Source organism: Camponotus floridanus, unplaced genomic scaffold (genome assembly GCF_003227725.1).
Source record: "Camponotus floridanus strain SB8 unplaced genomic scaffold, Cflo_v7.5 scaffold52, whole genome shotgun sequence".
NCBI lineage: Eukaryota > Metazoa > Arthropoda > Insecta > Hymenoptera > Formicidae > Camponotus > Camponotus floridanus.
In genome coordinates, this window is record NW_020229681.1 from 819,711 (window position 1) to 929,609 (window position 109,899).

Sequence of the window (109,899 nt, forward strand, 5' to 3'; positions counted from 1 at the left end):
CATCGAACATAAAATTCAATGCGTATAATAATAATTTTTTGAAATATTAATTATTTTGGACGCTGCTATAATTTGAATCCTCTATTTGTATATTATAGATCGATGCAACAACCCTGATGATCTGAGAGGAGGAACAGGCCTAGGAAAGGCATCCTGCACCGGCGGAACAACCTGATGGTGAGTATTATTATTTATATTAATTATTATATCACATGTGCATATTAATTTGATTCATTTGAATTCATTTGATTTATTTGAATGATTAAACAAGAAAGATTAAAAGAAAAGAAACTTTATGTAAATCCTATAAAAGTTTCTATTAAAAAATAATTTTTTCAGAAAAAATTATTGCATCTTTATATATTTATTTATTTCTTTATTTATATATTTGTTTATTACTGTACACATCGAATATAAAATTTGGTGTGTACAAAAATAATTGAATATGAAATATATAATTGAATAATGAAATATAATGAAATATTAATTATTTTAAGAGCTGTTATAATTTGAATTTTATATTTGTATGTTATAGATAACGTAGCTTCGGTATTAACAACTCCGCTGTTGCGCATCAGTGTCGGTGAGTGACAAAATTTTATGTATTATAACAGATTGTAGATACAGATTGTATGTAGATTGCAGGTGCGTTATCTTAAAATGGATGGGCTAGAACAAATTAAATCATATAACTTTATAAAAGTTAAAAAAATTTTTTTTTAATATGCATTAAAGCATAATATTAAAAATGAAAATTAAAATATTCATTAAAGAAAAATTTAATGTTTTTATTAATTCAATTTTTTATAATCTTATTCAATTATTTATTTTATTTAATAAAGAATATATATTAATATTTTTACTAGTACAATATAATAATTTATTTTTACAATGCATACTGATATTATTTTAATTTTTTATAGTCCATCCGTTTCTTTGTAGTGTAACATGTTAAACAATTTATGGGTACTTATGATGTGTTTAGAAAATATGTAGTTACAAATTATTTATGATAGCCATTTATTGAATATTATTTATGCTAAATACAATCAGAATTTGTAATATTTTTGGTATAGTTTTAATAGGTTTGTAGGTTTTATAAGCTTTCTCACTCAATTCTTCTGACGGATTCAGTAAGATTTACAATACACCGAATGGAAGGAAAATTGCGACTTCCAACCAGTTTTACATATTGAATCATATTAATCTTTCGCATTTTTACATTTATAACATAATTAAAGATAGGACATGAATAAAACATTGTGGACTATAGAAATATTAGAGCCTGAAGCAATTTATTATTTTATAACAAGATATGCAACAAACATAGATACATAGCAACATAAATTTCACATATTGCGTGATTTTAAATTAATAACAATCTTCACTAGAGAGATGAATTTATTATTTTTATTAGTATTAATTAATTGTGTAGTATTTTATTGAGATTTCAAAAATATAGAAAAAATATAGAAGTAAAAATTAAAGATTAAGCAAAGTATTTCGGATAAAAACCACGCAAAGAAAACTGTGCAAAGTCTTTCGGTAAAATCAGAAAATTAAATTTTATCTCGTTGAACGCAACCAGTTGGCCACATGAACGGTTACCTTTCAACATTATTGATAATTCTCGCTCAAACACGAAAATAAAATGACATGGACAATGATCGAGAACATAATCGCGTATCTACAATAACATTATCGATTAACATTCAGAGAAAAATATAATTCCTATCTATGCGTCACGCACGATACACTCTAGATATTTATACATTATTCAATCTTAGCTTACACATCACCTGTTCCCCATATTCTTTATTTCTCGAAGTAGAGGACGTGAAATCATATTGTCGTGTAATTGCGCCGATATATGTATGTCCATAAATTAAAAATAAATCTCTTGCTACCTACACATTATATTTATACAGGGTGTTTTATAAAAAATTAATAGTAGAGTACATATTTTTTCATAAACTCTGAAATAATTTTTCCTTAGCGATAATCTTATTTACGTCATTTTAAATACAAAATTACTTTATATTTAAAATTGCATTTGATCAATTTTAAATATGTGTAAACTTTTGCTTTGTTGTTAATGTAAAAGTCATGTTATTTTAATGGTGTTATTTTAATTAAAAACTTTAAATTTAATACGATGACAAAATTTAATATCGAGAATTCATTTAATACGATGACAAAATTTAATGTTGACAATTCAAAAATTGTTATTCATATAATCTTATAATTATCATCTTCAAATTTTTTGCAATTAAGATCTAATCTTTCCTAAATTTAGTCAATAATATATCACTATTACTGATGATTTTTTACATTACACCCTGTACGAATTAACAATAATACTGATGTAGAGAGAGATAGAGAGGCATCCTTTGAAAGACTTCACTTGCATATACAATCGTAGCCAGCAAAATATATATTTGACTTGTTTAATCTGTAATTCTGCTAATTACATCATCGATATAATGTATTTTTTGCAATGCATGCAAGTCACAAGATACAAATCGTGAACATACAATTACATAAAAAATCTTTTTGTAGTTACATTAAATAGCAATCTAAAAAGCTAATTCACCTTTTTATCATAGCAGACAATTGTCTTTGCGCATATCTTTTGTTTGAACAAAATATATATTCAATAATACGTAATATTTGTTTCTTAGATCAAGTCTAATTGATAGTCTGAAGTCATGTATTCGATACGAATAACTCATTGTCTTGAAATAAAATTTATGCCAATTTCAAATGATATTTTTTATGTATTTAGATTAAATTCTAATTAATCATTGTAATAATGAAATATATTCAACATAATCAATATAGTCATATACAATTAAATACAGTATTTCCGCCAATCTTAAACATTTATTTGAAGCTTATCTCAAAATAATTGAATATCTTGACGATAATTATAGGCAAAGTACAAAATAATATGTTATATAAATATATTTTAATAATACTTAAACATTTTTTAATAATTAATGTTTTAAGTATATGAAAATTTCTAACGGTTTATATACATATATTTAATTTTCTCTGATTTTTATGCAGAGAAAAAAATTATTCGTGAAATCGCAGTAAACGTCTCGTGGGATACTGTTGAAACGTTACTATATACGTTAGTGTATACAATGAACAAAGACAAATATACATATATATATATATATATATATATATTTATTTATTCTATTTATATGTATATATATATATATATATATATATATGTGTATGTATGTTTGTCTTTGTTCATTGTATGTACACTAAATTTACATCTCTCTATTAATTGTATTTACGATTTGCGACTTGCGACCTGCATCCATTGCACGCATTTCTAAATTTTACTAGCTGCGAAACATAAATAATATAGCGTATACATAACAAATAATTTTATTACCATTGACTAGATCAAGATCAGCTTACGATATGTAAAATAATAATAATAATTATAATAATAATTATGATGAAGCTATTTTTATTATCGAATTTTACTAGCTGTAATTTAGAATAGACCTATAAATCAATAGACGACATTTTTTCATTCATCATAATTGATAGTATGTATTTTCTTGTTCACTTTTAGAGTCAGTTATTTAGGTTAGCTCGGTTTAATTATTTGGAGAAGATGTTTCGTAACAGTTATCGCTTCTAAGGATTGCTGCATTATTGTGAATCTGAAACATAAAGCAAAAATGGATTTTATAATCTTTTCGAAATATCTGAGAAGAAAAAGTTCTATTCTAATTTGAATTGTTTAATGTAATTGCACAAAACTATTGCGGAAAAAACTCTTGAAAAAAAAAACATTATTTTAAAGTATTTTAAACCTCATTGTCAATACAATAAATATTCACTAAATTTATTCAATAAAAAATATATATAAATTTAATTATATTGCCTATCTAATTCACATTTCGTTTAAAATGCAATACATTGATGTTCATACATTTATACATCATACATTTAAGATACATAAAAAGATATTTATATTATGAAAATGGCATATGACAACATTATGATATAAAAATTATCAATAAAAAAATTATGTGCCGTTATAAATAAATCATTTATGTGTGATAATCTGAATAACGCACTTCGTGAAGAATTTATTATTTTAATTCTCATTATTTTTTAAAATAAAAATTAAAGATATAGTGATATAGTAGATATAATAAGATATAATAAAGAAAGATAAAATTTATACAGCCTATTAATGAAGCATTTCAAGATTAATGAATCGTGTTTATGTAGATAACTGGATTTTATGACCAGTGAAACTGTCATCCCAAAGTGTGTGTGTTAGTAGAATGTAGAATTTTATCATTATTTCGTGCAATCGTGTGTACACAATGGTAAGCAACTTTTCGACGACAATATACCGCAGAGAAACTTTTAAAGCAGACCCTTGCGTCGCTATTGTTTCGCAGTCGCCAGGAAGATAATCCGCAGCTTTGTTTTAAATGTCACTTAGTACCCGGTATACAAGGAAAAATATTTTCACAGCATCAATAGCGCGGAATAATTCGTAAACGGACGATTACAAGTGTTAATCATAGAATGTAGTAAAAGTATAGAATTGAGAAGATAAGTTTTATCGGCAGGCGTAAAGTATATCGATAAATATTATACAGAGAACAATGTATGACACTTAAATGCCTCACGTTACATGCAGGATAAAAGATACAGAATAGTTATTTTACTGATCAAGAAAGTCATCCGAGAATAATATATTTCATCATGTATTATATATATATAATATTAGAAAATATTAAGAAGAAATATTTTTGAGAATTTTATTTTGAGAAAAAAAGATAACGATTATTTTTTTGCTTTTTCTCTCACGCAAACACATACACGCTATAAGCACATTTCACACGACAAAGATTAGAGAAGCATAATTATTCAGCCATTAGAATATGCATGAAAGATAGACGAAACGTCAGAGAATCGTGGCGTGAGTGTTTTGATTGGCTGATCAGCTGATCGAATTACCTAATATTGCTGGCGAATCCCCATCCACGCCAATCCTTTCGGTGTTATCAAACACGCTTATGAACGGGCTGTCGTCCTCGTACGGGGCTGTCGCCCATTTTTTGCCTCTTACCCCCACAAACATCCCCCGTAACTCCCATCGTGGATTTTTCTTACCGCGCATCTCGAAATATCGGAAAGGCGATCGTTTTTCAAGTTGACACGAAGCTAGAGCGTTTCTCCTATTGTTCGTTCCTGCTCGGGGGAAATATACAACATGGACGAATGTGACCATTTCGAGCTCAAAATTGCACGGCATACATGAGCGGAAAGAAAAAAAGAAAAACAAAAATTTATCCACTATTTCAATGTAGAGTTTGACTCGGAGATACATGAATAATAAAATAAACATTTAGAAAAGCTTCCCGTTACGTTCTCTCTACTGGGAATAGATTTTATCGATTAACGTCTAGTCGTGTTAAAAGGGCTATTGAGGAAACTGAGCTATTTCACAAAATACTCCAGTGCATGATAAAAACGAGGGAAAATATTTCATCGAGCTAATGCGGAAATTTTAATCGAATTGTTTAGTCTTATCGATAACTGTAATAAAATTCACACGTTTGCGGATATTCTTTTATCTATTTCAATTCAATATCGAACAAACGTGTTTTTGCCTTTTAAAAATCTTGTATGAAAAAAGAGAAACTTCTGTTAATTTTTATCTTTACAATTTCTTATATATGTTAAATTTTAAATTGATAATATAAATCTAATTTTCGTATGTTATATTGTAAAATTTATGAAAAACTTTTGCCAAAATTTTGAATGAGATGAATGGAACTCAATCAATAATGTTTTTTTAATTTTTAATAATTATAGTATGCGTGTGTTTATTATAAAAAGTAATATTAATAAGTAAAAGGCATCAATAAACACATTATGCAGATGTTTCTCCTTTTCCAATAATTGTGTACATTACATTTAAATTACATCAATTACCTTGGTATTCGTTTGATGATCGGATGTTAAAATTGATGCCGGTATCAAATCTTTGTCCCGTATTTCTTTTGCCTCTCATGCCTTGGAAACCCATAGGTGCTCTTTTATCAGAATCTTTTTTGCCTCTCATTCCTTGGAAACCCATTGGTGCCCTCTTGTCGAAATCCATGTCGGGATCCAAGTAATAATCTATGTAATTTTCCAAAGCATTTTTCTTGCCCCTCATACCCTGAAAAGATGATTAAATAAATAATTAAATTTCTTTAAATGTTTTCTGTGTATATTTTTATTAAATTAAGTTAAAACAAACAGTATTATTAATTTTTTCGTAATAATTATAAAGTTATACACTATTTTTGTCGCTTTTCTTTTGAATATATTAAATATAACTTCACAATTGAGCAAGTAACCTGAAAACCCATGATAGTTCGTTTCTCAAGTTCTTCTATCTCATCGAGCAATGATTTCTTGCCTCTCATCCCCTGAAATCCCATAGGAGCCCTTTTCTCCCATTCCATCGGAAATTCTTTCAACTTGCCACGAATACTCGCGAGGAGTCTCTTTTCGTAATCTTCCGGATATTCGAAAACATATGTCTTTTTATCTCTCGTATCATAATAATCCATCGCGGCCTTCTTTTCGATTTCACCTAACACCTGTTTATACATGCAATTTTTGATATTTCTCAGTAAAATAAGAATATAACGTAAGAAATAACATTAAGAATTTTAAGCAAAGTAAATATTGCTAATTAAAAATGATTATATTTAAAACATGCTTGTAGATAATAAAAGAATTAAATGTTTATGGAATAATTATATATTTTTTTTTTTTTAAACAGAAGGCTTAGAGAGTAGAGAAAAAGTAGACTATATTTATAATATTCATTTACGACGTCATACTTCAAAAGAAACTTTACTTAAAGAATTTTACTTAAAGAATTCTGTGTGCATTTTTTAATCATTATCTTAAATTCTCTTCAAGTGCAATAATTTAATAATTTAATTAATATCGAATATTTTCGGACTTACCTCTTCCAAAGACTTCTTTCCTCTCATTCCTTGAAATCCCATCGGTGCTCGTTTATAATAGTCATCATCTGAAACAACTTTTTTTCCTCTCATACCCTGGAAACCCATTGGTGCTCTTTTCTCGTCACGAAAATAGGAATCTTCGAAATCAGGCGTTAAATAACCTTTTTTCCCTCTCATACCCTGAAATCCCATTGGTGCTCGTTTCTCAAACTCGTGAGAAAGATTATCTTCAATGTCGGGCGCATTCGAATCCTTATTATCCTATAATTAACACATTTTGTTTTTCATAAATAATTCAGAAAGCAAGAATTAAATAAAAAAAAGAACGATTTCTTTTTTTGCCTTTTCTTCGTATTAATTTTTGATAGAGAAATAACTTACTTGAAAATCCATTAGCGTTCTCTTGGATAATTTATTGTGTTCTAAGGAAGTAGGAATGAGATTTTTATTTCCGCGCATATCCTGAAATCCCATAGCCGCTCGTTTGTTGGACGTAGCATCGCTGGAAGACGATTCTTCCGCAAACGATGAACTCCAAATTGCCAGAAAAAGAACTGAGTTGATAAGCATTCTGAAACATATCAAAGATAAAATAATTAATACTGATAAGAAAATATTCATTGATTTAATTATCTTTTACTTAGGTTCCAGAAACTTAAATATGAACATCCACCAAACTTCCGTAAAGTAATAAACTCGTGCTAATCTCGCATCTTGATGTACACGAAAATCACACTGCATCAGGCTAAACTAATTTATCAACCGTAATTGTATTTGATTATCAAGAATTTCTAGTCACACACTAATTATTCTCCAGATATGATCTTTAAATACTTAAGAAATGTCAACTGCAATCACATACTCGCTTTTTATTAAACCTTGAAGTACATATAAGAAGAAAACAGACAGGCTATTTGTCAATAATAGAAAAATCAATATTTTTTTATTCTGATTAATTGTAGATTATGAAAAAGAACAATTATTTATAACTTATTAAAAAGAAAAGAAGAGAGAAAATAATATTTAATAAATAATAATTAATAAATAATAATTGAGAGAGAAAATAATAAAAAAATAGAGAGAGAAAATAATATTTAATAAATAATAATTGAATTCTTTGTTTGCTTCAATTATTATTATATAAATCTAATATATGAGTAACATGCATATGCAAATATCAATTTTGTTTTTATTCTATATAGAAGATGTGAGGAAATTAAAATGCGTTTTTCGTATGATGTGCTTTTCTGCGAGCAAGAGAATTTACCACAAAAAAATCGTATCACGAGAAGATAACATTTCCGCGAGAGCAAAACGTGTAAAAAATAAGAATACCAAAGAATGTCAAACATTCAGGAGAACATAAAGACGCTTTTGCGATTAAAAGAAAACTGCATGTTGCATTAAGAGAAAATCTGAGACAGAGAGATGATCTGAAATTAAAAAGAACGGTAAATTGGAAGAGGCATTTTTTATTAATTTGGAAAAATATGTTTCCCTTGAAAAAATCGAATGAATTTAAATTCCGGGTTAAAAGTGCTTCGTACACCGACGTCGAATCTAAATATAATGAAAAAAAACGGCGCTCATATATATAATTATGTTCTTGTCGTGCTCCTCAACAGATTATACAATTTTATAAAGGTTTAAAAGAGAGTGCCGTTACCTTTCAAAGCAGAGGCTATAATTAGCGAATGGAAGGATAGGATAAAGGCATGCTTTTCTCAAAGCATTTCGCGCCACGAGAGTAAGATCGAAGAATCAATATCATTTCTTCAATATCAATAAGCTATCGAGAGATAGGTAAGATACATTCTAATTATTAATCGAGAACGAGTTTTTAAATATTTTTTTAATAAAAAATACCAGCACAGTCTTATTACCACTTTTCGAGATTGATCAAAAAACATTTAAATACATTAATGATTGTTTGTACATTTTGTTAATATAAACTTTTCTTCAATATTATATATATATATATATATATATATATATATATATATAATATATATATCTATATATATATATAAATTTTAAGCAAAGTAAAGTTTTATAAGCAAAGTATAATTTTATAAAGCTTTTATACATTTCTTTTTTCTTTCTTTTTGTAATCAAGAAAACTAATATTCTTATATATCATTCATTTTTCCATTAATACATTCACTTAGCTAATTATTTTTTATGATTTCTGTTAATTATGTATGTAAATAAAAAATCATATGTAATTAAATGCAATCAATTTTACTTAGCAGATTTACTAAAATTTAATTTTTATTAATGTTGTCTAGAATTTTTTTTATATATCATATCATATTATTAACTTATCAATAATATTTTATTTTCTCATATATAAAAATATAAAAGAAATAAAAGGGATAAATTAACGTGTTTTTTATATAACGACATACAAGATTTATATCCTATGTGTAAAATCGATTGAATAATGTTATTTTATATATTTTTTTTTTTTTTATTGTTTTATGTCCCATTTTATCGCCGTCATATTGTGTTAATCAATTTCCGTTTAATATATTTCTATTCAATGCGATTTGATATCATTCGTAAACACATGGTATGTTGTATATGCATTGCGTAAATATATAAATAAATTAAATATAATCCTTAGCATTATAAACCGTGTCAAATGTTTGAATCAATGTATTTTCTAACGAAACAAAATAAATATAAAATACAATAAAATAATTATACATTATATCATTAAGTATAGCAAAAATGATATTGTTTATACACTTTTCAAAATAAAGGCGAGTTTTGCTCATAGACATAAAGAAATAGATCTGATATGCAGTGGTATAGCATATATTAAGCCAGACTTTATGAAAAAAAAGAAAGGGATATCAGATTTTATTCTTTGATTTCCGTTTATTTGTATACCTGAATAGTCTATGGTTTTTTCTTTGTATCAATAGTCTGTCGTTGACTGTCGATAAACATAAACGTACAATGTATTGCAACTTTAGTTTTCAGTCGAAAATAACATTTATTGTAATTTTATTTATTTTATTTTTTATTTATTATGTCTTTCTAAGATCCCTTTTTTATAATTTTTTAAAAAATAAAACACATTTTGCAATATGTTTTTCTTAAAGGTTCGCTCAATTCTTTGGTTACTTAAGATATATATGATATTAGTTGTTTTTCTTCTGTGATGTAAATCTCTCTACTTTTTTCTTCCTTTTTATTGCTTTCTCTTTTTTCAGTTTTAAATAATAATAAACAGAGAATACAGAATATATATTACCCTCAAATCAAATACAAATAATCACAAGTAAGTTTACGTATAGTTACGCAAGTATACTTCACAAGACCTTAAATACACTTAGTTGTCCTACAGGCTAATCGATTTGCTTATGTAAATGGATGGTAATATTACTGCAAGATTAACATGAATGATATGCATAAACTTGCAACTGGTGGCCATACACGTATTATACAACATATTCACAATATATTCACAGTATAATTTACACAATAATTATATTTATGATATAAATTGGTTTTCAACAAATATGAGTCATTCTAAATTTCTTTTACTATAATGGAATATCAGTTTATTAATTTAAAATTCTACTGATAATAGAGTTTCTCAATTTGGGGAAATATGTGCAGTTTATTAATTTAATTAATTTAATTTAATTAATTTAAAAATCAGTAGAAAGTTAATTTAATTTAAAATTCTACTGATAATAGAGCTTCTCAATTCGGGGACATATGTGCATTGATTTAATTCCTACTTATATAGTAAAACAATGAAAATAAAAAAATCTTCAAGGTACATTCATATAAATGTCGATCGCAAGATCGCCTCCTAAAATCGTGGCGCATAAAAGACACTAATGCCGTAGGACGCGCGTACATTGTAAATCGTTGAGATCGGCCTCTCCGTCGTGCAAAGTAAACGGAGCGAGAATTCTAGCTCGACGAAGGGGCACGAGACGCCGGGCATGTGCCATGTAGAGAAGATGAGGAGAGGAGCGAGTATGATAAGAGCAGGATGAAGAGGTGTGGAGGGTAGCGAATATGTGAGAGACTGTAGCGACTGATGGGCGGTGATGAGCCTGTTCCTCACTGCCGATCGGTCACTCGTGTAATTGTTCTGAGCAAGCTTGTCCTACACCCGGTTATATTCCTTTAAAGACGACAATCTCGAGAGTCTGATGCTCTCGCTTTCGCAAAGCGTATCATACGCGTGAGATTTGCCGAAATTTCCTTCGTGATACTCAAAGAGATCTTCAATTGTGCCAAAAATAAAATACATATCTCGGATAGACTCTCTCTTTGACTTTAACTGCAAATTGGATACTGTGTAAATAATATGAAAAGATAAATTATCAAGTGTGGCAATCTTGAGAAAATAGATCCGAGATTTAAAATAGTTTTAATTTTCTTCAAAACTTATATGTAATTTTGATTACAAATTAAAATATTGTTGTATCTAATTTTTTCTATTCAGAACAGAATACAATATATAATCGTATATTTAAGAAAATATTAATTATGCTATTAAATAATGATTTCCGTAATAATTAAGCAACGGATTAAGTTTAAAATAAATTTTTAGCAAAATAAGTGAAATAGAAGGATATTTAGTTTAAAATTTTATTAATTTTTATATATCGACGTTTGTATCATGTAGGATGCAGTAAAATCTAATATATATCGATTGGAGTACATCTGTACGGTACATATACGTACAAAGAACAAAAACGCTTACTTGAACGATGATCTTTATGAAAAAACAGAGATTGATAGAGAAGCTGAGATGAATCTGAACAATGCTCAAGGAGAAATCGTAATAAGAGAAAATCATTCAGGTAGAAGAGTCTCTCTATTGTCTATGAAAGGGTACATTTATCTTTACAAAGTAGTATAGCGTTATACATAATGTAAAACAGTACGTTCGAATCTGTCAGAAATCCACGTCATGGACCATGTGTTCTATTTCTCACTATACAAGATTTATACCTGAAATTAATATATAGATATAAATCAAATTTACTCCAATTGGACATATGTCGTATCTTTCCATTTCAAATGAATGATATATGTCATTCCACGTACAAAATATGTAATAATAATATATAATTTAGTATTTAATTAATCAAAAATAAATTTATAAAGAAAAAAATTTATAAAAATAAGTTTTTTTAGTATGAAAAAATATAAAAATGATAAACACATTTATATATAAATGTATATGTGCATGTGTATAATTTCGAGAAAATGTCTTCAAAAAATTTATGATAAGAATATGACATATAAGCGAATGAAGGGATTTTATTTTATATTATAAAGATTTTTTGATAATATTTAGATAATTTTGATTTTCGATTTAATAATTATAAGTAATTCCTGTATGTTTACTGTATGCTTTTAATATTTAATAGTTATTACTTGAGAAATTTATATGTATCTTATTTTTTTTAAATATCTACGCATATATATTGAAGATAATTTTTTTTTAAATATGTATATTTAAAAATATTTTTATTTGACAAATTAAATAAAAATAACATCCGGAATTTTTAAGAAATATTAACAAGTTTGCCATAATTGACAATTTTTTTACATAAAAAATATTAACGAGTGTTTCTCCTAATTGACAATCTTTTTACACTGTTATTTCGCAACTTATGTAAAAAATCAATACTAAGTTTCTTCTTCAGTTCTTCATCTTTTTCCAAGTATTTCAATTTTCATTTAAATCAGACAATTATAACAGACGCTCTATTCAGTAAAACAATTAAAAGCTCGCCTTTTATAAGCTGCTGATAACTCTCTTAATTACAAGAAATACAAAAAAAATTTATAACTTTGATCAAATAAAGACAAAAAAATCGCTATACAAAGCTCAATAAAATTATATCATTAAAGGGCATAATATTTCAAGCGATATATTCCATTACATTACTTACAATTTAATTAATGATTATTTGCAACAGAAAAATTAAACATTTTTCATTAAAGCGTTTAGCTTATTTACTGTTAAACGTGGGCGCATTTACGTAATTTCCATATTACTTAATCGTTTGAATTATCCTAATATTGTCAGAAGTGTAGTTTGACTATATTAACTTTATTATCCAAATATCAAGTTTTGGAAGATGTCGAACTACCATGTAAACGCGAAACAGAATTTTCGGATGTACACATATTGCAAATATGATCACAATTCAAGCATAATCATTCATATTGTGGATTATTATCAAATATCAATGAACAAGTAGATAACAATCGAGTTTAGGGAGAGATGCAAAGTATTTTTATTAGATTTAACGAAATATACTTTTGTAGGAATACATTTCGTTCAATGCTTTATTTTTTAATTTCAAAAATATTATAAAGATATATACATATATAATAATACAAAAAAATTTTTAATTTTAAATTTATATATCAACAAACGATATTTCTCCGTACAATTAATACATTTACTTTCAATTTTCAGATATTAGATTTTGTAAAATTAGAAAATGTAATCTCTTCCTATATAGCAGGGGGATGTATCAAATAAGTTCATCAAATTTTTACATTTAGTCTTTCAAAAGATATAGAAATAAAAAGACGATAGTACGACGACACTCGTTATACGTTTCTGCTAAATGAAGCTCCCGTAGACAATTCATCTCGTTGAATAGTAACTTGTTGAATAGTGTCATATACACATGTATCAAGTAACTTCGCGTGAGTGTAAGACTAAGACATTGTATCGTTCTCGTGATATAATGAAACTTTTAGGATTGCAATTGGCGTTTAACACAAAAAAGAAATCTTGAAGAGAATTCTATTTATAAATAGATTTTATCTTTTTTCTTATATATCTTAAATCGTTGATATAATTGTTGTTTAGAAGAGAATAAGATAGATAAGAATTTTTATTGATAAAAGAACAATGAAATAAAATTTTATTTTATTTTAACATTTTGTTTGTGCATATATTATTAATAGAAAATTCCTTGACATTTCTTTGACTTTCTAATACATTTTGTTAATACAAAATTCTTTGACATTTCTAATACTTTATACGCGTAGGCTTTTGAGATCCTACTTTTTATATTGCCCAGTAGTAAAAGCAAAACAAGATAATTTTACTTTCTTGCTTGAATATTAAATTATTAGAAAAAATTAATTTTATATAAAAATATATGTAATCTATACAAATATATATGTATATACATATACTTTTTTTAAATTTATATATCAATATATAATCTTTTTATTTTCTTTTTCCGTTCGATAAAATATAATAAAATATGAAATATTAAGATGTCTGTGCCTCTTATAAAAAATATTAATAATTAAAGATATATATATATATAGGACAATTATAACTTAAACTACACAATTTTTATTTGGCAGCAGTTATAGAAATGGGAAAAATATATGATAGTGTATATATTTATAGTTTCTTTAATTTTGGAACAAGATCTTTATATTATATATTTGTATTAATTTATAGATTTAATACGAATAAACTGAAATATTTTGTTATTACATACGATTTTAAAATATGCGAATTATTGTATATTGTTTTAAATTTTTATATATATTGTCCATATTTTTCTGCCATCTTATTTTATATAAAGTTATTTTATATAAAATTATATTAGTTGTTAAATATCGAGAGAGCTCTCTCTTCTATACTCTGACATGTTATTTAAATAACCCGATTCCATACATGAATACGAATGAATTGTTTTATGTAAACATCACTGTGTCAACAGTTGGCATGTAAGATAACGTAAGGGAATTAACGAACTTCTCATAAGAATCGTTTAGTTATAAGTTGTTACATTTTTACATGATTAAATAGATGCATTAAAATTCGCACTGTTCAATTCGAAATATCTTGGTATTAGCTTTCTATTACAACAAATCAATGAAAATATTATAAGCAATTGTTTCTTTCTAACTTTTATTCATTAAGAGAAAATTGGTTATGTTTAAAAGAACTTGTAATTAAAACACATATCGAAGAATATAATGAAAAAAAAATCGTTGAACATTTTATTGGAAAATTTTATCATTATTTAGCAGTACGCGCATATATATTTTTTAATTTGTGCATATAAGTGAAACATAAACTGAAAAAAGTAATAATTCCAATGCAAAACTCAAGTAAAGAAGTTTCCTAATTAATGTCCAGTAGAGAAGCAGTTTATTTTCACGTTTAAAAAAAAAAGACACAGATAATCGCTTCGTGCGACACCGAATAGATATTATCTGTATTTCAGATACACGTTTGGTATTTGTAGTGTACAAAAACAGTTCGTTCCGACTCGTTTCTCGCACCTTTCTCACACTTGCAATCAATCTTATGCCACTTCCTCTGGGATTTCTGCTCACGTCACTAGAGTTAAGAATGATCTTTGCTTCTGCCGTTACATCCATCCCGATGCTTACTACGCATATTTTACACTAGCATTTTAATTTTATCTTCCGGATATGGATGTGAAATCAATCATATATATAATCGAAGAGAGAGAGAGAGAGAGAGAGAGAGGGAGAGAGAGAGAAAATAAGAACAGGATGTTCATGAATAAGATACATGCAAGGAATTTCGCCATTATTATGCTTTTAGTATGCTGTAGTATAACATCATTTAACAATGTCATCGAAAAAGTTATGAATATTAAAATATATCGATTAACAACTAATTAATTTGTTTTGGCAGGAATATATTTCCGTCTCTCTCCCTCTCCCTCTCTCTCTCTCTCTCTCTCTCTCTCTCTCTCTCTCTCTACTTATCAAAATGGTATTGTAGTAATAAATATTATTAATAAATATTATTAAAATTAGCAAGAAGTAACTTTAGTCAAACATGGAATGAAAGATTATGCTCGCGAAAAGTAATGCATATTATCGCACATTATATACTTATATTATAACCCAAATTTACATAAACGTCACTAATTCTATGAATGGCTTCATTGTTGCGTTGTACTATAGAACCTAAGCAGTTACGTCTAATAGTATACATTATACATAATGAATCGAATTATTTTCAGTGTATACAAATGCATTAGATTATATATTACACTAGAATGATGTATGTTACGACGGTGCAAACACCGCTATTGTACAAGCCAGCAATAATTAAATGACGTATTAATAGCCATGACTCATATCTTCAGTAAGCCCTAGTACTCTGGTAAAGGATTATAAATTACATCGTGTGACGAATTCCTGTTAATGGCAATAGTGTTAATCTTTGAAATGGATCTACAGACAGAGATGCAGCATATCTTTATGTTTGAAATTAATGTATCTTTTATAGTATGGTATTTCTCAACAGTGGCATTTTACATAAATAATTTAGCGAATGAATTATCAAATATTTATATAAATTCTACCTAAAACAGAAATATTATTATACCCACGAAAAGAATTTATTTTCCATTAAACTTAAAAGCCCGTATTCTCGATACGGCGGTGAATTGCTCTTAAAGCGTTCGATTAAAGCGGCGCTGGCGAACAAAAAATTTCTCTTTAGCATAATCGCGAAGGAATGTAGCGAGAGAATCAAAGATATTGTGCGTGATATCTAAAAAGAATTTAAGTCGATTTTGAAGGCGAAGAAAATGTTTCCGATTGGAACGAATTTGGGGTGTCCTAATTGGACAGAAGGCTGCTATCATTTATTTCGTTATGATGAAAGCACAGACTTCTATATATTACAGAAGTCTGTGAATGAATAGCAAAATTGGAATAAGGTGATGATAAGGGATATGCGATAATGCCGGAAACTTACTAGGAAAACCATAAAAATGTTACGATATCTGCCCAATTCAATTAGGAAATATTGATCTCTTAAAGAGCATTATAGGGCTATATTGATCGTTTATTTGAAGATACAATCCTTATAATAATGATAATTCTGTATTCAACGGTTGTATCTAATCTTTTATCTTGTAAAACTGATAAAAAAAGATTTGAAACTATAATTTTCTTTTTATAAATAAAAATTACATAAATTATGCGATTATAGATTACTCAATTGATTAAAAGTTTCTATATGAGAAAGTTTTATATAATATATAATAATTAAAAATATCCGATACAAGTATTTCGATCAGATTCGGATTAAAATTTTTTGCATGTACAATTTTAGTTGCAAATGTATTGTTAATTTTAACTTCATGAACTTTATTTATCATAGTATCAATAGCAAAAACATCGATAGTATGTAAATCGATAGTATTGTAGGAGTATTTAGTTTAATCTCTTGTATTCATGTTTCTTCGCTAAATTTTCTGTTTACAACAATATGGTTAAATTCGTAGCTCATTCATCATTCGGTATATTTCATAAGCCAAAAAGAAGAATATCCAAGGATTATTCGAGTTCACACATATTCACGTAAAATTATAACATGGTTTTACATATATTTGTGCTTGGAATAATTAAAAAGTGACAATAACCTAACCACCATTTATTATTTCAGTATAGCCAAGTTTGACAAATTAGACAGTTATACTTCAAAAGCGTTAAGATTACGAGTAAATCCTGAAATTGATGATTTTAACAACAAAAATATTAAGAAGCCTTTAAAAGTTCGAAGAAATACGAATTTAGACAGAAGCAAATTAAAGGTTACTCCGTTTATTGTAATTTGTTTATATAATTTTCTTTCCAATTGCCATTTTATATTATAATGCTAAAGTAATAACGGTAACTAAAGCAATAACGATAACTGACTTTCATAGATATAAGATACATGGCGAATATTTTTTTCTTCGACTTCAAGTTCTGTAGTGATCTTTCGTAGGTCAACTTTGATATTCTCCTTATTTAACGTTTTCGTTAGGAAGTTTTAATATCGGAACATTATCGATGTTATTTTTTATTACTGTCATATTTTACAATTTTATTGAAGTTTCTTTAAATTTTCAGTTCTCTTTCTCAGTGCTTCTTTTTTATCAAAAGTGAATACATTTTGTAAAAATTAAAGATAAAATTCGTAATAAATGAATCAAACACTGTTATATATATTATTGTTATTTGTAATGAAATAATATTGATGTATTTTATTTTTAATATTTACGCTCTTTTTAAAATATTTCATTATTGTAATAAATTATTTATATATAAAATAACTTTTTTCAAATTATGTCATTAATTTAAAACACATTACAAATTTAGTACATTAATTTTTAAAACAAATTAACAATATCAAAATAACATATATCTGTGATATATATTCCATCTAGAAAGATATCTAATATATGTGACGTAAATCAGTTGTTGCATAGATTGAGATATTCATTTTTATAAAATATGAGGAAAGCTTAATTTCTAAGAATAATGTTTGTACAGATTGCGGCGTTGTGTAAAAATGCGTTGATAGGTTTAAAAGTTTTAACGAGACAGCTGAGTAACGGAAAGGCTGTCGAGAAATTCGATAAATAGAATTCCTACGACATACATCGCGATTTCCACAGAATGTCAGTGTACTCTGTGTACAATGAGAGGCTTTTAAACTTTCGGATTCAATGACGCTCAAGGTGTTTTCCAAAATTGTAAAGATGAAAAAATTTATGAGGAGTTTGTTTGCTAAGAGAGCTTACTCTTCCATAATGAAAACTATATAAGCTTGGCCCATCTATTGTATTTTGATAATCGCATTATTATAAAATAGAGAGCTAATAGAGCAAAAAAAGATATTTTTTGATTATTAAAAATATTTTTTTAATCATTAATTATTAATGATTAAATTATATATAATATTAATTTCTTTAATAATTAATCTCGCTTAAAATAAAGGATACATAAATATATATCTTAATTTTAATAGATCTTTCCAGTTATACAGATTTTGTGTTATAAGAAATCGATTTTAATATAGTGCTTCATAAAACTTTGAATTTTCAATGTTGATTTTTCCTCGAAACATCATAGTGAAAGTTTCTTATAAAACTTAAAAGATACTATCTTCGATTTAAAAAATTTAATTAAAAATGTATAATAGAAAAAGTAAAATATGTAATATATGTTTAAAATTTTCTTCAAAGAGACTTAAACCTTTTGCGAAAAGAGAAATTATAACTTTAAATTTACATTAAAATGTAATTTAATCAAAAATTCCTTATTTGCTTTGTAAAATGTTTGATTTGTATAATCATAATTCATTAATTTGGAAGATTATATTATTATAGCTAGCTTTAATGTAACTTTTCTTACTTAAAAATTTGTATATAATTAAAAATATAATCACAACAGAAATATTTTGCTTAATTAAAAAAGTTACATTATTTACATGTATTTTATGATATAATGTATAATGACAAGATTACTGCAAGCGAATATTGGAAGAATGTGCTTCGTAATCAGTGGCTGTTGGTGTTACAAGGAATTGTAATAATAATCGTAATTCTTACTATGGGAATATGGATGAAATATGAATGTAAAGATGACAATTTTGTTGATGACAATTTTGTAAAATCGTGGCATTCAATTATTAAGCAATTACAAGAAAGTATTGTCGAAATAGGAACGGAATTACGGTATTTATATATTAATAAATTATGTTAATAAATTATTTTAAAAAGTTTAAATATAATTGTTATCTAATCAAAATATACAATACTTAGAAATTTACAAATCATTTTCTTTTCACTTATCAAAAATTATTTTTTGCGATAATAAATGCGTAAATGGACCTGAAGTTAAATTAAATTAATTTACATAAATTAATTTACAGGCCGTGTTACGATAGTGAAGCGGATACACAGCAAAAAAGAAGAGCGAGCATTTTAAAACGAAAACGTATTTTCGTAAATGAATAATGCTTTTCTTATGAAACAAATTAAAATTAAATAAATATATTTTTTACAAAATTCTTTTGTTAAAAAATAATTTGTTGTATTTTATAATATTTTTAAATTGAAAATAGAAAAGAATATAAATAATATAGTATAGTAATAATATATTTTTTATATTACAAATAGAAACTATAATGGCTTTTATAATTTTATAAAAAAAAAATATATATATATATATATATATATATATATATATATCAGTAAGATTTACAAAATTATTCTTATTTAATTATTTTTATATATATTTTTTATAAGACACACGGACAATTTAAATGTCATTTATAAAACACATTGGTTACACAAACTATTGTTTTGTTAAATTTTCTGTTTCATATGATTAATATCCATAAAAAAATGATTCGTAATAAAGCATGCCATTACAAGATGAACACTAGTTTCAGTTACATCGATCCATCGTGACATTTGAAATTCTATAATTCAATATAAATTGATAAAACATTATATAAATAACAGTTTTACAGATATAATTTTAATGGAATGCGATTACTAGTATCAACAAATTAAAAAAATCTATAATATGTCCCAGCATAATTATAAATGTGGAGCAATGCAATAATGATTATTTTACCAATATCATTATGTAAACTATAGATTGTGTTTTCCCTCAAATTTTTAATTGATTAAACTATATATTAATTCTTTGAAATATATAAAACTAAAAACACAAAATTACTCGGCGCGCTGTTTACCTTATGTCTCAAATTATAAATTTTCAGTGCTGAGTTTTTCCAATTAGGAAAGATATTAAGCCAATTAAGGAAGATCAAGAATTAGTGAGACATATTTCAATTAACGAGATATTGATATTTATGGTTTTAATTAAAAAATTAACGGAAAGTATTCTGATTATAAAATATGATTGACAGTATGATTGAGATAAAACTAACTGAAAGAAAATTTAACTGAAAAAAAATATAAAGAAATCTACAAACTTACTTTTTTGTGTTTTATTCAAATTGTCATATATCGGTGACATATTTAGGTTAATGCATGCGATAATATTTAAAAACATAGTATAGTATTACCATTCCTGTATATACTTTGATAATATTATCACCCATACTTTTTTTAAAGTATAATTTCAATTGCTACATAGATGATATAATCATCAAAAAAATTATAACGGTTCCAAAATTTGGACAGCAATGCGAAAAGATAGAGTTCAAAAATATATGTGATTACCTTAATATATTCCGGATCTTTTTTGTTTTACAAATTTCTTTATGCATTAAAATTTAAAAATATTAATAGATTTAAGAAATATTTTTTATAAAATATTAATTGATTTAATTAAATCAATATTATAATCAATTGAATATAAATCAGCCGTTTGTTAATTCGTTAAATTAATTTTTTTCAATAAAAGGCACTTTCCATTTTCTATATAATAATCATTTATTATACACAAAACACAAACGAACAAAAGAGAATGATTAATAAATATTATATAAAAGGTAAAAAATCATGGCAATATATCGATTAATCATTAAATTGAAAATTAATAGCTCTCATTTTTAAAATGAAAATTAATAGCTCTCATTTTTTACATAGTATCACTTTTTACGAAAAATGAATATAATAGTTGACATATCTGAAGTTTATTTTCATTTATGTGTGTTTTCTTTTTTATTCATTTATGACTTAAAATTACTTTTGCTACTCATATATAATAGAAACAAAATATTACTGAAAATGTGCGTATTAAAATAAGATATGTATTGATGCATAAATATATTAATAAAAATTATTACGTTGTACTTTTGTCTATGTTGACAATATAGTCAATAAAATTGCATCCAAGATTTCTCTACTCTGTTAAAATGAGAGAACCATATTATAATTTGCAAGCAAAATTACGTTGCGGGGAATTAACATTCGTTTTAATCTGTAAATCTTTTCTTGGAATTAGTAGACTGGGAAATTTTGTTATTATGTTATTATGTTATTACTCAAACACTGCAGAGCAAATCATATTATTGTGTAGTTTTACGATTTTTTCATATGTGTTGGTATTAATGAAAAATAATAATTCTTGCTTTATTATATATATATTGCTACACTTTGTATTTTTGTGTCTTCGATAGAATGTCTCAAAAGCTTATGAACCTACATGTAAAGAGGTGCTAATATATTAAGTACAAATGTCTAGTCGTCGAAAATGTCGGTCATATTTTTATGACTATATTCACAACTAAATCATATGATATCGAAAATAAAAAGTATCGAAAATCGAAAGATTTTTAAATAGTCTAACCTTACGCTGTTGCGAACTCTTGAGTTCTGCGAACGATCAATGATAACACTAACATGTGGATAAGCAAAATATATTCAAATCCCGATTTAAAGAAACGTGATGTATCGCTCGCTATATTATTCGAAAAATTCGTAAATGCGCGTTGCAGCATAGAAGTTATGTTCTGAATCACACTACGTGACACTATCATTCTAATGATTAATATAAATTAATTTAAATTAAAATAAATAATGTCGAAAAATGAAAAAGTAGAAAATATCAATGGTAAAAAAAATCAGAAAGATATTCAGTGGTTTAAAAATTATGAAAAGCGTAGCAAAACTAATCACTTTGAGAATCTGAAAAATAAAGACATATTAAATTACATTAAGGATATTCAACAAAATTGTCGCCTCGAGGTGAGTAGCGGTGACGAGGATTATGCTGGCACAAAAAGATCCAGCAATTGCAGCGTAAGGTATTCAGGTACACGATTTAAATCATTTAAAAAAGTAAAATCTAAGATAAAGTCAAAGAAAAATAAGGATGTAACTGCTTTGGAGAGAAAGATAAAACGGTCTTCTAGTCGTAACAGTATGGATGCTTGCAATTATTGCTACCCGTCGCAAAAATCTCATTTCTACAACAATCTTGATTTCACCGTACATGAAAATTCTGGAAAATATTTAAATACTGCCGTTAAAAAATCTACTCATCGATATTTAAAGCCATCGAGTAAAGGAAATTTCTACAACTATCGCGAATCTTTACCGAGATTCTATGGTTCGTATTCCAGGAGTCACCAAACGTGGCCGGCAGTTACCGGAATGAACAATCTCGAGGTTATCAAAACCTGGTCTCAAGATGTCATTCCCGAGTCTAAAATTAATGGCTCTAGAATTATCGACAGAAAATCTGCAAAAATTCATACGTTTAAATCATTGCGCAGGAAAAAATTTGATAAGTCGATTTACTCAAATATCGCGCCTTCCAGTAAAAAGACGAGAAAAAAAAATCATATCGACGATCAGAAAATAGATACACAAAGGAGGCAATTAAACAAAGAAAATAACGTCAGTGACTTTATAAATCAGCAGTCTTTTAATAAATTTTATTCTAACCGAAGTACGGTTCATAAATCAGCCGAGCTCTCTTATCAGGATTCATTGCAGAATGGAGACTATAGAAGACATTATAATTCCGGATATCGTTATCCTGTAAAGAGACAATCGACTTCTTGGGGTTTGAGTTCGCGATCCAACAGGTTGACCGAAGTGCCTGAAACATCGCTGCCACTACGGCGTACTTCACGAAGGGAGAACGAAATGGGATCTCCCCTCAAAGCATCTAGCCCCATTATGGGAACGTTAATCGATAGGAATTATCAACGAGCGCGGGAGTTGAAATACAAGAATAACACGAATCGACGGCGACGAGAGACAGGCATTTTAAGAGAACGTGGGTCGTCGTGTTATTGCAAGCCGTGTTTCTTAAGAGAATCTGGGAAGCTGTGCGAAGTGGTACGCACTAACGAGAATAAGCAATGGCTCGGCTGTTGTTGTGAGGACGTCGAGCAAGATGAGACGATCGATTGCTCGAGATATTGTCGTTGCCCAGAAAACGTGAACGATTCCGACTGGCGGGATTATCGGCCGCAATACGAGAGCATCCCTCGATCAAACGGAACGAGCAAACGGATCAATTACACTGAAAGGGAAATAGCGCTTCGCGAAATGTTGCCTAAATCGATGCAGTCGCAAAGTGCTGATACAGGAGAATTTGATTTCAATTTATCGACGAAAGCAGATCTGCGACATGAAACGGCATATGATGATTTTGCATTTGACAGATCTGAGATAATCTTTGATACCAGAAGAAATGATTACGACGATAAGATCGAATTGGAAGAGTTAAAGCCGCACGCATCATTTCTGGATGATTCGACTCAAGAGTATAAATTGAGCAACGAAAATCTAAAGAACAGCCGAGAAGAAACGATGAAAACGCGTAAAACGTTACGAAAAAAAGCTACCAAGAGATATCCTTTGGGCAAAGAATTATCTTTCGAGACAAGAAAAACTCCTAGGAAAGTTGCTTCAGCAAATTACTCGAGATTAAGACACGACGCTGCAGAATCCACGTGCAAATGCAAGGAACCCTTCCACGACCCTCCAGCAGCGTGTCTGACGACTGGTTCTTGCACATGTATCGAAAATGCTGAAAGAAGTGACAGCGATTCATACAAGATCCCTACTGTCTGTTGTTGCTGCTCTTCACCTTCTTTTCACGACGAGACAGATCCGGTAAAGAAACTCGAATCTTTCTGCGAAAAAGTGAAGGCGGTAAATCAGAACGTATTTCGCAAAACATCGAGATCCGCTTTTTCTAACGCAACGAGAACCAACGCGCAACAATATTCTTACGGCGCTAGCGACGAGCAGAATCGATCCGAAATTAGCACTGAAACAACCACCCGAGTCTCAAAGCCCATCGAGAGAGAATGGTTAACGGATCCTACTCGCCTGAGATTCGGCAAACCGAAGCAGCATGGTCGTGGCAAGTCTAGTTTAGAGAAGATTCTTATTTATCCGCCGCGGGGAGAAGTCGGGCCGCCTTTGACACTCTACAAACAATCATCAAATATAAACTGCCGGGTGAAGGGCGACGTTAACACGGGATTTCGCTACAGCGTGACGTACATGCAAAAATTCGTGAGCCCATCATGGATGCCTAATTTATCGCCACAAGTCCTTTCGTCGGAGATAGAGGAAGAATGCGGCTGTTCCGCCGATTACGGCTGAATCGGCGATGAACGTGATTGATTTCGTCTCTTCGAAGATGAATCTGTTTCGAGATGCCATATACGGAGGAGTCATACGGAGCAATTACGTTAATGGAGTGGTATGGATGATATATCTTCATGTTGTCCATAAACCTCGTTTCACTTACTCCGGCAATTGCTTGCATAATCAAATCGAATCTTGATTGGTATCAGAAAAACTGTCTTATGAAGGCACATAATTTTGAGATATAAAACCTTTCAAATCCTGTAAATCTTTACTGATAGACCTTCGATTCATAAAAATTATAAGTAAAACGTATAATCTAGGAAATATATATTTTGATTGTTGCATATTTAGAATAACTTGCCAAAAAATATATTTAATGTTTCTAATTTTTTTTTCATAGAGGTAACTTGTATTATTTTAAATTGTATTATTGTAAATGATAAATATTATAACATATATATACGTATAAATTATTTTGTTAGATAAAAAATAGGAAAATGAGATAAAACAAGGATAAACCGTGAAATGCATGTTTGCATCGTCAATTGCAAGATGTTTTTTCTAGGTCCTCCTATACAAACTCTTATGCAAGTTCTCTTCTCAAATGCGAAGAATAAGCAAATTTTAGTAACGAGTTACAATCTAAACCGGAATGAATTTACTTATGCAGCATTATCTGAGAACGATATACTATTCAATAAGAAGCTCAGAAACAATTCGCGAATAGCTTTTTCATTATGCGAACACATTAAAATAAGTGATTTTTCTTGTTAACTTATATTACATATTCATGAAAAATAGTATAATGACGCTATTCTCTTTCAAATAACATTACAATTAAATTAGGGAAATTTATTTTAAATTTCTCCTTTTTATTCCGATAAATCGAGACAATTAAATCATATATGCATTATATTCCATTATATTAAATAAATAATCGAAGATATCATAAGTTATCATAAGTTCCATATTTGAAACAAAAATATATTAAAATCGTATCTTGTATGTTATAATTATTGAATAAAATTGTGAATAATTGGGAACAATATTTATCTTATCAAATTTACGTTTCCTATCTATTAATCTCTAAGAATAATAATAAATTTATGTTAACGAAATTTATTAAAGGCTTTATATATAATAATTTCATTATACATACATTATATGCTACATGTATAGCTTAAGCTTGACTATTTCGAATTGGTACGCAGGTGTTTGCAAGAGGATCGACTTACAATATTAGCGTAAAGCGTGAATTCTCTAGAGATTCTAAAAGTCTTGTGCTCTACTACTGCTTTCATATCTAAGATTTGTAATTTTGAAAAAAGATATATCACATTATTTCTTGAAAATGAATACAAAACACAAGATAGGCAAGATACAAAAGAAATTTATTTCAAATGCGTTCCAAAAATATTAGCGCGTACAATGAATTTATGAAAGACAAAATCTCTTTCATATTTAATAGTGCAATTTTGGAAAATATTCAGGGTGTATCCTGCAAAAAAGTTTCTCTTCAAAATATCGTAAAACAAGATAAGCAACATGAACAAAAAAATTTGATCTCTTTGAATATGCTTTTATATATTTTATAATAATATATATAATATATATATATAATCTCTCTCTATATATTTAACAAATTCTTTTAACAATTTAATACATTATTTTTTATGTCCAGTATATATTATATAACATCAACAAATTTGCTATAAAAAAACATCTAAAAGATTTTGGGATACACACACAAACGTATATGTGCGTTAACATTTTCATCATGTATTGTTTCAATATTGCTACTTAGTCTATAAGATGTAAAGTATTTAAATGATTTCAGGTAGAAACTAGATGCCTTTGAACGATTTCGTCGAGCGTGGTTTATCACAGCAAATCACTTTAAGATTTGTTTCTCTCTCGTTCTTCTCTCTTTCATTATTGGAAAAGACAAAAGAGTTTACGCGCGTATCAATTTTCAGACGCAAACAATCAGACGTTTTATAATGTCCTGTTTGATCTTTTATTCTTTTTTCCCTTCATCATTCTTTCTTATCATGGTTGCATGCGTATAACGACAATTTTGTAAAGAAAATACCGAAGCGAAGCTAACGATGATTGACATAAAGGAGTTAAACCTTTAATGAGATTGCATTTTTTGTCTATCCGGTAAACGAATGAATGATGCTTTTATGTATGTGTACACAATTTTTCAGCCTTTTAAAGAAAACCACAACTAAAACTACATTTGTAAAACTATTTGTTTGTTCACAAATAATCCTGTAAGTAAAGCTTGACATTTATTTGACATTTTACTTGACATTTTACTGTCAAAATTTATTCGCAAAATATATTAAATTTTAAATGTAATTATATGTTTGAAATTTTAAATGTAATTATATGTTTGAATTTATTTTAAAAAATAGTGGAAAAAGAGAAAAGATGAGAAATATTATACTCGTAGCTTATTTAATATGTGAAATATAAAAGAGAAATATCGATTATTTTCTGAAATAAATTATAAATTACACTGGATGTGTGCATTTTAATTAATATTATATAATTTATTCTGATTTTTAGTGACATATATATCATAATTTTTAAAGAATTATGTTGATAGGTTTACATTAACTAATACGATTACACAATGAATAGAATAATCTATTAATGTTAAAACAGATAATGATAGGCAACTTTAAATTTACGTCACGCAACAATAAATTAGATCACCGGTAATGTCTGCGCGTTGCGTGCTACTATCGTCCTAAAACTGGAGAAAAGGGTGTACTGCGATAAAATTGACAATGACGGATGCATATATACAAGGTGCACTCAGTGTAAAAAAACGATTTCTGGTTAGATTACAAACCATTATTTATGGCCAAAGTAATGTTTGGTTCCCAGATTTAAAAAAAAAATAGGATTCAAAATAAAATTGAACATGTTTAAGAAAAAACGCGACTTTATATTACATTTTATACGTTTTTTAAAAGATGTATATTTTCACATTTACTTAATATTTCTATAATATATTCTTTAATAAATAAAAACTCTTGCAAAGAAAACTCTTATGCAAATAATTATCTTAAAAATTTGTAATTACAATATTTTTATCGTATCGATATATTTTCAGTATCGTAAAAAATATATATATATATATTTTTTTTAAATATATAGAAAGAATTATATCGTCCCCGGAATATATAGGTTATTATTTTTTTCCATTGAAGCGTGTCTCTTAAGAAAATATTTTCTTTTGATTATATTTTTATAAATACAAGTAAAATCTCTTGTGCAATGGACGAAGAAATACTATGGAGAAAGATATACGCGAGTTTCCTGCATTGTGGATATGTCAGCGTTCATATATTTTAGATAACACAGAATATCCCAACATTTTTGCATCAACTTTTACCCACAGATTTATTTTAAATCGAATTTTTAATCGATCTTTCTCGCAAAAAATTAACTTAAATCTTGTCTTTCATACATTTTTATTATTCAACTTTATAAATATCAGTAATTAAATTAAGTATTATATATTTGTAATATATCGTTTATAAATAAAAATATATTTATTATTATTTGATATATATATATATATATATATATATTCAGCAATAAATAATGTATGCTAATCAATATAATCTCCATTTATGAAGTAAAATGTGAATAATCTGGGACATTTTATATATATATATATATATATATATATATATATATATATATACATTGCACTGTATACGCGCTTTTTATTCCAGAAAATTGTTGGCACCTCGAACGAGAGAGACAATTTTTTTTCGTTTTTAGCGTAAATGTGCTTTCTGTCGATAATAATTTCGTATTTTTGTACGAAATTTTCTATAAACGAATTTTTGCTTTTAAATTATATAATCATATAATGCCTTTTCATGTACAATATTTACATATATATTTATAGAATCTTGTTATCTTGCGATTACTCTTTTATACTCTTTTATATTCTTTTATACTCTTTTTTAATATCAAAATTAGTACAAATTTTAAAAAAGAAGATTTAACAAACACGTCACTTACACGTATAATTTATAAATTAAAAATATATATTAAAATGTATATTAAAATGTATTGTATTATTATATTCAAATATTAATAAAATAATGAATATTACAAAAATGATAAATATAAATTACTGAAATACAGACATGTGTACTGCAAAAATGATTAAAAAACGAGCTAAATAAAAATTTATTTAAAAGAGACAAAAGAAAGACAAAATTCAACTATTGATGATAGGGAAATAAGTAAGAGAATAGCGAAGAGATACGCGAAAATAAGTTGATTCGAAAATAAAATGGCAAAATCAGCACATAATTGAATTGATGAAACTCAAATTGACAAACCGACAAGCAACTACAAGATCAATGAGAAACTATGAGAAGTAGCGGAAAAGTGAATGGGCAAAAAAATTACAAACTTCTCCCTCGATTTCCTTCGCGAAATATCTTCTTTTTAAGATACTTGCATTTTATTGAACATGTGTGTGTGTGTGTATGTGTGTGTGTTGAGAGATAAAATAATATTTCTCAAGAATTATTGACCGTGAATACTTTAATATAATAAATTGATTGTAAAGAATTATTTTTTATATGCATATAAATGATATAAACACGCATATATGTAAACATAACTTTAAATGTAAAGTTATATCATATACAACAAAATATATCCTTAATAAATAATTTTCTCATTAGTTACTAGCTGTTTAAAGTCATTTCTTTATCAGTTTTATTTTTATATTAAATAAAACATATGCATAATCTGTTTAAAAATCAATTGTTTGTTTGTGATAAAGTATAACATTTCATACAAAAATATGTAAAAAAATAATAATGCTATAGCGTTTGAGTTGATAAAAATATTATATACACAAAAGAGTATAAATATTTTTCAAATTTATATTTAAACATGAGAATATCTTTAAATACGATTAATTAGTTCTAAATTTAGTATTATAAAGTAGAGAGAAAGTCTACTATTACGATATCGAATAACGGATTCTATTTAAGCTGCATTATGACATTTGCACTTCGGTGATATACAGATATCTGTTATAAATGATGACATATCCACAAGAATCTATGATTTCAAAGAGCTATAATTTCAAATCACATTGTATTTTATGAATCTCGAATGATAAATACATTTATTTTTATTTTAATATTTTATAAAATATTTTGAAAATTTCTGAAAAAAATGTCTTTTTTAACATTTTTCTTGAATTGTGTGTATAAATTTTATATTTTTCACTCTTTTTTTCTAAACTTTATACATATATATATATGGTCATCAAATTTGAAATAATTCTATCAATATTTTCGGTAAATTTAGTCGAAAAAGAAAAATAAATATTATAATTATTTCTTTTTAAAATAATTAACATCAGATTTTAATTGGATGAGTATAAAGAGTAATTTAATATTATATAAACAGTGTTTTATATATAATATTTAGATATTTATAATTTAATCTTTAAGTTTTGCTTCGTATGATTATCATAATTTTATCTCGCAATTCAATTGTGATCACCAACTTGCGTGAAGAGAGACGTGCTATGTAACGATAACATCGAATTAGAGAAACACGAGAAATGTGAACAGCAATTCCAAACAATAAAGATATTACGACCTACCGAAAAGAGGGTGCTCAAGCTTAAATAAATTTTTACATTGCTACAGTAAGGGTCGTTATACAATTTCATTCATAATGATTACTGCTCGTGGATTTGTAATATTATATCTCCCCTAATAACAGTCTAATTTTTCTGATTCGTATCTATGTATAATACATTTGCACCATTATATGTGTATGTGTGTGTGTGTGTGTGTGTGTGTGTGTGTGTGTGTACAGTACAATTATTTGATCTTTTTTATTTATCAATAATTGCAAATACTATAACATAAATTTCATTATTTATTATATATATGTTCTTAATTTAATATTACTTCTTTAGCTCTATCGTAATATATCATGAATATATAAATGTTCTCCTTTATGAATATAAGCATTATGATGTCACCAAAAATTCTGTAACATTTTTTTGAAAAGTAAATTAAGTTTAAAATAAAATTAAATCTTTTAATGTTTTTTTTTGAAAGAAGGATGATTCAATCATGAAAATTAATGCATTAATTGACCTATTATGGAAATTATATCTTTATTGATTATATTACATATTTAATTAAATCCTTTTTGGCTTCAGAAAATTAAACTGCAGTTTAATATACAGATAGCCATGTAAAAATGTTATATAATTTTTTGTAATATGTTTTTTGCGAGTACTCTACTAAGAAACGTTGTTTATCTCATAATATGCTTTTATGAATTCATTGACATGATAAAACATGTTTACTCATTCTTCGCAATATGGCAATAATATTTAATATTCAGAATGTAATAGTAATAGTATGTGAATTTATGATATAAATGCAAATGATGATTGATAGACTGATTTAATTTCAGACTAGAGTTTAATTTTTACAATGTGATAATCACTCTATTATTCTTCATCTACTTATCTAATATTTAAACGATTAATATCACTTTTTCAGTTTGAACGATCTATCATAATTAAAAAAGATAATAAAAATTTAGGAAATAACTTCGACTTCGCGAATTAGATTAAATTGGTAAGTGATCCATTGGATATATGATATCGTATGACATCTGTAAAACCATCTTTAAAGCCATTCTTAAGAATACGGATTAAAATCGCACTCAGTTTCGTTTCTTCTTCCCAACTTCACAGCAGTATTTCATTCCAGCATTACCTTCCGGGAGAAAGAAAGTGCTCAAGGGGCTTCTAAAGTGGCGATAAAAAAATCATTAAACGCAGGAAACGTGTTCTTCGCAACACATCGTACCGAACAATTGTGTATTTACATAATGAAGATGCGTTTCATGAGACAGTGATTTTTAAATATTCTAGAGAAATAATAAATATATTTTTAAAGTGAAAATTTTTTGTATCTTTAAAAAATATATAATAATAACAAATATTTTATAAAAATGTTTAATGTATTCAGTTAAAATATTATAATTGCTATTTATTTTATTTTAAAAATAATTGATAATTATGATAATTATACCTTGATGATAATTATACCTTTTCTTAAAAATGCAAAATTATTATAAATTATTATATCTATAAGTATTTAAGAAAAAAAATAAGTGTGCTATTCTTCCAACTATTCACACGAAGGATATAATTTTTTATTTCCAGTCATTATGAAATAGCGCGGAAAGCTTTAAAGCGACATTAGAGAAATCACTCGGAAGTAACTCTCTCAGTAATCCTCCAGCAATAATTACACGATATTATTTCTAATGATATCTTTTCTTTTTTGACAAAACAACAACGTGGCATTGAATTTATGAGTCAATTTGAAAGTGGATTAAAAGAAGCATTAAAAGAAATATCATTTGATATAATACATATTTTGATATAATATATTACTATTATATATTTAATATATAACTATTATATTTGGACAAAATATAATAGTATTTATGATACAGATGATTTATATATTGCAGTTGTGCTTGCAACAATTTATATTCGAATAATAAAGTGTCTTATATATTGATAATTTTAATGATATATTATATTTTAATATAATTTATATAATAATTAATTTACATAATTTTTTTAAATATAATTTTTAATAGTTTTTCAATCGCTTTTTCTTTCATTTGCATTTAATTATAAAATACATATCTGAAAAATGTACTCGTGGAGACAATTTTGCAATTGAGTCACATATTTAGACATTGTGAATGATTTCCTATATTAAGTGTCATATTTTTGTCCGTTTTTTTTTTACATGTGAGTACACCCTTAATCCTTCCTTCTCACTGATTATGTGAACAATATATATCCGACGTCATTTTATTACGGTAGCTAGAATGTATCTCATGCGTCATCGTAATCAGCAGAAACAACCCTTGCTTGTGAATTATAAGGAATAATCTCTCCCTTGAATGCAAAAGTATTCTACTTTTGTAATAAATCTCTGACGCAATATAATTATTTACGCTTAAGTTGAGTAAAAGTGCTTTTATATTTCAAGTGGGACGCACATATTAATCTATTATATTTACATGTAGAAATGTTATTTATAGGCTATTCTTATTTTTATATACAAGATATCTCGTGAGATACATGGCTCCAAACACGAAAGAGGTGATAATCGAAGCAATTTCATGTACATTTTCACGCACATTTCTTTACTTAGATGCAGTATGAAAGATATGACTCGATGAAAAAACGCGTTTTCTCGCTAAATTTTGATATACGTTTTGATAAACAAATATTGCCACCAACGCAATTTTTCTATTGCACACAACCCGCCCACGTTTATAAAATAATAAAAATGCTACACTATATATCTTCATTTTCTTGTTCTATAAAAATTGGTATTTAAATTTGTACCGAAATTAGAATGAATGCGTATATATCCACCAACATTGATTCGGCGAATTAATCTTCTTGGATTGTTAGCTTGTTAGCCGTAGTGACCATTTTGCGAATGGTGGGCGGCACTTTAAACCGACAACATATCAATTCTCTTCGTCTTGGAGCTTTCGAAATGCACGTTAATTTTCAGGGAAAAGCATATGATTATCTAATGGATCCCAGAACAAACACAAACTCGCGTGAATTTTAGCGGAAGGTAACGTAGCAAAAACGGTACGGTATTGCCGAGAGATGTGCACACACTTCCTGAGAAAGTTTCAACCGCGTATATGCGCGATACATAGTGTGTGCGCGGCAATGATAATTGCTCTCAATGTATATAGTTCGTCAGCAAACGCTATAATCACTTTAATCGGCGAGCACATCCGTCAACCATCGAGGATTTCATTAGGAGTCACTTGTCGCAGTACTCGGAAGGTGCCTAGTACTGGGAAGCCACGCACGTGTAAACTCGACATAGCCGTCTCATAACCGCCCGATTATAATTTACCGGCTCGCGCAATTTCACAACTCAAGATTAAATTGTGACGTTAAATTCACTGCAATTTGCTGGGAAACATTAGAACTGACGTCCTCAAATCGAGAATGTAAAGTAACGCATAGCAAACAGCTAGAAAGTAACGTGAGCAGCATCGTGGACGATGTATGAAAATATCGTCCAGCAAGTTGTAATGCGTAATCTGAGAAAAAAATACGACCTCTCTCTCGTTCCCTTCGCCCTTTAGAAGAAAAACGTACGTGCCTTTGGTCCTTATATAATGTGCATCGTAAAATGCACGTCGTAACTTTTCATCTGAAGAATAACGTGGTACGTGAGAGAGAGACCGGAAGGCCTGAACGAGGTCAATATTAAACAAAACTGTGTTCAAAGTGAAATGTTTCAAAATGTCTCATTAATCTCAAAACATAAAATTGCTTAACGAGTGGAATTAATAGCACAGTTAAGTGAATCTCGTTTTCTATTAATTAATATTAAATCTCATTTTTTCGTCTTCTGTCTAATCTTTGGCTAGAATTTTATTAAAGGTAAAGCTGCTCATATTTCGTTCATAAATTCAAAAACCTGATTTTCGAGCTCGAGATAATACCAAATGAGCTTTTCATATGGAGCAAACAAAATTAAGCGGCTAGATATGAATTATAAATAGAGATTCTATGATTCTTGTATATATGTATATATTTTATTACATTTAATACAAGTAATTAATTACCATTTAAATATCAATGTTATAATAGCAATATTATCTAAAGAAAATTAAATTAAACCTCCATGAATATATTTATTACTATTTAATTATTAATACTATCTAGTGCGCGAAAGAGGGGAACTTTTAGAGATACATTAGAGATGCGCGGAGTTAAAATGCAACCATTTTCTCGGAAAAAAGATTTCGTAATTATTTTATTTGTGCGATCGCATTCATTTCCATAATTTCAAAAGATTCAAAATATATGTTGCTCGAAGATATCTTTTTAAAGTCATCTGTTTTAAGAGGATTACATTTTCCAAGCCCACGTCGGTGTCTTGGTAATTAATTAAAAGGTTTGCTATATATATAATTTGTATGAATAATGAAACTTATATTTTCTTCAGTTTAACAAAGACAGAAATATGTATCTCTTTCATTGCCACTTATGACTATAAAAAATCTGCAAATTAAAAATTCAAAATAAATACAAAATAAATACAATGTTATCCAACAATGCGAGTAAATTATGCTTTGAGTAATTTATGTTAAAATTATTCATTCGTTCCCTATTGTGAGTCAACATTTAAATTTTTAAGAGAGCAAGCATAGAGAAGCTTAAATAACTTGTTAGTTGAGAAGCTTAACTTATATTTTTTTAAACTACAAAGTCAACGATGACGATCTAAAATACGAGTCTTTTAAATGTAACACGTACCATTCATCATTCATAAAGTTCGCGAAAATGAAAAGTATCAGTTTTACGCGCTTTTGTTCTCGTCTTTTGTTCTAAGGATTCTTGGTCAATGTCAGGTTGTGTCAACGGAACACTGAGAACAGAAATATATGCTTCGTTCACCGGTGGAGGCTATTTAATGCCTGTAAGCTTTTAGAGAGAGAGAGATACGGCGCGGTACGCTATACTATTCCTTTCCATTCGCTAACGCGTTACTGTATACACGAATTACGTATACATATGGAAATGTATATGAGCAAAGAGGCGTGAAAAGAACAACGGAAATTATATTCATTCGAGCGTGCTACGTTGTAATATATAATAAAAATAATTTTTCAGTCAAAAAAATAAATATATTTATTTCTCGTGTATCCCCGACACCGTTAAAAATAATAATTCAAAATATTATTTTTTTATTTTGCACATATTTTTGTTACATGTTATTGCAGTTAACATTTCATCGAATATTTTGTAGCAACTTAAAATGTAACATATGTGACATTAATGACGCGATAAAACGTTATCTGATACGATATTTGTTATAATTAAGCTTAAAGCATTGTGCATAAAGTTTGAATGAATATTAATAAATACTTGAGTGTTATATTATATTCGAGTATTTTAAATTAAACATTTTTCGAATGTAAAAGAGTTTTGTTTGACATAAAAATAATGCAGTTTAAATATACCTAATTGACACATTAGAGTTAGACACATGTAAAATTATTTATCGATAACAAGAATGATGTATTTTTATGGATTTAATTCTCTTTCCAATAATATGTAATTTTTTTAGATTATGTATAATTGCTTAATAATGAAATGAGTAAGGGAAATTTAACTGCGCGAATTCTATTGATATTCAATGCTTTTTTCCAAATCAATATCACAAATAATCAGTTAAAAAATTTGTTCTGTTTGTAATTTGTTGTGTTTGGTAATTTATTAGTATTCATTTTTTCAAATTACTATTTTTTTAATTAATTAAACATACATTGCACAGTGTTTTTATTTATATATTGAAATTAAATTCTGTAATCTGTATATATATTGAAATTAAATTCAGTAATCTGTATTCTAAAATTATCAAAAATAGTTATTTCTATTCTTAGCTAGTTATTTCAGAGATTCGACGCACACATCACACATACATAATTAGTAGTGTAGCCAGACTTTAATGACGTATGAGATAAGCGGCGTGAAGAGCTCTACTCAGTAATTATGAGAGACTTGCGTGATAGTAAAGCTGCGACCTAATGCCACCGTTATAACAGCATTGCCTTTTATACCGCTTGCATTAAGCAACATTAAAAGGATGCAGGACTTTAAAAATCTATTAAAAGCCAAAGTGTAACGTCGCTGTAAAACATATAAATTTTACGTTTATTGTAACTTTTGAAAATCGATTTGTAATTATCGAATCAAAAATAGATGTACCATCAAAGATGTGAAATGCGAAAGTTACAGGATACAATTTTCACTTTACGCTTCTATATGGTAGCAATTGCCGCAAGGACTTTCGTTGTTTTACCTATGTATTTGGTTTGAGTCATACCATGCTTTCAAGCACTATTTATTTTGCTTTGAAGCGAGCATCAGAAGAGAGCGGTAATGTTTCGATACAGACAGACATTATTTACAATTCTTTTCTCCTTTCAGAGCATTCCTGATATGAAATTGTAATCAACTGTGTCAGTTTCGTTTTGAACGTATAGCATTCAACAGAATTTTCCGGTTATGGCTAACGATAAGATTATGGCTAACGATAAGGATAAATTCGATAAAAATATTCAACGTTATTGTTCTAATTTCTTATATTATGCTATTTGTGCACCTATTTATTTTGCCGTAATGTACAAATTTGTAGAAATTTTTACTCATTTATTATTGATGCGTTCTTACTCAGAAATCGATCTGTGATATACGTAAGTTTATTTCGAAGAATACCACAGAAGATGTTTCTTTTTTGATAAAATTTAAAAAATGTAAGTATGCTTTTATTAAAATGATATAAAATTTGTAATTTTTAAGGAATAATTTTTAATTATAGGTATTGTTTTAAAATTTCGATAAGATATTCATATCTGACGTGTTACAAAATAAGATTAACTAACAGTTTTTCGTGACAGAAAGGTAAATAAATGAGAAAGATAATAGTCTATCTAATAAATAATTTTCAATTATATTTATTCCTAAATTTGTTATTTTTTCAGTGTATTTAATATATGACAAAGCAGATGTAAAAACAACAATATAATTCGAAGAATCTACTAGTATCTGTACATATATAAATTCAAACTGGATGTAGGAGGACGCGTATAAATACAAGCCAATTATAAGAATGCTGAAATTAATGTTTACACTTCAGAGATTTGATGATTATCAGTTATTTTTAATAATAACAGAAAAAGATCGAAAACTGAAATATTGTAAAATGTACGTACATATCTTAATTTGAACTGTTATCGCCAACTAATATAATAGAGAATTGTATTTTGCTGTTTCCTCCTGTACGTTCTCATCTTTTCTCTAATCGACAAGCAATCCATTATTTATTGTGCTAATGTCTACATACTCATTCACGTAGAAATATTTTTTTTTCTGTCCCTTGATATAAATTGACAAAGAAGGAAATTGCATTACAGTTACATTACAATCGCCTTACATTATAGCATAAAATTGAAATAATATAGAATCGAGATGTTATCGAAATTAATATCTCATATTTTAACTTTGTATAAGCTGAAATATTTTAAATATCTTGAATTGTAACATTAGATTAATCATATGAATTAATTAACAATATATTGTGACATATTTTATTTAAAACTGAAAACTAATTTATAATGTCATGTTCTTATTGTGGAAATATCATTATATTAAATATATATTTGTACAAATATATTTAATATAACAATATTTCTGTAATAAAAAAATATTTATAAAACTATATATGTGAAATAAAAAAGAATATTTTGTTTTTTTAAATTATAATTTGTGTATAATACATTATAATTGACGCTAAAATTATATATATTCATAATACAATGTTATTAAATATATATATATATATATATATATATATATATATATTTTAACATTATATTATGATTATGTGTATGTATTTATAATATGATGTTAATATATAGATATATATATATATATATATATATATATATACACACATATATATACATACACACATATTTATATATGTATACATGTATTTTTATATATGTATATATGTATGTATATATATTTGTATATGTGTGTGTGTGTGTGTGTGTGTGTGTGTATATACATATACGTACATAAATATATATATTGACATCAATATATGCATGTATGCATGTATACATATTAATATCGCAAATATTTTTTAGAAAAAGCAAGAATAATTTATAATCGCTCTTTAGAAACAGCAATTTATCAAACATGTTATCGTTAGCAACCTTTCGCAGTTTTCCCCTTGCTGGTATGTTTATTTATTGGGTGCTTTGACATTTCGTATATATGATTTATCAGACGTAAAAGATAAATTAACCGCAAAAGCAGAATAAAGAATATAAAGGCATATATATGCAATGTAACAATTTTATATGTAATCAAGTATTATGTCTAAATTTATTAAAAAATTGTAATAATATGTACAGAGACTAGCAAAAAATATAAATATAAATGTATAATATTCTTCTTATTATTCCCATACACGTGCAGATGAAAGAAGCGAAAGTTTAAAAGTCAAAAATAAAAATGTGCATTAGGAAAACAATGTAGTTTTTTTTCAGTCAATATTCCAGTCTATTTACCTGCGCTTCAATTCCTATCCATTCTCTCTTGTGTCACATATTTATATATATTTTCATATATGTGATTCTATAGAATATTCATTTCCCTCAACGTTACATAAATCTACAGAACAGTTCTCGGGGGATACATGCGTCCGATTCATTACACGTCAATATAAATCGGTATTAAACTTGAAAAAGTATAATCTTGTCGTTTCTGTGCCTGTTGCTGTAAAATAATTTTCTGAAGAATTGATTTGTGATATTCCTAAGAAATTGTTCTTTCAATAAATATCAAGTTTTATTAATAATCGAGGAGAAGATATCTATTACATTGAAAATAAGGAGCTTAAGATATTTTAAAATGAATCACATAAATTTCTATCCTGTAAATTCTATAAATTCTATAATTTTATATTTAAATTTCTAACAAATTGTTTGATACATTTAAGATTATTTGAAATTATTATTATAAATCGAGACACACATATATATGAAATATAAATTTTTATCATATTTTATCTGTTATATTTCAAAATGTCGATACTATCGCGTTTAATTTTATATTCGATTTGTAGTGTGCTTTGTAAATGCCCATATAAATTATGGATGAGAAAAGGATTATTCTGAATAGATTAACATATATGACAAGTTGCTACACAAGAATCAGTAATTTAATTCGATATAATAACTACTATTCTTTTGCCTCGTTTATGATAGGAAGAATCATATAATATTCGACTGCTTTCTTATTAAAGAAAATCTATATATCATATATATATTTAAAAAAAAATTAACATATGTCTCTAATATTTTTATATAACCGTGATTCTATATCAAACTTCAACTTTTTGATTAAGCAAAATTGTTTAATTAATAATTATTTCTTTCCGCACCTACTTTTATGTACATGATTTCAATTTTATTTTAATAACATGAGTGTAGCGGATATAAAGTTCGTACAATTGATGATAATATTTCTAAACGATGTAAATTGTGTGCGTCGTGGGTGGCGATTTTCACAGAGAATGCTTCATATTTGCTTTAAAACTTTGTGAATTCACGAACCAGATTGAGAATCGGGGAGCAATTTACAATTATAATGCCTCTCTTAAGTACTACAAAGCAATTCCATGAACTGTATCCTTGTAGCTCTTTCGATCTTTTCAAATGGATGATTGCGCGATTCCGATCTGGGAAATTTAAATTGCTTTTAATATATAAAAAGAAAATATTATACTTACATTTATCCAAAATTGCACAAAAGTAAATTCAATTCAATGCAATTTAAATTGTGACAATAATGTGTTTCAATTAATAAATATGTATTAAATGATTATTTAATATTCAAAAATTTAAAAGATTTTTAAAGAAATTTTTATTCATTTAGATTGACATAAAGAATGTGAAATAGATCATTCTTTATGTGATGTATATACGTTGTAAGAAAAGTTTGTCATTTATAAAAATTAAAAATAATTATTGCTATTTATAATTCATAACACACGAGATATTTTTTATTTTTTAGTCTTAATATTTATATTTAATAGTTTATAATTATTAGTCATATTGAAATGAATAACTAGTTAAATAATTTATTATACCGAATATAATGTGAGATTTAAATATTCTTTTGTATTTATATATAGAAAGATGTATTTAGCTTGTATTATTCTTCTTTTCTTACAGATCTTATATTGCCGCGATTGATCTTGTATGTCAAATTTATATATTTATATTTTTTTAAGCCACGAACAATATACAGTATAATGGATATCTATAGCTTTCACTTATTGAGATGTTTTAATTCTCGATATACATTTTGATTAAATTTTAAATTTAACTCTTTAAAATCCTCCAACGAAAAAGATGAGATTTTTCATTTCAAATATAAGTAATTTTCTCAATAATCATCGATATATTAAAATTAAAATATAAAAACAAATTAATCATAATTATTATTTATTATTCCATTTAATATAATTGATTGAACTTTCTGCAAGATCTTCATAATTGAATTTAATTTGTATCTGCTAACTTAAGTCGCGCGCCATTTTATAGTCGATGAATACAAAAGTCTTATTTCTTTTTTTTTTAATTGCATACTTAGGAGTTGATTAAGTTCAAGCAATAACGGAGTGCTATCCAATTACTGCCGGATTAGCGTCCGGTTAGCTGGCAATGAGAAAACTTGTCTGCTTAGGACGATTACCGTTTAAGAGCCTCCAAATTGTATTTACCTCGAGCCTCGTAATCCGCGATTTACCACGTAAATTTCTAACGAGCTTCCAATCAGAATCTCATCTTATCTCATCTTAACATCCGGCTCATCTATTTCAGTACACAGGATTGTGCATTTTAAAGATAAGAATGACGGCAATAATTTTTATGTAATTCATACAATAATCTTGTAATGATATATATGTATGTATATCAAACTCAATATGTAAAATACACATACATTATAAGTAGTTCATTTTAAAACATTACTATTGATTCGAGTCGAAATTTTTTTTCTAATTTCGATTGTTCAACCTTTGATACTTTAATCATTCAGATCACTATATTAAAAGTATTTAATCTATAATTTGGCCGAAAACTCTTACTTTAAAACTCTAAATAAAAAAAAAGGTTGGAAATAAAAGCAAAATTTTGCTTTTCAGGTTAACACTTCAATGATTTTTTTTATGTTACGTGCACATAATATAGTATGATATTTGCGTAGGCGATCTTGAGTAGGTAGTAACACGATTCACACACACATACTCTGTATGTTCTTCTTTAAAATGTGACATTTTTTACAAAGAATTATTATCTGTACCATTAATCAACTTCAAAATTTATATATATATGTACATATAAAATACTTTATTTCAATTAAGAAATATTTATAGTGGCGAAGATTGACGGCAATCGCTGCTCATTTTTTGGAACATATTTTATTGCATCAGGTTCTCACTCGATGAAATCTTCTTACTTTGAGAAATTGTCTTCCAAGATCTTTTAGATAAAATGATGCGAATACGTATCATCTATTTTCGTCTTTTTCACCCCTTTATTTATCATAAATAACCCAGAAATGTTGAACATCATATGTGTCATAACAACCCCCCGCTTATACTTTATCATATGGTGCGTTGAAATCTCTCTGACATTGCTGTTTCGTCTTGCGAACTACTATCTTTCAGACTCAACAAGCTTTCTGTCCGAAACATTAACGCAACATTATCACATGTGATTATTAAAATACATATCATTTGTATAACATTTTTAAATCACAATTATACAAACAAGTTAATTATATTAATTGAGACATATTTCAATGAACAAAGATATATGATATTATTTTTATAATTATCTCATTATTATTTTTATCTTATCGTCATTTTTTCTATAATACCTAAGATATCAATATTAAGTATCAAACTGAAAAATATAAAGATTTAAGTGTATAAAATAAAAGTAATACAAATGTATAATATTATTTTTTTCATACAATTAATATTCCAGCTTAAATTTTCTTAAAATTTTTTAAAAATCAGTTAATAATTTCATCATGAATATATTTTTATGCAAACAACGTATTAGAAATAATGATTTTTATATCAATTTATTTTTCTTTCGTAATGATCAATTATTAAGATCTTATTACATTTTTAAATAAATTAATAATTTTTATATTAACTTTTCTCTTTCTTTCAGTCAAAGGATAAATATTATTCACAAGTTAATATAGAACCACTTTCGATTTGTGTAGCGATGTTAACGCAAGAATTTTTCCCCTTTTTCTTTTCGTGTTCCCTTCATTAATATACAACAGTCACGCAAACAATCTTGCACTGGTGTATGCAAATGAGAAGCACATATCGCAGTCGAACATGTGACAAAGTGATAATGTTATCGCGTGATGAACGGGTGGACGCAATACGAGAGCGCGATATTTTGAGCATTGGATTCAATACATCTCGCTTGCGATGGTACTCTCGCTAGGACACATGCAAAATAGATCAATGAGGCATTTCCGTTACATGAGCGTCGTGTTTGTCGGTGTTGGGATTACAAGTGCTTGCGGTCGCGCATATCTCGCATCGCGATGCGACCACATTCGTAGACATAGCGGAGGAATGCGTCGGCTTTCTTAAAGTTGCGAATCTCGACGAGCGAAAACTCAGTGCTTGTCGAGTTTGTTTAGAGAAAGGAGCGCGATTATATCCAACCGCCTGAACGCGAAGATGTAAATGTGCAAAGTTGTTGCGTGTCGCGAAATATGCGAGAACTTTGAAATCGATAATGCGTCCTCCGCTTTTGTTTATCGAGATGTTAAAGTCGTCGCACAAATAGCGTACTTTCCTGAGAATGGTTACAGTAACAACGACAAAAAACGTAAATTTAAAATAATAATCTGCTATTCGCAATGCATTTATATGCGCATCCTTCATATATGTGCATCGCTTGTTTTAAATACTTTATCACATTTAATATAAATATTTTTTTGCTTATGATATAATATTTTATGAATAAAACTAAATTAATTTTAAGTAAATAGTTTTATATAATTATTTTGCATCATGCCAAAAAAAAAAATAGATAAAGATAGAGAGAGAAAGAGAGATTTTTAATATAAAATATTCAAATATTATTGAAGATGAATTTTATGTTTCTTGTATATAAAGAAAATTTAATTTATTAAATCTTAATCATTTTTCTTTCTTTGCATTCTTTAATTGCGAAATTTATATATATTACTGCTATAAAAAATTCATTTAATTCCAAAACATTTAATATAATGTTCCAAATTATTAAAATGCACAAAATTATAACCTCTGATGTATCATAAAATTATTTCTTTTTCGCATTTATTGTAGGTTATAAGGACGTAGTTATGAAGGAGAAAAAGAAAGAAGGGGATATTACATATTTAGTAAAATAATACAGGATGGTGATAATACAGGATACTGGATCCTTAAGTACGTTTCAAAAATTAAAGAAATAATTCCTTAGATGATTTTATGAAGAAACATTTATATTGTCATAAAAACAGCATATTATTAATTCCGGAGATACAGAGTGTTCAACAAAAAATTATATTTTTTTTGAAATCTCGAAGACAGTTCTAAATAAAATTTACTGTATGTTAGTGGTGGTTAATTTTTGGCAATTAAAAAATTTTATTAATTTTAATATTAGCATAATGGCGTATGATTATCGAAGTCGGGTTTTTGTATAAAAAATAATTGGAATCGCGTTTTTAAGATTTTAAAAAATGTTTTCGTTGAACATCTTATATATCTGAGACTAAGTTGTTTATGACAAAAGTGTATATAAATTTTTTTTTCATAAAATTATGTAAGCAATTATTTCTTTCATTTTCGAAACGTACTTACGGACCATTCTGTATATTAACTCTGAACATATTGGTTAACAAAAGAAATGAAATGAAATGAAAGTCATCTTTCACATTACGTGTGTGAAGTTGATAACTATTTTTGCATCGTTTACTTTTAAATAAATAAATTAATTAAATATAATTAAATATAATTAAATATATATAAATACATTAATATAATTAATAAATATTCTTTTTTTCTGCAATTAATAGTATTAGATGTAACTATTATTACATACATATTAAAAGCAATGTCTGCATTTCTACGTATTACGAATTCTTCATTTTTGTTCTATCATTGTTATTCGATACGTGAAATCTAACGTGTACGTATGTAATATGTTGTATTCTCTCATATCTTTCCCAAGAAAAACACACTTCTCTTTTCCCCTTTCTCAGGAGAGTGATTTATGAAGTTTTCGTGAGGATCCTCCGGGGATCTACCTTCGTCATATTTGCGAGATGTTTATCTGTCGAGGGGTTTGTGTATCTCATAAGAATATAAATACCTCAATCGTATCTATCCCACCGAGATTTTTAATGTTTTCTAAATTATCTCATAGCGGAGGAATAATCTCTATCTGTATTCCCGTAGGCAATTGTCATGTATTTCACATTGTGATACCTAAAAAAAAATCTAGAACTCAACTTACACAAAAAAACTGATTAGCTAATTTTTCATAGTATTTTTTACAACGACTAAAGAAAAATCTTTTAATTCGTGGAATGAAATATCACGTGCTACATTAATTTCGAAATTTGTCTATCATTCGCTATTTCTAAAATCTTGTCCAGTGCAACTTTCATTATAAAGCAGCAGGTGCATCGTAGTATAATTGGAAAATGGCACGCTTTATAACTGTGTAATTTAATTTCGCAATAAATGTGTGACATGCGAAACATCTCACGCGTGCTTTGTTATTAATAATCATTCCACAATTGCGGGTAATATATAACAGGATTTACGTGCTTAAGAGTGTATTATATAGAATACATATGTATAAATGGGGTAAGCATAATAGCATGAATATCGGGCTAACTGACCATTTATAATCCGTTCTATTTCTGTTCTTGTTTGACCAATAAGCATTTAAAAAATTCCATTAATTCATAAAATAATAAGCGGCTATGTACTTATTACGAATTGAAAGCAAACGTATGAATTGAAAATAATTGATAGTTAGAACTTAACGTAGGGCAGATTTGAAGGATTTGTCACTTTCAGGTGAACATCTCGTCGTTAGAAGTCTCTCCTGTAACATTATAATAACGTTGATAATACTGTTGCGCAAGTTTATTACGTACGCGATGCAGAGTATGAGCTGACTCAACGAGCTGGCTCAACAAGTGTACCGCTACTTTTTTTTTGTGTTTTTCTCATACCCTGATTAAACTTTTTGTATCGCGTGATATCCTGTTGTTTCTCAAGTTATTTTACGAGAAATAGAAATAAAAATCAAGTCTCGTTATGTAATATTTGGAAATATAATTCGCTGAAAATAAAACCTATTAAGCTTTAAAATATGCATCCTTGTTTAATCAATGTTTTAAAATACTAATCTAGAAATCTCATGTTCCTTGAATAATACTCTCGAAAGTCAAAAGAATATCATAATACATATAACAAATGATGATAAATCCAATTAGAACTGGATTAGAGACATTTCTTAAATAAAAAATTACCTTAAATAAAAAATAAAAAAGAAATTTTAAACTAAATATAAACTGAGCGATTAGAGGATGAAGTATCTTCATTTTTTATGAATAATTTTCATTTTTTTATGAGCAGTCCATTTGAGATTGCATAAAAAATAAGATTTCTATTAAAATTTTTAAAATGAGAAAGTTTTAATCCTTTGCACTTTTAATCTGAAATAATTATGTATTCGCAATTAATTTTTTATATAAACGAAAATTACTTATATTGATTCATTTATATCTATTTTACATTATTATTTTATTGTAAATTTCTACAAAGAATTTGAAGAAAAATGCTCTATGCATTTATATTAATTATTATCGTATATAAGAAAGAGATTATCATGCGAATTAATTGTTAAACAGGTTAATTAATTAATTGTATAGATTTTGTACAAAACAATATAATTTCGCGGCGGCAAATGTTTCACATGTTTACTAATTTTGCGTTTATATGAAATAATTGAGATTATTGAATGCGAATATTACGGTAAATAATATGTACAAGCACGTATATGTCAGACCTACCGGCTACGCGACATTCATACATAGATTAATTATTGCTTGACACGTAATTTTGTGTAATTGCAAAATTAGATTTCGCAAAGAGTCGAACGATTAATTTTAAATTAAATATCTTAATTATCATTGATATTTCAGGATTCTCATCAAGTTTATGAGTGTTATAGCTAACACATAATGAAAACATTTTAATTAATTATCTTTCTTTAGGGAGAGGACGCGATTAGCATTTTTTGTACTTTTTAAGATTAATTATCTTAGGGATTCGTCTACATATACACACCCAATTATCTGCATTTAATTTGCGTAATATAACTACAAATTACATTGTACTAATTACTTCTTGCGTAAGAAACAACATGATTAACAACATTTTAACAGTACTTTACTTTTATAATACTTTTATAATAGGTTGCAATTAACTAAGGTTTGAAAAAGAATAAAGCATTTTTTTAAGAATTTTTTATCACAATTTACTTCAATTGAATTTTAATTTAGCATTTTATTATAAAAATATATAACATTGAAAAGATTGAAACAGATATAAGTGTGGAAGGCGATTCATCAAATTTTTGCTAAAGGAAAATTAATTGCATATTAGTTTTGAAATAAAAGAAATGTTTTTGAACACACAAAGAATGATGTATAAAGCTGTCGATAAAATCTGGCATAAAGAGAGCATCTCGCGGAAATTTTTAGGAGCAAGAAGATATATTGTATCAGTAGAAGAATCGACAAGGCATTTACTGTCGCCGTATAACTCAATAACTTCGTACTTTATAGCGTAAAACTGGAGGGGCTGAGATTTAGTATAAATACTTTGACAAAAATGGACTAAAATCTGAAAATAAATAGTCAACTATTTGATAATATATTGCATTTAAGTTCCACGTAAATAAGTGGGTTACTATACATTCCAATCAATATAAATGAATTTTACTCTGTCATTTATTAATATTTTGTGCTTTTTGCGGTTAAATATATAAATAATTCCGTACGCGCGTGGAAATAGCAATTTGCAAATTTGTTTGCCTGATGCAATCCAATAAAAACATTTTTCCATTTTTTAAATAATACAATTAAATTCAAGCTCTATACAAAGTCGGATTAAAGGGTTTGTGGAAATTAATGCTAATCTGCGGCATAGAGAACGAATATTATTACTTTCACAGATCTTGCAACAAATATTTTTCGTTGCCACAATATCAGTTTACATAGAGTTTTAAATGATATTTTTTAAATAAACAGCACTCTGATCTTATCAATTTAAACTATGAGATGTCCATTCCATATTAGAATATAAAAAGTGGAATTCGTTGAAATTGTAATTTATTATTATAAAAAATTACTATTAAATATGTGTTACTATTAAAAAATGCCACAGTAAAAAATTGAAGATAAATTATTCTTCTCGATAAAATATTAATGGTTCCTTATAAATAAAACACAGTCACAAAATTAAGTTAAATTTAATAAAATATTTTTTTCATATAATGATGCTTTAAAATACAATTTTTCACTTACATAAATAAAATTTTTCGTTCACATAAACAAAATATAACAAAAAATAATGTTAAAATTACAATTATATGATCAATTTACAGCATTACGAAGATTGGGGACATAAAAGAGTTTATATGATGGAAATGTATGAAAATTTACTTGTAATTAACATATGAAAATTTCCACATATATACACATACACATATATTGCTGGTTAATAAGTTTTAAGTTGCAAATTATATCAACGAAACTTTCATTAAAGACTGAATAATGTAACATGCAAAGTTTATGATAAATACTGAAGATGTTACCGCTACTTTATCATCTTTTAGCTTGAACTAACTAATAAAATAGTTTTAATATATAAAATATTTTAATATGTTATTAAAATTAGATTAATGTAAAAATAAAAAAAATTGCACTTAAATACTTTTTATTCATCTACAAATTTCATCTTGCAAGTATTACAGTCTAAATAACTATCGAATCTAGCGTAATTTATAATTAAACAGATTGATCTGTTTCTATAATATAATAAAATAAAATTGATTAATGATACATAATGCTTGTATGCGAGAAGGAAATAAACAATTTTTGAGTTATAATTTGATATTGTTGTATTATTTGAGACATATCGTCAGACTGTATAAGTGTGATATATGACAAAAAGTAATCAGAATGTTCTATCAACAGAGATAAGAAAAGTAATCTTGAACAAGTATAACTACACCTACACGTTTTGCGTACTTTCGTCGATATACATGCAAGACACATTAATTCTAGACCGCAGAACAAAAGAAAAGAAAATAGAAAAAGAAAAGAAAAATTAGAGAACGCGTTTCCCAACTTTTACAATCTCGTATGGAGCTATCATGCCAGAGTTATTTATCTTTATAATAAAGAAAAATATCAATTGACATAGAAAATAGGTGTTTAACTTTTTCAATATAAATCGTTAAATTAAATTTCATTTAAATATAATATAATAATTAACTTTTATGAAAACTAAACAGTTTTATAATAAAAGAACATATGTTAAAGTATGTGAATCAATTTGTATCTTTGTATAATGTAAAAATATCTGATTGTGAGATATTGAGATATCTCGATTTCGGTACTCAATAGGCTGTTAAATGAATATGAAATGAATATGTGTGTATCATGTGTGAAGAAATGAATATGTGTATCATGTGTGAGAGTGACATGGACATCCTTCAATCGGCAGAAAATTTTTATTCATGCTATGTATATACGAATTAAAAAAGAATAATAGAAACAGAGAAAGGATTACAAACCAAAGGAATTATATTTCTCTAATTAAACAGTCCGAAGACATATTTACACAAGTAATTTCCTCGAGTTAATTTATATCTAATATATTATTATGTATATTTTATGTCTTACGAGAAATCTCGTGTATACTTTATATCTTATGAGAAAAATCGCTACTTTGATTTTTTACACAGAATTTAAAAATATTACTCATATTGCCAAAAAAATTTATTTGTTATTAGAACAAATAAATGTTATTATTTATTATTTGATGACAAATGAGAATAGATTTTTTTTTTTATCGAAATCCCTTTTAAATTGAAATGATCTCCATAAATTTATTGGTCTCATCTGTACACATACAAGACATTCTATATGTATTCTATATGTGTTATAAAATATTAGTATATAAAAAACTCAGATCTGTAAAAAGAAGCGTAAGCGAAATGTCAATATCTTGAGATTATATCTATTCAAAAAGTAGAAAGACAAAAAGTTTATAGAAAGAGAAATTTTGTATAAATATATATATATATATATATATATATATATATATATTTATACAAAATTTCTCTTCTCAATTTAGATTTTAAGAAAAAAATTATTTTATGCTTGGGAGCATATATATATATATATATATATATATATATATATATATATATATATGCTCCCAAGCATAAAATAATTTTTTTCTTAAAATCTAAATTGTTTTTTTTTTTAATTTTACAATATTTAGAGTACTCATCATTATTGAACTATTTAACTAACCATAATTAAATTTGACACGTGTGTCCTAATGAAAATTACTAATCTTCTTATGGGAACTTTTGAAAATTGAGTCTATAATTCGCTATTTCCTTGCATTCTTTTCCTTATTCCTAACGTTCTTCAAGCTGTAATCTCTTGGTAAGTCGCTCTCAAAGCTCATCCAATTATAGCTCACAGTACCTTCCATTTTCTATGCAAATACTACGAGCAAAGAGACAATAGAAATGAACAAAAATATATATAATACAACTAATGTCATTTTTTTACAATAATGTACACAGTGATAGTAAAATAATATTGATTAAATTACTTAGATGTCATACGATATTTTTTCACAAATTTATTCCGCTTGGATTTATCGTATTAAATAATTCAAATACAAAAAAAGTCAATAATTTATATGCAATCACGAGATAAGAATAATACGTATTGATATTAATAATAATTTTAAAGTTTAGTATTAGTAATAATTTTAATTTTAATAATAATTAGTAATAATTTTAAAGACTTAAAAATCATATATAATGTAACTCCCATATATATATATATATATATATATATATATATATATATAGTATTATGATTTTATAGAGTTTTTATAATTATCTTATACTGTTACAAAATTGAAGGATATTAATTGATTACAGACTTTAATCTCTCAATTCAATTATAATCAAATTGAAAATAGTATTTATAGTGATAATTTGGTCCTTCACAAATATATTGAAATTTGCATATTAGCATATTTAATTAGCACTACGGTATATTACATTTTGGCATCATTTTAATGAATTTTAAACAGATCAAGTAATTAAAACGGTTAACCATTAGGCAATATTATGTAATAAATATCAAATTAATTATAATCCATTAATTGTCAATAAAATTGAATTCAGACGTTCTAAACAGTATATATCTACAAGACAGAATCATAATATGAACCAGTGAAAAATATATGTTGAAAAGCAAAAAAATAGGGGACAAAAACAAGAACAAAATTATATATTTTTTTCATAATCATGATAATATAATAGAAACTATTTTATTTAAAGGTACATAAAATTTTTATAAAAGTTTTTTTGAAAAATTTAAAAAATGTATGTATGTTGAATTAATATTTGTTAAATTTTAAAAATAAAATATTTTGAAAATATTTTAACAAATAAGTATTTTAAACATTTAACGTAAAATTAATATTTGCTGTAAATATCGAAATATTTTTATTATCATGTCGTATTGTAGATCATTATTACATGATTGCGCAATTGAGTAATTAAAATTGTTGACTAAAGTATATCATAACACGCATACTGCATAAGAATTAGTTAGATTATAAAATGTTTAAATAAGTCAAGAATACATGTTTGCAACGATTTAGTCTCTCAATTTAGTTAAATTCCCTGAACGAACCATTGTAAGGGATTGCACAAAACTTACTAATTACTTTCTTGTATTAGAGAAAGTGCCCTAGCTCGACTAATTATATACGATCACTGTATCAATCTAAACTCATATAGAATGACTTTCTAACTAGGGACCTCATTTCAATATCGCATATCTGAATATTTTAACTGTGAAACTAATTATTCTATATATAATTAAAAAGAAGTATCTGCATAGAGAGAGAGAGAGAGAGAGAGAGAGAGAGAGAGAGAGAGAGAGAGAGAGAGAGAGAGAGAGAGAGAGAGAGAGAGAGAGAGAGTGAGGGAGGGAGGGAGGGAGAGAAAGAGAATATGTTATATAAGGAATATTAATGCAATACAACTAATATTATAATTTTTCATTATAATATTTTTAGAAATAAATTTCACGAAATATACTAAATACACGTAATATTTGCAATTATTACTAATAACATTTGCAGTAAAAAAATGATTTTCATATAATTAATAATTAAAATCTTTAATATAATTACCATTTATATAAAGTTTCCGGATATTTTTTTTAGAAAACATAGAAAAAATATATTCTTTTTATCTTTTTATTAAAGAATTATAATACAATATGTAAATTAAATACAAAATCTCTTGTAAAAATATTTTCTCTCGCAGATAATCTTTTTATTTATAAAATGTCGAATGCCGAAAAATCTTAAGAATCCAAACACGAAACAGCGAACATTTTGTCTGTCGAAGAATTGCGAATAAACTTTCGGACGAAAAATTCCAACAAGTGGAAACTTTCACCATGAGAAAATATTACGGCTGATGTATCTGTGTATCAGTGCGAGAGTTTGCCCATCCGCTTTTTGAAACGATAAAAATATGAGAGAAGTAACGGGGAATGGACAGCGGACAAGGCGCAATGGAATTTGTAAATTGTTCTGGGACGTAGCTTGCACGCTCGATAGAAACTTTGGCGCTTATGCCACATTCGCATTCCGTAGAGTCCGATAAATTCAATGCTCGCTCCCTTTGGTGCACATCGGCTTATTATAGTGAATGACTTTGACTCACGCTAAACGAATAGAACGGTAAAGTTAACTTAGCATTTCGGTGATGCGAAGTATATCTCATCAGGTTAGCCGCATTTAAAGTGATCGCAAGGGGATGGATATCGATGAGCAGCTCAGTTGTAAAACACTAACAATTAAGATGTTTTATTTTTTTTCTTTCTCTCTTTCTTTCTTGCAATATTCTATCTTGTTCCCAATAAAGTTGTATTTTGATTAATGTTTCTTATAATTGCATTTTATTCCAATCTCTATATATCTGAAAATATCTTACATAATTCAACATCCTTTGCCGTATCTTTTGCTTTTATTGACTAAAAAATCATTATTTTTAATTTTACAGGGAAGTACTGTGGATATAATTTGTATCGTAGGAATAACTTTTACAATATAATAATTTTACAATAACTACATAAAATAAAATTGAATCTGAAATACATAAAAGAATACTTTTGATATTAAATAATTAAAATGTAAAAGAGATAAATGAATTATACAAATATACATGTTTCCATTAAAAAATTTGTAAATTAATTTTAAAAATTATTTAAAAAAATTTTTTTATTGCAAAATATTGCAGATATAATAGAAAATATGAATAAATATTAATTAAAAATGTTTGTCAATATTTTACATCTACATTTGAAAATTCTATTAATGAAATAATTTTATTGAGTAAAATATAAAATATTTAAAAAAAATGGAAAATATTAAAGTATAAAAAATAAAAAATGGTATAATTAATACGCCAAAAATCAAAGAATAATAACTAGATGTTAAAGAAGAATTATTTAATATATTTTACAGCATATGTTATTTTTAATCAATTATTCTAAGCATATTCTAAGCATAATTCTACAGCATAATTTATTTTTAATCAATTATTCTAATCTATATTCAAATGAATGATTCTTTTGTAATTTTATATAGTTTATCTTTCTTCTATCTTATATGATAAATGCTTAATAAAATTATATTAATAAATTCTTTCAAGAATTCCATCTTAATTTTTTATCATAAAAATTTAATAAAAAATCATCAATCTTGTGGCATTTTTAATTTAAATACTATATTAAAATATTTCTATAATTAAAATGTTAAAAGCCAATCAATGAGTGATAAGTACTTTGAAGGGGATTCGCTTTGGTACAACTTTATAAATGTATGTGTGGTCAAATTACTGACAATTAAAATTTGTAAGAAATCTGATATTTTCTTTTAAATAAAAATATGCACTTATCGTACTTGTACTTTCTTTGAGCTTTTATTATGTGTGCCTCTCAAAATAAAGCAGTATAAAAAGCAGTGTCAAATTTATTAATTTTTTTAATTTTATTTTCGTGCTATACAATGCTACAGTATTTCTAAAATAAAATTATTAGCATATTTAATATCAGCTATTAATTAATTATAACTAATTTATAAATTTAGAATTTGATATATATAATCTATCATATCTTATCTATATAATCTATGCTTGATCATATATAATCTATGCTTGATCTATTTTATAAGAACATGTTTGTCCTATATAAGACATATTACGGGAGCCTGTTGCTTCTATGATATAATCGAAGAAAAGCACAAAACTGGACCATCTACTTTTGTCTGGAAGTTAAACTGTTAGACTGTTGAGTTAAATTTACACAAAACAAAATTAAAAAAGAGATTAGAGAAATTCGTACAATCAATTTCTGTACACATATATATGTAACTTGATATATGAAGATTGAATCCTCTTTGTTGTTCATCTTATTACTTCACGAAAATGAGACGATTTATATAATATTTCTGATTAATTTATGTTATACATAAATATATAAATTTTTGCTATAAAAATTATATATTTTTTTCTTTCTTTTTCTTTTATATATATATATATATATATATATATGTATATATATATATATATATATATATATATATAATAAAAATGTAATAAAATTTTTTAAATGGAATTTGATAATTTGTGCAAAAAAGAGAATATAAATTAAAGAATATTTAGAGATTTCTTGTATAAATATCTTAAATAAATCTAAAAATTATTAAGGCTTATCATACTGAAAGACTATAATATATTTATTTATTTTAGTTTTTAGAAATTTATTATTTTGGTTTTAGTATTTTAATATATTTATTTTAGTTTAGTTTAATTTAGATTTTAGAAATAATTTTCTTTGTTATAAAAAGTTATCTGTTTTATTCTTTTTATTATTTCTACATTTTTTATTAATCTCTTATGTCTTTTTTGATTTTTTTGGATTTTAAAAAGCTTGCGTAACCTAATTAATGTTATAAAATCATCAGACACTATCTTAATAATTGTACACACATATTTTATAAAGTTTATAAGCATAATTTAAAGCTAAATTTACAAGGTACATATAACATATAAACTTTCAATCTCCCTAATTCGAAAGTAGAATGAAATCTAATTATTCTAAGAGAAGATTAATATAATATTGTATAAAAATATTGTGTTGATTATTCGCAAATATTCGATTTTTAATTCATAAAGAGACAAAAAAACATTTTATTGCAATTCACTCAGTAATGAAAATTTTTATCTCCGTAAAATTTGATTTTCTAGTTTTATTTAAATAAGAGACAAAGAGAGAGACCATACACATTTGTTATTTAATTATGCAAAAAGGACATTATTTAATAAAATTTATATTTATTTATAATATATTTTTATTTATTTGTAACGTAAAAATTCATCATTTAAACAGTCTCTTTTTATTTTTCAAAAATAAATAAAAACCGATGCGAAAAGAATATGATATCAAATAAAATAAATTTAGAAAAATAATACATATAAATATATTATTCAAGTTTTTTACAATAACAGAAAATACAATTTTCATAATTTTCATGTGTATTTTAAGCAATAAATGCGAGATAAAATACGTGAAGATTATAAAAGTCGACAAAGTTAAAACAATAAGAATATTTAATAGAATAAAGATATATATAAAAGTAAGATTTAATGTAAGCTAGAAATTAATTGATTATTTTTCAATTTTAGAGGAAAATTTATAACACTTAAAAAAGAGAGAGAGAGAGAGAAAGAGAAATTTTTATTTATTAAAAATTAGAATCACTTACCTTTTAAAAGTAGAATTGAAAGTGTCAAAAGACGTGACAACGTAACAATGAATTCGATGAGAGAAATCGACGATCCGTTTGGAGTTTGGCAATCCTCCGGGTTTCAAGGTGAGAACTGTTCGGTATGGCGAACAGCGGTCAACTGACTGAATCCGAAGCTCCGCGTGCTTCAAGTTAACGTAATGCTCGCGGTGCGGTGACGTCATGGGGTACATGGACCAATCAGAGGACTGAGCTTGCACCCTTAAACAGGGGTGGAACGGCCCCCACCGATCGGTTCGCGAAGGGAGCCTGCATCTCGGACACCTGGATGAACGGCGATTCGAACAGCGATCGTCTGTTCTTCTTTTCCGCGCGCGAACTACCCTCTTTTTGCTCACTTCCTCGACATGGACTTCGCCCACGTGAAAATTGTTTAACTGTGACGTCGTTGATGTACCCTCTAGTGAATGAAAGCGTTATATAAAACCGATCGCCATTATTAAACGGATAATACGTGTAGTGCCGTATTCGATATGACGAGTTTACTCACTTCGGTTATTAAATCTAATCTCATAATTCAATGTCTCGATCAATAGTGATCACCATCTAACTTGTCTTAGAAAAAGGAATAAATTAAAAAAAAAAGAATTTGCTTTTTCTCTGATTAAATAAGCATGAGATAAAGGTAAGCTCTGCTTTTGTATCGCGTAATTAATGACAGTCGGTATGGAATTAAAGCAAATGATGATTAATATGTTCATAAAGATACAACTTTTTCTGCTCGAAGGATTTTTTTAATTTTAATATAAATGATAGTTTCTTTCCACAAACCTTTCGAATATAAAACGAAAAATAGTAATAATTTATAATAAAATTTTTCAACTTATATTTGTTTTTCAAATAGAAAAATATTTTGCAATAAGAAAATTCTGTTCTTTCAAAAACAAAAATGTCAAAAACAAATTTTCAACATTTTATAAATTTATAGCGGAGGGTTTATAAATATTTGAATATGATTTTCGTTTTTCCGTTTTTTTCTATGTATAATGCTATTTACAGATATGATAAAAATGTAACAAATATGATATATAAGACGTGCATAAAACTTATGTATTTTTAGAAGTAGGATTATATAGTTCTCTTTATATTTTAATATTGATTTATATTGTATGAGAGTGACAGGATGTGACACGAGAAAATATTCTTTTACACATATAGACGTATTTGTCTTTATATATCATTTCAAGTCCAATATGAATGAACATTTTTATATGCATATTATAAAAAAATATTTTATCAAGTTGAATCATAAAAATTAATACCTTTGTAGATTAATTCAAATAAAATCGATTGCAATAAAGTGGAACGAAATATATTTTTTTCAAAAATACGTCTTCGAATATGTCGATCAAAAAAATTAATGTTATTATTAAAACACGTGTAAAATTATGTACATGGAAGAATGATTATGGTGGAGCAAAATGATGGAATAGAATATGCCGCGGATGTTATATATTCTACTAAAAAGATTTTTATAAAGGAACGAATTTTTTATAATGAACCGATAATTATTCTTATAAAAGCTATTGAAGTTGTAAATTTTAATTAATATAATATCATTCCAAAAGCGCGAAATATTATAATATCTTTTTTCCAATATGTAATTATTTCTACAATATCATTTAAATATTTTACTGTTATTAGAATTATTTATCTAAAGATATGTCATATTCAGATCGTTTAAAATACTTAAAGTATATCATTAACTCGCTTTTCGAACTGCCAGACATTTTTTGTTGCATGAGTTAACAACTAAGCTTCCCATTAAAGTGGACAAACTATTCTTGAAGATACATACGCGTACAACTTTTTTCTGATAATTATAAATATATCTTTAAACATTATACATATAATAATTTAAAATATTAAACGATACGTGATAACTATATATATTTTATATTATTCTGAATCGAAAATTTAGACACGTTTGGTGAAACAGTAAGTTTCATCCGAGGATAAATGTGATAACTGAATTAGAATCCCAAAGTGCGCTAATCGCTTCGTATTTGTTATCTCGAAAGATGGTAATCTTTATGAGGATACGCGTGCTGTAAAATAAACCAGAGCAAGTATAAATTTTATTGTTTTAAAACGTTTGAAAGTGCAACAACATTGTACATACACAAACATTAAATGTTATACATATACTATTTTATATTTTAAAAATGTATGTTTTTTTCGTAGATTTATAGAAAGTTTTTTTATATTGATTTAATAATTTTTTTTATTATTATGAATATGAAACTAACAACATGAGTAATACCTGCCTTGCTTCAAAAATGCTTAAAAATAAATGCTATCAAATGCGCTGGTGCATCGATTTTTAGATAGCATTTTTCGAACGAGAAAAAAATTTATGAACGATAACACAACGAGATATAATAGCTATTGCTTAACACGAGAATCTCATTAATTGATATTATCAAATATGTGACACACTTGTCACTCATCGAACGTCATATGTTCGATATCATCGATCAACGAGATTCTTGCATTAAGCAATAGACATTGTATCTTGTTATAAAACGTGAAAAAATAAGCAAAACATATATATAAAGTTATGACACACATATCTATTGTAAATATTATAAAAATTAATAAATTTATTAAAACTTTATACAACTTATACATCATGCAATTAATAATAAAGTAGAAGAGTGAAAGAAAGAATTATCACTGAATTAATTCGAAACACATTAACGTATGAGAACAATAATACTATATAATATATTGTAAAATTGTCTATCTCGAAAATTCTAAAATTATTTTGCTTCTCTATAAAAATACATTCATCAGTAACAGAAAAGACTATTTAAAAAAGTGTACATTTCTTAACGATGAATATCAGTCTTGTACAATAAATATTATTGTGTGCAACATCTTTTAAATATTATAAATGATAGAAAAATAATCATAAGGAATAAAGAGTGTTCATGTTCTTAAAAATAAATATTATATACATATAGTATTGTATATTAAATATTATTGTGCAATACCATTATACGAAAGAAAAGTTTATCATTGTAAAATCATACTTTTCTAAACATGAATAAATAGTTAGTTACAGTTTCACTATTCCATTAGAGTCTCGCCACTTATTATTATACCTCGAACGAAGGCGATGTTCCCGATCGATCTTTCACAATTTGCACCTTTAATCGCGTGAGTTCCTCGAACAAAGAAAAAGTCACCTTAACGTGTTTCTGTAGAGTATTTTTATAAACTGACGTATTATATAAAAGACAAGGGAGATAGAAGATGTGCTACCATACTGACCTTTGAGAAAAACAGATATATAGTATATGTGTGTGTTGTGTATGTATGTAAATGCACATATACATTCAAATCGCTTCGTCGTAGATATTCACGAGTTGGTCCATAGTGCGTAGTCGATAGTTATTATCTTCATCATTCGTGTTCTATATCTCGCGCGTGAAGAAAATCAGTTTGCTACAACTGTCGCTTGTCGAGCTAACGAAATATCTCATATCAAAGAAAATATATATTTAAAGGGAGAGAAGCAGAGAGACAAAGAGACTGATTTTTTGACAAATTTAAAACGACGATTTTTTTTATAAAAAAATTATTTTTATGAAAAAAATTCTCCATTTGTTACTTTCTTTTATCCAGCTTTTTGACAAGCTTATCTCGAATCATACTATTAAAGTTAATTTGCAATTAATCAAGAAATAAGATTTTATTATACACATAGAATTCTTTGTAAAAATATTTTTTTTTGTATAAATTGCTTTTATTTAAAGAAATGCAAAATGCAGCTTATGTGTCACGATGGAATATAACAATCCACGGAACAACTTATCGCTATTTCAAAGTTAGAATCTTCCAACTGAAGAAAGTGCGATGGTGGTTTTTCCTTATGGGATTTGAGAAGAGGGAGTACGGCATTTGCAAGAAAATAAAATGGTTTCAGTTTCACAGTCGATCTGCTATGGTCGCGAACCGTTACTAACGTCTTGAGAAGAAAGTATTCCCAAGTGATTGTTTTCGACATTCTTATTCGCGTGAACCGAGTAATACACATGCAGTCTGTACACAGAGTATCTTCTAACATTTGCATCAAATCTCTCAACCATAAAGTCCGACTCATTCAAGGTTGACCTTTTTTATTCTTATTGTGCACGTAAGAATATATTATATATAATATATATTCATCCATACGTATAATAACTTTATAGAAGTTTTGTTTTACGTGCATAATGTGCAAAAAATGCAAGCTAACACGAAATAGATTCCGTGGATGATAATCCAAGGTTTTAAAAAAATTGTTTTATTAAAAAATTTCCCTCGATACTATTTGAGCTCAAATAAAATAAACTTTTCTCTGTTATATTTGTTTTAATTTACTTGAGCATTTATATTTATTGTTCAGATAACATTATAACTTTTTTACGTTGCCGGAACGGAAAGGACTCCGTCCTTTTGTTTCGCCTATCATCCGAGCGAGCGAGTTACTTGTCAAACTATACGAGCGTTCACTTGATTTATATCATAAATTCAATTGATATTGAAACTAAAAATACCGCGCCCTGACCGCTTTTCTCCTAAGCACTTTACCACATTTCCCGCTAAAATTCATATAACATTGACATATTAAAAAATATCTTTTACTAATTTATTTCCCATAAAAAATTGCATAGTATATTAATTTCTTAATATTGGAAAAATAGTCAAAAAATAGTCAAATAGTTTGATAATCATGATATTATAATATATATAAATAATTAATGTATATGCATAATTAATAATTTGGAATTACATTAACTTATCTGCCAGGAAGAAATAGTTTTTTTTAAATAAAATATTAATATATCTTCGTTTGTATATATAATAAATGTGGTTGTTTAATGAAACGTTTGTGAATGTTTAATGAAAGGAAGGATATAGACTTTTCGCGAGTTTAACATTTGCGACTATTTTTTTATCATCAAAGTGAAGAAAATAGACTAGAAGTAATTTCATTGTTAATAATATCAATAAAATATCAATAAAATTGCATTCGTTTCTCTAAAAATTACCTTAATACGACTATTTTATTGTGCGATTAATTGCTATACGATGCACTTCAATATCCACTTTATACTAGCCAATTTCCTTTGCAAGTTGTAATCGAACATCGAGGATATAAAAGAAGCATCGAAGATATCTGTATCGTTTTGGCTTAACGTGAAAAGCGAGAATATTCCATTCATTGAAGAATAGAAAGAAGAAATTTGTCACAAAATTGATCGACCGCTCTTATTCTGGTAAAAGATTTAGCTGGGAAATTACATTGATTGATCGGATTTAACGATGCCAAAAAGCTGCATTCTACCGAAGATCCTTATTTATTTCCTTCCACCGATTGACGAGTTCCGATTTAATACTCGATATCCTGTTATTGTCATACCGGAAGCAAAACAATCGAATTAAAGTGGCGTCGCTCAACAAACGAACACATTTAAATTCATATCCGATTTAAATTATTGCATTGACTATTTTTTGGAAACTATAAAGCATTCCATTAAAAACAGATAAATTAATATATACAAAATTATATTATATAAAAATAAATCTCAAAATTTAGTTTGATGTTAGATAAAAGTGAATTATAATACATCCTAACAATTGTATACTATACATTATAATAATTACAAGTAGAAATTACAAGTAAATATTAGTAAATATTATCCAGTCTATTTATTCGCTTCCGTAACTCAAAAGAGAATGTAAAAACATAAGAAGAAAGCACGATTTTATTTGTTTTAGCATCTGTGATGAGAAAACATGTATTGCAACTGTATACCCATATTTGTTTCATCTTTTCCAGATTATTTAATATCTAAATGAGCTATTTGTAATTTATGAGAAAAATATCGACCGAAATAAGTATTGTTTTGCGCTTGAAATAAAATAAACTGAATAGTTATATATTTCAGTAAAATTTTAATTTTTTATGACAATGGAAAAAGATTTTTAAGAAATATTTAGTATATAATAATAAAATAAAAGGACTAGAAAAATTGTTTACATTTGTTCAAATATATATTATTTATATTTTACTGCATAATTTCTCCTTAGATATTGTTAGATTTTTCTCACTATATTTTGTGTGTGTGTGTGTGTGTGTACATGTATGTCATATACGCGCGCGCGCGCGCGCGGCGTGTGTGTGTGTGTGTATGTATATATATATATATATATATATATATATATATATATATATACACACACACACACACATTCATACCTTTATTTGATTTTTTATTCATTTCTTTATGTGATTAAGAGATATCTTGATTAAGAAATACAAAATTAAAAATAATATTTTATTACAAACATTTAATTACTTATTTTTCATACAAATAAGAGGTAAAAAGTAAAGTTTAAGATCTTTGATTTGAAAAATTTCCTTCACGTTTATTATAAGATTATATTACGTTAATTTTTAATTTTTTTAAATTTGTAAAATTATAAATAATTCTTTTGTTTCCGAAAAAGAAAAGAGAAAAGGAAAGCTACTTATATTTCAGTCTCTGGCTTCTATTTCCGTTTCTGTTTTTAGTTTTCTGCTTTTGTTTTTATTATCAACTTTTTCATTTCAGAAAGATTATGTTGTTTTCTTTAGTACTTTTGCTTTCTCTGATTCTCCAAAACATCTATATGCTTACTTATTTGGAACATCCAATATCATTTTATTACGTTTGTCTTCATATATCGTTCGAAAATCGTCTCTTTGTTTCTTGATACTCACATTTATTGAAGAAAAAATCGCTGCTTAAATCGTGCCTTTTTCTAAGGTATCACGGCCATTGGACACAAAGAATGACATCATCAGACCAAGATCGTTTTAGCAGGATTGTTCGATCAGCTCGTAAACAGATGGAAAGGGTAAAGAATACGAGTGTGAGAATCTTGAAGGATAGGTCAGTTCACATCGAAAGAAATAATAAAATCGAAGCAATCCTCAGAGTATGCGTCTATCTTCTTCGGATTAATATTTCGAAAAATCGTTTTTGCATATCCTCAAAAGAAGAAGGAGAGTCAAAAATGAAATTAAAAAATATAATTATTACATAATCAAATTTTATTTTGGTGGATAAAATTTTTCGACTTTCATTAACGAAATAACTTTCAAAGTGATATCACTGTTTCTTTAGAAAGAATTCTTTTTACTTTATTTCGTATTAATAAATACGCTCTCAATCAAGAATAAAATAAAAATGTGTCGTTATGAAAAAGCTTGGTAGAAACAAAATATAATATCTTCACCAATAACCTTATAAGCATTTATACTTCTTAAATAAAATGTAATATTTAAATATCATACATAAATATACAATATTGTGTCACTTATAAAAGTTCAAAAGTTTAATGATCTTATAAAAAAAATATATTGTTTTAATAAAAATCTAAAAATTTATATATCTATGTGTACAGAATACAGAATACAGAATACAAAAATATCTTATATAAACTTTAAATAGAATCTTGTACTTAGTGTTAAAAATTCTACTAATATAAAATCCTACTTATATTACATCAATTTTACATATGAATGAAAAATGTATTAATTATATTATTTATATAACTAACATTTGTTATAATATATATGCATATATATTTTATGAATAATACATATATATATATATATATATATATATATATACATATAAATATATTTTATATATTTATATGTATATATGTATTATACATAATAACATATTTTATTATATATGTGTGTGCGTGTGCGTGTGTGTGTGTGTGTGTGTGTTTATACCAACATACTAATTTTATTTTTAAATTAACAATATTTAAATACAACACTTATTATTAATATTTGAAAGTATTACATTTGTTTCTTCTTTTGCGATTTAGATACGGCATATATATGATCATGACAAAAATTAAATAATTTTTTCAATACAAAATATACGGTCAACAATATTATAATAAGATTAAAGAACAAAAATCCGTAGACATCGATCAGGTTCTGTTCCACCCAACTCTGGGATCTAAGCGGAGATTCTAAACTTCCATGTGGATGACGAGCGGCGTATTCGATCCACCAAACGGCCAAATCTAACGGCGGCACTGGTCGATCCCGAAATTCACTGGATAATTGTTTCATATTTTTTGTATAACTGTACAACAAATATTTTATATTATTAATAATATTATATAAACTTAAACGTCTTAATTAAACGCTGAACAGAATATAATATAACACACTTAATTAAATTCTAAAACACTATTTTAAGATATTATTTTAACTCTTTTTATTTATATTACATTATAGTATTTTAAAGTATTTTTATTTACAATTAATTATTATAGTTACTATTCGGATGATCTATTATTATATTAAGATATTAATAAAATTTATTTAGAAAACATACACAATATAACAAATAAATATAATCAACATATTAAAAATATTTAAATATCATACCTTTCATTGTAAAGTATCTTTTCAAAAGCATCTAATATGGACTCCGTGGATAAAGTATTAATATCTAGCTGTACAGCAACACCTTTATTTATTAATAATGCTATATTATATTTTTGATCTATAAAGAATGGCATTCCGATTATTGGTACACCTTTCCAAATGGCTTCTTGTGTACTCAAAAGACCACCATGCGTCCATATTGCTTTTACATTCTTGTGAGCTGAATATAAATATATTATAATAAATTTTATTCTTTGAAATTATGATAAAGAGAATATATGTATATATATTCTTTGATATATGCATATATATAAATTATAGTTAACTAATAAAATTATAGTTAACAAAATATTTGCATTGATGTTAGAATATAATATATATAATATTCTGACATCAATGCAAACATTTTGTTAGTTATAATTTTTTTTTATCAAATTAATATATTTTTACAAATTATTTTTAAATAAAAATATGTCTTTATTATAAAATTATGAAAATTAATTTTATTGCAGATATCTCAGAAAAATGCGATAATTCGATAAATTTATATCAAGATATTTATAATTAATAATATATTATAAATAAATATATAAATAATATGTAAGAGATTTTTTACTAGCCATTTCTTTTTTACTAACCAATTACAAAAAAAATCAAAAAGAAAACTTTAATTCACAAAATAATTACGTGTTTATGTTTGTCAATCTTTATGTACATTGTGTGTTTTGTTTTATTTAAAAAATACAATCATAATTTAAATAATAATTTGAATCGGTGGTATTAAAAGCAAATACAATGCTATCAGTCTAAAAACACATTTGAATTTTATGAATTAATATTTGATCTAATAAAAACAAATCAAAATTTAAATTAAGAAAAAATAATAGCTAAATACAATGCTATCAGTCTAAAAACACATTTGAATTTTATGAATTAATATTTGATCTAATAAAAACAAATCAAAATTTAAATTAAGAAAAAATAATAGCTAATTATAAATAACAGTTATAAGTAAGAATATTGAATTACGTATTTTTCGCATCTTCTAGTATGTTATGAAAACACAAAACTACTCACACAAAATTTCGTTTTGAGGCATCCACTTTAAAATCATTATATTATTCGGCACTTGAAATGGCATTTCAATATCTAGCTTCCAAAGTGCTCGTTGTTTGAGTTTTGACAGAGCTTGTGTGACGGCCTCAAGTTTATCTAATCCGATCGATTTCCATTTTACATTCGTTCCCAACGATATTATAACAACTCCATCCGTTGCCTCATCAAGAAATTTACGTATGCTCTGTAATATAATAATAAAAATATTTTAATAATATACTATTTATTTTATGTACATGTTACATTACATTAATTAATCTGTTATACTCACAAAACAAATTACATTTAAGCAAAAAGGCTAACAACCTTTATTGTCAAACTTTATAAATCAAATATATAATTCTTTTAATGTTTGTGAAATAACTGTCAAGTTAAAAGATTGTGAATGAGCGTTTATGAATGATATTTGTATTCTTTATTTTAAATAATATATAATTTGTTTGAAGTTGCCGGTTATTTACAGTCATTGCACAGTGGACAATCATAAATGATTAGATAAAATGATTAGATGTTAAAAAATGTTTGTCTAATATCGTGAGCAATAATAAATGACTTCTATTGTTAAGAAGATAGTTATAAATTATAAAATAATTATCATAAATTATAGTCATTTTAGCTAGTTGAATTTAAAATTATTATTACTACACACGAAGTTATTATTATCAACATTATTATCAGTAGTAAGAGCAGAAATCTCAATTATAATTTTTTTATTATGCAATTATGACCTTTTTTCAATATATCCATTATTTATCAAAAAATATCATTATTTTAATAAGAATATTTTTTACAATGTTCTGCAAATACAATAAAAGAATATAAATGAAAATTGTATGTGCACAGATTAATGATAAATTTTAAATCAGAAAAAATTCTTGATTATAATTAATTTTTTTTACTATGTTCAAGTTTGATTTTACTATCATTTTTACTAAAAAAATTTTTTAAATAAATTTTTGAAAATATTCACTCTTACATCGGGATATGTTGTAGTTTCCTCGTTAGTAATTCCTTGTACAGCTTGAGCATGCAATCCTCCAATTTCTATGGCGTTTGGCGGCAATGGAATCCCAGGTTCAAACGCAGAATGACTATTGATTAATATGATAGTAATATTTTTTTCTATTTCAAATAACGATCTAATCTCGTGACCTATGTATTGCTTAGTTATTTGTTGAGAGATTGGCATATAGTAATATTGCCGGACGAGATCGTCCAGAATGTAATAAAGAACATTCAATGTTCTTTCCCACAGATTTATGGGTTTTGCAAGATTTTTATATGGAAAAGATCGAACAGTCGGATAATGAGGGCCTCCAATATAATACTTGAGCCAAGGTGCAGTACCAAATGGAAGATAGCCTACTACAGGCGGCTTGCCTTTAGCAACCTAAAAACAATGACCTATTGAATGCTAGATAAATATTTTTATATATATTAAAGAGATTTACTTTAATTACAATAAACAGAAAAATTTTATATAATTTAAATTTGGAAGAAAATTTTACACGTGTGCGTAACTTTTTTTTAGAAAAATAGCATTATTCTTTGTTTAATTAGATTCTAACGTGAATTTATTTTAAAATTGAAACGCTAAGGTTGATATATTAAAATTATAAAACTGCGAAAAAGGAGACATTAAATTTGTTTTAAGAAAATAATAATTATAAATTATACAAAAAATTACATTATAAAAATACACTATAAATACACTATAAAGATTTTTTTTTAAGAGATATGAAAATGAAAGTTTTCTAAATAAATCACGACTTCTATTATTTAAACCAAGTGTTATCTAACCAAGTGCTATCTAACTGATTGTGAGTCTTTAAGAGTTATTTTATTTAGTTACGCATCCTTTTTTCTTCTTATCTCTTTCTGTCTGATTTAATCGCTTGCACCGTATGTTACATAATGCTAATTGTCATAATATTAAATGTCAGATCATAAATATATTCAATCACAATATAATTTTGTAATTAGTATTATTAGTAACTAAGTAAAATACATCAACATATTCAATATATGTATATTATTAATTGTGCATTTATGTTATATTATTATTGGAATAATAATGCACAGGAAATATTGTTCACACAACAACACAATATTGATAGATTCTTTATACTTACTTCCCACAAACTGTATAAGCATTCAGGCATCGTAATGTCTTGCACTATGATATCAAATTCAACCTCTTTGATCATTTCCAAAAGTTCCGTCGCTGCTTTAGTTTCTATCACTTTCTTAGATACAACTGTCGACCATTCATATACAAAATATATCATGTAGAATACATTATATTTTTCCCATTCAGATGCATCAGCATTTTCGTCTCCCCGCATTTCTTTTACTAGGTTATCAAAAACCTGAAACCAATAAATATTGTAATATACAGAAATAAAAAAATATGTGATTTTAGGAAATACTATTTTAAATAAGATCGGTTATTTTAAATAATAAGGTTACTGCATTTTTGATGTATGTTTAGATATTATGATAAATATATAATCTTGTTTTCTTTCTTTCTTTTCTTTAATATTTTTGTCTATTAGATATAAAAATTCTATTATAGTTTATATTATAGTTTCATTTATATATATATATATATATATATATATATATATATAATTTATAATTAAAAAAGAATTAAAATTATATTATATATATATAATCTAATTTTAATTCTTTTTTAATTATAAATTTTTTGTTTTTTAAATCAAGATAACTATGTTATCTATAATTTACAATAATGAGATTGATTTATCTTTTAATGATAAAATTGTGAAATATTTATTTGCGTTGAAATTTTATTTATTATCTGATTACAATCTAATCTTTAATGTGGAGTTTATTTCTCTATCGAAATGCTATTTGAAGCAACATATAGCATAGTAATTTCATGTAACATTTGTTATCATACATATATTTATATTGGGTGTATCCGTAATAGGACCGCTCATTGAGCGAAAATAGCAATTGAATGTGATTGATTTTTATCTTTGAATTTATCAATTACATTTGATTGCTACTGAGCGATCATACTTCCGGATGTACTCAATGATTCGTTATGCAATAAATGAAGGCAGCATCCACACATTTTTTTATTGTACATATTCTGATGATGTAAAAAAGGACAACGTATTTGTAAATTATAAATTATATATAAGTTACTGTTTTATTTATTTTATGTGTTGAAAATAATCGAAGGAAATTTATCTAGAATATAGTTTTAACTTATAACATATACTTACGGCGTATGTTAAATTCTGCCCGAGTGTACCTTTAACTTTAGTTTCATAGAGGCTCACTGCATGTACATGATGGCCTTTGCGGAGCAATCCTTTTACCAGATTCGTCGTCCAAAGATGATGGCTGGGCGATGGAAGAGCTTCTATCACTAAAATCGACAGCGAATTCGATACTGTTGCGAATCCCATTAAAATACAATAAATAAAGAAGCATTTCAACATGGTTAAAACAAAGTAACACGGATGCCTTTCTTGCTTACTGCTACACTCGAGATTCACGACTGACTGTTTCTATTGCAATTTACCGACCAGTTGCGAGTCTGAAACAGTTACGAGTGGGGAGAGATCAAGGCTAATGCTATTATGAGTTATTTTCAAGAATGAAGCAAATTATTATACTATAAGTTTTATAATACGTATACAAGCTGAAACACTTATAACTTTATAACTTTATACTCTACTAACTATTTACAGTTAAATAATCCAAAAATAAATATTTCAAAAAATTACGTTTCCTCATAATAAATTCATGAAATTCGTCGACATAGTTATTTTTGAACTATTTAAACACATTTGTTTTCAGCGTTTCAAAAAATCTATCATATTCACCTATTCTGCTTTTTGTAACTAACTAAGCCTAAAATTTCGTAGGCCTGTGTAATTATTACATTAAGATATTATTCTAATTTATATGCAAAATAACATATATACTTACATAAATATGTAACAAAAAAATTATCAACACTAAATATATTCAAATACTCTATACCTCTCATTGTAAAGTATTTTTTCAAACATGTTTAATACTGATTTTGTAGACAAAGTTTTATGATCTAAACGAATGTCAGCTTCTTTATGTACTAATAGTTCTACATTGGGTTTCTGATCCGCAAAAAATAGCATTCTAATTACTGGCGCACCATTTCAGATGGCCTTGTGCTAAGAAGACCACCGTGCGTTCAAATTACCTTTACATTCTTGCGAGCTAAATATAAAAATATATTATATTATAATGCAATTATCAAATAATTTCAATTATCAAAGATAAAGAAAAGCACAATCTGATATTAATACAAACATTCTGTAAGCTATGTAAATTTCTCAATTAAATTAATGTATATGTGTATAATTAAAAATATAATTATACACACACATAATAAGCATTCTGATGTTAAATTATTTTCAATTAAAAAATCATTTAATAATATAATAAAATATAATACTGATTTTATCATAGAAATCCTAAAAGAAATATGGACTCGTATTTATTTAATATTTCTACAAAGAACTAATTGCATTTCGAAAATAATATTTTGTACTTAAGCAATTATAAATAAAACCACATAAAAAAATCCACGTAAAGAATTAGAATTAAATTTAATAAATTAATATTTTATTAATAAAAACAAATCAAAATTTAAAATTATAATTATTTAGATAATTATATATATAAGATATAGATAATTATGTATATATTTTTATCATACACATAAAAACGATTTAACTATACAATTTGATTGATTTTAAAAACATACTTGTGTAATTATATTGGTTGATGTGTGATAAATTACATTGCATCTTAGATCAGCTAATAACTCGAAATCGAGTTTGAGTAGATTTCTATTACTTCTTTATAAACCACTTAGTTATAAACATTACAAACACGAATATTGAATCGCATATTTTTTGTATCTTTAAATAAATTGTACATCTTACATAAAATTTTATTTTGTAATCTGTTTCACAACCATTACATTGTTCGGCGTTTTAAATGACAATTCAATATTTAACTTTCAAAGTGCTCGTTGCTTCAGTTTTTTTTTCAGACAGAGTATGACAGTTTTAAGTTTATCTAATTCGATAGATTTCCAGTTTACGTGTGTTCCTAATAATATTATAATAATTCCGTTTTTTGCCTCATCAAGAAATTCACGTATGATCTGCAAAATATTTAACAAAATGAAAATATTTCAATGATGTACAAAAATATTTATATATGTCAAAAATCTAAAAATTCATGTGTATGTATGTATACAGAATACAGAAATATTCTATATAAATTTTAAGAAGAATTTTGTACTTACACTTAATGTACAAAATTCTGCTAATATAAAATTCTATTTATATTATATTAATTTTAAATATGAATGTAAAAATTTACTATTAATTATGTTATTTATATAACTAATATTTGTTAAAATATATATCCATATATGCTTATGTACATATATACATATAAATAATATTTTACTGTATATATATATATATATATATATATATATATATATATATATATATATATATATATACAGGGTGAATCATAATGGTTGTACCAATCTTTTACCATTAGAGATCAATTACCGACTGCAACTATAATCAAATGATTCATAGATGATAGCTGCTTGGATTGACCGTGTCTGCAGTAACGTACAAGCGAATTAAATACTGTGAATTAAATAATATACATATTCTATGCAAACATACTTTTCTAATATATTTAACTCTTTTATATATATATATATATATATATATATATATATATATATATGTATATGTATATTATTTGATTCACAGTATTTAACTCGCTTGTATGTACCGCAGCATGGTCGATCCGAACAGCTGTTATCTATGAATCATTCAATTGATTAGAGTTGCAGTCGGTAATTGATCTCTAATGGTAAAAGTTGGTACAACCATTATGATTCACCCTGTATATATGTACAGTAAAATATTATTTATATTAATATATAAATATATTAGTATATATATATATATATATATATAGTATAATAAGTATATAGTATATATATATATATATATATATATATATATATATATATATTTATACTAATATACTAATTTTATTTTTAAATTAACAATATTTAAATGCAACACTTATCATTAATATTTGAAAGAATTACATTTGTTTCTTCTTTTGCGATTTAGATATAGCATACGTATGATTAAGACAAAAATTAAATAATTTTTTCAATAGAAGATATACGATTGACAATATTATGATAAGATTCAGAAACAAAAATGCGTAAATATCGATTAGATTCTGTTTCACCCAACTCTGGGATCTAAGCGGAGATGCTAAACTTCCAGATGGATGACGGGCGGCGTATTCGATCCACCAAACGGCCAAATCTAACGGCGGCACTGGTCGATCCCGAAATTCATAGGATAACCGTTTCATATTTTTTGTATAACTGCACGACAAATATTTCATTATTAAAAACATTGTATAAACTTATGGTACACATTAATTAAACATGAAGAACATAGAAAATATATATAATAAAACATATTTAACAAAATATATTAAATTCTAAAAAATGTCGTTTTAAGTTATTATTATTATATAACTATAGTTACTTTTATATTAATACTATAATAATTATCACTGAAATATTCGAAATTATCATTGAAATATTATTCAAATTTATTCACAAAATGACATGTATGTATCTGTACATATATCTGTAAATATGTATTAAAAAAACTAATATCAGATATATTCAAATATCGTACCTTTCATTGTAAAGTACTTTTTCAAACGCGTCTAATACTGATTCCGTGGATAAAGTGGCAATGTCTAAGCGAACGCCAGCTCCTTTATGTACTAATAATTCCACATTGGGTTTTTGATCCGCAAAAAATGGCATTCCAATTACTGGCACTCCATTCCAAATAGCCTCTTGTGTACTAAGAAGACCACCATGCGTCCAAATTGCCTTTATATTCTTATGATCTGAATATAAATGTAATATAATAAATTTTAACTATCTCAACTGTATAAGAAATAAAGAGAATTAAAATCTAATATTAATACAAATATTTTGTGAGAATATACTGTGTAAATTTCTCTATTATTAAATTAATATAAAAGTGCAATGCAATTATAATATTATTAAATTAATATAATAATGCAATAATCATTAAAAAACAAATAAGAATTTAAAAATATAAATATTTAGATAAATATATGTACAAAAATAATAACTAATTATAAGAAATCATTATGAACATATTTATTTGCATATCTTCCAATAAATTATGAGACGTACTCAAAATTTCGTTTTGTTGTAGCCATTTCACAACCATTATATTATTTGATACTTCAAATGACAGTTCAATATCTAGCTTCCAAACAACTCGTTGATTGAGTTTTGATAGAGCTTGTGTGACGGCTTTAAGTTTATCTAATCCTATAGATTTCCAGTTTACATTTGTTCCCAATGATATTATGACAGCTCCATTTTTTGCATCATCAAGAAATTTACGTATGCTCTGCAAAACATATTTAACAAGATGAAAAAATACTTCGATAAAATCAAAATATACTTTCACTTATATTCAATCATAAATACATTTACAAAATAATTATAAAATCTATTATAAATGAAGAAATATTTAAAGAATTGGATTAATTTCGCGAGTAATAATAACTACTTAAATTATCAAAAAATCTCGTTATTAATAAGAATATTTTTTTTGTAATATTTCTTGTATATAAAATATAAATATAAATATTCAAATTTTTGTATAAATATGTACAAATCAATAATAAGTTTTAATTAAAGATTCAGAAAAAATTTCATTCAATTCCATTTCTTTAGCATGTACAATTTTGATAGTATTTTTATTAATTCTTAAATAATAAATCTCACATCGGGATATATTACGGCTTTTTCATCGGTAGCTTGTAATGGTTGAGCATGTAGTCCCCCAATCTCTATGGCGTTTGGTGGCAGCGGAATCGCGGGTTCAAATGCAGAATGGGTATTGATTAATAAAATGGTAATATTTTTTTCTAGTTCACGTAACGGTCTGATTTCATGACCTATGTACCGTTCAGCAATTCGCTGAGAGATTGGCATGTAATAATAACTTCGTAGAAGATCATCTATGAAGTAATAAAAAGTATTCCACGTTTTTTGACATAGACTTTCGGGTTTCGCAATAGCTGTATTTGGATAAGATCGAACAGTCGGATAATAGGGACCACCGATATAATCTTTAAGCCAAGGTGCAAGACCGTATGGAACGAAACCTACGACAGGTGGTTTGCCTTTAGCAATCTGAAAACAATCTATATAAGATGATATTTTCTCATATTTTTTTATTTTTTTGAGATGATATTCGCTCATATTTTTGATTATGTAAGAAAGCCTAATTCTAAAAAAATGTATATATATATATATATATATATATATATATATATATATGTGTATAAATAGTGATTATAAATATAGGTATAAATGTATGTATATATGTAATAATTATTTCAATCAATTTTCAATCTACTTTTAAATTATAAGCGGTTATAATTTATAACAAATATTTAAAATTGATAATAAATAGAAAATATGTAATAGAAAATAATTTATAATAGATATTCTTAAATTATGTTTTATAAAAATTGTTGCAAAAATTTTCAAGTAAGAAGTTTCAATACTTATATAGTTCAATTTTGTAATTTAATAATTTAAATGTAAATTTATTTTACAATTAGATTGCCAAAATAGACGTAGTAAAAATTAAAAAAGTAATTAAAATTCTTAAAAAAAAATTAATTACAGATTTTTTTTAAAACAATTATACTTTAAATATTATCATCTGTATTATCTAATGCAAATGCTATTTAACTAAAGATTCAAGAGCTCCTGATTATACTTTTCTTTTTCTTTCTTAAATATCTTTTCTTATATTGTTTACACATGTGACGCCAAATTAGATGACTTCATGTATCTTAAAAGTTAAATTATATATAAATACATAAAATTATAATTTAGTCTGTATTAAACGCTACTAGTGAATAGTACATCATAATTTGAATATATATCATTATTATTATATTATTACTAATTTAGAAATTGTATTTTTTAATTCTATTTAAATATAATTTAAATCAGACAATTTATACATATATACATACATACTTTAATACATTGTTTAATCTTACTTGCCACAATCCGTATAAACATTGATGAAGCGTAACGTCCTGTACTATAACATCAAATTCCACATTTTTTATCATCTCCATAAGTTCTTTCGCTTCTTTAGTTTCTATAGTTTTTTCACAAGATGATGATGCTATATTATACAAAAAATATGTCGCATAAGATACACTAAACTTTTCCCATTCATTTGGGTCATAATCCTCGGATTCATGCAACTGTTCCATTATATCACCAAAGATCTAAAAATTACAAGTATAGTTTATTAAACAAAATAAAAATGGCATATGGTGTAGATAGGAAACAATATTTATGTAAAGCCAAAGTTTGTATGGTTACTGCATTAATGTGACATACTTTTAATTGTAAGTACTATCCAAATGATAATGTAATAATAAATGTGTATACGTAATGACTTATGATATGACGTCATTGCAAATATAATTATCTGCCATTTTACTCTCTATTATCTTTATTATTACCTTTATAAATTATCAACTGTTATTTAAATATTTATTAAATTAACGCAGCATTTATGTGTTTCGTTCGCTACTTAATATACATATAATATTGTCGACACCAGTTACGTAAGCTATCAATTTATATTGCGCGCTGAATGTAGATATGTAATAGTTTTATTTAAAATATCTTTAAATTTCTTGTAACATATACTTACAGCGTATGTCATATTCTGTGCGAGTTTACCCTTGATATCAGGTTCATGGATGCTGACTATGTGTACGTGATGGCCTTTGCTAAGTAATCCTTTCAATAAATTTAACGTCCAAATATGATGACTAGTTGATAGTATGGGTTCTAATAGTAAAATCGATAACGAGTTTGATATTGTCACGAGTACCATTAAGGTACAATAAAAAATCAATTTTTTAAACATGATTAACAAGATATGTAATACGTATGCCTTTACTTCACTTGCTTGCTCACAATCGCGTTTCAAGCTCGAATGCATCAGTCTATAGATGTATTTGCCTAATAGCTATTTGTTATCTCTCTTCTGTTACTTATCATCTCCCTCCTCTTTTACCTCCTCTCTTACTCTTGCAAAGATTGCTTTGATTGAGTGGCAAGGCCATACAGAAGTGTTAATCTAATGCATGATGATAATGTTTATAAGCTTAATATTTTCAAGAATTTTATTTATTTTTCTCCGAAATTGTGTGAACATAATAAAAATAATAATGATTTAATAAATAAAATAAGTAAAAAATATTATTAATAATAATATTACACACATATATATATATATATATATATATATATCTTTACTTAAATATAAAAAAATATCATCAATGTCTTATTTTTTAAACTACTACAGCAAAATTATCATATGTAATTTATTGATGTATATTATTTTGTTAAGTTTAATTATTTTCAAAGTGCAGTCAATATTTCTTAATTATCTATTTAATTCTTGGGACTATGCATTTTTAACAGTTCTTTATAAAATATGTTAAATTAATTATGATTTAACATAATAAGATACAGTTCAAATATGTTAACAATGTAAGTGTAGTTTCTCTTTAAGTAATTTACTAATTTACTAATTTTGCAATTATTCAAAAAGTTATAAAGAAATTAGGAAGAAATCAATTATATAATGTTCTCGTATCGTTTGATATTAATGTTTAGATTATAAATGAAGACATTACTAATATAACAATCTTTATCATCAGCAATAATATGATTGTTCATATTTAATGCGTACAAAATGACATACAACAGATTATTTCGCAATTCATTTGTAAATGTATGGTATTCCTTGTTTAAATCTCATGTGAAGGAATCAATAATCAAATATCTCCATACTGGTTACTTTTAATCTCGATTTTAAACAAAAAATCAGGTTTTGTGTCACATATATTATACTACGTGATATTATAATATTAATATTTACACAAAATTTTTATATTTATTTTTATATTTATTTTATATTTTATATTTTTATATTTACAAGTGTGAATTTTTGATTAAAAAAGATGCATACACACACACACACACACACATATGTATATACAGGGTGTCCCACCAACTTCCGACTGAGTATCATGATTAAATGACAACATGACATATATCAACCTCTAATGCACGAGTCAGAAGTTGGCTATATCGCAGGACCGAAAATGAAATGGTGGACGTCGCCCGCGATATTTCAAGCTGGAAAATTTCGTATAATATGTAAAATATTTACATTAAATCATACATCGTTATATTCGTTTCAAACAGCGTTACAACTTTTATTATATCAAAATATCTACATTATTAAAATATTAAAAAAATTATACATATCTCTCCGTTCTTAAATACAGATAAATTTCGTAATCAACCACTATACTCACAATAAAGTTCAGTTAAAGCCATTAATTTTCATATATATTTGTTATGGTCTATCTCTTTTAAAAGATAAAAGGGAGTGACCACTTCTAGGTGGGATACCCTGTATATATATAGGATATTTTTGGTGTAAGGATGTAAAATGGAATATACTTTTTAGGGCAAATGAGTGATATTTATTTGTTGGATTACAAAATTAATATGAACAAAGAGAGACGCTCGTCTAGCGCGCGTCTTCGCGCTCTCGCAACGACACAGAGATTCTACGTGGGTCGTTTGATAAGTTTGGTAAATTTCCGTGAAATTCAACGAGTATTTTGCAAGTTTTGAGACAGTCTATTTTTTCGACGGTTAAAAAATTGGAATCTCGTTCGACCAAGTGTATAGACCTCAATGGAGACTATGTTGAGAAATAATGTAGATTTTTTCCAAAACAATGTGTTTTACTTGCTTTTTTACCAAATTTATCAAACGACCCTCGTAATTGTCGCGGACCGAAAAATGCTCGGGCGACCTATCTGTTTATATCTAATTCAAATGCTCGAGCGGTCTATCTGTTTATTTCTAGAAAAATACTCAAGCACTTGGGTAGACTTACGGACTCACTCTCTTTCATATATATTATTTATCAAATACATATGTAATATATATGTGTAATAAACATACAAATAAAAGCGGAAGTTATAAACTAACAAATTATAGGCTCCAATTTATGTCTCAATTTTCGAACAATAACACACAAGTATTATTTTTTTAATTTTTCCATAACTATATCTATATTTATATACATATGTATATCTATATATTTATATATATTTATTGTATATATATATATTTATAATAATTTGTTTTCTATGTAATATATTAACAATTAAATTCAAAATCTATTTATTTACCTATCTATTATATTTAAATATATTACATTTGTTTACGTTTTTGCAATTTACATACGGAACATATACGATTAAAATAAAATTTAAATAATTTTTTTAATACAAAAAATACGATCGACAATATTATGATAAGATTAAGAAATAAAAATACGTAAATATCGATTAAATTCTGTTCCACCCAACTCTGGGATCTAAGCGGAGATTCTAAATTTCCAGATGGATGACGGGTGGCGTATTCGATCCACCAAACGGCCAAATCTAACGGCGGCACTGGTCGATCCCGAAATTCATAGGATAACCGTTTCATATTTTTTGTATAACTGCACGACAAATATTTCATTATTAAAAACATTGTATAAACTTATGGTACACATTAATTAAACATGAAGAACATAGAAAATATATATAATAAAACATATTTAACAAAATATATTAAATTCTAAAAAATGTCGTTTTAAGTTATTATTATTATATAACTATAGTTACTTTTATATTAATACTATAATAATTATCACTGAAATATTCGAAATTATCATTGAAATATTATTCAAATTTATTCACAAAATGACATGTATGTATCTGTACATATATCTGTAAATATGTATTAAAAAAACTAATATCAGATATATTCAAATATCGTACCTTTCATTGTAAAGTACTTTTTCAAACGCGTCTAATACTGATTCCGTGGATAAAGTGGCAATGTCTAAGCGAACGCCAGCTCCTTTATGTACTAATAATTCCACATTGGGTTTTTGATCCGCAAAAAATGGCATTCCAATTACTGGCACTCCATTCCAAATAGCCTCTTGTGTACTAAGAAGACCACCATGCGTCCAAATTGCCTTTATATTCTTATGATCTGAATATAAATGTAATATAATAAATTTTAACTATCTCAACTGTATAAGAAATAAAGAGAATTAAAATCTAATATTAATACAAATATTTTGTGAGAATATACTGTGTAAATTTCTCTATTATTAAATTAATATAAAAGTGCAATGCAATTATAATATTATTAAATTAATATAATAATGCAATAATCATTAAAAAACAAATAAGAATTTAAAAATATAAATATTTAGATAAATATATGTACAAAAATAATAACTAATTATAAGAAATCATTATGAACATATTTATTTGCATATCTTCCAATAAATTATGAGACGTACTCAAAATTTCGTTTTGTTGTAGCCATTTCACAACCATTATATTATTTGATACTTCAAATGACAGTTCAATATCTAGCTTCCAAACAACTCGTTGATTGAGTTTTGATAGAGCTTGTGTGACGGCTTTAAGTTTATCTAATCCTATAGATTTCCAGTTTACATTTGTTCCCAATGATATTATGACAGCTCCATTTTTTGCATCATCAAGAAATTTACGTATGCTCTGCAAAACATATTTAACAAGATGAAAAAATACTTCGATAAAATCAAAATATACTTTCACTTATATTCAATCATAAATACATTTACAAAATAATTATAAAATCTATTATAAATGAAGAAATATTTAAAGAATTGGATTAATTTCGCGAGTAATAATAACTACTTAAATTATCAAAAAATCTCGTTATTAATAAGAATATTTTTTTTGTAATATTTCTTGTATATAAAATATAAATATAAATATTCAAATTTTTGTATAAATATGTACAAATCAATAATAAGTTTTAATTAAAGATTCAGAAAAAATTTCATTCAATTCCATTTCTTTAGCATGTACAATTTTGATAGTATTTTTATTAATTCTTAAATAATAAATCTCACATCGGGATATATTACGGCTTTTTCATCGGTAGCTTGTAATGGTTGAGCATGTAGTCCCCAATCTCTATGGCGTTTGGTGGCAGCGGAATCGCGGGTTCAAATGCAGAATGGGTATTGATTAATAAAATGGTAATATTTTTTTCTAGTTCACGTAACGGTCTGATTTCATGACCTATGTACCGTTCAGCAATTCGCTGAGAGATTGGCATGTAATAATAACTTCGTAGAAGATCATCTATGAAGTAATAAAAAGTATTCCACGTTTTTTGACATAGACTTTCGGGTTTCGCAATAGCTGTATTTGGATAAGATCGAACAGTCGGATAATAGGGACCACCGATATAATCTTTAAGCCAAGGTGCAAGACCGTATGGAACGAAACCTACGACAGGTGGTTTGCCTTTAGCAATCTGAAAACAATCTATATAAGATGATATTTTCTCATATTTTTTTATTTTTTTGAGATGATATTCGCTCATATTTTTGATTATGTAAGAAAGCCTAATTCTAAAAAAATGTATATATATATATATATATATATATATATATATATATATGTGTATAAATAGTGATTATAAATATAGGTATAAATGTATGTATATATGTAATAATTATTTCAATCAATTTTCAATCTACTTTTAAATTATAAGCGGTTATAATTTATAACAAATATTTAAAATTGATAATAAATAGAAAATATGTAATAGAAAATAATTTATAATAGATATTCTTAAATTATGTTTTATAAAAATTGTTGCAAAAATTTTCAAGTAAGAAGTTTCAATACTTATATAGTTCAATTTTGTAATTTAATAATTTAAATGTAAATTTATTTTACAATTAGATTGCCAAAATAGACGTAGTAAAAATTAAAAAAGTAATTAAAATTCTTAAAAAAAAATTAATTACAGATTTTTTTTAAAACAATTATACTTTAAATATTATCATCTGTATTATCTAATGCAAATGCTATTTAACTAAAGATTCAAGAGCTCCTGATTATACTTTTCTTTTTCTTTCTTAAATATCTTTTCTTATATTGTTTACACATGTGACGCCAAATTAGATGACTTCATGTATCTTAAAAGTTAAATTATATATAAATACATAAAATTATAATTTAGTCTGTATTAAACGCTACTAGTGAATAGTACATCATAATTTGAATATATATCATTATTATTATATTATTACTAATTTAGAAATTGTATTTTTTAATTCTATTTAAATATAATTTAAATCAGACAATTTATACATATATACATACATACTTTAATACATTGTTTAATCTTACTTGCCACAATCCGTATAAACATTGATGAAGCGTAACGTCCTGTACTATAACATCAAATTCCACATTTTTTATCATCTCCATAAGTTCTTTCGCTTCTTTAGTTTCTATAGTTTTTTCACAAGATGATGATGCTATATTATACAAAAAATATGTCGCATAAGATACACTAAACTTTTCCCATTCATTTGGGTCATAATCCTCGGATTCATGCAACTGTTCCATTATATCACCAAAGATCTAAAAATTACAAGTATAGTTTATTAAACAAAATAAAAATGGCATATGGTGTAGATAGGAAACAATATTTATGTAAAGCCAAAGTTTGTATGGTTACTGCATTAATGTGACATACTTTTAATTGTAAGTACTATCCAAATGATAATGTAATAATAAATGTGTATACGTAATGACTTATGATATGACGTCATTGCAAATATAATTATCTGCCATTTTACTCTCTATTATCTTTATTATTACCTTTATAAATTATCAACTGTTATTTAAATATTTATTAAATTAACGCAGCATTTATGTGTTTCGTTCGCTACTTAATATACATATAATATTGTCGACACCAGTTACGTAAGCTATCAATTTATATTGCGCGCTGAATGTAGATATGTAATAGTTTTATTTAAAATATCTTTAAATTTCTTGTAACATATACTTACAGCGTATGTCATATTCTGTGCGAGTTTACCCTTGATATCAGGTTCATGGATGCTGACTATGTGTACGTGATGGCCTTTGCTAAGTAATCCTTTCAATAAATTTAACGTCCAAATATGATGACTAGTTGATAGTATGGGTTCTAATAGTAAAATCGATAACGAGTTTGATATTGTCACGAGTACCATTAAGGTACAATAAAAAATCAATTTTTTAAACATGATTAACAAGATATGTAATACGTATGCCTTTACTTCACTTGCTTGCTCACAATCGCGTTTCAAGCTCGAATGCATCAGTCTATAGATGTATTTGCCTAATAGCTATTTGTTATCTCTCTTCTGTTACTTATCATCTCCCTCCTCTTTTACCTCCCTCTTACTCTTGCAAAGATTGCTTTGATTGAGTGGCAAGGCCATACAGAAGTGTTAATCTAATGCATGATGATAATGTTTATAAGCTTAATATTTTCAAGAATTTTATTTATTTTTCTCCGAAATTGTGTGAACATAATAAAAATAATAATGATTTAATAAATAAAATAAGTAAAAAATATTATTAATAATAATATTACACACATATATATATATATATATATATATATATATATATCTTTACTTAAATATAAAAAAATATCATCAATGTCTTATTTTTTAAACTACTACAGCAAAATTATCATATGTAATTTATTGATGTATATTATTTTGTTAAGTTTAATTATTTTCAAAGTGCAGTCAATATTTCTTAATTATCTATTTAATTCTTGGGACTATGCATTTTTAACAGTTCTTTATAAAATATGTTAAATTAATTATGATTTAACATAATAAGATACAGTTCAAATATGTTAACAATGTAAGTGTAGTTTCTCTTTAAGTAATTTACTAATTTACTAATTTTGCAATTATTCAAAAAGTTATAAAGAAATTAGGAAGAAATCAATTATATAATGTTCTCGTATCGTTTGATATTAATGTTTAGATTATAAATGAAGACATTACTAATATAACAATCTTTATCATCAGCAATAATATGATTGTTCATATTTAATGCGTACAAAATGACATACAACAGATTATTTCGCAATTCATTTGTAAATGTATGGTATTCCTTGTTTAAATCTCATGTGAAGGAATCAATAATCAAATATCTCCATACTGGTTACTTTTAATCTCGATTTTAAACAAAAAATCAGGTTTTGTGTCACATATATTATACTACGTGATATTATAATATTAATATTTACACAAAATTTTTATATTTATTTTTATATTTATTTTATATTTTATATTTTTATATTTACAAGTGTGAATTTTTGATTAAAAAAGATGCATACACACACACACACACACATATGTATATACAGGGTGTCCCACCAACTTCCGACTGAGTATCATGATTAAATGACAACATGACATATATCAACCTCTAATGCACGAGTCAGAAGTTGGCTATATCGCAGGACCGAAAATGAAATGGTGGACGTCGCCCGCGATATTTCAAGCTGGAAAATTTCGTATAATATGTAAAATATTTACATTAAATCATACATCGTTATATTCGTTTCAAACAGCGTTACAACTTTTATTATATCAAAATATCTACATTATTAAAATATTAAAAAAATTATACATATCTCTCCGTTCTTAAATACAGATAAATTTCGTAATCAACCACTATACTCACAATAAAGTTCAGTTAAAGCCATTAATTTTCATATATATTTGTTATGGTCTATCTCTTTTAAAAGATAAAAGGGAGTGACCACTTCTAGGTGGGATACCCTGTATATATATAGGATATTTTTGGTGTAAGGATGTAAAATGGAATATACTTTTTAGGGCAAATGAGTGATATTTATTTGTTGGATTACAAAATTAATATGAACAAAGAGAGACGCTCGTCTAGCGCGCGTCTTCGCGCTCTCGCAACGACACAGAGATTCTACGTGGGTCGTTTGATAAGTTTGGTAAATTTCCGTGAAATTCAACGAGTATTTTGCAAGTTTTGAGACAGTCTATTTTTTCGACGGTTAAAAAATTGGAATCTCGTTCGACCAAGTGTATAGACCTCAATGGAGACTATGTTGAGAAATAATGTAGATTTTTTCCAAAACAATGTGTTTTACTTGCTTTTTTACCAAATTTATCAAACGACCCTCGTAATTGTCGCGGACCGAAAAATGCTCGGGCGACCTATCTGTTTATATCTAATTCAAATGCTCGAGCGGTCTATCTGTTTATTTCTAGAAAAATACTCAAGCACTTGGGTAGACTTACGGACTCACTCTCTTTCATATATATTATTTATCAAATACATATGTAATATATATGTGTAATAAACATACAAATAAAAGCGGAAGTTATAAACTAACAAATTATAGGCTCCAATTTATGTCTCAATTTTCGAACAATAACACACAAGTATTATTTTTTTAATTTTTCCATAACTATATCTATATTTATATACATATGTATATCTATATATTTATATATATTTATTGTATATATATATATTTATAATAATTTGTTTTCTATGTAATATATTAACAATTAAATTCAAAATCTATTTATTTACCTATCTATTATATTTAAATATATTACATTTGTTTACGTTTTTGCAATTTACATACGGAACATATACGATTAAAATAAAATTTAAATAATTTTTTTAATACAAAAAATACGATCGACAATATTATGATAAGATTAAGAAATAAAAATACGTAAATATCGATTAAATTCTGTTCCACCCAACTCTGGGATCTAAGCGGAGATTCTAAATTTCCAGATGGATGACGGGTGGCGTATTCGATCCACCAAACGGCCAAATCTAACGGCGGCACTGGTCGATCCCGAAATTCATTGGATAATTGTTTCATATTTTTTGTATAACTGCACGACAAATATTTTAGCATTACTAACTTTATGTAAAATTATGGAGCACGTTAGTTAAATACATCACTCAGAGAGAATATAGTAAAATATATTTAATAAAATATATTAAATTCTAAAAAATATTACTTTAAGCTATTATTATCATATAACTATAGTAACTTTTATATTTATATTTATACTATTAATTTAAATAATATATAATATTTATAATATTCTTATATATTATTCCTATATTTATTTTTTTGGATACCAAATAATTATATTAAGATATTAATAAAATCTAATGAAGATATAAATCAAATCAAATTTTTGCAAAATAACACATAAATTTGCATAAATATGTGATGAAAAAGATATTATCAACAATTACAATTTAATACTATACCTTTTATTGTAAAGTATCTTTTCAAACGCGTCTAATATTGATTCTGTGGATAAAGTGGCAAAATCTAAACGAATGCCAGCTCCTTTACGTACTAATAATTCCATATTGGGCATTTGATCCATAAAAAATGGCATTCCAATCACTGGCACACCTTTCCAGATCGCTTCCTGTGTACTGAGAAGACCACCATGTGTCCAAATTGCCTTTATATTCTTATGACCTGAATATAAATATGTATTATAATAAATTTTTATTTTCTCAAATAAAAAAACTATAAGAGATAAAAAGAACTAATATTAATAACATTTTGCTAGCTATGTAAATTTATTTGTTAAATTAATGTAATTATATAATAATCATTATAAAAAAGTAGAACTAAAAAAAATAGATATTTAAATCAATATATATGCAAAAATAATGACTAATAAGAAAAATAATTATTATAAACATATTTAATTGCATATTTTTTATATCTTCCTAATAAGTTATGAGACGTACTCAAAATTTCGTTTTGTTGTAGCCATTTCACAACCATTATATTATTTGATACTTCAAATGACAGTTCAATATCTAGCTTCCAAATAACTCGTTGATTGAGTTTTGATAGAGCCTGTATGACGGCTTTAAGTTTATCTATTCCGATAGATTTCCAGTTTACATTTGTTCCCAATGATACTATGACAGCTCCATTTTTGGCACCATCAAGAAATTCACGTATACTCTGCAAAATATATTTAACAAAATGAAAAAACATTTCGATAAAATCAAAATATACTTACACAGAAAAAAAGGACAATCTTGTTTTGAAAATATATTTAATTTTAACATGGAAATCTTGAAATGAAAATTATATTGTGTTAATTAAAGAAAAATAATAATTGCTTGAATAATTGCTTTCTTGAATGAAGCTATTTTATATAGTTCAATCGAGAAAAATATATTCTTATGATTTAAGACTTAATTTTCTTGAATGGGAAAGAAACAATGTTGGATAGAAAATAATATTTTTAAGTCAAAAATGATAATTTTCTTAAGGAGAATTAAATAATTATGTATTCTTGAGATGATAATTACAATATTAAAATAAGATTATAATATTGTTGAAATTTAACAATGAACACGTTAGTAGTTTAAATATGAAAATTTTGATTTGACACTTATTTTTTGTTCTACGTATATAAATGAATATATTTGGAATATATAGGAATTTAGCGAACTATATTATAAGTCTACTTTAACTCATTGATTATTTCATTACATTAACTCATTGATTAATAATTGCAAATTGCAATAGAATTATACAGAACATTACACACATAAGAGATTATTTATTTATTGCTAAAAATTTTTAGATAGTATTTAGTTTATTTGAAATAGTTATTTATTATTGTTTAATCGACAATGAATAATTAAACTTTTATAGAATTGAATTAATTCCGCTTGTATTAATAAACACTATTGAACTATTTAGTATTTACTAAGACTTCTTGCTATTAATAAAAATATCTTTTTTATAATATTTTGTATAAAAAAATGTACATATATCAAAATCGAAATTTTTGCATGTATATAAACAGATTAAAAGTAAGTTTTATTTCGGCATAAAATTTCAATCAGTTCTATTTCTTTAGGATGTTCAATTTTGATGATATTTTTATTAATTTGTAAATAATAAATCTTACGTCAGGATAAATTACGGCCTTTTTATCAGTAGTTCGTAGTGGTTGAGCATGTAATCCCCCAATCTCTATGGCGTTTGGTGGCAGCGGAATCGCGGGTTCAAACGCAGGATGAGTATTGATTAATAAAATTATAATATTTTTTTCTAGTTCATGTAACGGTCTGATTTCATGACCTACGTATCGCTCAGCAATTTGTTTAGAGAGTGGCATGTAATAATAACTTCGTAGAAAATCATCTATGATATAATAAATAGTATTCCATGTTTTCTGCCATAAACCTTCAGGTTTCGCAAAAGCTGCAGATACATAAGGTCGAACAGTCGGATAATAGGTACCACCTACGCAATCCTTGAGCCAAGGTGCAAGACCGTATGGAATGTAGCCTATGACAGGCGGTTTGCCTTTAGCAACCTGAAAAAAATCTATGTAAAATGATATTTTTTTATGTAACTATAAATCTATGTAAAATGATATTTTTTTATGTAACAAAAAAAGATTAATTCTAAAAGAAATATGATAATTATTTTAATCAATTTTGAATCTACTTTTAAAAATTGTAAGCGATTATAATTTATATAACAAGTTCTTAAATATTATAATAGATAAAAATTATAATAGATCGATAAAAATTATAATAGCTAAAAATTTTAATAGATAGAAAATCTATAATATAAAATAATTTATAATAGATATTTTTAAATTATGTTTTAAAAAATTTTTGTAAAAATTTTTAGATAAAAAGTACTTATATTTCAGTTTTAAAATAAATTCATTTTAAAATTAGATTGTCAAAATTAATGTAATATAAATTCAAAAAGGAAATTTCTTGTTTAATAAATATTAATTACAGATTTTTTTACTAAAACTATTATACTTTAAATATTTGGATCCACTATATATTTTGAGTATTGTTTAACTAAATCTCCAAGAGTTTTTGATTATAATTTTTTTTTAATATCTTCTTTTTTCTTTTTTGACCATGCCAAATTAGATAATTCTATATACGTTAAATGTAGCATTATATAAGTACATAAATTATAATTGTGTTATGATTATTATTATTATTGTTATTATTATTATTACTATTATTATTATTATTATTATTATTATTATTATAATATTATTATTATTATTATTACTAATTACTTATTATTATTATGACTAATTGTGAAATTAGATTTAATTCTATTTAATCTATTTATAAATCACAGTTTATACATATATATATATATACACACTTCAATGGAATTTATTCTTACATGCCACAATCCGTACAGACATTGACCTAACGTAAGGTCATGTACTATAACATCAAATTCAACATTTTTTATCATTTCCAAAAGTTCTTTCGCTCCTCTAGTTTCTACTGATTTCTCACAAACTGATAATCCTAAATTATAGAAAAGATATATCGTCTGAAATACGTTAAGCTTTTCCCAGTCATTTGGATCATAATCCTCAGCTTCACGCAATTGTTGCATTATATCAAAAATCTAAAAATCACAAATATATTTTATTATATAGGACATGGTACGGATTTTAGGAAACAATATTTATGTAAAATCGAAGATGCACAGTTGCTACATTAATGTGATGTACTATTAAGTAATATTAAAATGATCGTGTAACAATGAATAATGACGTAACATGTAATGACATAATTGCAAAAGAAATACCTGTAACTTCATTATTATCTTTACCATTACTTTTATAAATTATTAGAAACTACTTCAATGCATAGCAAATTAACGCAGCATTTATGCGTTTTTTGCTATTTGTATGCGACATTATCGACTTAACCATACACTATCAATTTAAATTGCGCGTTGAATATATGTACAAATACATACATACACATATATATACAGTGACCGGCAAAAATAAAAAGCCACCTTAACTATAAAACTGATTTGATGCTAAAAGGTAAAAAAAATTTATTATAAAGTTTTTTATAACTAAAACTGAAAATTTATTAAGTAATTTAATGTTTTTAATTAAAAAGAAATTATTTTTTATTTAATACTGTATTTATTTCTATATAATCATTTATTTAAGACAAAATAAAAAAGCCAGTTAAGGTAACATAGTATTACGATTTAAAAAAACAACAATATTATTTTAATTAATAATTAATATGATTTCCTTTAGCCTCAATTACTTTTTGCAGTCTTTTTGGTATACTTTCAATTAAATTTTTTAAATGTTGTGGATCCAAATTCTCCCAGGCTAGTTGTAATGCTTCAAAATAAGAATTCTTGTTAGTTACTCCGCTTTTATTAATCCTATTATCCAAAATTGCCCACAGATTTTCGATAGGGTTCAAATCTGGAGATTGCGGAGGCCATTCAAGTTGTTTAATTCGGCAGGAACGAAAAAAAGCTTGACTTTTCTTTGCTGTGTGTTTCGGGTCATTATCTTGTTGGAAAATAAAATTATCTTCTAGTCCGAGTTTCAACAAACACTCCTCCAAATTTTCATTTATTATATCAATGTAGACATCTGCTGTCATAATTCCGTTAATTTTGACAAGATTTCCCACTCCTGCCCATGAGAAACATCCCCAGACTAAAATATTTCCTCCGCCATACTTTACAGTTTTCTGAATATGACGATCTTGAAGCTCTTCGCCGTGTTTTCTCCAGACTCTAATCCGCTTCTTTTGTCCAAATAACTCGAATTTGCTTTCATCTGTCCATAAAATATTTTTCCAGAAGTCCAATGACATATTTGCATACTTCCGAGCAAATTGCAAACGTTTTTTCTTATTGGTGACGCTAAAGAAAGGTTGTTTACGTGCAAACCGGCTGTGTAAATTTGCTTCATTGAGTCTTCGACGTACAGTGCGGTCAGAAACAGTAAGATAAATGTTTTCCTGAATTTCTCTAACAGTAATCTTTGGATTTTTCTTAACTTCACGGATTATTTTCATATCCTCCCGCTTGGATGTTGCTCGTTTTCGACCTCTTCCGATTCTATCTGCCACCGATCCAATTGATTGAAATTTTCTTCTGATCTGTTCTACTGCTCCTCTACTTACTTCATAATTTTTGGCTATATTCCGTTGGGAAAGACCTTTTTGAATATCTCGCACAATTAAGTTTCGAACTTCTGTGGAAATTGATCTTCCTCCCATTTTTGACCGCGAATTTTTTGTAATAATCGAGATAAGCCAATGTTGCAAAAATGATTAACAACAACGAGAAGTGAGCGCAATAACACGAACATGTTGACATGACAACCAAACAAAATATTGTATATATTAAATCGAACAAATCTGAATGGCTTTTTTATTTTGTCAATATAATAAACAGCAATATTTAAGAAATATAAATAAAACTGAAAAGTAAAAAATAATTTATGTAATTGTAACATAAAATTTTAAAATAAATAATAAATACTTCTTCTTTCATCAATGAAAATCTCATCGTTTTAATATTTTTACTCTTTCATTAAGCAAAACAGTATAACTAGGAAAGTGGCTTTTTATTTTTGCCGGTCACTGTATATATATATATATATATATATATATATATGTATGTATGTATGTATTTGTACATACATTCAGTGCGCAATTTAAATGTATATATTTGTGTATATACATACATACATGTAATACATACATTCACACAGAGGGCAATCTCTCGCCAAAAAAAAGATCTTGTAGCTTACTTCGAGAACTTTTTGAAACACTATAATAAAGTATTTTGTCATCGAGTACTTTTCGAGTTATGGGGCTTGAAATAATTTCTTAATTTTACATAACCCATAAAATATCTAGTAAAATTCATTTTTCGATTATCTTACCTTAACACTTTTATGTACAAAATAATAAGAGGAATCAATTGGTGTAAAGAAAACACATAATTGTTTCGAAGTAAAAATATGTAATTTTCAATTCACAATTACATTTATATATGTATATATACATGAGGGTCGTTTGATAAGTTTGGTAAAAAAGCAAATAAAACACATTATTTTTGAAAAAATTTCTGTTATTTCTTAATATAGTCTCCATCGAGGTCTATACACTTAGTCTAACAAATTTCCAATTTTTTAATACCGTCGGAAAAGTAGTCTTAAAGCCTGCAAAATACTCATTGACGGCGACAACTTCTTCGTTCAACGAGAATTTCTTTCCACCGAGCCAGATTTTCAAATTTGGAAACTGGAAGAATTCGCATGGAACCAAATCCGAAGAATAGGATGGATGAGGAATTAATTCGAAACGCAATTCGTGTAATTTTACCAACTTTTGTTTTTTTTCTTTTCATTTTTGTAACAACAGTCAAACCACTTGCTTCAAATGACTATCGAACGTAAACAACGCGTACTTTTGCTTGAAATTTTTTAGAGAGGTATGAAAAGGAACTTTACAAGCAACAAGTCACCAAATGGATTGTGACGCAATTTCACGGAAATTTACCAAACTTATCAAACGACCCACGTACATCAGTGAGATGTATATATGTTTATGTATAAAATTTTATCTAAAATATATTCAAATTTCTTTTAACATATATATGCTTACACCGTATGTCATATTCTCGGCGAGTTTGCCTTTGATATTGGGTTCATGGATGCTGACTATGTGTACGTGATGACCTTTGCTGAGTAGTCCCTTCAATAAATTCATCGTCCAAACATGATGACTGGTTGACGGTGTGGGTTGCACCAATAAAATTGATAATGAACTTGATATTGTCACAAGTCCCATTAAAGTACAATAAAAAATGAATTTTTTTAACATGATTAACAATATATATAATACGAATGCCTTGTTCACAATCGCGTTTCAAGCTCAAATGCATCAATCTATTTATATATTTGCCTTATAGTTACTTGTTATCTCTCTTCTTTTACATGTTATCTCTCTTTTCTCTTACTCTCTTGTTCTTGCAAAAATTGCTTTGATTGAATGGCAAGGCCACACAAAGTTATTAACATTCATAATGATAACGTTTATAAGCTTAATATTTTTAAGAATTTTATTTATTTTCTTGGAAATTGTATGAACATAGTAAATATAATAAACATTTAATACATAAAAAATATTATTAACAACATTCTAATATTTTTACTTAAATATAAAAAATATGATAAGACTGTATCTTATCTTTCAAATTACTTCAGCGTAATTATTTTATATAATTATTGATTATATATATTATTTTGTTATGAATGCTCAGTTATTATTACTTTTTAAAATACAATATTTCTTATTGTCTATTTAATTCTAACATTTTTAACGGTTCTGTATGAATGTTAAATTAATTATGATTTAATATTTAAATATATATAGTTATGATATAATTCAAATACAAAATGTTAAATGCAGTTTCTCTTTAAATAATTTACTAATTGTACAATCATTCAAAAAATATGAAGAAATAAAAAAGAAATCACTATTATATAATTCAATAATATGTAGTGTTTATTTCATCGATTTCATATTATTATTGACATTAAAAGGAAACTAACAGAAGATTAACATAATATTCTTTATTGTCAGCAATAATGATTGTTCATACTTGATGGACATGCAAAATGACATACAACAGATCAATGACGCAATTCTTTTGTCAATGTCATAGTGCTTCGTGTTTAAATATCACGTGAAAGAATCTATTATCACGTATCTCCATATTATTTACTTCTAATTTCAATTTTAAGGAAAGAATTAGATATTTGTATGATACATATATTACGTGATATTATGATATTAACATTTACGTAAAATTTTTAAATGTGTTAAATATTTATATTATAAATGTGATTTTTTTATTTAAAAAAGATATATATTTTGTATGAAAATATATATGTAATAAATATATGTAATAAATATATGTAATAAATATATAAATAAAAACAAAATAAATTATAGACTATAACAAGTATGTCTTAATCTTCAAGCAATAATATACAAATATTATTTTTATATATATATATATATATATATATATATGTATGTATATGTATTAGTTTTATCTAACAATAAAATATATTTTTATAAATTTCTTGTAACAATGCTTGCAGCGTATGCCATATTCTGTGCGAGTTTATCTTTGATATCAGATTCATGAATGCTAACTATGTGTTCGTGATGGCCTTTACTAAGTAATTCTTTCAATAAATTTAACACCCAAATATGATGACTATTTGATAGTATGGTAACAGTAGTTTGATAGTATTGTAACAGTAAAATCGATAATGAGTTTGACATTGTCTCATTACAGTATAATAAAAAATCAGTTTTTTAAACATAATTAACAAGATACGCCTTTTATTTCACTTGCTTGCTCACAATTGAGTTTCAAGTTGGAATACACCAATCTATTATGTAATGCCTGTATTACCTGATATCTTCATATCTCTCTTTTCTTTTCTCTTACTCTTTTAGTCTTGCAAAGATTGCTTTGATTGAATGGCAAGGCCACACAAAGTTATTAACCTACATAATGATAGTGCTTGTAAACTTATTATTTACAAGAATTTTATTTATTTTTCTTCGAAATTGTGTGAACATAATAAAAATAATAATGATTTAATAAATAAAATACATAAAAAATATTATTAACAATAACGTCACATATCTTTCCTTAAATATAAAAAAGTACCATCAAACAATATTTTATTTTTCAAAATACTACAGCATAATTATCATATGTAATTTACTGATATATATCATATGTAATTTACTGATTATTTTGTTAAGTTCAGTTATTTTTAGAATACAATCAATATTTCTTAATTATCTATTCGTTCTCGCAACTATGCATTTTTTACAGTTTTTTATAAAAATATGTTATATTCATTATATTTTACTATGACATAGAGTTCAAATACGTCAATTTAAGTGCATTTTTTCTTTAAATAGTTTATTAATTTCGTAAGCATTCAAAAAGTTACATAGAAGTTATATAGACGCTAGACAGAAGTTACATAGAAGTTAGATAGAATAAGTTACACAGAAGTTAGGAAGAAATCAGTCATATCTAAATAATATATAGTGTTGTCGTATCGTTTGGTATTACTGTTTAGAGATTAAACGAAGACATTGATAAGTTATTGATTGTATTATTGCTGATAAAGATTATTGACATAATAATCTTTATCAGCAATAATATAATGATTGTTCATATTTAATGCGTCCAAAATGATATACAACAGAATAATAACACAATTCATTTGTAAATGTTATGATGCTTCTAGTTTAAATCTCATTTTAAGGAATTAATTATCAAATATCTCCATACTGTTTACTTTATGCTAATCTCAATTTTAAACAAACAATTAGTTTTTGCGTAACACATATATTACATATATGTGATATTACAATATTAATATTTGCACAAAATTTTTATATTTACAAATGTTTTTTTTATTAAAAATGATGTATAAATATTGTACATGGAAATATATATGTAATAAATGTAAATAATAAATATACAAATAAAAGCAGAACAAATTATAGGCAACAATTTATGTCTCAATCTTCGAATAATAACACACAAATATTATTATTTTTTTTTAATTTTTGCATAACTATACCTATATTTATACATATATTCATAATAATATATACGTATTATCTTACATTAAAATTAAATTCAACACCTATTATTATATTTGAATATATTATATTTATTTATATTTTTACATTATTATTTTTATTTATTTATTACATTTGTTTACGTTTTTGCAATTTAGATATAGAATATACACTATTATAATAAAATTTAATTAATTTTTTCAATATAAAAAGTATAGCCGACAATATTACTGTAAGAATAAGAAACAAGAATGCGTATATATCGATTAGATTCTGTTCTACCCAACTTTGGGATCTAAGCGAAGATTCTAAACTTCCATGTGGATGACGGGCAGCGTATTCGATCCACCAAACGGCCAAATCTAACGGCGGCACTGGTCGATCCCGAAATTCATTGGATAATCGTTTCATATTATTTGTATAACTGCACGACAAATATTTTATCATTAGGAACATTATGTACACTTATGATACACATTAATTAAATATGCAAATCACAGAAAAATATATGTAATAAAACATATTTAATAAAATATACTAAATTCTGAAAAATATTATTTTAAGCTATTATTACTATATAACTATAGTAACTTTTATATTTATACTATTATTTTAAAAAACATCAAATATTTATTCTTATATATTATTCTTATATTTATTTTTTCAGATAACAATTATTATATTAAGATATTAATAAAATCTAACCAAGATATAAATTAAATCAAATTTACTTGCAAATAACACATATATTCGCATAAATATGTGATGAAAAAGATATTATCAATAATTACAATTTAATACTATACCTTTTATTGTAAAGTACTTTTTCAAACGCGTCTAATATTGATTCTGTAGATAAAGAGGCAAAATTTAAACGAACTCCAGCCCCTTTATGTACTAATAATTCCACATTGGGTATTTGATCCATATAAAATGGCATTCCAATCACTGGCACACCTTTCCAAATCGCTTCTTGTGTACTGAGAAGACCACCATGTATCCAAATTGCCCTTACATTTTTATGACCTGAATATAAATGTGTATTATAATCAATTTTCTCAAATAAGATATACTGTAAGAGATAAAGAAAACAAGAATCTGATATTAATAAACATTTTGCTAGCTTGTAGATTTATTTATTAAATTTCTATAATTACGTAATAATCATTAACAAAAACAAATAAGAATCAAAAAATATAGATAAATATTTAAATACAAATTATATATACAAATTATATATAATTATATATACAAAAAGGATTAATCGTAAGAAAAATAAACATTATAAACATATCAAATTATAATATTTTTCGTATTTTCCAATAAATTATGAGGCATACTCAAAATTTCGTTTTGTTGTAGCCATTTCACAATCATTACATTATTTGGCACTTGAAATGGCAGTTCAATATCTAGCTTCCAAATAACACGTTCTTTTAGTTTTGAAAAAGCCTGTGTAATGGCTTTAAGTTTATCTAATTCGATAGATTTCCAGTTTACATTTGTTCCCAATGATACTACAACAGCTCCGTTTTCTGCACCATCAAGAAATTCACGTATGTTCTGCAATAATTTGATATATATAACAAAATAAAAACATTTTAATAAAATTAAAATATACTTTCACTTATATGTTAATTCATTTATGTCATTCATAAATACATAAATTTATAAAATAATTATTTATAATTACATTTCAAGAAATCGACATTTTATAATTAAATTTATATGATTTTTCTGTATATATATACATATATATATATATATATATATATATATATATATATAACATATATATAGAGTGTCTCAAAACTCATAATGAATCTTTCAAAGCAAATTCCTGGGATCATTTGGAGACGATTTTTCCTCAGCGAAAATATCGATGAAGGCCATCATTTTTGTATGTTCCCGATTTTTGTCATCATATATCTTTGCAATTCAGCCTTAAATTAAAACTCAACTAAAATAAACTCTATTTAAAATTAATCGAAGAATGTGGTTTGTTATATACTGTTAATATTTTATTTCTACAAAAGCTTAGTTTACGAAAAGCCTCTTATTTCCAATCATAATTCGTAAATTATTAGCCTCGACATTTTCGTTGAGGAAAAATCGTCTTCAGATGATCCCAAGAATCTGTCTTTAAAAGATTCATTTTGAGTTTTGAGACACCCTGTATATACATAAATTGAAATTTTTACATGTATATGCAAAGATCAAAAATAAGTTTTAATTCGAAATAAAATTTCAATCCGTTCTATTTCTTTAGGATGTTCAATTTTGATAGTATTTTTATCAATTTTGAAATAATAAATCTTACATCAGAATATATTACGGTTTTTTCATCAGTAGCTTGTAGAGGTTCAACATGCAATCCCCCAACCTCTATGGCGTTTGGTGGCAGCGGGATCGCGGGTTCAAATGCAGAATGAGTATTGATTAATAAAATGGTAATACTTTTTTCTAATTCATGTAACGGTCTGATTTTTTGACCTATGTATCGCTCAGCAATTCGTTGAGAGAGTGGTGTGTAATAACTTCGTAGAAAATCGTCCGCGATATAATAAATAGTATTCCACGTTTTCTGCCATAAACCTTCGGGTTTTGCAAAATCTACACATACATAAGGTCGAACAGTCGGATAATAAGTACCACCGATATAATCCTTGAGCCAAGGTGTAAGACCGAGTGGAATGTAACCTACGACAGGCGGTCTGCCTTTAGCAACCTGAAAACAATCTATGTAAAATCATATTTTTTCATGTTTTTAAATTACATAAAAAAGACTTATTCTAAAAGACATATATATATATATATATATATATATATATATAATTATTAATAATAATTATTTTAATCAATTTTTAATCTATTTTTAAAAATTGTAAGCGATTATAATTTATCTAAGAACTTCTTTAAAATTATAATAGATAATAATTATAATAGATCGATAAAAATTATAATAGCTAAAATTTATAATAGATAGAAAATTTATAATATAAAATAATTTATAATAGATATTTTTAAATTATGTTTTAAAAAATTTTTGTAAAAATTTTTAGATAAAAAATACTTGTATTTCAGTTTTAAAATAAGTTCAGCTTAAAATTAAGCTTTAAATCGTCACAATTAATGAAATATAATTTCAAAAAGGAAATTTCTCGTTTAGAAAATATTAATTACAGATTTTTTTATTAAAACTATTATACTTTAAATATTATGATCCACTATATGTTTTCAGTATTGTTTAACTAAATCTCCAAGAGTTTTTGATATTATAATTTTTTTTTTAATATCTTCTTTTTTCTTTTTTGACCATGCCAAATTAGATAATTTTATGTACGTTAAATATAGCATTATATAAGTACATAAAATTGTAATTTTGTTATGATTATTATTATTATTATTATTATTATTATTATTATTATTATTATTATTATTATTATTATTATTATTACTAATTATTACTAATTACTTATTATTATTATTACTAATTGTAAAATTAGATTTAATTCTATTTAATCTATTTAAATCACAGTTTGTACATATATATACACACTTCATTGGAATTTATTCTTACATGCCACAATCCGTACAGGCATTGATATAACGTAATGTCATGTACTATGACATCGAATTCAACATTTTTTATCATTTCCAAAAGTTCTTTCGCTTCTCTACTTTCTACTATTTTTTCACTAATTGTAAATTCCATCATATCATGTATAGTGTACATCATTTGAAATACATTAAGTTTTTGCCAATCATTTGGATTATAATCCTTAGCTTCATGCAATTGTTGCATTATATCAAAAATCTAAAAATCACAAATATATTTTATTATATAGGACATAGTGCGGATTTTAGGAAACAATATTTATGTAAAATCGAAGATGTACGGTTGCTACATTAATGTGATGTACTATTAAGTAATATCCAAATCGTGTAACAATGAGTAATAACGTAACATGTAATGACGTAACATCGCGAAAGAATTACCTGTAACTTCATTATTATCTTTACCATTACCTTTATAAATTATTAGATACTACTTAAATGCATAGCAAATTAACGCAGTATTTATGCGTTTTTTGCTATTTGTATGCGACATTATCGACTTAACCATACACTATCGATTTAAATTGCGCGCTGAATATATGTGCAAATACATACATACATACATATATATATATATATATATATATATATATGTATGTATTTGTACATATATTCAGTGCGCAATTTAAATGTATGTATTTGTGTATATACATACATACATGTAATACATACATTCACACAGAGGGCAATCTCTCGCTAAAAAAAAAGATCTTGTAGCTTACTTCGAGAACTTTTTGAAACACTATAATGAAGTATTTTTTCATCGAGTACTTTTCGAGTTATGGGGCTTGAAATAATTTCTTAATTTTACATAACTCATAAAATATCTAGTAAAATATTCATTTTTCGATTATCTTATCTTAACACTTTTATGTACAAAATAATAAGAGAAACCAATTGGTGTAAAGAAAACACATAATTGTTTTGAAGAAAAAATATGTAATTTGCAATTCACAATTACAATTATATATATGTATATATATATATATATATATATATATATGTATATATATATATATATATATATCCACGTATATATGTTTATGTTGGAAATTTTATCTAAAATATATTCAAATTTCTTTTAACATATATATGCTTACACCGTATGTCATATTCTCGGCGAGTTTGCCTTTGATATTGGGTTCATGGATGCTGACTATGTGTACGTGATGACCTTTGCTGAGTAGTCCCTTCAATAAATTCATCGTCCAAACATGATGACTGGTTGACGGTATGGGTTGCACCAATAAAATCGATAATGAACTTGATATTGTCGCAAGTCCCATTAAAGTACAATAAAAAATCAATTTTTTTAACATGATTAACAAGATGTATAATACGAATGCCTTTTTTACTTGTTTACAATCGCGTTTTAAGCTCAAATGCATCAATCTATTTATATATTTGTCTTATAGCTATTTCTTATCTCTTTTCCTTTACTTGTTATCTGTCTTTTCTCTTACTTTTTTGTTCTTGCAAAAATTGCTTTGACTGAATGGTAAGGCCACACAAAGTTGTTAACATTCATAATGATAACGCTTATAAGCTTAATATTTTTAAGAATTTTATTTATTTTCTTGAAAATTGTGTGAACATAGTAAATATAATAAAAATTTAATACATAAAAAATATTATTAACAACATTCTAATATCTTTACTTAAATATAAAAAATATGAGAAGACTGTATTTTATCTTTTAAGACTGAACTCTTATCTTTCAAACTTCTTCTGAACTCTTAGCTTTCAAACTACTTCTTTTTAAGACTGACTATTATCTTTCAAACTATTTCAGCGTAATTATTTTATATAATTTATTGATTATATATATTATTTTGTTATAAATCTTCAGTTATTATTACTTTTCAAAATGCAATATTTCTTATTGTCTATTTAATTCTTACAACATTTTTAACGGTTCTTTATGAATGTTAAATTAATTATGATTTAACATTTAAATACATATAGTTATGATATAATTTAAATACAAAATGTTAAATGCAGTTTCTCTTTAAATAATTTACTAATTGTACAATCATTCAAAAAGTATGAAGAAATTAAAATGAAATCACTATCATATATTTCAATAATATGTAGTGCTTATCTCGTATCGATTTCATATTATTATTGACATTAAAAGGAAACAGAAGATTAACATAATAATCTTTATCATCAACAATAATGATTGTTCATACTTGATGGACATGCAAAATGACATACAACAGATCAATGACGCAATTCTTTTGTCAATGTCATAGTGCTTCGTGTTTAAATATCACGTGAAAGAATCTATTATCACGTATCTCCATATTATTTACTTCTAATTTCAATTTTAAGGAAAGAATTAGATATTTGTATGATACATATATTACGTGATATTATAATATTAACATTTACGTAAAATTTTTAAATGTGTTAAATATTTATATTATAAATGTGATTTTTTTATTTAAAAAAGATATATATTTTGTATGAAAATATATATGTAATAAATATATGTAATAAATATATGTAATAAATATATCAATAAAAACAAAATAAATTATAGACTATAACAAGTATGTCTTAATCTTCAAACAATAACATACAAATATTATTTTTTTGTCTGCATAAATCTGTATATATATATATATATATATATATATATATATATATGTAATAATTTTATCTAATAATAAAATATATTTATATAAATTCCTTGTAACAATGCTTGCAGCATATGCCATATTCTGTGCGAGTTTATCTTTGATATCAGATTCATGAATGCTGACTATGTGTTCGTGATGGCCTTTGCTAAGTAATTCTTTCAATAAATTTAACACTATTGATGACTATTTGATAGTATGGATTGTAATAGTAAAATCGATAATGAGTTTGACATTGTCACGAGTCTCATTAAAGTACAATAAAAAATCAGTTTTTTAACATAATTAAGATATGTAATATGAATGCCTTTTACTTCACTTGCTTGCTCACAATTGAGCTTCAAGCTTGAATACACCAATCTATTCTTTAATGCTTATATTACCTGATAGATCTTCTTATCTCTCTTTTCTTTTCTCTTACTCTTTTAGTCTTGCAAAGATTGCTTTGATTGAATGGCAAGGCCACACAAAGTTATTAACCTACATAATGATAGTGCTTGTAAACTTATTATTTTCAAGAATTTTATTTATTTTTCTTTGAAATTGTGTGAACATAATAAAAATAATAATGATTTAATAAATAAAATACATAAAAAATATTATTAACAATAACGTCACATATCTTTCCTTAAATATAAAAAAGTACCATCAAACAATATTTTATTTTTCAAAATACTACAGCATAATTATCATATGTAATTTACTGATATATATTATTTTGTTAAGTTCAGTTATTTTTAGAATACAATCAATATTTCTTAATTATCTATTCGTTCTCGCAACTATGCATTTTTTATAAAAATATGTTATATTCATTATATTTTACTATAACATAATGATAGAGTTCAAATACGTCAATTTAAGTGCAGTTTTTCTTTAAATAGTTTATTAATTTCGTAAGCATTCAAAAAGTTACATAGAAGTTATATAGAAGTTAGATAGAATAAGTTACATAGAAGTTAGGAAGAAATCAATCATATCTGAATAATATATAGTGTTGTCGTTACGTTTGATATTACTGTTTAGAGATTAAATGAAGATATTATTGACATAATCTTTATCAGCAATAATATAATGATTGTTCATATTTAATGCGTCCAAAATGATATACAACAGAATAATAACACAATTCATTTGTAAATGTTATGATGCTTCTTGTTTAAATCTCATTTTAAGGAATTAATTATCAAATATCTCCATACTGTTTACTTTATGCTAATCTCAATTTTAAACAAACAATTAGTTTTTGCGTAACACATATATTACATATATATGATATTACAATATTAATATTTGCACAAAATTTTTATATTTACAAATGTTTTTTTTATTAAAAATGATGTATAAATATTGTACATGGAAATATATATGTAATAAATGTAAATAATAAATATACAAATAAAAGCAGAACAAATTATAGGCAACAATTTATGTCTCAATCTTCGAATAATAACACACAAATATTATTATTTTTTTTTAATTTTTGCATAACTATACCTATATTTATACATATATTCATAATAATATATACGTATTATCTTACATTAAAATTAAATTCAACATCTATTATTTTATTTGAATATATTACATTTATTTATATTTTTACATTATTATTTTTATTTATTTCTTACATTTGTTTACGTTTTTGCAATTTAGATACAGAATATACACGATTACAATAAAATTTAAATAATTTTTTCAATATAAAACGTATGGCCGACAATATTACTATAAGAATGAGAAACATGAATGCGTAAATATCGATTAGATTCTGTTCTACCCAACTTTGGGATCTAAGCGAAGATTCTAAACTTCCATGTGAATGACGGGCGGCATATTCAATCCACCAAACGGCCAAATCTAACGGCGGCACTGGTCGATCCCGAAATTCATTGGATAATCGTTTCATATTTTTTGTATAACTGCACGACAAATATTTTATCATTAGGAGCATTATGTACACTTATGATACACATTAATTAAATATGCAAATCACAAAAAAATATATGTAATAAAACATATTTAATAAAATATACTAAATTCTGAAAAATATTAATTTAAGCTATTATTATTATATAACTATAGTAACTTTTGTATTTATACTATTATTTTAAATAACATCTAATATTTAATCTTATATATTATTCTTATATTTATTTTATCACATAACAATTATTATATTAAGATATTAATAAAATCTAACCAAGATATAAATTAAATCAAATTTACTTTCAAATAACATATATATTCGCATAATTATGTGATAAAAAAGATATTATCAATAATTACAATTTAATACTATACCTTTTATTGTAAAGTACTTTTTCAAATGCGTCTAATATTGATTCTGTAGATAAAGTGGCAAAATTTAAACGAACGCCAGCCCCTTTATGTACTAATAATTCCACATTGGGTATTTGATCCACAAAAAATGGCATTCCAATCACTGGCACACCTTTCCAAATCGCTTCTTGTGTACTGAGAAGACCACCATGTGTCCAAATTGCCCTTACATTCTTATGACCTGAATATAAATGTGTATTATAATCAATTTTCTCAAATAAGATATACTGTAAGAGATAAAGAAAACAAAAATCTAATATTAATAAACATTTTGCTAGCTTGTAGATTTATTTATTAAATTTCTATAATTACGTAATAATTAACAAAAACAAATAAGAATTAAAAAATATAGATAAATATTTAGATACAAATTATATATACAAATTATATATAATTATATATACAAAAAGGATTAATCGTAAGAAAAATAAACATTATAAACATATCAAATTATAATATTTTTCGTATTTTCCAATAAATTATGAGGCATACTCAAAATTTCGTTTTGTTGTATCCATTTCACAACCATTACATTATTTGGCACTTGAAATGGCAGTTCAATATCTAGCTTCCAAATAACACGTTCTTTTAATTTTGAAAAAGCCTGTGTAACGGCTTTAAGTTTATTTAATTCGATAGATTTCCAGTTTACATTTGTTCCTAATGATACTATAACAGCTCCGTTTTCTGCACCATCAAGAAATTCACGTATGTTCTGCAATAATTTGATATATATAACAGAATAAAGACATTTTGATAAAATTAAAATATACTTTCACTTATATGTTAATTCATTTATGTCAGTCATAAATACATAAATTTATAAAATAATTATTTATAATTACATTTCAAGAAATCGACATTTTATAATTAAATTTATGATTTTTCTATGTATTTGTAAATGACTGTTAAAATAAATAATCATAAATGAATATATTTGGCATATATATGAATTTAGCGAACTATATTTATAAGTCTACTTTAACTCATTGATTAATTCATTAAACTAACTCATTGATTGATAATTGCAAATTGCAATAGTATTATGCAGAATACCGCACATATTAAAGATTATTTATTTATTGCTAAAAATTTTCAGATAGTATTTAGTTTATTTGAAATAATTATTTATTATTGTTTAATCGACTATGAATAATTAAACCTATAGAATTGGATTAATTCCGTTTGTATTAATAAACACTGTTAAATTGTTTAGTATTTACTAAGAAATCTCGGTATTAATAAGAATATCTTTTTCATAATATTTTGTATATACGATATACATACATACATATATATATATATATATATATATATATATATATATATATATATGTATATATCATCATTTGGAGATGATTTTTCTCAGCGAAAATATCGATGAAGGCCATCATTTTTTGTATGTTCCCGATTTTTGTCATCATATATCTTTGCAATTAAGTCTTAAATTAAAATTCAACTAAAATAAACTCTATTTAAAATTAATCGAAAAATGTTGTTTTGTTATATACTGTTATTATTTTATTTCTACAAAGCTTAGTTTACGAAAAGCCTCGTATTTCCAATCATTTACAATTCGAAAATTATTAGTGTCTCGACATTTTCGTTGAGGAAAAATCGTCTTCAGATGATCCCAAGAATCTGTCTTTGAAAGATTCATTTTGAGTTTTGAGACACTCTGTATATACATAAATCGAAGTTTTTGCATGTATATACACAGATCAAAAGTAAGATTTAATTCGAAATAAAATTTCAATCCGTTCTATTTCTTTAGGATGTTCAATTTTGATAGTATTTTTATCAATTTTGAAATAATAAATCTTACATCAGAATATATTACGGTTTTTTCATCAGTAGTTTGTAGTGGTTGAACATGCAATCCCCCAACCTCTATGGCGTTTGGTGGCAGCGGGATCGCGGGTTCAAATGCAGAATGAGTATTGATTAATAAAATGGTAATACTTTTTTCTAATTTATGTAACGGTCTGATTTTTTGACCTATGTATCGCTCAGCAATTCGTTGAGAGAGTGGCATGTAATAATAACTTCGTAGAAAATCGTCCACGATATAATAAATAGTATTCCACGTTTTCTGCCATAAACCTTCGGGTTTTGCAAAATCTACACATGAATAAGGTCGAACAGTCGGGTAATAAGTACCACCGATATAATCCTTGAGCCAAGGTGCAAGACCGAATGGAATGTAACCAACGACAGGCGGTTCGCCTTTAGCAACCTGAAAACAATCTATGTAAAATCATATTTCTTCATGTTTTTAAATTACATAAAAAAAACTTATTCTTAAAGAAATATATATATATATATATATATATATATATAATTATTAATAATAATTATTTTAATCAATTTTTAATCTATTTTTAAAAATTGTAAGCGATTATAATTTATCTAAGAACTTCTTCAAAATTATAATAGATAGAAAATCTATAATATAAAATAATTTATAATAGATATTTTTAAATTATGTTTTAAAAAATTTTTGTTAACATTTTTAGATAAAAAGTACTTGTAGTTCAGTTTTAAAATAAGTTCGGTTTAAAATTAAATCGTCAAAATTAATGTAATATAAATTCAAAAAGAAAATTTCTCGTTCAGAAAATATTAATTACAGATTTTTTGCTAATCACAATTATACTTTAAATATTATGATCTATTATCTATTTTGAGTACTGTTTAACTAAATCTTTAAGAGCTTTTGATTATGATTCTTTTTTTTAAATCTCTTTTTCTTTTTTCTTTTATTTTGCATATATTATGCCAAATTAAATAATTCTATGTACGTGTATTAATTGTAGCATTGTATAAGTACATAAAATTATAATTTTGTTATTATTATTATTATTATTATTGTTATTATTGTTATTATTATTATTATTATTGTTATTATTATTGTCATTATTACTGTTGTTGTTATGATTATTATTATTATTATTATTATTATTATTAATATTATCTAATTGAAAAATTAGTTTTAATTCCATTTAATCTATTAAAGTCACAGTTTAGACATATATGTACAAATACTTCATAATGGATTGTTTATTCTTACCTCCCACAATCCGTACAGACATTGAAGTAATGTAATGTCATGTACTATTACATCGAATTCAACATTTTTTATCATTTCCAAAAGTTCTTTCGCTTCTCTACTTTCTACTATTTTTTCACAAGTTAATAATCCTGTATCATATACAGTGTACATCATTTGAAATATATTAAGTTTTTGCCAATCATTTGGATTAAAATCTTTAGCTTCATGCAATTGTTGCATTATATCAAAAATCTAAAAATCACAAATATATTTTATTATATAGGACATAGTGCGGATTTTAGGAAACAATATTTATGTAAAATCGAAGATGTACGGTTGCTACATTAATGTGATGTACTATTAAGTAATATCCAAATCGTGTAACAATGAGTAATAACGTAACATGTAATGACGTACATCGCGAAAGAATTACCTAACTTCATTATTGTCTTTACCATTACCTTTATAAATTATTAGATACTACTTAAATGCATAACAGATTAACGCAGCATTTATGCGTTTTTTGCTATTTGTATGCGACACATTATCGACTTAACATACACTATCGATTTAAATTGCGCGCTGACTATATGTACGCTCGGCAACCAAAATGCCTTAACACCTGAATTTGCCCGTGTCAAGACATATTCGGATGACGTACTTTCACTCTATTATAATTGCGCATCATGACTATTTAATATCTGGCAACGATGTTTCAAAGCGATTTTACGCAAAATTCAAACTAATGTGTGACATATCTGAAAAAGTGGTTATATGTCAAATATGTCAAAATGTATATGATTAGAAAATAAGTAATGCACATTAATTATATAAAATATTAAAATAAAATACATTAAATATATAAAAAATATAGCGTGATATGAATTACACATATTAATGCCAGTTTTTTATTGTGTGTCGCAGATTTGAGGATGAGCGGCTGCTGTTCAAATATAAAAACTTAATATGTGTAATTCATATCACACTTTATATTTTTTATATATTTAATATATTTTATTTTAATATTTTATATAATTAATGTGCATTACTTATTTTCTAATCATATACATTTTGACATATTTGACATATGTCAAACCACTTTTTCAGATATGTCACACATTAGTTTGAATTTTGCGTAAAATCACTTTGAAACATCGTTGCCAGATATTAAATAGTCATGACGCGCAATTATAATAGAGTGGAAGTACGTCGTCAGAATATGCCTTGACACGGGCAAATTCAGGTGTTAAGGCATTTTGGTTGCCGAGTGTACAAATACATGTATTTGTACATATATTCAGTGCGCAATTTAAATGTATGTATTTGTGTATATACGTACATACATGTAATACATACATTTATATATATGTGATATATATATATATATATATATATATACACAAATACATACATTCACACAGAGGGCAATCTCTCGCCAAAAAAAAAGATCTTGTAGCTTACTTCGAGAACCTTTTAAAACACTATAATAAAGTATTTTTTCATCGAGTACTTTTCGAGTTACAAGGCTTGAATAATTTCTTAATTTTACATAACCCATAAAATATCTAGTAAAATATTCATTTTTTGATTATCTTATCTTAACACTTTTATGTACAAAATAATAAGAGGAATCAATTGGTGTAAAGAAAACACATAATTGTTTCGAAGAAAAAATATGTAATTTGCATTTCACAATTACATTTATATACAGGGTGTCCCATTTTAATCGAGGACCCCGAATAACTTTTTTAGTTTTGATTGTAGGAAAAAATGTTTCAGAAAAAAGTTATGTGGCTTGATGGGTGACATAAGATGGTATCTTTAGTTTGACATTAAAGGAAAACACAGTTGTTTTTAAGAAAAAATATGGAATAGTTAATTGCATACTACATATTTTTTCTTCGAAATAATTATGTGTTTTCTTTACAACAATTGATTCCTCTCATTATTTTGTACATAAAAGTATTAAGGACTAAGAAAAAGTATTAAAGACTAGAATAATCGAAAAATGAATATTTTACTAGATACTTTATGGTTTATGTAAAATTAAGAAATGATTTCAAGCTTTATAAAGTACTCAATGAAGAAATACTTTATTATAGTGTTTTGAAAAACTCTCGAGATAAGCTACAAGAATGAGTAATAAAAAATAGGAGGTTCCATTAAAAAAATTGAAGGTGGCCTTCATGTGAGCAAACAACTTTTCAAGGTAAAACCAATGATACCATCTTATGTCCCCTTTCAAGCCATACAATTTTGTCGGAAACATTTTTTCCTACAATCAAAATTAAAAAAGTTATTCGGGGTCATCGATTAAAATGGGACACTGTATATATACACGAGGATCGTTTGATAAGTTGGGTAAAAAAGCAAACAAAACACATTATTTTTGAAAAAATTTGTTATTCCTTAATATAGTCTCCATCGAGGTCTATACACTTAGTCCAACAAATTTCCAATTTTTTAATACCGCCGGAAAAGTAGGCTGTCTTAAAGCCTGCAAAATACTCGTTGACGGCAACAACTTCTTCGTTCAACGAGAATTTCTTTCCACCGAGGCAGATTTTCAAATTTGCAAACTGGAAGAATTGGCATGGAACCAAATCCGGAGAATAGGATGGATGAGGAATTAATTCGAAACGCAATTCGTGTAATTTTACCAATTATTTTTTTTTTTTTTTTTTTTTTTTTTTTCCATTTTTGTTACAACAGTCAAACCACTTGCTTCAAATGACTATCGAACGTAAACAACGCATACTTTCGCTTGAAATTTTTTAGAGAGGTACGAAAGAGGGAACTTTACAAGCAATAAGTCACCAAATGGATTGTGACGCAATTTCACGGAAATTTACCAAACTTATCAAACGACCCACGTATATATGTTTATGTATGAAATTTTATCTAAAATATATTCAAATTTCTTTTAACATATATATGCTTACACCGTATGTCATATTCTCGGCGAGTTTGCTTTTGATATTGGGTTCATGGATGCTGACTATGTGTACGTGATGACCTTTGCTGAGTAGTCCCTTCAATAAATTCATCGTCCAAACATGATGACTGGTTGACGGTATGGGTTGCACCAATAAAATCGATAATGAACTTGATATTGTCGCAAGTCCCATTAAAGTACAATAAAAAATGAATTTTTTTAACATTATTAACAAGATATATAATACGAATGCCTTGTTCACAATCGCGTTTCAAGCGCAAATGTATCAATCTATTTATATATTTGCCTTATAGCTACCTTATCTCTCTTCTTTTACTTGTTATCTTTTTTTTCTCTTACTCTCTTGTTCTTGCAAACATTGCTTTGATTGAATCTTTGTGTGGCAAGGCCACACAAAATTGTTAACATTCATAATGATAACGTTTATAAGCTTCATATTTTTAAGAATTTTATTTATTTTCTTGGAAATTGTGTGAACATAGTAAATATGATTAAAATTTAATACATAAAAAATATTATATCTTTACTTAAATATAAAAAATATGATAAGACTGTATCTTATCTTTTAAGACTGAACTCTTATCTTTCAAACTTCTTCTGAACTCTTAGCTTTCAAATTACTTCTTTTTAAGACTGACTATTATCTTTCAAACTATTTCAGCGTAATTATTTTATATAATTTATTGATTATATATATTATTTTGTTATGAATGTTCAGTTATTATTACTTTTCAAAATGCAATATTTCTTATTGTCTATTTAATTCTTACAACATTTTTAACGGTTCTTTATGAATGTTAAATTAATTATGATTTAACATTTAAATACATATAGTTATGATATAATTCAAATACAAAATCTTAAATGCAGTTTCTCTTTAAATAATTTACTAATTGTACAATCATTCAAAAAGTGAGAAGAAATTAAAGAAAGAATGAAGAAATTAAAAAGAAACCACTATCATATATTTCAATAATATGTAGTGCTTATCTCGTATCGATTTCATATTATTATTGACATTAAAAGGAAACTAAGAAGATTAACATAATATCGTCAGTAATAATGATTGTTCATACTTGATGGACATGCAAAATGACATACAACAGATCAATGACATAATTCTTTTGTC

General features: G+C 25.9%; 6 protein-coding genes, 1 long non-coding RNA gene and 1 pseudogene across 9 annotated transcripts; 1 reads left to right on the forward strand and 7 right to left on the reverse strand.

The window, feature by feature from the left end:
- Positions 1-3,247: 3,247 nt before the first annotated feature.
- LOC105252866 (tachykinins) lies at positions 3,248-55,972 on the reverse strand. Of its 2 annotated transcripts, XM_011260488.3 has the most exons (7): positions 55,837-55,972; positions 7,404-7,593; positions 7,020-7,283; positions 6,399-6,644; positions 5,989-6,217; positions 5,008-5,241; positions 3,248-3,689 (listed from the first exon to the last, which is right to left on the reverse strand). In XM_011260488.3, the coding sequence occupies exons 2-7, from the start codon at positions 7,590-7,592 to the stop codon at positions 3,679-3,681; spliced, it is 1,173 nt and encodes a 390-aa protein (XP_011258790.1). In that variant the 5' UTR covers position 7,593; positions 55,837-55,972; the 3' UTR covers positions 3,248-3,678. The 2 variants fall into 2 exon arrangements, with proteins under 2 accessions (XP_011258790.1, XP_011258791.1); XM_011260489.3 differs by lacking the exon at positions 5,008-5,241.
- On the forward strand, positions 37,279-38,031 carry LOC105252865. Its single transcript, XR_889337.3, has 3 exons — positions 37,279-37,324; positions 37,390-37,472; positions 37,553-38,031. It is a non-coding gene; the product is annotated as an uncharacterized LOC105252865 (long non-coding RNA).
- Positions 55,973-63,677: 7,705 nt separating the features above from the next.
- On the reverse strand, positions 63,678-69,000 carry LOC105252869 (UDP-glucuronosyltransferase 2B19-like). The gene is made up of 6 exons (XM_025412557.1): positions 68,698-69,000; positions 67,576-67,812; positions 66,420-66,833; positions 65,405-65,627; positions 64,328-64,547; positions 63,678-64,019 (listed from the first exon to the last, which is right to left on the reverse strand). The coding sequence occupies exons 1-6, from the start codon at positions 68,914-68,916 to the stop codon at positions 63,725-63,727; spliced, it is 1,608 nt and encodes a 535-aa protein (XP_025268342.1). The 5' UTR covers positions 68,917-69,000; the 3' UTR covers positions 63,678-63,724.
- Positions 69,001-70,400: 1,400 nt separating this feature from the next.
- Positions 70,401-75,634, reverse strand: LOC105252867 (UDP-glucuronosyltransferase 2B1-like). Of its 2 annotated transcripts, XM_011260491.2 has the most exons (7): positions 75,334-75,634; positions 74,663-74,899; positions 73,368-73,778; positions 72,765-72,987; positions 72,229-72,448; positions 71,770-71,906; positions 70,401-70,634 (listed from the first exon to the last, which is right to left on the reverse strand). In XM_011260491.2, exons 1-7 carry the CDS (start codon positions 75,625-75,627, stop codon positions 70,624-70,626), a joined length of 1,533 nt encoding a protein of 510 aa, XP_011258793.2. In that variant the 5' UTR covers positions 75,628-75,634; the 3' UTR covers positions 70,401-70,623. The 2 variants fall into 2 exon arrangements, with proteins under 2 accessions (XP_011258793.2, XP_011258792.2); XM_011260490.2 differs by lacking the exon at positions 70,401-70,634 and having other exon boundaries at positions 71,590-71,906.
- Positions 75,635-77,927: 2,293 nt separating this feature from the next.
- On the reverse strand, positions 77,928-81,949 carry LOC112639236 (annotated as a pseudogene).
- A 2,296-nt stretch (positions 81,950-84,245) lies between these two features.
- On the reverse strand, positions 84,246-91,396 carry LOC105252870 (UDP-glucuronosyltransferase 2B31-like). Its single transcript, XM_025412536.1, has 6 exons — positions 91,139-91,396; positions 87,870-88,103; positions 86,611-87,021; positions 85,427-85,649; positions 84,929-85,148; positions 84,246-84,540 (listed from the first exon to the last, which is right to left on the reverse strand). The coding sequence occupies exons 1-6, from the start codon at positions 91,355-91,357 to the stop codon at positions 84,246-84,248; spliced, it is 1,602 nt and encodes a 533-aa protein (XP_025268321.1). The 5' UTR covers positions 91,358-91,396.
- A 2,892-nt stretch (positions 91,397-94,288) lies between these two features.
- Positions 94,289-99,141, reverse strand: LOC105258431 (UDP-glucuronosyltransferase 2B1). The gene is made up of 6 exons (XM_025412537.1): positions 98,878-99,141; positions 97,740-97,976; positions 96,480-96,887; positions 95,500-95,722; positions 94,966-95,185; positions 94,289-94,583 (listed from the first exon to the last, which is right to left on the reverse strand). The coding sequence occupies exons 1-6, from the start codon at positions 99,094-99,096 to the stop codon at positions 94,289-94,291; spliced, it is 1,602 nt and encodes a 533-aa protein (XP_025268322.1). The 5' UTR covers positions 99,097-99,141.
- Positions 99,142-102,045: 2,904 nt separating this feature from the next.
- On the reverse strand, positions 102,046-109,044 carry LOC112639231 (UDP-glucuronosyltransferase 2B31-like). Its single transcript, XM_025412529.1, has 6 exons — positions 108,757-109,044; positions 105,833-106,066; positions 104,588-104,998; positions 103,255-103,477; positions 102,724-102,943; positions 102,046-102,341 (listed from the first exon to the last, which is right to left on the reverse strand). Exons 1-6 carry the CDS (start codon positions 108,973-108,975, stop codon positions 102,047-102,049), a joined length of 1,602 nt encoding a protein of 533 aa, XP_025268314.1. The 5' UTR covers positions 108,976-109,044; the 3' UTR covers position 102,046.
- Positions 109,045-109,899: the final 855 nt, after the last annotated feature.

Excerpts from the sequence above, each read along its gene's own strand:
- LOC105252866 (XM_011260488.3), bottom strand. The coding sequence starts at position 7,592 with ATGCTTATCAACTCAGTTCTTTTTCTGGCAATTTGGAGTTCATCGTTT. Across the intron at positions 6,218-6,398 it reads GAACTATCATGGGTTTTCAG|GGTATGAGGGGCAAGAAAAA; the intron begins GTTACTTGCTCA and ends TCATCTTTTCAG. Across the intron at positions 5,242-5,988 it reads ATCATCAAACGAATACCAAG|GAACGAACAATAGGAGAAAC; the intron begins GTAATTGATGTA and ends TCCCCCGAGCAG.
- LOC105252867 (XM_011260490.2), bottom strand. The coding sequence starts at position 75,627 with ATGCATTCGAGCTTGAAACGCGATTGTGAGCAAGCAAGTGAAGTAAAG. Across the intron at positions 74,900-75,333 it reads CACAGAATATGACATACGCT|ATCTTTGGTGATATAATGGA; the intron begins GTAAGTATATGT and ends TGTAATTTTTAG. Across the intron at positions 73,779-74,662 it reads GTTTATACGGATTGTGGCAA|ATTGCTAAAGGCAAACCACC; the intron begins GTAAGATTAAAC and ends GATTGTTTTCAG.
- LOC105258431 (XM_025412537.1), bottom strand. The coding sequence starts at position 99,096 with ATGTTAAAAAAATTGATTTTTTATTGTACTTTAATGGGACTTGCGACA. Across the intron at positions 96,888-97,739 it reads GCCTGTACGGATTGTGGCAT|GTTGCTAAAGGCAGACCGCC; the intron begins GTAAGAATAAAT and ends GATTGTTTTCAG. Across the intron at positions 94,584-94,965 it reads AAAGTACTTTACAATAAAAG|TTATACAAATAATATGAAAC; the intron begins GTATAGTATTAA and ends TTTGTCGTGCAG.
- LOC105252869 (XM_025412557.1), bottom strand. The coding sequence starts at position 68,916 with ATGTTGAAATGCTTCTTTATTTATTGTATTTTAATGGGATTCGCAACA. Across the intron at positions 67,813-68,697 it reads GGCAGAATTTAACATACGCC|GTTTTTGATAACCTAGTAAA; the intron begins GTAAGTATATGT and ends TATTGGTTTCAG. Across the intron at positions 64,548-65,404 it reads GCCTCAAAACGAAATTTTGT|CTCACAAGAATGTAAAAGCA; the intron begins GTGAGTAGTTTT and ends ATTTATATTCAG.
- LOC105252870 (XM_025412536.1), bottom strand. The coding sequence starts at position 91,357 with ATGTTAAAAAAATTCATTTTTTATTGTACTTTAATGGGACTTGTGACA. Across the intron at positions 88,104-91,138 it reads CCGAGAATATGACATACGGT|ATTTTTGATATAATGCAACA; the intron begins GTAAGCATATAT and ends TGTGATTTTTAG. Across the intron at positions 85,650-86,610 it reads AGGCCGTAATTTATCCTGAC|AGTATACGTGAATTTCTTGA; the intron begins GTAAGATTTATT and ends TATATTTTGCAG.
- LOC112639231 (XM_025412529.1), bottom strand. The coding sequence starts at position 108,975 with ATGTTAAAAAAATTCATTTTTTATTGTACTTTAATGGGACTTGCGACA. Across the intron at positions 106,067-108,756 it reads CCGAGAATATGACATACGGT|ATTTTTGATATAATGCAACA; the intron begins GTAAGCATATAT and ends TGTGATTTTTAG. Across the intron at positions 103,478-104,587 it reads AAACCGTAATATATTCTGAT|AACATACGTGAATTTCTTGA; the intron begins GTAAGATTTATT and ends AAATTATTGCAG.